Below are 105,114 nucleotides of genomic sequence, written 5' to 3'. Positions count from 1 at the left end.
GTGTTCAGGCCAGAGCAGGTTTAAACAGGGCAAAGAAAAGGGAAAATACCACAGTCCAGGGAACCTCTATTGCCTCAGCTAGCTAAACTAACTAAAAGCAAAGGGGAACTCTGTCCTGCTGTCTGTCCCTCCGCAGACAGCACAGTCAGGAGCAGGAACGTGGAGGAGTGAGTGCAGTGTCTGAAAACAAACTGCTGCTTCTTCTCTCCCCCCTGCACTCTCTGGAACACGTCTTAAAGGTGCAAAACTTATTATTCAGCATAACAGAGCGAGACAATTGGAGATAAAAGCATCATGTAGTAAACCCAGGACACAGTCACAGGCATGGACATTGCTCAGGTTCCCCTTGTTCCCCCAGCTCTGTAAATCCCAAAGCTGCAGCTGGTTTGTCAGGGGGATGAGCAGAAAGGGGAAAATCCTTCCCCCCATGGCCCAGGAAACACTTCAGGCAGCTCAGCCTCTCTGGCAGGTCTCTGGTACCAGCCCTGAACAGCAAATCCTGACTCCTGCTCTGGAAATAAAAATTGTTCTCCTCTTGTTTCTGCACATTAATCCTGAGTTTAACTCTCCCAGTGCCATTTCCTGTGTTTGGTCTCTTTCATTAGCACACAAACTGTGTTATTGCAGTTACTCTCCAATCTCTCAGGGAGATCCAAATTACCCCAAAACTTCCATACCTCTCCTCTGTTCCTACCTGGAGGTTTCCAGAGACCCAGGACAGACTCACAGCTGCTTCTGTCTGCTGCTGCCTCCTTCTTTAAACAGCTTTTTGTGTGTGATTTTGGCCTTTCTGCTGAAAACTGGAAAGGGCTCTGATCCCTGGATTTGAACAGATCCCAAGGGAAATGGAAAGATCCAAGCCAAGGGTCAGCTCCAACTCACACAGAATCTTCATGAATGGATGAACTACACCCTAGGTTTGATTAACCTCAAACTTGTGATGCTTGAAGGTCGAATCTGAATTATGTGGTGTGAGAGACAACTTGAAAATTTAAAAAGGTTTATTAAACCTTGACAAAAATACAAGAAAGGGACTACATAAGGAAAAATTCACAGGGCTGGGAACTGCCCCTCATGGATACCTCATGGCCAGTTCATCTTCCAGCTGGATGCTCAGTCTTTTATACCCCTGGGGGTTGCATCAGCCAGCCCTGGCCCCTCCCAAAGTCTGTCAGTCAGCTCTTCTGTGCCATTTATCAGTGCAAACTGCTTTCTTGTCACTGGATTGGAGCTCAGCTGTTGCCATGCTCACCCCCTGAGCACCCCCAAGCTTTTCCATTCCCAGCTGCCCCATGCAAGGGACACCTGTGCAGCTTCTTTGTACCTGTCCTGGACAGCCCAGGCTGTGTGATGGCAACAATACAGGGGGAAAGGGAACTGTGGGGAGAACAGAGGGCATCTAAACTACAATAACGTAACTATACATCACTAAAGCTTTTATTAATATTCACACAATAGTTATCCCTGAATTGCCAGAACCAATCATCTCATGATCCATCTATAACAAGTGCTTTGTGCCCTTTGTCTTTCCTCAGTCTTATAATCCAAAGTACATTCCCAGATTGTTCCTCTATTGAATTCTTCACCACTTTTGCACAAGTAAATGGAATTTGCCATCTCCATTCAGGCAGATTTCTGTCCCAAATCAGCTTCCAGGGCAGATGAGCTGTGCAGGAGCCATCAACAATTGCTCAGGCCTTGCCAGAGCTGCTCACATCAGATGAGAAAAGCTGCCGTGCAAACTTCACGGCCCCCTCCTCCCACCAAAACTTCATAAGAGTTAGATCCTTACAGGAAGTTTTGTTTCAGCTGGAAGGGTTTTCTCTAACCACAAACCCTAATCCAGCAATTATTTATGCATCTGCTTTGCTCCCTACAGTCCTGGCACAAAGGAGCTTCTTCCTTAGCTTTCTCTGACTGAAGGATTTTTGGGAATTGATGGTTTGTTTTGGCCTGCAACATTTTTAGGAGCCACCAAAACAAAAAAAACTGTTTACTGGAGAGAGATGAACAAAAGATGTTGATGAAATCCTGCTGAATATTTTGGAGCTGCATCAGAAATGTGGGAAAAGGGAATGCAGCCCATCCTCAGGGCTGCAGCAGTGGCTGTGGTGATGCTGTCATGGGCTGTGAGGGTTATTGAAAGAACAGGCAACACCCAGGCTGCTTTCACAGGCAGCTGTAAAATAAATGCAATCACAACCAGCTGATGGTATAAATGGGAATACCACAGTTTTGGGGTTTTTTTAATCTCATTTGTCTTTGTAATATTAGATTTCTATGAGACAGTCCTCCCGAGATATGTTTAACCAAGGGAAATGCAAGGCATTCTTTCATAATTCTAGTTTCTTATGCTTTTCCCACAATATTTAACATTGTGATTCATATGCTAATTAAAGGATTTGAGAATCTCAGGCAATCAGCCCATTAAAATGTCACACATTTTCAAGGTGACATTTTAAAACCAGACTCAGCATGAGAATGAAGTTTTTTTGAGGCAGGGAGACAGATGTCTGAGTGTGATTTAATATTTTCTCCCCCTGTTCCAATGACTTAAGAGTGGGTTTTGTGTCTCAGTGTTGTTTCTGCTTACTGTGGGTGTCTTACAGAGAATTTTCTATGACCTGTTGCAGCTTTCAGCATCATGTCAGTGCCAGGTGCACCCCAACCTTGCACTGCTGTCCTAGACTTGTGATCAAAGCTGAACATGAAATGGGTTATCACAATCCCACACCATTTAGCCTGGGAAACTAATGATGAGCTCTGGGATTTTACTTCTTTCTCTTTTTTTAAGCTGTGAGATCGCACAGCTCATTACTCTGTGTTTTATTATGGTTTGATAATCAGATCAAACTGATGCTGCATGTCTTGGGAAGGGAACAGCTTTTTTAAAATGGGAGTGCTCCCACAGCAGCCAATTTACAAGGGAGGTTTAGTGTCTGTAAATACAGGAGCCATTAATGCCACAGGAGTGTCTGTACATGGAAATTGTTCATCTCAGAGCTGCTCTGACCAGCAATAACAGCATCTGCCCCATGTGGGAGTTTGAGCCTGTCAGGAGAAGCACTGCCATGCACTGTTCAATTTTCCCATTTTAACAGCAAGTTTTTGCTGCAAACTTCTCTCTAAAAATGTCTGAAGAGCAAGTTTACCTTCATGCCTGGTTGTCAGGATCTCTCACTGGTCAGAGGGACCCCAAGAAAAGTTGGAAAGTCTCTTTTCCCAGCCTGGTAGTGAAAGAAGGAGTCAGAGCTCTTAATTTCTCAGTCTTAGGGTTGTTTATTGTATCTTATCTATAAAATTCTTTCTCCTGTCTAGCTGAGGTCCACTCAGCACAACAGTCCCAGGCACTCTGCCTGCCCCTGGGGCAGTGTTATGTCTTTATACTAAAAACTACGTGTACAATGTTTACAATTACTTTCCAATACCTATCACCAATGTTAGACAGTGAGCTCCTACTCTAAACCAATCTAAAAGTGCCACTATCACAGCAGAAGATGGAGGCCAAGAAGAAGAAGGAGAAAGGCTGGACATGCCCAGTTCCCTCCATCTTGCCCTCTGAACCGCCATACCAGAAACCCCAAAATCTACTTTTCCACCCTGTGATAAATTCACTGTCATTCTGCTTAATTTGTCATGGCTTGCAGGTGTTCATATGAGGTTGGTAATTTGCTCCATGGGTCATAATCAAATCCACAGGTGTTCTGGGCTCTGTGCCAGGGTCTCTGAGCCCCCTGTCAGGGGTCTTGGCTGCTCAGGACAGCCAGAGGGATGTCCTGAGTTCTGACTCCTGATCTGTGGGATTAAGAGCCACACTCTGCTTTTGTTCTTCTGTCATGCTGTAAAAATTTCTGGGAGAGAGCAAACAGAGTGGGCAAATCTTCTGCCCCACTGACACAAAACCTCCCTTGTTTGCCTGTTTCCCATCTCTTTGGCTTACCTGTGGCTATAAAGCACAGGAACAAGCCTGTCAGGGATGAGGAGCACTCAACCCCCAGCCCGCAGGAAGAGTTTATAGGACTCTTTCACTTACTTCATAATCATTCCAGTTTTATTCCCCCTTGCAGCCACCCTAGAAAATAAACTACTCAAACTCTAAAGGAGCCTCATGGAGAATCATCCAGCTGCTGCTCTGACTCCCAACCCAAAGAAATTACTGTTCAGGAGGTGTTTCTGGGGCCTCCTGAGCCCCCCTTGTGCAGGCACCACCCTCTTCCACACAGCGCCCTTGTCAATAGGATTGTTTTGTACCAGAAAAATACAGCAAAAACTTTCTGAGGTGTGTTTAAAATAAAGAGCTTGGATGCTCCTTCTCTAGGCAAGATGGGAGAGCAGCCGGTGATCTCTCCTTTCTGTCAGCTCTCCAAGGCAGTGCCTAGGCAGAGATGTTGCTTGGACTCTGAAAAAGTGGGACATTGGAGGTCTGTGTGTGAATGCTGTGATGGCACAAAACCCCAGTGTTAGGAAAATTAATCCACAAACACCAGAGGTTTATGTCCAAAAAGGAGACAGAGGAGTCCTTTTTACTTTATTGGAATAAGGGAAGAGGCCACGGGGCATTCCCCTGGGATCTCTCAAATTTTTGAAGGATGCAGACTCCTTTTTATCCCAATTTCCTGGGTGCATTTCCCTTCTCTCTTTCCCCATTGGGTGAGGTACTTGAGAGGTACAGACTGCCCAGAATGCCTGATACCAGAGATTGCCCTCTAATGTATCACCCTCCTTTGTATTTTTAATTCTTACGGAATTTAGGCGTTTTTCTTCCCCATTGTTTCTTTCACCTTTCAATGTCTAATTTCATTTATCAGCAAACCTAAAGTTTATTTGTAAAAGCAAAATATCTTTTTCCATTCATCAATCAGTGGAATCCTTCCCATTGTTTATCTCCCAGTGCTGGTTTTATCTACTAGCTTGTTTGTAAAGACAAATCTGCTATTCCTCTCACCAATAACTCATAATAATAATTTAATAATCTGCCAATGGCTTCAAATCCCTTCTAGAGTGAGGCAGCAAGCCAGGGCTTCCTTCTCCTTTCAAACAATCCCCATTTGTAAAGCACCTTGTGTTTTTTTGGATGCAAAATCCAACAATTCCCATTACCAGAAAATAAAAACTTGTGGCCAAACCCAGTTTTGGATGTCCCCATCAAGGAAGGAGCTGTAACCAACAGGTCAGACACTGAGGTGCAGCAAATCTGGCTCCTGCCTGGTGAGAAATCAAACTCTCAGACACAAAAAAAGCTTTCTGGCTATTTTGGCAGGCAGTCAGGAATCACAGGTGTACTCAGGCACAAGCACACACAGAAAGCAGCTATCTGCAGACAATTTTGTAGCACCACTCTTGGCTCTGTTGCAAGACAAACTTAGAACCAGGAGGGTTTGGAAAGTGCAGACCGGCGCTGTCACAGCCAACGTTTGCTGTAAAGTCTCTGAGGAAAAATCTGCTTTCCAAACTGTGTGGAAGCACAGTTACAGCCTGGCTGGCAGACCCAGCAGATCCTCTGCCCTCAAGCTCCAAACTGACAGGGACTTGGAGCAGCTCTGTCATTTTATACAAAATAAAACAAAAAAAAAAAAAATACTTGTTCTCTTGTTCTCAGCCCACTGATGGTACTCTGGGCTCAGGACAGCTGGGACACACTCCAGGCTGGAAAATGGCATGGGAAAATCAACAAAAACCCACATAAATCTTGCTCAAATTTGTGTGCCCAAGCCATGCCTTCTGGAATGCCCAGCTAGCAGCTGCCCTGGGTAAGCCCTGGGAGCCAATTTGTGCCTCAGTGCTGCTGCTGCCACTTCAGGGCTGGCCAAAATTACAGCTTGTTATTCAGGGCATTGCCAAAACACACCTTAAGCACCAGCAGGCTTGGGGCACTAACCACCTCTCTAGGAAGGTGGAAATATTTCCCTTTTGATGAGCAAATTTCCCACCAAACAATCCCAAAAACCAATACAAACTTGAAAGTCCGAAATTTCATTTTCTTTACTGAGCAAGAGCCAGCTAAATGAAATGAGCATTCAAAGACATGGATAGAGCACAGGGAGCTGTGCAGGCAGCAGGTTAAACACCCACCAAACCCTTCCCACACTGGGAATTTGGTGTTTCCCCAGGGGCAGCTGCCCTCCCACCACTCTCCAGGGCTGCCCAGGGCAACTGGACCCACTGGTGCCTCCAGGACTGGCTGCAGGGAGGGGATTTCTTATTGGGGAGAAGAGCTGAAGAAATGTGTTCCTAAAGGTTATGGGGTCACAGGTCTAAAAGATATATTCTAAAGGTTATAGGGTCACAGGTCTAAAATAATATGTTCCTAAATGTTCTGGGTTCATAGGTGTAAAAGATATATTCCTAAAGGTTTTGGGATCACCAGTCTAAAAGATATATTCCTAAATGGTATGGGATCATAGGTCTAAAAGATAGATTCCTAAATGTTCTGGGGTCACAAGTCTAAAAGATATATTCCTAAGTGTTATGGGGTCTAAACCACCATGTCCTGCTGACAGTTCACTGGGGCGGCGTGTGTGTTATAAAGGAAAATTTCATTTCTTCATTCATTCTCTTCATTTTTCTCCCCCTCACCCAAGATTTGATCCTCCTCCTCCTGCCTGCTGTGTGTTGCCAAGGGTAAATCTCCAGGGCAGTGACTCTTCCCAGCTCCTTTCCCTGCAGAGGACATTTCACCCATTTTAGGGTTGTTGAGCCAAGGCTGTGTCATCCAGAGCCTTGTAATGGACAAAAAGTACAGGAATGTCCCCTTTATTTACAGTCTTTCATTTTATCCTCCCAGCTGTGTCATTTCTCCACCCTGCAGGTGATTTACTCCTTGACCTGTGCTCCAAGCTGCCTTTTCCACCCATGCAGGAAGCATCAGGTGCTGCCTGATGGCTGCAACACCATGGAACAGAGCTAGGACAGCTCATCCAGCTTCATCCACTGGCAACTGCATGCAAAAGGCAGGAAAAAATTGCATTTCTAAGCCTACATTTTTATTTATGTACACATCTAACTGTTTCTACTGGAGAGAAAATTGTGAGCACTCAGCAGCTCCCACAGCTTTGAACTGCACTGAATTACAGACATTCACATGGCTTCACGTAGGTGTTCCACAAATCCAGGCATCTTTTGCATGAAAATACCTAAAATTAAATTGAAAAGGTTACAAGCTGATTAGTATTAAAAGCTTGCACCAGTTAGTATGGTACAGCTCTTTCTTTCAAACATGAACTGTGCAGGCTAACTCAGAGTGTTTACTCCTTTCAATGCTGAGATTAAGTCCATTATTTCCAGTGCAACAACCTTGTGACACCTCTGAATTTATCTCCAGAACAAAGGTCTTTTCTCATCCCAGGAGAGACAATGATCACTCATTAACCAGGGAGACAATAATCACTCTGAGAGTCACATTGTACATGCAGAGGGGTTCCATGGCGTGACTTGCAGGAGGAACTCAGAGTTTGCAGAGTGAGAATGGTGTTTGCAGACTGTAAAAGTGAATTACAACCTTTATTCACATTGACATTCTTTCAATAAAAGAACTCAGTCCTGTGCTTTGCTTCACAGATGGATTTATTACTCCATAGCGTGGGGTCAAAATCAAAGCCCGTTTGCCAGATGGGGTTTGCCTGAGGTTTTTAAATTTTATTTTTTGAGCCCTGTCTTTTTCAGAGCCCAGCAAAAAGTTCATTTCACCACCCTGAGTCCTATCAAAATGTGCCCTCTGAATATGCATTTACCCAGGGCAGTCTTCCTGAAGCTGCAGGCTGGTGCCTGCAAGAATTGCCTGGAAATTGAGCTTGGCTGTGAGCACAGCAGGGCAGATGGAAGTGCCTGGATCAGCTCTGGGTTTGTGGCACTTGCTGCCCTTGCTGTCTGGGACACAGCCACGGACGCTCTGTGCTCTGGGGCTCCCTCTTCCTTCCTCCCTTGCCCAGAGGAGGAGGAGGAATCACTGTCTTGGGATTTCTCACTGGTCAGAGTGACCCCAAGATATGTTAGAAAGTCTCTTTTCCCAGCCTGGCGGTCAAAGAAGGAGTCAGGGCTCTTCATTTCTTGGTCTCAAGATTGTTTATTGTATCTTATCTATGAAATATTTTCTCCTATCCAGCTGAGGTCTGTTCAGTTCAGCAGGACAGTTCCAGGCACTCTGCCTGCCCCCGGGGTGGTGTTATCTTTTTATACTAAAAACTACGTGTGCAGTCTTTACAATTACTTCCCCATACCTATCACCTATATTAGACAGTGAGCTTCTACTCTAAACCAATCCAAAAGTGCCAACATCACCCAGAAGATGGAGGCCCAGAAGAAGAAGGAGAAAGGCTGGACATGCTCAGATTCCTCCATCTTGCCCCCTGAACCCCCATTCTAAAAACCCCAAAATCTATTTTTCACTCTGTGATAAATTCACTATCATTCTACTTAAACTGTCGTGGCTTGTAGATCTTCATACAAGGTTGGTAATTGTTTGTTCCAAGGGCTAAATCAAAGACACAAGGGTGCCTTGGGGACTGCTGCCAAGCACCTGAATGAGGTCACCTGAACACCAGCTAAATGTCTCCATGCTGCTGGTGTGTTTCTCAAGATGCAGCACCACCTTTAACAAAGGTTGCACACTGATTTGCAGACCAGGCTCATTGGACAAAATCCCAGTTAGAGATTCCTGGGTGCAGGAGGCCCAGCAGGTGGATTCCTGCCACGTGATGGCTGCAGGAAGGACATCAGGCATGGTTTTACCTCCTCCTGCCCAAACACAGGTTGGTTCATCAGCTGGCATCAGCCCCAGCCATGTCCCACACTGCCCAAAGCTGAAACCTTTCATCTTCTCCACCATCTCATTTTTTCAGCATTATAGTATCAGCTACTCCACTCCATTAAGAGCCTCTTTTGAGCCCATCTAAATGTATTCTCATGTAAGGAAAAGCAGCATAATAACAAGGACATGTATAAGAGCCTGACATTTCTTTTCATGCTGGTACATGCTGTTCACAAAGTCCCAGAAGAATATTAATGTCTGTCTTTACACAGGTGAAGGGGACTAATCATTTGAAAGGACTCCCCATCTTTGAGAGCTGTTTCATTTCATTATCACTTCACAGAACACATTGAAATCCTTCACATGACACCCACATCAGTCTCCCCACTCCCAGCTGCACAACCACTGCTCTAAAGAATTGCCAAGGGAGGATCAAAGAAGAAAATTACACAAAATTTTCAGATTATTTTTATCCTCGAGGAGTTAGCGGGGTGGAGAGGATAATAACCACTTTTCTCTGTGATTACATGGTGCTGGCAGTAAATTTTGCAACTATCAAAAGCTACTGATCACTTCCAACACCTCTGCCAGGAATATGAATCCATAAATCCATAAGAAATGTACATCAGCCACCCAGCCCTGAGTGGTTCCACAGGCAGAGCCACCAGAAAGACAAAAACTCCCCTAAAACCACAGCAGCTGAAATGGAGCCACAGCTCACCCTCTCAATGTGACAGTGTTCACAGGGGTTTTTGGATGAGGGAAGAGATGGGGATCTGACTCCATGTTTCAGAAGGCTGATTTATTATTTTATGATATATATTATATTAAAACTATACTAAAAGAATAGAAGAAAGGCTTTCATCAGAAGGCTAGCTGAGAATAGAATTAGAAGGAATGATAACAAAGGTTTGTGGCTCAGACAGAGTCCGAGCCAGCTGACTGTGATTGGCCATTAATTAGAAACATCCAACATGAGACCAATCACAGATGCACCTGTTGCATTCCACAGCAGCAGATAATCATTGTTTACATTTTGTTCCTGAAGCCTCTCAGCTTCTCAGGAGGAAAAATCCTAAGAAAAGGATTTTTCACAAAAGATGTCTGTGACACTCTCAACACTGAGTCCACCATGAAGTTTTTCCAGTGATTTCTCCCTCCATATCAGGCAGAGATTTACCAGCTGGCCATTTTACAATAATCACAGATGTGATTATTATTATTCATAGTGAAGGTCTCTGGTGTGAATCATTCCAAATGGGTTTGGCCCAAACTGCAACTTTGACCTCAAATCTGAGACTAAATCTCTCAAATCTAAACCCTGCTCCTTCAGTCTGGCTCTAGCAGCACTTTCACAGTGCTGATCCACATGGCTCCACAAAACTGTCACATTGCTCTGGGAGCCTCTCAGTTTAAAATTCATCCATCTTTCTCCAGGAGACAGATCCCTGCCAGGATAAGATGGGAATGGCTATCTCCTTTTCCTAGGAGAAACAGATGACATTAATTTTATTTCCATTTCTAATCCTGCATGTTGCTTTCTCTGCAAGAAGGCCTCAAACCATGGTGGCCCCAAAGTGCTGAGCAGGCTGCAGGTGGGAAGTGAAGCACAGTTCCTGCCTCAGGGAACCACATAACCCAAAAAGGGATATTCATGAATTTCAGGGCTGCACTGCATGCTGTTATAAATAAGAAGCTTGACTAGGCCAATATTCAAGCAGCAATGAATTTATTAATTAATATGGTAAAGTATGAGCAATACAGCGCTGGGTACAGTGGGGGAAGTTTTCCCTCCAACTGCACACCAATAGTTGAGGCTTACAGGCATTTATAGGGGTACTCATCAGCTTTCTCAGCAGTTTATTCCCAATATTTACTCATCAGCAGTTTCTCTTCCCAATTTTTACGTCACAGTTCTGTACACTATTGTGATTTAGTTTTTCTCAGGATGTATCCCAAAACACAAACTCGTCCTCCCACCTCAGTCCTTGTGCAGGTCCTGCTCTGAACCTGTGTGAACACAGTGCTGATCATCTGGGAGAGCAGTCAGGAAAGTCACCAGCATGCAGAACCCAATCAATAAAACACTAATTACACTCCTCCAGAAAGAAGTTGCCAGTGCAAAGCCATTTGCACTTTTTTTGTTTGGGTGGGGTTTTTTGGGGTTTTGTTTTGGTTGGTTGGGTTTTTTTGGCTGAAGATTCTTGCTTGGTTTTTTGGTGGTTTTTTTGGGGGTTGTTTTTTTTATTTGTTTTTTTGTTTTGGTTTTTGTTTTTTGGTTGGTGTTTTTTTGGTGTTTTGGTTTTTTGGGGGTTTTTGTTTTGTTTTTGTTTGGTTCAGTTTTTTTGGCTGAAGTTTCTTGCTTCGTTTTTGGGGGATTTTGGGGTTTTTTTGGGGGGATTTTTGGCGTTTTGTTTGTTTTAATTTGGTTTTTGTTTTTTGGGGTTTTTTTTTTTTGGTTTTTTGGTTTTTTTGCATTTGGTTTTGGTTGGTTGGTTGTTGGTTTTTTTGTTTTGGCTGAAGTTTCTTGCCTGGCCTGTGGCAGGGGCAGTGATGGCCGCAGTTTGTTTCTCCTGTTGTAGCTCAGGAATGATTTGCTGATTGCACAACTCCTACCCCTGGCAGGGTGTGCAGGGACTGATGCAGCTCCTCTACAGACAGACAGACAGACAGACTCCTGCTTGGAAACTCTACAACTCTACAGAGGGGCTCTGCTCACTTCCCAGAGGCTGAAACCTCAGCTCCAGGAAGACTTTCCCTTCCTGTCCTAGATCCCTGTGTTCCCCTGAGCATTCATCTCCTCTGGTGAATTTAAACCAGCATAATTTAGACATGATTTCCTTATGAATTAGTCATTTTATTGTAAGTGGATGAGCTGAGTTGGGAACACCATGCTCAGCCCAGCTGAGTGCCAGGAGCCCATTGAACTCACAAAGCAAAGAACCCTGGGGTGAGGCCAGGCATCCTCTGCCATCCCAGGAAAGGCTTTTCCTTTCCATGGGGTGTGCTTTACTCACTACACACGATTTCCCTGGAAATCAGCGCCCAGTGCTGCCTGGGAGCAGGGCAGTGTCACCACAGGTCACTGTCCCTCCCAGGTGAGTCAGGGCTGGGTAATTCAGTGCCCATCACAGGGTGGTGCAGCCTGTCTGCTCCAAGAGGAGCTGGCTTTGCTCTGTCAAGGCTAAAAAGGAGCAGTTGGTGCTCACTAGATCTAAATTCCCTTTTTTTTAGGTTTAGAAGGGCTGACTCTGGCAGAGCAGAGGGGCTGGGTGTGTGTGTGTGTTGTCATCTTATTACAAAAGTCCCATACCTTCTCAGTGATTTCTCATGGTCATCTCCTCACAGCAATGATGACTTCTTCACAGCACAGCCAAGAAACTCCATCTCTCTCCTCACCCAGCTACCCCCCTCTGTTTTAGCACTCATCCTCACAGGACACAGCTGTGGCCTGTTAAGGGCAGGCCTGTTCCTAATCTTTGGTGATTAATACAGCTGCAGCTCCTCAGGGGTGAGATTGCCTTCTGCACTATCTTTATTTTCTTACATTCTGTCCCTCCACACGTGTGGTGTGCTGCAGGTGGACAGGAGCTCTCTCTGGGCAGGGTTTGGCAGCTCAGTGCTGCAAACTGGGGGCTCCCCCAGCTCTGGAGCAAAGCCTGGGAGCAGCTGGGCTTCTCTGGCATCTGCTTCTGCAAATGTCCCCCATGGCTTAGAGCTGGCCAGGGTGGGATCAGCTCACAGTGACACCCCCTGTTCCCCTGCCATCACAAAACCACAGAACAGTTTGAGAGAAACAGTGGATTTGTCTTTACAAACAAGCTGTGGGTCTGCTGGTAGATAAAACCAGCACTGGGAGATAAAAGAAACAATGGGAAGGATTCCACTGATTGATGAATAGAAAAAGATCTTTGCTTTTACAAATAAACTTTAGGTTTGCTGATAAATGAAGTTAGATATTGAGACATGAAAGAAACAATGGGGAAGAAAAACCCCTAAATTCTATAAGAATTAAAAATGAAAAAGGAGGGTTTTACGTTAGAGGGAAATCTCTGGTATCAAGCATTCTGGGCAGTGTGTGTGTGTCAGGACTGTTGGGTGACAGCCAAGAGATTCTGTGCAGTTGAGTGCTTGGCAGATTCAGTTTAGATGTTATGTAATATAATGAAATATAATATAGAATAATATAATATAATAAAGTAATTAATTAGCCTTCTGATAAGATGGAGTTCTCCTCATCATTCCTCCTTCATCAGGGGCGAAAATATCCACTGTAGCTGTGATTAATTCACATATGGCTTTATTTCCCTTCTGCTGCTTCCACAACGCTGCTGGGTTTCCCAGCAAGGACAACAAAATCTGAGAGTGAAAAAACCTCCTGCTTTTTGATATAATCAACTTGTTTCCAGTGCCTTCCTGAATATACCTGTGGTGGTGTTTGCAGGGTCCCCAGGATGAGGGAAGAGATGAGGATATTGACTCCATGTTTCAGAAGGCTGATTGATATTATGTTATATTATATTATATTATATTATATTATATTATATTATATTATATTATATTATATTATATTATATTATATTATATTATATTATATTATATTATATTATATTATATTATATTATATTATATATGAAAACTATACTAAAAGAAAAAAGAAAGAAGACATCAGAAAGCTAGCAAAGACAAAAAAGTAATAATAAAATCTTGTAACTGACCAGAGTCTCAACACAGCTAGACCTGTGATTGGTCATCAAGTAGAAACAATTCACGTGAGACCAATCAAAGATGCACCTGTTGGTAAACCATCTCCAGACTACATTCCACAGCCATCAAATAGTTATTATTTACATTTCTTTCTGAAGCCTCTCAGCTTCTCAGGAGAAAAATCTTAGCAAAAAGATTTTTCAAAAAATTTGTCTGTTACATATACCCACTGCTTATTTACAGAAATGGAAATGGAGCAGCAGCTTCTCCATGCCTGACACATCCAAACAGAGCTGCTACACCTGAGTGCTCTGAGTGTTCAGGGGTCTCTGCAGCTGCAAAGGTGAAACAGGAGGATTTCCCTTTATTTATTTTTTATTTTTATTGTAGATTGTACCTGTGCTGAAACTTCCTCCTGGCTGCACCATGGAGAGGAGAGAAGGGACAGAGCTTGATTTGATATGACTACTTTTGACCAAAAATTTGAAATCTTATTTAGGTGGCTTTACACTGAGCAGAGGGATCACTGGGATCTTTTGTTTTAATTTGCCATGTGTTGGGGTTTTTTTGTCACTTTGGGGTTTTGGAGACCTTTTTTGGCTTTTAATGAAGGTGGTGGCAATAGAAGGAAAAGGCTTAAATCCAATTTTAAGGCTTAAATCCAATTTTAAGGCTTAAATTCAATTTTATGATGTAATGACCAAAGTCCCCATGCCTCTCTATTAAAACAAGCAGGTAAAAGTTTCTCTTCCCCCTAAAGAAACTCCCATAGATTTCAGGGAAGTTGAGAAGCACCTGCTGATTTATATTGCTCTTCCTAGAAGCTGCATACCACAGAACAGTTCTGCCTTGTTTACAAAACAGAATTTCCCAGTAAAGCATTCCACAAGTGCAGTACATGCAAATCTTAGAGACAGTGACTAAATATTACAATCATTATTTCCTTGAAGATAAGAAGCTTTCACTTTTAAATTGCTGGTTTATTTCCTGAATACTGTTGGCTTTAGAGGCAATGGTGAGTTATTACTTCAGGTAGAACTAAATGCATGTAGATAATGATATGAATTCTTCCACAGGCCAGGAAACAGGGAAAAAAACCCAGAGTAATATTGCTTTTAATTTGATATCGCTGGTGTGTCACATTCTGCCCTTCTTGAGCTTTGAAATATTAGAAAGCAAATGAAGCACTGCTATGTGAAATATTGCAGTGATAAAGGGGAAATGTCAGTGGAGACGTCCAAGACATCCAGAACTGCAAAAAACTAACCAGAATTTATATGGGATGCTGCCATCTTGACAAGATGCTGATGAGAAAATACAGTAACACAGCTCTTATTTAAAAGCACAAAACGCTGGTGGGCTGCAGCACAGCTGTAAAGGCAGTGATCAAGCAGCAAGCCTGAAAACCTGAACAGATGGAATGCCAAAAATGGATGCTTTAATTGTGTTTTCACGTTGAATATTGTGTTTCATAACTGCCTCACTCCTGTAGTCACTTCAGAAAGGATTAACAGCACAGCTACTTGTTTATACTGTGTTTTCTTTAACACAAGGCATGGAAAACTCCAAAGTGCCAACCTGTGCTGTTCCTGGACATTTCACAGGATTGAGGTTGTCTCTTTCTCCCGTGGAGATTGAGGAGGTGAGGGCCATGTGCAGAATGCAGAATAATTCCTTTCTCAAGTAAAAATGCAGCTTAGGCCAAAGGGTGATATAACAGCAATATTCAACACATGGTGAGGATCTCCCTATTTTGTGTTAGAAAGAAGTTTGGGTCCATGAATAGTTGGGGGCTTTTTTGTTTGGTGGGGGGTTTCTTACATATATACAAACACATATATATATATACACACACACATATATATATGGTTATATTTTTATTTATTTATTTTATACATATATCCATATATATCCATGTTTTTTCCATATATCCATATAGATATGCATATTTACCCCTATATATATGTGTATGTTTATCCATATACATTTTATGCATTTTTATTTTTATATATGTGTATACATGTATATATTTCTATCTGTATGTATATATGTGTACATATACACACATATATACATGTATTGTATATATTTTAATATATTTATATGTATGTATCTTTTATATATATACACAATTATATGTGTATTATTTATATATATTATATATATATATATATTATATATATATGTGTGTGTGTGTGTGTGTGTGTGTGTATGTATATATATGTATGTATGTATATGTATGAGTAGGTGTGGGTCCAAAATCAGAATTTCCATGCCAGATAAGACTATTAAATTCTGATTATCCCTATGGCAACATGCAGAAACACTGCATCCTGCCTGCAGGTGTAAATGTGATAAATCTCAGACAGGTGAGGAACTGTACAAAGCTTTCCATGGGGATCTGGAGCCTGGCTGTTGACAGAAGCAGGGGAGGCTCCATGGCTCAGTTCAATTTGCTCCTACCTGTATTTGTTTCATGCTGATTCTCTGGAGTTACTGCCTCCACCCAGCTATAAAGAGTTGTTTGAACTCAGTGTTGAATTAAGCAACAACAGCACCCAACTCCCATTCCCAATGCCCTGACTCTAATAAATTTTCCAGAAGCTGTTCACAGTCAGGGCTATACTGGAACTGGTTAGGAAATGAGGGGCAGCCACTCCCCTGGATGTCCAGGTCATGCCCATGGGCACATCTACCTGTGCAAACACACCCATTACCTCTATTATAGAAAAGGAGAGGGGGAATAGAATATTGAAAGCAGTATTGTGTGCAGTAGTGGGGGATAACCTGTGCAAATACATTTAAAATCAGTATTTAATTCTCTTTCCAGCCTCTGCATCCACAGCTATTGACAAATCACATTATGCTTTCCCTCACCACGCTCCAAGTCACCCTGGTCTGCTTTCTCACCAGGACTGATGGCAGCAGGGATAAGAAGAGTTAAACCCATAGGATGTTTCCTCCTCAGATCAAAGCACTCCACACAAAATAGTTCAGCAAAGAAAGCTGAGGCAGATTTTGGAGTGCACTGAAATTGGCAGCAACTTTTTATTAGCCTGGAGATAAAGCAACTGCATTGTATTGGGGTTTTTCTTTTTAAAGAAAGGAACATCTTTGTTTACAGTCATATTTGTTTACAGAACAAGCTTGTTTTCAAAGTTTTCTTAAAAATGTAAGAACTGTTCCAAAGCATAGCTCTGGGCTGCATTTGATTAGGGCTCCTTCCTGCTTTGACAGATAAAAGGGCACTCTGCTCAACTATGTGCTGCTCCAGGGGGTCTTGGTGAAATCCCAGCAACAGGAGTGGGAAGGATCTGTTTTGGTTTGAAATACTGAGGAAAAGAAACACCTTTTCCCCTACCTGCATTTTTAAAAGCTCCTTGGATTGTCAGTGCTCTGGAGAGAGGCAGGGGAGTTGCACAATCAGCACAAAAATCTCCAGTGCAGCGCAGGGTGAACTTCTGTGGCCTACAAATATTCCTGGAATGGTTTGAGGGTTTCAAGTCCTGCTATAAAACTACACCCTCACTGACCTATTCCCTTTTGCCAGGCACACAGACAGGCCTTGGTTCAAGTTCACAAAATAAACACAAGCAAGTGACTTCAGGTTTAACCACTAGAAATAAATAATTCAAATTCCAGGGAAAGGAGTGTTGTCTTCCTCTCTGTAACAGTGGTATCCACTCCCTTTTAATGATTTGTGTTTTCCAGTTGGACGAGGCAGATTGGAAAACATCTAAAAGAAGGATTTAGACCTTCCTTTCTCTGATCACTTTGCACAGAGCCCTTCAAAGCAATGCCCAGGCACACGTGGTCTCACAACTGAAGCTCAGGAGCTGCTGTGTGCAGAGAAGGAAACATGAAATGGAATAGGAAAGGAGAACTTGCAGGAAGAAGAACAAAAAGGCTTGAGCCATCTGCCAGATATCACATCTCATGTCACTCCCACACACCACAATCTGTCATGAGTTCAAGTGTTGGAAGAAAATTTGGGTTTCTTCCAGGAGAGCAGCAGGGTGAGGATCACAGGAGTGCCTGCAGCCAGAGGAGATCACTGTCAAGGTCTGTTCTGTGCTGGGGAAAAATATCCCTCACAGGAATAGGAATTGCCATGGCAGCCTCTGATCCTTCAGAAGTTTAATACTGACATACAGGATCTGCAACCAACCACTGAAGGCAGTTACCTGTGTCCTCCTCAGATTTTCCTCCAGTGAGAAAATGGGTTGCAAGTGACCCAATACAGGCTCCTGCTGCAGATTCAAATTTGTTAAGAAATGTTGGAGTTTGCATGGTGTCTGCAAGCTTCATCATGAGATAATTTTTTTTTCACAGCTAGTAAAAGATCTAGTCAGAACCTTTTCCTGCTGTCCTGTCTGGTTCACAGGCAGTGTGAATAGAAGCCCATTTCTGGTGGTATTTTACAGAATCTGCACACCAGCAAATCTACTCCTAAATAAAAGCTACACTCTGAGGCTGAGCTTCCTTAAGTGCTTCCCCAACTGCTTTCCCTAGAGCCTCTCTTTAATTAAATAACACAAGAACCACCAAGTTTTAAAAGCCAAGCCACCACTCCTACCAAATATCAAAGCACTTCAGATGGCAGCTTCTTACCCCTTCCTGAGAACCAAGAAAAATCCTCATCACCAGAGCTGCACCACTGGACTGAAATTACAGTTTTTCAGCCCAGCATGGCATTTAGGTGAACTACCAAGAAATTTGCCTACTTGTTGCTGAGCTCTATTATTGACATTCAGCATCTTCCACAGGAGCAAGGGAGAAGCTGTCAGCAAACCAAGCAGCTGGGCCCCACATCTGCATTTGAATGCAAAAATTCTCTGTGTCCAGACACTCCAGAGAGAATCACTCACAGTGCACAGGTTAATTCTGAGTACTTTTAATGGACTGTACAGATTTCCACAGCTGGTTTTGTGAAGGACATGATATTCCACATGAACATGACACCATCTGGCAGATGAACACATCTTCTGCCCCCCCTGATGGGCCCATAAGGCTCTCACTGATAACTTCTCAAGAAGATGTATCTCTTGGATAATTAAAATGGAAAAGTTCTCCATGAAAAAAGCAAGATGCACTCCAAATTTTGCTCCCAGGCCTCTGGAATGATTTTCACAGACACCAGTAGGATCATATTGCAATGGGAAGAGCTTCCAATAGCACAATGTTGACTGACACGTTTTACTTTTACTTTGCAGAATACAAAATTAACTTTTGCACTTCTTCCTACAGAGATATTCCACAAGTAGGAAGTAATGGATTAGAAGCTAGGCAAAATCCCAACCATATGAACCAAAGTTAAAGGATAAAAACAGAGAAGGCAAAGTCTCAGCTAAAACCTCTCATACCCAGCAAGAGTTTTTTCTATACTCCCTTTCCCATACCCAGGCACACTAAGTTAGTTACATTAACTAACAGACTTTTAAAAAAAGTTTTTAAAAAAAGCCCCAAAATAACCCAAACCAAAAGTAATAAAAATAAAGTTGTATCCACTTTAATCAGCATGTTTCCACCTGAAAAAAAAGCCTGAACACAGTAGGCAAAAAGAACATCCTGTTTCAAGGGAAAGACCATCTCCAATATTCATAGAACATGCATCAGAGATTCACAGGACTGAGCCACTGACACTGTATTCTGCTAGACAGTTTAGCTATGTTGTAAATGCATTACTTGCTGCAAACAGGATATTGCCATATCAGCCTGCCTGAAAACCTGAATCAAATTTTAAACCAGTCCTTTTGCATAATTCATTTTTCATATAAAAACAGTCCACAGTTGGATCATTTCCTTTCCTCAAGGCAAAGATCACAAGCTCACAGCAGTCATAGTGATGGCTCTTCAGTCTTCATCTTTTTTTTGGCCTGTTCACTGGAACCATGCTGCAGATCCTGCTGCTTCTTCTTCTGCTGCTGTAACTTTTTCTCCTTCCTCTGCAGGTACTCATCCATGTTATCAAAGGAGGCCTTGTACAGGTGGCTGTAGCAGCTCCCTGCACCAACAAAACCTGGAGTTGGGCAAAGCAAGGTGTTTAATTAACACAGCTGTTAATTCCCTCAGAGGTCTCATCAATGACTTCCTGGACTGTAATTTTAGATAATGGCATTCCAGTTCATTTACTGTAGTCCTATCCACTGTATCAGCCTTCCAATACCTCAAGGGGCTCCAGGAGAGCTGGAGAAGGATTTTCACAAAGGCATGAAGTCACAGGACAAGGAGGAATGGCCTTAAACAGAAGGTAGGCAGATTTAGATTAAATATTGGGAAGAAATTCTTGACTGTGAGGGTGGTGAGGCCCTGGCACAGGGTGCCCAGAGCAGCTGTGGCTGCCCCTGGATTTCTGGCAGTGCCCAAGGCCAGGCTGGACAGGGCTTGGAGCAGCCTGGGACAGTGGAAGTTATCTCTACCCATGGCAGGGGGATGGAATGAGATCATCTTTAATTTCCCTTCCAACCCAAACCACTTGTGATTAAATATCAACATTTACACTGTGTAAGCCTGGTTTGTGTTGGCAAGCACCTGTTCAGCATTCACCAGCCAGGCACAGCCTCCACATAAGGCTAAAAAATTCACAGAGTCAAGCAGCTCACAGTGAAGCAAAGAGAGGCCTCAGCTCTCCTCACACACTGGACACTTGCAAATTTCAGGGCTTCTGTTTTTCAACTGCTGATGTTGCTCCCTGAGACCCAAGCACTACAAAGGGAGTTGCCACTGAACTGTGCTTAGCTGGATTTTCTCCTGGAGTATTAACTTCAAAGAAGGACAAAGGAGCAGATTTCAAATAGTCGTGTTCTATTGCACATAGATTCCCAAGCCTTTGTTCCAACGTTCCACCTTCTGTGAATTCAGGGTAATATTCCTCACAGCATCCCCAAGACTGCAGGTTTAGATGAGTTTAGCAGGGAATTAACTGCTAAATCCCTCCTCAGATTGTTTCTGTAGAGAACACAGAATGAGACCAGCTGGCTCAGTCCATATTTCTGAAAAATTGTTGGAATGGCACTTGACAAAGCCAGTTATCTCCAGTTCTCCTCTTTTCCCAAAAAAATCACAATTTTTAAAGGACAAATAAAGAGAAATGCAGTGCCTGCTAAGGTCTGGTCCTGAAGCTAAGTGTGATATTCCACAGAAACCCACATGCAGCATCCCCCTGTTTCTTGGTAGACCAACAAATCAAGTTTCCCTCTGTGGTCCTCAGCAATGCTCAAGCTTTCACTGTCAGGGGTGCTGCACTCAGAGGCTTTACTGGCCTTTGGCTCTGGGAGAAATTGCATGCTGCCAGTTTGAACAGCCATGCTACTCTCCACTTGATCAATCTGCACTAAATCCTCTCCTGGGATCAGTTACAGCACAATGCCAAACTGGTTCATGTGTACAAGGGGCAATGGCTTCAAACTGAGAGTGGGTTTAGATTCAACATTAGGAAGAAATTCTCCCTGTGAGGGTGCTGAGGCACTTTGAACAGACTGCCCAGAGAAGCTGTGGATGTCCCATCCCTGGAAGTGTTGAAGGCCAGGCTGGATGAGGCTCTGACCAGCCTGGACTAGTGGAAGGTGTCCCTGTCAAGGAGTTGAACTGGGCTGTCTTTAAGGTTCCTTTCAACCCAAACCATCCTGGGATTCTGTGATACTTCCAGATTGACCATTACATGCCAAATCCTACAGAATAAAACATGCCCCAGCTCTTGTACATCCCCAGACAAGTGAGAAAAGCTTATAAAAGGACAATATGCAAGGATTGGGACTGAATACAATGTAATGATCACTTGTTTCAGAAGACATAACTCCCTTTAAAGCACTAATTATGCACTGGAATAAGTGCTCATCAAGTGAGCCTCCCCTTACTAATTAACACTAATGAACCCTGTCATGTGAGCTGTGCTCCTTTCCCAGCTGCACACGAGCTGGTGACTGAATTTCCACGTGCTAATTATGCCCAGAACCTCTCCCCCTGCCTGCTCTCTCTGCTCCTCTGTGCTCATTTCCACTCAGCCCTCATCCTCCTAATTATCTGCCTGCCTGTAACTATCAAGTCTGCACCATCTCCATGCAAACATCTCCCTTCCAAAGGAACACCTGACTTACACAGACTGCACCACCTTAATTACAATTTAATAACCAACTTAATGACAGCTACATGCTACAACATCCAGTACCAGATATTAAGGAGACTTTACACCAGACTGAACATTTCTGCAGCTCTTCCATCTTTACATATGAACAGACCATAAGACTGGTGGAATCTGTACCATGTTTTTAAGGAAGATTCCAGTCTCCCAGCAAAGTGCAGGATAGAAATTTCTATGACTGAAGTTTCAATACCTAATTGAGATTTTAGCACATGCCACAGCCCTTCTCTACCCTGCAGCCACAACCTCTGCTATAGTTTCAGTATATATAGTATATATAGTTTAATATTATTTTTGTTTATAATACAAAAAATGCTGGAAACATAGGGTGAGTCTGAATGAGGAAATTATTTTTCTGACAGAGACTTGGGGGTGGGGCAGGAAGCAAGAACAAAATGAGCCAGCCAGACACTAAGCAATGTCATCTGCTGTCCCATCCAGGGTCACACCTTCCAGTCACATCAGGCTCCTCATCCTGCCCTGCCAAGGTGAGCCCATCTTTACAGCAGAGCTGCTCCATCCTGTCTCCACTGTACCTGTGATAAAGCCTCACAGCCAGGCAGGAGACAAGACAACACACAGCAGTTTTTGATACCACAGCAGTAAGACAGACTCCAGCAGCTCTGCCAGAGGCTGTTTGATGCATCCCTGTGATAAGGTGTCTGTGGAAAAGTTATAAGGCTGCAATTCAGCTCTAAATTCCTCCATGGTTCTGTGATAACACAGCCCTCAACACACCTCATTATCTGCACTGACTTCCACACCAGACAGTGATGAAACTGAGAAAAGACTGAGTGGCCTCAAGAGCCAGCTGAACTGACCTGAACTCCAATCTTGTTCTAAATTTTATGCTTCAGCTGTAAAAACTGCATTTCCTAAACCTTTAAGCCAAATTTCTCACCTTCAAACACTGTCCAGTTGTCTTGAATGTATTTTGACATCTTCTGTAATCCCTTGTCATCAGTTACAGCCTGGGAAAAGAAGGAAGATTGCATGTTATTTTGAGATTAACAGACAATTTCATGTTCCACAGATGCTGAAAATGCACCAGCTCTCAGAAGTGTGTAGTGAAACAGAGTAGGTGTAAAACCTCCATGATCTCTTCCAGGCTCCTTTTTCTAGGACTGTTATTGAAACCTGGCCTGAGATCTCAAGTTCTGCTAGGAAAGCTTTGCCATTTGAACAAAGACATTGATTCCCACTTGCTAATCTGTGAGGAAAAGAAATATCCCAGGGAACACATTAGGGTCAAAGAACACACTCAGGAGTTTCATTAAAACCTCTTCACAACCAGACCATAATTAGCTGGGGACTTACAAGGATAACAAATGAGTTTCCAGTTTTTAATAGGCAATAAAAGAGAACTAGATAGCACATACCCCAAATCTGATTCCCTGTTCTCATTGAAAATAAAAGTAATTCCCTTACTGCTCCCAGGGTGCCTTGTCCTGGAAAAGATCCCTCAGAGGCAGGCACAAGGAAAGCTGTGTGAGAATTCCTGAGCAAATCCAAAGGGATTTTGTAGGTTTTGGGGTTTGGCTTTTTTTTTTTAATCATCAGGTGTAGCCCACAGAAAGCTCAGGCAATGGTTTAAAGCAGTGAGTGCTGACAAGCACTCTGATCCTGCTGGGGCAGATGGCAGCTTTAGCTCACAACAGACACACTGGGGTTCACAACAAGCTCCTGACACCTCTGCATCACACACAGGTGGGAAGAATGAGATGTGTACCTATGGCTTTTACTCCACCTCAAGACAGAGAGAAAGGTGCTTTTTTAGCTTTCATGGAACAGCAAACTCCACTTCTGTTGTGGCCTCAAGACATCACCAAACAGGATTTCCAGCATTAGAAAAGTACCTTCCACTGTCCATCACATGCTCTGTACATAAGGAGAGGAGCTTCCTTGTCTTCCTGCAAAATCCACAGGTCTCCCATTTCCTGAAATGCAATGTCCCAGCCTTTGTGCTTCAGGGAGATTTGCTGTTTGTAAAGCAGCTGCTGGGCAGTGGCATCGAGCTGAAAGATGTAGACTGTGGGAATACTTTTGAAAGGAAAAACTTAATTACCATTATTACCAAATCCACCTACAGCCATCACTTGTACAGCAAACTACAGACACCCACTCCAATTCCAAACAGAGCCAAAGCCAAGTGGTTACAATGAGCACTTCAAATGCTGTTTGCTTACATGATCTGAGTCAGAAGCTGTAAATACTCAAAGTACCAAACAGCTTTTCAAGTGTTATGTGAAAGAAAAAGCAGCCAGTGCTGCCTCCTCTTTAAAAGAAAGGGTAGTAAAGGGAATTTCAGAAGGATTACTAAGGACTTTTATGAGGAGTGTTGCACTGTGACACACTGGCCTACAGGGCTGCAATGAAGGTAAATACACAGCTGAGCACCAGCCAAAATAAAACATCCCCAGCTCTTGTACATCCCATCCTTGTGCTTCCTCCACTGAGGGAAAGGCATCACAAACTGAATCATTTGTTTGAATCATGTTTGAATCACAAAAATTAACTGAGCCAGGTAACCCTTGCACTCCCCTCTGCACTCAGAGCAAGTCCAGGACCCAGAGGCTCCCTGGGAGGCCACAGGCATTCCTGGACATCTGGAGATGCACGCTACCAAGAACTCCAGGCTCAGGGAAAGCTGCTCATGCCTTTGCAGTAGCTGTGATGATTTTAGGCATTATTCCATGTGCTCTTACCTGTCACACAGAATGGCAACATAACCACCTTGACAGCAGTAGGTTATCCTTGACACAGTGTATTTCTATTAGGAATAGATAAAAAAACATCCTTGTAAGTTAAGGCCATTTATGGGCAAAAAATTCACATTCCATTTCACTAGGAGCCTTTAAAATTTAGCAGATGTCTTAATTTAAAGCAAGTTAAGCAACTTAATTACCTTCTAACTGCAGTCAAGGCTATTTTTGTACCAGTGTTTGCTGTTTTTATAAAGTTTTCCATACTTCTCCCTTCCACACTGTCCCAAAATGAAATGTAAAGGTGTGAGTGAACTACTCTTAGCAGACAAAGCAGCAGATGAAGGAAAATACAGCACCTCCAAACATTCTCTCCTGCAATGCTAATGGCAAAAACATTGACATTAAACCTGCTCAGGCAGAGTATCACTCCAGCAGCTCAGACATTACAAACACAAGCTATTAGCTGCTGTTGTGCTGGTTAAAAAACGAAGATAGTGATGCATAGCTAATACCCCCAATATCCCTGCTGTGCTGCCTGTTCCAACCTGAGTCTGGGTGAAGCCATCCTGCTCCACAGAAAATGTGTTCTGAGCAACAAGGAAGGCCTGCCTGAGGCCATTTCCCTCATTAAAACAAAAAATCCCCAATAAAACCAACACAACAACAAAAAAACCCCACATCACACTCCTGTTTTATCTGAGAGAAGCAGCACCTCTGCTGCACAAACCACTCTACTTGAAATATAAAACAACTCATTTGAGGCTCCTGGAGTGGGAAGAACTTAAGAGGAGGAGGAAAACTGCAAAATGATGTCCTGGGGTGCTTTTTCCAAAGTATCTATTACATAATGTGAATAGCAAAACTGCAGCAGCAAAAGGCTGGCTCTCAAGTGTATTTTATAAGCAGTGACAACACCAACACTGCTGATGACTGAAACCTTCCAAGTAGAGAAGCAGAGATTTATTTCCTTTAGGGCAGGAAAAATACATCTTTTTGACACTCTGCTGGCTGAATTCTGATGTATCCTCAAATATTCATTTTTTTAACTTCTACCTTCTTCCCTAACACAACACTGGTGACTGGACAGAAGCTCTGGCTCACAAAGTTGGAGTAAATTTGGGAGTTACCACAGGATTTTACCCTTGCAGCTACCAGGTGATGTATAGATATTGTCAGGGTGCTTGTTTCACAGTTTTGCAAACCCTGCAGGAAAACAAAATAAGCTGTACAGCTTCCAAAAACTCAAGTCAGCAAGTTTACCACCAGAAGCTAACCATTTTGTCAACAGCACATGATGCAACCACTAAGAGATAAACCAACTGTGGGAAAGAGAACTAATTCATGGTATAACAGAGCTGAAAACAATTCTTTTTTTTCTTCAGCACATGAGAAAAATTGTGTGACACAATTTCATAGGGGGAAGGAAGAACAGCATGCACACACTTCTCACTCATCTCAACCACCTGTCTGGACAGAAGAGGAGCATTTAATAAAAAATATTATCAAAAGGATTGATATGGTTCAGAGTTCCTGGGAACAGATGGGACTGATCTCCTGCTACTCTGCAGAAATATGAAGTTATTAATCCATATTCAGCACCAGGACCCCTGTTTCACACAGACACAAAACAAGTACCAAGTAGGATGAGTGGGCTGAACCAGAAAGGTTCTGTGTGGCTAATGTGGCTAAATGCTGTTTCTGCAGGATGGAGCCACTTACAGCACAGCTCTGGAGTAGAACTGACAGCTCCCATTTACTGTAAGCCATGAGTGGGTTCTTCAGACACTTAAAGGAACAAGCCAAAATAGATTTTATATACATATATATGTATATAAAAGCTGAAACCTGTGCCATTTATTTCTAATAACAAAGCTCTGCCTCTCTGCCTGTTGCCTGACAAACATGCAGGGAAGTGCCTACCTACACAGCCAAGAGCTTTGTGAGAGAGACAAAGGGCTCTGTGAACTTGAATTAGGCAGCAGCTCTCTCCCAACCCCACTGGAGGAGGGAGGAGGAGGCTGTTTTGATTTAAACCAGGTTTTATTCACAGCTGGAAAGAGACAGGAAAATGCATCTTCTTTCCAAGTTCTTTCCATGCGTGGGTAAGTTAAAAAATCAGCAAAATGAATGCACGACCCACAGCAGTATCATGGTCAAGGACAGGGCTATTAAATCAGTTAAGGAAGGGCTACAAGAACATTCTGTGACAAACAGATGTTCACTTGATACTCTCTGAACTCAAGACAGCATTTATATGGCACTGTTATCAGCCTGCCAACACCTTAAAATTAACTTTTGATGTCATCTGTGAGAAGAGTGACCCTATAAAAAATTAATGTACTGGTGCGTTGGGGTAGAATTGTGCAATTCATGTTCTGGACTTTAAACAAGCTTCTGCTGTCAAGAGGATCAGATGAGGTGAAAGCTCTGAAGCAGGAAAATATTTATATAGCACTATGGAATTAAGAGAATTACTCCCATTCTAGTGGGAAAATGAACTGAGGATCTGCAAGCCATCAGCTGAAACCAATGCTACACTGCTCAAAACACTCCTACATTCCCCAAACAGACTCAAATTCATCATCTGCCAAGCAAAACAAGCCCACAGTTTTGTGCTCACATGTCCCACCATTAGTGATGATTCCATCCCCATTGAGCTTCAAGCTGTGTTTAAGGCTCCACTGCATTCACACTGGCTATCAATGGTAAAAATAAAATGTAACAATACACAAAAAAAAAAAAAAAAAAAAAAAGAAAAGAAAAGCGCTTCTATCCCCATCTGATCCCTGGCTGCAGAGTCCTTTGCACACACTGTGTTGTTACAAGCTGGCTCAAGAGATTGTGACCTTAAATTCAGACCATGAATGTCCCTCTGGGTTGTGGAGATGCCTGTGACACACCTGGATGCACAGATTACTAAACACTGCCACCAGATGCCACCTCTGGCATTTCCAGCACTGTGATGCCAGCAGAACATGAGTTTTTTCACTGCAGAACACCTGTGAGAGTGAGCAGTGTCCAGGATTTCACAGAGTCAAGTCACAGGCCACCATGTGCCTTCCAACAGCACCACCACACGTGGCAGTGGATGGAAAAACTGCAAAGCACTGCAGGAATAAGGTTTATTACTTAATTACTGTGTTCTAATTATTAACCCACAGTTTATGGGCTTTCCCTTTCTGTCTCTGCTTACTCACACTGGGGTAAAGAAGCTAAATGGAAACTCCTCAAGCAAAGGGCACCTCCAGTTTCTCCTGAGGCTGTATCAACATGTGGAATATCTTATGGAAGGGAGAAAAGGCAAATATTACTAAACTCCATTTAAAAACATTCTAAGAGAGTTGGAGAGGTTTTCTTAGATCAGCTCCTACCTGCAGCAACAACCTGACATTTGTTATTTTATCCAATGCTACATTCAAGGTTTATTGCATAGTTCAGTATTCTTTTTTTATTAACTTGTTTGGAATCAGTGGAATTAGGGTTCAGTGTCAGATTAAGCACTGTGAATTTACTCACGAGCCATCTTAATAATGCTAAGCCAGTCTAAGGAACAAAATAGCATTTTTAATATTAGTCACAGAATTCCCCACTTCAGTTAGTTGCTTACTTGTCCCCAGTGATCCTACAAATCTAGAAAGCGAACTGTTTTAAAATAAACCTATTATTTCCTCTGAAACAAATGCTGCACCCAGAGTATCAGTGGATACCAGTTAGATTGGCTTGTCACCCAATCTTGTACCTTTTTCACTTGCCTAAAACCCCAAGAACAGCTTTTTCAGAGATTTCAAGCACTGCCATTGAGCTGAAAAGAGGCAGAGACCTTGTGAATGTGTGTGAGAGGTGTGTGCCTCAGGTGTGCTTTCCAGAAGACTCCAGGGTCCAAGGAGCAGCTTGAATTGTCCATATGGACATCACCCAAATCTCTGCTAGCAGGAACCCAGGGGCCCAACCCTTGGCCAAACCCAGGATTCCCAGTATGTAAATGGGACAGCTGTGATCCAAGTGGCTCCCAGCTGCTGGGAGGTGAAGCACAACACATTCCCACCAGCAAAATCACAGCACAAAGGAGGGAAGGCAGAACTGAAATCCAATTTCTGCCTGGATATGGATTCCACAGTGGATTTCCCTTCCAGTTGTCACCTGAAAACTGGGAGGCAGCTGTGGTGTGCAGGGAAAGAAGTGTTTTTAGAGATTCACATGAAAAATCACACATAGCAGGATGGGTGGTGAGGAGAACTCAAATAACCCAGCAGATGAGTAGGTGGTTTAGTTCCATGCATGCAGCAGGGACAAGGACAGTGCTATTGCACTGCTAATTGGTCTTATGGCACATTAAATGACAAGAAAAAAAACCCCAAAACTACATTTCAAGCACTACCAAAACAACTGCTCACATCAGGTGAGCATCTCAAATCACAGCAGCACCCCAAACTTCTATGAGACTGCTGATGTAGAGGCTGGAAGCTCAGGAGAGCTCCAGTTTTTGTAGGACTCACACATTTAAATTCTGGACACTGTCCAGCTGTGAGAGAACCTAAAATAACAAGCCCAGAGTTTTGACTCCACAGGGCACTACTGCAGATCACTGGTTAAAAATATTACAAAGCCTCTTCTAAGCATTTAAAAAAAAATGGGTGAATGTTTAGATCTTCCCAGTGTCACAGGATGTTTTCTGCCTAGAAGACTACAACACCTGTGGTTTTGGTGGAAAAAAAATTTCAAGTGAAGGCTTTGCCCACTGTGCAGAACTTGAATTTGGGAAGAATTAGAATCAGCTTCTTTTGATCACTGCTTGGCAGAGTTTAGAAATTCACACAAAACACAGGAATGGATTTCAGGGACTGTCCTCCCAAAATCCCAGACTGTTGTAACAGCTTTTGTAAGTTCTAAACCCAGTGACAGAAGGGAAAATGCAACCAAGACATCTGGCATTGCCAAGGATCAGGAGCACAGCAAAAGCACTGGCACTCATGGACACACCTGGTCTGGTTTGGTTGCCTGGGGCCCACAGATGGCACTCAGCTGACAGCAGTGCACTTCTTCTCCACTTTTATACTGCCAAAGTCTCAGAGTGGAGTCCTGGACAGATGGAAGTGGACACAAGTCTGTTACTATCAGCACTCAGGCAAAGAGAGGCCACTCCTGGCCTTCAGCTAAACCCTGCTTCCCTGAAGAGCTCCCCACAGAAGCTGCTAAATAGTCACTTAGTTAAGACCTCAAATTGCAGATAAAGCATTTTAATTAACATAATTTCCCCCTGCATTCTAAATTATTCAATCATGCTAATTTTAATTCTCCTTTTGAAGTGGAAATTGGGGAGCTGGAGGAGGGCATTTCAAGCCTGTTTTAAGCAGCACAGTCATGCATGTGCTCAGCATTTTAATGGCAATTCTTTCAGGCTGCCCTTCTCTGCCCCATGCTCTTGTTATCAACCAAATTGTCATTTGATTTAGCAACCTCCTGAAGAGAGACTAAACACCTCTCTGGAAGAACAAAGCCAAGAGCATTTGCTAGGAGTGAAATACAGCCACGTGCAGCACTAGCACTGGAGCTGCTTCAATAATTAAGAGGGACAAGAGCCTTAGGGAAGCAAGAACAGCAGCTGAAACCAAATGGCAGGAGTTACTGTGATCTTCACAGGAAATATTATTTGTTTCCTGTGCAGTTTTGGTAGTCTGGGGAACAAATATTGTTTCCCTTCTTTTAGGCCAGCTCCATCCCTCTACATGTGTGGCATGGCAGCAGGATGCCATCAGTTCAGGAAAAGGGCAGGGGAGGGAAGGGAGGAACATTCATTTCTACAGCTCTCACCCAAGAAGGCAATGTCTGTGCTCCAGAGCAAGAGTTAATGGTAATTTCACCAGCCCAAAGATGCTTTTACTATAAGCACAGTAAAAGGTTCTTGGTGATCCAGCAACAGAATGGCTGAACACTGAGCAGAACCAAGAAAAAGGAGGAGGAGGAAGGCCATGCTGCAAACAATGAGAGATTATTCCAAGTATCCCAAGGAATTTGGCCTAAACACAAGTATAAATAATAATTTAAAAACCCAAACATACAAAAACCCAACATTTTTTGGAAGAAATTGCAATACATACCCCAGAAGCTGACAAGAGCAGGTCAGGACAGTTGGGTATTACAAGTATTTTGCTTACAAACCTAAAGGAAAAGCAGTCAAAAGTTGAACTCTCTTGCTTGACACCCTGGTCTTTAAACACACACAGTAAGAGAAAACAGCAGTTTTAAAGAGAACCTTACAATAAACAAACAGATTTTCCACATCAAGATAATTAGGAGGAAGAAGAAAATGTCAACAGTACTTAGTAAACATGCACTACACAAACTACTGACTTTCTACTTAATAAAGAATTTCATTTCCCCATTTGCACTCAGGGAATACTACTGACTTCCTCCCAGCTGAGAACATTGTCATTTAGATCAAAAAGTGCCAGTGGAGACAGATTTACTCAGGTAGCAAATTCCCCTTTCTCAGTTCATGATGCACATTAAAAACATGGATCAACAGATCCTTTAAAGCACAGCAGTGATGGCTCAGCCTCCAGAGTGCCACATCTCCCCAGACACCGTTGGGAGATGATTTAAAAGGAATCTTCAGAGAATTTTAATGTGGCAGTTTACCAGCCCACATTCAGCAAGAAGTTCTGTTCTCCAGAATTTGGTGATCCTGTTTTGTCTTTGGTGAGCAGTGGTGTCGCAGACATCTTTTCATAAAAACCCTTTATTTAGGATTTTCCCTTCTGGGAAGCTGAGGCCCCAGAAAAAGAATGTAAACAATGGTTATCTGCTGCTGTGGAATGCAACAGGTGCATCTGTGATTGGCCCATGTTGGGTGTGTGTAATTAATGGCCAGTCAAGGACCAAGCTCTCTCCAGGACAGAGTTGGAGAGAGCTCCTTTGTTATTCATTCTTTTCTATTCTCAGCTTAGCCAGCCTTCTGAGAACCTTTTCTCTCTATTTCCTTTTAGTATAGTCATAATGTAATATATATATCATAAAATAATAAATCAAGCCTTCTGATTATGGAATCAACATTCTCGTCTCTCTCTTCATCCTGAAAACCCTTGTGACCACCGTCACACAGCGGTGACCTCAACTTCTGGGGATCATTATTATCTCAGAGCTCAAACACAGTGAGCTGAGCAGAACATGACCTGAATGGGACAGTCTTGCCTTTGAAAACAGGCACAGCTTTAAAGCCATAGAGTGAAAAAATAAAAGGAAGAGATTTGGTCACTGTAACACAAACTTCCAGGACAAAGCAGGCACAACAGATCCAGCAAGAATCACCATGAGCCCCACTGACAGAAAAAAATCCAAGACTGTGAAACAAGACAATTATTGCTTTATGTAAACCATTTTTAAATTTCTTATTTAAATATTTAATTTTGGGATACATTTCAATTAATTTACACTGCTTTTCCCTCTGCAACCACTAATGAACATCTTGGACACTTCCAGGGTTGGGGCATCCACAACTTCCCTGGCTAATCTGTGTCAGTGCCTCACCACCCTCACAGCTAAGAATTTTTTCTTAATATCTAATTTAAACCTACTCTCTGTCAGCTCAAAGGCATTTCCCCTTGTCCTGTCACTCCAAGCTCTTATAGACTCTCTCCATCTTCTTGAATTTATTTCACAGTGCATTCTCCAGCACACTGCAGTCTGGTGCCCAGGCTCTATCCACCCTGGTGACACAGCCAGGTTTATCTGTATTACCACACAACCTAACAAGCCTGAATTCTCCTCTGAGATGCCATTAATTTAATTAGCATGTGTTCAAACCTCCAAAGACAGTTCCTAGGGACTTCCTAAGACTAAGACAGGCTCCATCCTGAGCTAACCATTTCTGGAGCCTCTTGTGAGCAGCATGTGGAGGGAGATGATTCTGCTCCTCTGCTCTGCTCAGGCCCCAGAGGTTGTGTCTGCAGCCCTGGCTACAAGAAGGACATGGACATGTTGGAGCAGGGCCAGAGAAGGCCACAAAAACAAGCAGAGGGCAGGGAAAGAAGTGTTTTTAGAGATTCACATGAAAAATCACACATAGCAGGATGGGTGGTGAGGAGAACTCAACCCAGCAGATGAGCAGGTGGTTTAACTCCATGCATGCAGCAGGGACAAGGACAGTGCTATTGCACTGCTAATTGGTCTTATAGCACATTAAATGACAAGAAAAAAAACAAAACTACATTTCAAGCACTACCAAAACAACTGCTCACATCAGATGAGCATCTCAAATCACAGCAGCACCCCAAACTTGTGTGTGTGAGACTGCTGATGTAGAGGCTGGAAGCTCAGGAGAGCACCTCTGCTGTGAGGAAAGGCTGAGAGAACTGGGGTCTGTCCAGCCTGGAGAAGAGAAGGCTCTGGGCAGACCTTACTGCAGCTTTCATAAAGGGGGCTTTTAAAGACTTTTTTAGAAGTACCTGTTGCAATAGAAGGGATAACAGGCTTAAACTCACTGTAGACTCAGACTAGATGTAAGGAAGAAATGTTTTACAATGAGCCTGGTGAAACACAGGTTGTCCAGAGAGGTGGTGGAGTCCAATCCCTGCAAACATTGAAGGCCAGCTGGGACAGGGCTCTGAGCAACCTGATCTTGCTGAACGTGTCCCTGCTCATAGCAGGGGGTTTTTAAAGGTCTCTTTCTGGGTGACTTTTAAAGGTCTCTTTCCACCCAGGCGATTCCATGACTCCACCACAGACCAAGCTGTTGTTTAGTGTGATTTGAGGAGATTTCACCCACTGGGAGTGGGTGGAGGTGGCTGTGCAGGGCATGGCTGCACACAAGGCACACAAGGCACTCACTCTCTGTGGCCCATGCAGTAGGACACAATGCTGTAGGGAGCCTTGGTCAAGCTGACTCTGATCTTCTCATCTCTGTCTGCAGTCAGGATATACTGGTCGTCAGCACTCAGGGCCTGTTGGCAGAGGGAGAGCTTTAGTGCCCAGCAGTTCAAGCCTTGAAATTCTCCTTAACAAAGCAAAAAAAAAATCTCCTCACCCCAAAAGGTAGGTATAGACACAAAGTCACTTTTTTCCACCAACAATGGAATCCTAAATCTTTGTGACAATAAGGTTCTCACTCACTGAGACAAGCAACACTGACTTCCAGGTCCAGTGAAAGCCACTGAGCCCAACAGCAGAGCTGCAAGACCCTTTCCATCTCAAAAAGAAACTCATCACACCAAAGAGCTCAGCTGGCATGGCAGAGAGGATGAACTCCCAAAGACACTCTGTCACCAAAACTTCTGTCCCTGTAACACGAAGACTTTTTCAACACTCAAAAGCTTTCTTCCTTACCAAACTCTGCCAACACAAACTCAGTAGGAAGAAATCTGGACCACATTTCATTTATATAATTTAAAAAAGTATAAAAAGCAAACCAGAAATCTGGGACAAGAGCAACAATGAGAGACCCAATGCAGGTTTGTAAATAGACACACTTACCACATCCATGAGCAGAGAGACATGACCCAGCTCAAGTTTTCCATCAGCTTTAGGTTCTGTTATTGAGTAAGAATAGACATCACCAGACTTATCTGCAACAAAAATCTTATCCTCTGCAGCTGTGATAACCAGGGATGTGCATCTCCTGCTCACAAACCTGAAAGACAAAAGGCACAGCTTGAACAGCTCTGCATGGCAGCTTCAGCAAGCCTGGAGTTAAACAGACCAAGAGGCTGGGCAGAAAGTTCTCAGATGCAACATTACTGAAATGGCAGCAGTGAGAGTACCACTGAGGGGCTGAAATGGCACCTTTGAGTCTGTAAATGAGTGACTGATGTAACAGCAAACACCTGGGCTGGGGACAGGAACAGGGGACCATTAAAAGCTGCATGACTGCATTTTGCTTTGGTATTTTCTCAACTGAGCACCTCAGCCAGGCAGCATGCCAGGGCTCTAATGAAGGCTGGGAGACTTCCTTGCACTCTACATCATAAAAACGTGAGTTAAACACCTAGAAAAGACAAGGTAGGATTTGTCGTATTAGGAGTCCTTTGCAGCAACACTTTTAGAAACTGTGTAGGAGCTACTCCAGTTACCACTCTGTACTGCAAAGGGAAGCCCTAGATGGAGAGCCTTGGAACTCTTTTCTCCTCATATCCCAAGTCACAGAGCCACAAGCTCTGTGCTCCTTGTCCAGACAAAGCTCTGAAGTTGAACTCTGAGTTGCCCTCATCATTTGCCATCATCTCATAGTTCCAGCTGCCAGTGCAGCAGGTATCAGCTTTCTTTCATCTATCCAGATAAATATAAGAACCACAGATGCCAGAAAACACATCCTGAGTGCTAGCACAGGACTGTGGGCACCAAGGATCATAGAAATGGATATTTTATTCACCTACTCTGAAATTCTGTGGCCATGTGGAGGCAAGAGGACAATACACTATGCTCCAGGTAGGAAGAGAGAAATTCCCAGACTTTTTAGTGGCTGTTTAAAGGAACGCCACTGTGATGGTGTTCACAGGGGTCTTAGGGTGAGGGAAGAGACGAGGATCCGACTCCATGTTTCAGAAGGCTGATTTATTATTTTATGATATATATTATATTAAAACTATACTAAAAGAATAGAAGAAAGGATTTCATCAGAAGGCTAGCTAAGAATAGAAAAGGAAAGGATGAATAACAAAGGCTTGTGGCTCGGACAGAGAGTCTGAGCCAGCTGGCTGTGACTGGCCATTAATTAGAAACAACCACCTAAGACCAATCACAGATGCACCTGTTGCATTCCACAGCAGCAGATAATCATTGTTTACATTTTGTTGCTGAGGCCTCTCAGCTTCTCAGGAGGAAAAATCCTAAGGAAAGGATTTTTCATAAAATATGTCTGTGACATACCACAACAGGATCACAGGCAACCCAGTTCCAAAAAAGGTTACTCTGCCCACCAGAAAGTCTTGCTCCAAGTTCACTGTACCACCTGTGATCTTGAGCACAAAGATTCCAAAGTTCCTCTTTGTCTGACACAAGCTGACTACAAAGGCCAGCACTGTGTGAGACCTTTATAGAGCTTGTTACAAAACACCAACACAAGTCACACAGCTCAAACTTTGGCATTGTTATCCATGCAGAAAGCCTTCTGCCTGTATTCCCATTTTCCCAATATGAGGTAATGACATTCCAAAAAAATCTGTGGTCCTGGCTAAACTTTCAGCAGAAATTAAACACCAAACCATTATCCAGTGCCATGTTACAGGCAAGACACACAAGGCAGGGCAGCAGGGAAGGCAGGACACAGAATGAACAGAATTGGGCATTTCTGGTTTTATCACAGAACATCCTGAGCTGGAAGTGACACATAAAGATCACTGAGTCCAACTCCTGGCCCTGCAAGGGACACCCCAACAATCCCACCACGTGCCTGAGAGCATTGTCCAAACCCTTCCTGAGCTGTGACCACTTCCCTGGGGAGCTGTTCCAGGGCTCACCACTCTGGGTGAAAAACCTTTTCCTAAAATCCAACCTGAATGTCCTCTGGCACAGCTTCATGCCATGATCATTCCTCACCACAACCCTGTTTAACCCCAAGGGTTCATCCTGTATCCTGCACACAGAGCCAAGCTACAGACACTTGAATTTATTTTTGTTTGCAACCAGGGTCTCACATTTGTCAGAGACCAACAGAAAGCAGAGATGCCTCTTGCTCAGGTACTTTCTCAGAATCCCTTCACAATCCTGATTTTCCTACAGAGAATTGTCACAAGCAGCAGCAGAAAACTTGGAACTGGAGGACCTCTGGTGGACAGCTACAGGCTGTTTCCTCAAGAGGAATGTACTGAAGAAAAGCAGCTGCAGCATCTCTAAAGATGGGCTTTTTGAAAAGATGACAGCTTTTTCAAAAGTTCACAAACTCCCCAAAACTCCTCATAATCAGAAGGAACAGAGGGAATCAGAAGGAACACACTCACTGAACTGCTGGGCATCAGTCTCACAGGCCCAACCCCAGTGTAGCAAGAGTGGGCAGAGTTTTAGTTCTTAAAGATAAAAAACACTGGGTTTGGGGTAAGGAAAGAGATTATCCTTCCTTGGACAGTGATATTAAACATCTGCACTCCCATTCTTGGTGAGGGGAAGACCACACATCAATCCTTGACAAATACTCTGAATACCCAAAACCATTAAATTTGTTTGTGTGAAGGAATTTAAAAAAAATAAAGGAAGCTAAGTAATAACAAATATCAACATCCCAAATATTCCCATTTTAGAACTCTGAATCCACCAGCCATAACTGCAGCTCCTTACCTGACACTGAGACATTCCCAGGAAGGTTTTGTTTGGAACAGAATCAGGCGTTTGTTGTCATCTGTCAAGGCAAAATAACCTCCTGATGGGGAGAAGGCAAAAGCCAGGATGTCATCACTTCCTTTATCTGGCCCTTTTCCATCCTGCCTAATAGAAAGAAGGGACCAACAGTTCACAACCTGACAGCCACTAAATTCCCTCAGGGGGTTGTTCCCAAACCACCAGAAGTGTGAGGAACAAAGTAAAACTGTAAATGCTTTTATTTCTGCTGGAAATGTTGAGCCAACGTGGACATTAATGCAAAGAAATAAACCAAGACAAAGGAAACTGAAAGGTCTAAGCCTGGATCAAAGCCTGTTTAGAAAACAAAAATTTTCTAAAAGTTTTCAAGAACTTTTCTAACAATATGAGATGTGCCCAGCAGATGGGCACATTTAAAACATAAGATGCTGGCACATCTTGATATAAATTATGAGGAAAACAGTAAAATGTTTCTTGTTTGGCTACAAGTAAAACAATGTCCAGTGGTTGAATCTAAACTAAGAAAAATACTTTTTTGTCTGTGTGTGTTTTGAATTCTTGTGACTTACAGAACAGGTCTGGAGGAGAACTTATGTAAGTGCCTTGTGGGGTTTTTTTTTTGTTTTTGATGTCTAACAAAAAAATGCAGGACTTTTCCACAGATGTCTTGGCTGACAAGAGACAGAATTACTGAATTTGATTTTGCCACTGCTACTAAAGAGAAAAAATGTGCACAGTGGAATGAAACTCTGGATGAAACAGAAACAAAAACCAGATTCATACATATCCATCAGGGTTAGCAAAACCAACCCTTCACCTGCTCAAGGAGTTATTCTGTGGCTTCCTTCTAGTGCCTTCACAGCCACACAAGCTCAGGGATGCACCCTCCAGAAAAGAGCAGATTTTCTCACCCTTTCTCTCCTAAGGGCTGCTTCTCAGCACTGCTGCAATCATACACGAAGAGATTCTCATCACTGCAAGGAAAAACAAACCCAAAATTACTGGCACTAGAACAACCATGCTTAACTATGGAGAGTGGCAACTCTTTTGTAAAACTCTCTTATTTTAGTTACTGGGCACAACTGCCCCCCATCTTAGAACCACCTCTGCCCAAGTGGGTTCCCAGAGTGTTACAGCTGTGGCAAAATAAAATTTTGGATGGTATGCACGTGTCAAAAGGAAATCCTCCCCTGCTGGTGAAGTAACTCTGCATTTTGCATGAACTGTATTTCTGTCAGACTCAGCACATCTGCCAGCAGCATTTACCCAGTCACAGGATCACAGGATGGTCAGGCTGCAAGGGAGCACAGAGGGTCACCAGGTCCAACCCCCTGCTCCAGCAGGATCCCAGAGCACACAGCACAGGATTGTGTGCAGATGGTTCTGGAATAGCTCCAGAGGGGGAGGGAGACTCCACAGCCTCTCTGGGCAATCTGATCCAGTGTTTGGTCACTGCATAATAAAAAAGTTCTTCCTCATGTTCAGCTGGAACTTCCTGTGCATCAGTTTCTGCCCCTTGCCTCTTGTGCCACCGCTGGGCACCACAGAGCAGAACCTGGCCCATCCTCTGACACCTCCTTTCAGACACCACACAGAACCTCAGAATCATCTGGGCTGGAAAGCACCTCTGGAGACCACTCAGTGACTTCTGGAGATCACCCAGTCTGACCCACTGCCCAGGCAAGGCCCCCTGGAACAGTGACACAGGGATGGCTCTGGATTGTCACCAGAGAGGGAGACTCCACACCCTCCCTCAGCAGCTGTCCAGAGCACTGCCACCCCCATGGAAAGAAATTCTTCCTTGGGCTGAGGTGGAACTTCTTGTATTTTATGGCCATTGCTCCTCACCCTGTCACTGGGCAACAGATGGAAAGAGTCTGACACCATCCTTTTGGCACCGACCTCGAAGACATTTACATGCACCTTCCTTATGAACATAAAATACACCATTATTATGCATGCATACATATGTGTGTGTATATATATAAAAAATAATATTGCATACATTCTAGGCATTTATAGTTTTAGATAGAATGCACATTTTATGTATAATAATGTGGTTTTATGTATAATAACATATGCTTTCTATAAGTTATGTACACGTATGCACTATGTTATATATATAATATATACATATATATAGATGTGTATGTACATATCTATATATAAAATAATATTGTACACGTTCTAGGCATTTATAGTTTTAAGTATAATGGGTGTTTTGTGCATAAAAATGTGGTTTTATGTATAATAAGATATGCTTTCTATAAGTTATGGACACATATAGACTATGTTATATATATAATAACATGTATGTGTGCGTACATATATATATAAAAAATAATATTGTATACATGCTAGGCATTTATAGTTTTAGGTATAATGCATGTTTTATGTATAATAATACAGTTTTATGCATAATAATGTGGTTTTATGTATAAAACTATATGCTTTCTATAAGTTATGGACACATACACTATGTCATATATATGCATATATATGTGTGGGGGTACATATATATATAAAATAACATTGTATACATTCTAGGCATTTATAGTTTTAGATATAATGCATGTTTTATGTATAATAATATAGTTATATGCATACTAATGTCGTTTTATGTATACCAATATATGCCTTGTATAAGTTATGCACACATATACACTATGGTATATATAATATATATATATATGTGTGTATACATATATATAGGGTATATATATATATAAAGTAATATTGTATACATTCTAGGCATTATTATTATACATAAAAGGTATGCGTGTTTTATGTATAATAATATGGGTTTATGCATAAAAATGTGGGTTTATGTATAATAATGTAGTTTTATGTATACTTATACATGCTTTCTATAAGCTATATACACATATTCACTATGTTATATACCTATAACATACATGTATATATATGTATGTGTCTATGTGTCTGTATATATATCTATATATACATATAGTGTGTGTATATCTATATATTCTCTATGCTATAGTTTAAATGGGGGAGCAAACCATGACAGAAAACCGCCGAGGCTAGAAAGTTTAAAGTGCTGTTTCTGCAGCAGAACACGCTGCCGAGGAGCTGGAAAGGCACGAACCGCAGCAGGGCCAGCGGCTCCCGCACGGCCCCAGCACCTCCCTCAGCCCACACGGGCTCTGCGAGCCCCCTCACAGGGCACGGGCGGCCTCCGCCGGTCGGACCCGCCCTGCCCCCCCGCTTGCCGCGCTGTCCCGGCCCCGCACGCCCCGCACTGACCCGCCGTGGCCGGGCCGCGCCGCCAGCAGCCGCCCCCCGCCGCTCGCCGCCGCCAGGGCCCCGCGCAGCGCCAGCGCCGGCCGGGCCCCGGGGCTGCGCCCGCCGCCATCGCCGCCCGCCATGCGCCCGCGCCGCCACGCGCGCGATTGCGTCACCGCGCGCCGCCGTGACGTCACCCAGCGCCGGCCCCGCCCACACGGAGGCCACGGGGCGCCGTGAGGGCTCCGGGCAAGATGGCGGCGGCCGCGGCGCTGAGGGGCGGCGGGAAGGCGGCGATCCGCGAGGTAAAGGGGCTCCTCCCGGAGAGTTCCAGCCCCCGCACCCCCTCAGCTGTCGGGATTTCCTCCCGCTTTGTTAACTCTTGTTGTGTTGTACCGTGCAGGTGCTGCAGCTGGAGGCGCGGGGGCTTTGCACGAAGCCGGTGGGCACCGGGATGGCGCCGCCGCCGCCGCCAAAGAGTAAGAGAGGGGGGTCTGGGTGTGAGAGGTATCGGGGTGTCAGTAAAAGGAAAGGGTGAGGAGAGCTGGGCAAGGTCAGGCCTCGGAAGAGGCCCTGCATAAGCTGGGAGGAACAAGGGCTGAAAGGTCACCGCCATGTAAACGAGGGTGTCTGATAAATGTACCGTGTAGTAATAAAGGTAAAAGCAAAGGTCTGGCTGTGTGGAGTATATTTATAAGCCATATATATATATACATATTTTATATATATATATACACACATATATACGTATATAGTTTTATAGTTATGAATTTTATATTTATGAGTTTGTCACTTCTTTCCTGTTTACCTTCACCTTAATATCCTTGGCCAGGCTGGATAGGGCAGTGTCAGACTGTTCAATGTGTACGTCAAACTGAAAGAAATTAGGGTTAAATCAGATATCAAGAAAAAATTCTTTACTGTGAGAGTAAAATGAGGCCCTAGCACAGGTTGGCCAGAGAAGCTGCGGATGCCCCATCCCTGGAAGTGTTTTTAATGAGGTGTAAAATCTAGTTTTTAACTTTAGATGTTCGCCTTTGTCATTTGAAGTGTTTGTGTTGTCAGGGTTAAAAAATAGAAGGACTTAGAGAAGGAGTTCCAAAATCCAAATATCCCAAATAGCAGCTCCAGGCAGCAGTGTAAGAAGCTGCCATGGCCCTGTGTGTTAAATTTGGTTATAATGCTTCTTGCCCCATGGATCTGCAAGGCTGAACCTTGGTTTGGATGCTGCCCTGCATCCTGCATTGAGGAGTATTTGAGCCCCTTTTATCCCTGAGTCCAAGCAGGAATACAAATTTCAGAGGCTGATGTTTTGTTTATATGAAGGAGGCTCAGTGGTTCAGGGAGGTTTCCTGTCCCAAATTAGAGATTCAGGTGCTGAAACAGGAAAGCTCCATGAACCACATGTAGGAGTGATCAGACTTTTTGCCTGCTGTTGAAAAGATCACTGAAAGAGCAGCTGAAGGCAGACTTCTGCCACCTCCTTAAATGCCAAAGCAAATAAAAGCCTGGCTGTTCCATTAAGAGAGCCTTCAGTGCATAGATTGATTGGCCAACAAATTGCTTTTCATTATGATTTATTTTTTTGCATTAAGTGTGTTTGAGATGCACTTTGGTATCAGTTTCTGGATTCACAGCCCTGCAGCTCTGATTGGTGTCAGGAGCCCTCTCAGGCCAGCAGCTCCCCCTGCAAACACTCCAGGTTAATTAGGATATATGGAATTAAGATGTAAAGGATGCAGCTGCCTTTGCCAGACTCTGGCTGGAACAGGATGTGCACATTTTCCTTGCTGTGATAAGATGGTTGTGTTTACACACAGAGTCAATGATGGGAAGTAGAGCTGTGATTTCTGCCTGCCACCTCTCTGAGTGTGAGCAGCCTGTGGGTACCTGCTGGGATGGTGCAGGAGGAGCACATGGGAATGCTTTTGTGTGACTGATGTGGGGCTGTTGTTCTTTTGGCATGGTGATGCAGGTACAGGTTAGCTGGTGCAAAGTTTGAAATACCCTAATTAAAGTGGATCAGTTGTGTTGGATCTTTCAGCTTTTAATCATCAAATCTTTTTCACTTATCCAAACTTAACTGTTTAAAGTATTATCTCAGTAACTAATGGTCAAGTTGAATTTTCCTTGCTTACTTGGTTTCTTAGGATGTTTTAACATTAATTCTTCTTCAGGTGTTGCTCAGCTTTCCCTTGCCTATCCTTCCTTTGCCATCCTTGTGTTAGTTTAACCTCTTCAGTGCCTCTCTGAGGAGCTCTTCCATCCTGAGTGACTCTTCCTCCTCACGTGTTAGTTTCTCCAGGCTGCTGTTTGGCTGGGTCAGGGAGTCAGACCTGTTCCAAAGGTGGCTGCCCATCCTCCTGCCTCCCCCTGCCCTTCCTTCCCATCCTGCACCTTCCATCTGGCAGAGAGAAGTATGTGCTTGAAATTATTCCAAATACTACCTGTAAACTTGGTACCTTCTTTTACTGTGTTTTGTTATGATAAATCTTTGCATTTCTTTCTTAAATACTTTGCTTTTGTTTTCATGTGCTTGTCTCTTCTGTGATGTTTTCATTTAGACATTGCTAGACTTGCTTCTGTTCAGAACTAATGGTAATAACTCCTTGAATCATAGAAGGTATTACCACACAATACCAGTGAGGGGAAAGCTGTGTTTAGTTTATGGGCATATAAAGTAGATCTGGATTTCCAAACTCTGCAGAAAAATCTGCACAATGGGCTGGAATCTGTTGAATTTTGCTGCTGGTTGGAAGGGGTGCAACTTGTAATGGAGTTGGCTCTGCTGTGGCCAATTTCAGTCATGGAGAATCTTCTCAGTGTGCTCCCAGCCCTCCTTCACCTCCTGCTTTCTGTAACCACAACAGTATTTGCTGTTGCTCAGCCTCCTGAGGATGATGATAAGCATCCAAGGGATATTATGTATTCCCTGAAAGGACATGAAAGTTGCTGCCTTCTCCTTCAAGTGTTGCTTCCTTGTCTGGAGAGTTTAGCTTAGTGCAGGTATCCATGAGGGAGAAGAATCTAAGGCAGAAACAAACGTGGAGCATCAGGAGATCTTCTGTGAGCCCTTTAACAAAGGTCTCAGAGCAGCAATAGGGAGTGAAGCCTGGAGGAGATGAGGGCTTGGGCAGATGCTGTTGCGCTCTGGGGGCAGCTCGTGGGGCAGTGAACAAGGAACATTTTCATGGATGGCCTCAGTGTCTCTCACTCTGCTGCTTTTCCTTTTGGGACTCATCCCTGCCCCTGCTCCCAGGGTAACTCCTGCAAGCAGCTCTGGCTGTGTGTCCTCACTGTGTCTCTGCTTTGCTGGCTTGTTCACAGACCAGGCTGTCTCTGCAGCATTGAAGAGCTTGGCTGAGCCATCCTAATGCTCACCTGGGATAGGGAAGTGTCTGCAGGCCTTTTCCAGTGCTGCAGAGTTGAGGCACAGGGAAAACCAGCTCTTGGTAAGGCCTGGCTTTGCTCTGGCAAAGAGAGGAACACAAGGGTTTGTCTCTTGAGTTTTGGCATTGCAGCAGCAAAAACTGTTCTGTGCTAGTAGAACTCCAGTTCCCTTAGCTTAAAAAGTCTAAAAACTTTCTGCTTTGCAATGCCTGTATTTAGCATTATAATTACTTTCAGTTTATTTTAGTAGCAGATTATGTCTGAAAGTTAAAACTGTGACTAAGATCAGTGCTAGTGATGTCAGATCCAATGATGATAATCCTCTTTATGCCGTTTCCTAGATGTAGCGGCACCACAGGGGAGCACCAAGCTGCTTGCCATGAAGGCACCAGTTGAATTTCGTAAAATGTTGTCTTCCAGCTCTCTCCTGCTGTCTGCAGACAAAGGTGAGAGCAGTTCTAGTACCACCCTCAAGGAAGCTGCAGAATCTGCTGAAGACACAAGGATGCCCAAGCCAAGAAAAACTCAGGTTGCGTTTCCGCAGCGAGGAGTTGTTTCCTCCCGTGAGGGGGAAAAGCTCAGCACACCTGCAAGAGGAGGAGGCCTGAGGAAGAAGTTAGCTGAGAAACAGTCTTCATCTTCATCCAGCTCAGATTCTAGCTCAGATTCTGAGGATGAAAGTGTTGGTGATTCAAAAGTTGCCACTAAAACTAAAGTTGAGTTTCCCAGACGAGATCCCATCTTTTCTGAGAATATAGCAGTAAAGGCATCCATGCTGGCAAAAGAGAAATTGTCCCAGAAATCCCTCAAAGAATATGGAATTAAGAAGCTGCCACGCAAACCAGAAATTGACGTGTCTCCTGTAAAGCAGGTCAACTTTTCTAAAACATCAGTCGGCCAGGAAACATCAAAACTCAAAGCAAGAGACCCCAAAGCAAAATCCCCTCCGAAAGAACAGAAGCCAGGCTTAGAACCACACACGCTGAAAAGTCTGGGCCTCAGCGATGTCACTGCTAAATCTGATCATGTGGAGGAAAAGTCCACTGGACCGAAAGCCTCAGCAGTGACTCAGGAAGACAAAAAGCAAGATCTGCTATCCAGAGGAGAGAAGGAAAAGATGAAGGAGGCACAGAAGTTGGAAGCAAAAGAAGTGACTGCTCCTAAAGTGGAAGAGACTTCTAGAAACAGAACGTTGGTGATGGGAACCACAGCAAAGGAGGAGACCACGCAGGAAGGAGCCCAGGCTGGAGAAGGCAGCACAACAGAGGGTACAGCTTTCAATTGTTTGAACTCTATTGGTTCATCTGGGCTAGGGTTTGACATTTTTAAAGGGTTTCTACGTCTCTGATCTTTCTACTGAAGCTGGCAGAGTGGCAGTGACTCTCTGGAAGATTAATTGTTCACTGCTAATTGTTATAAGCTGTCAGTAATACTCAGTCTCCAGCTATGCTGGGAAAGGAAGTGGTTTCATTTCTCTGTATTTATAGTTTCATAAAACAGTTACTTATAAAATGGAAACAAGATTGTTTCCACTGTGAGCAAAATCATGGGTTTTATATGACAACACTTGTTTTCATTCTCCTCTTTTCTTGGAAGGCTTTGGTGGCTGCCATTCTCATGAGTCAAATTTGGTGCCATCTCATTGTTGCTTAAACCCTGCCATCTTTCTGGTTTTGTTTTGGGTTTTTTGGAGGTTTTGTTTTGATGGGTTTTTTCCCAAGCTGTCAATGTTTCAGATTTCAGAAGACTTCGAGAAATCATAGTGTAATGCCAGAAACAGGCACTGCTGATTGTGAGCCTGGAAGGTTGCAAAAGCAACTCGTGTGGAAGTAGTGAGTCAGTGTTGTAGAGAGCTGGGGAGGAGCCAGGGCTGTGTTTTCAGGAAAGACCATCACACAATCATCTCCTCAGCTGTGCTTCCCTGTCTGACCTACCCTTCTTATTCACTGCCCTCCTGTTCATTGATGCTCCTGCTGATCTCATTTATGTATCTCAGTAGCAGATGTCTCTCTGTCCTGATCTGTTGAAATTCTGCTTTTCATCCTAGGCAATATAAATCTGCCATTCTTGAGACCCCTCTTCTCATTGCTACTTTGAATTAAAGAATTTGCCTGCTGGAAGTAAAAGCAGCATTAATTTAAGGTTGCTTGGGTATCATCCTTCAGGAAATGATAGGGGGCCAGGGGAACAGCAGTGGGCCAGGAATGTGCTCTTGCAGCCAAGGCCACCAGGGGTGAGCTGGGAGGAGGCTGAGGGAGCTGCAGCTCCTGCCCTGCTGAGGTGCACTGGGGTGCAGTGTTCACTCTGGGGCTCCCCAGTGCAAGGAAGATGTGGGAATGCTGGACAGAGACCAGCAAAGTGCCACTGAGTGATGGAGGGACTGGAGAATCTCTCCTGAGAGAGCTGGGACTGTCCTGCCCAGAAAAGAGAAGGTTTAGACAGATATGGAAATAACATATATATGGAAATAACAGAAGGGGAGTGCAGAGATGACAGAGCTGAGCCTTTTCAGTGGTGCACAGTGATGGGACAAGAAGCAGTGGGTACAAACTGAAACACAGGGTTTTGCCTGAACATCAGTAAATACTTATTTTCCTGTGAGTGAGTGATGGAGCGCTGCCCAGGTTGCACAGAGAGGTGGTGGGGTCTCCATCCTTTGAGACACTCAAAATCTCTCTGGGCAGGGCCCTGGGCTCCTGCTGTAGCTGACTCTGCCTGAGCATTTGGGGTTGGCCCAGCTGATCTGCAGAGGTGTCTCCCAACCTCAGCCATTCTGTGACTCTGAAGTGCCTGACCAGGTTAAGGGACAATGTAATTGCATTTCTATGCCAGCTTCCAGGAGATGGTGCTGAGTAAAAGGCCTGCCTTCTGTTTCAGGGGTCAGTTTGCTCATCATTTCATCTGTTTCCTTTCCTCCTTCCTTGATGGCAGCTCAGATGGCTGAAACTGGCACTCTGTGCTGGACTCAATCTTGGAGGTCTTTTCCAACCTAAATAATTCTGCAGTTTAAAAACCAAAATGCAGCACTGTTAGCAAATGATATTTTGATTTGCTTGTTCCTTCTGGTAGTCAACAGCATAAGCTTTCTTTTAAAAATAACAAACATTTGGGGAGGGCTCTTTGTTTTTATCTACAGATGATGCTTTTCTCACCGTTCATCCACAGTGGAGTTCTAGATGCTCAAACATTTTTTTCTCCTGATGTATCTTGTTCTCTCTTCCTTCTTTGAGAGCAGCCACTGCTTTTCCTTGTTGAACATTCACAGCTGACTGTCCCACTGTAACTCCTACTTCTGTCCTGCCCCTGTGTCCTTAACTCTGCAAACTCTGCAGCAGCCACACAAAAGATGTAAAAAGAATTTTTCTCAGTGCAAACCTGGATGTTGAGGTGATGTCATCCCTTTGAGAGCAGTCAGCAAAAACTGCTGCCTTGAACTGCTGAGTGGGGAGCAAAGCTGTAGCTGGGAGCTCAGGAATAGGCCTGTGATTCATTTCAGAAGAGCATCCCAAGAAGTGCTTGCTCTTTAGGAGACAAAGCAGAGATGAAGGATGAAGTGAGGGGAGGATGAACTCAGGAATAAATTTTTCCTTGAGAAGCCAAGTGCAGTGTGTTTGGGCAGGAAGAATGAGGCTCCATCTGCCTCCCTTCCTGCACATCTGTCTGAATTTGGATCTGGCTCTTGCAGGTTGAGCTGCTCTTGCCTCCCCCTGCCTGTTCCTGGGGCTCTCTGCAGCACAGAGCATCATCTGCCTTTTCTGCCTGATCTCCTGTGAGCTGTGTCAGGAGAGCTGAGCAGCAGCACAGGGATATTTCCTGTCATGGTTTGCTGAAACCATCACTTACTACCTTGAGTTTTATAAGCAAGCCTTGCTAAATGCTACAGATAAATCTTTTAATCTGCTGGCTTCACACTGCAGTAATTGTGTCATGAGTAAAGGGAAATCCTGGTGTTCAAGTTCTTGTGTTTTTATTGTAGATGGACCTGTTAAAATGAGGGCTTAATACAATCTAACCTGAGCCACCACACACAAATCTATACAACAAAGCTTTTCACTGCACTGTGTGTCTTCTTCTGTTGTTAAAACTCTGGGTATACAAGAGTAAATTAATACTGGGAGTAAAGATTTATTTCTTGCAATTTGCTTGGTTGTAAAATCAGACTGTGTAAGAACCTTTTATGTAAATGATACTGCCTAGATCTGCATAATATTCTAAAAGCACAATAATTAATGTTGGCTTTAGAGGAAGTAATGAGTTCTAAATAACTTTATTGGGTTATTCTTTTTTGAAGGAGAGTTAATACAAAGGTTAGAAGATTATATTTACAAGAAACGAAATTTACATCAAAGGCTCTTTATAGATTACTGTTTGGTTTGACCACATCTGAAATTAAATGGTGGAGATCTTGCTAATTCCATTGCTTCTCCCCATGGCAAAAATTCAATCTGCAAAGCAGCTCTGAGAGCTGTATCTCGTGGTCTGAGAGTATGATACATCATTTGTACTGCTCCTTTGCCCCTCCTGGTTTGCTAAGAATGTCACCTACTGTTCTGGCTGCAATGAAAACCAAGGCAAAGATGAGAAAGCCAGGAAATGCAGCCATATGTCTGCCAGAGATAAAGAGAATGTTCTGCCCCGTGCACCCCCAGCATTGGGTGGTGGTTTGGGTTTAAAACCTGTCTGAGATGCCTTGTGCTGATCCCTGTTCCCCACTGCATGTGCTGCTTTAGGCACCAGCTGGACTTGGTAAACTTCTCCTTTTCTTCAAGTTGCTGACTTTTATTTCTTTCAAATACTGACTGGATGAGGGATCTGACAATTTATGAAGGCTGACTCAGGGCTTAAAAACATTGTCCTCTGGTGTGACACCCTCATAGTCACCAGCTGCTGTTTGTTTTCACAGAGCCAGCTCAGCCTGCTCCAGAGGAGGAGTGGGATAATTCCACCTACAAGAACCTGCAGCACCACGACTACCACACGTTCACCTTCCACGATTATGTTGCCATCCTTGCAAAGTACAGGCAGCCTCAGCCATCCTCTGGAAGACCATCCCCAAGGCACTGAGACAGCCACACCTACAGCAAACACCCAGGCAGGATGGGGAATTGTTCTGTTTAGCACTGTTGCTTCATCTGTATCATTGAAATCAGATAATAAATAATAAAGGCTTAATAACTTAGGCTTTTGAACAGTTCTTCCTGGCTGTTGGAGTCCCTCACTTCTTGACTTTTATGAGTGAACTGCAAATGAATCATAACTGAATAAAAATATCTTTTCTACCTCTCCATATATATTATTTGGTGATAGTGTAAAAAGGTCTTTTTGACTTTTCAGTGTCTCCAAACTTTGGATACTGACAATTCTTACAGGACCACATTAAAGATTGCTGTGGGGTTCAACTCCTGTTTCATTTGGTGTCCCTGCACACAAATGTGCTCCCAGCTCTGAAGGGGTAATGTTTACTCTGGATTTGGGAGTTAAAATCATTGGCTGGGAGCAGCACAAGAAGTGTTTGTCTCCTGTGGCAAGAGTGAATGTTTTGTGTTAGTGGAGGAATGCAAGTTTATGTGATGTGATTGAAACATCTCAAAACCTCTGCTCTTGTAAAGGGAGAACAGAACATACAACTTTATTTAATCATCTGTTGGGGGCTCCAGCAGTACTTGAAATAATTTTAAATGTATGAGAATCTCAGTGGGCAGTTCCTAATAGACTTTTACTGTGTTGATTAAATTTGGAGGAAAAAAACCTATTTCTATGGATAGAAACACTTGAACTGTTATTTTTAAATGTCATGAAAACACCATAAGGGTGAAAACAGCTCCTGTCCCTAATTGTTGGGAGTATGTTGGTACTAATTGTTGGGAGTATGTTTAATTTCCCACTTCTTTTTTTCCCCGCACTAAAAGTTCAAATTGCTGTCCAGCTTCAGTCTTGCTCTGCAGCAAATGTGAGCCATGAGGCCCTTCTCAGTGCACGTTATCAGCAGTCACAGTTGGTCTCAGTAAATTCTGTATTTCCATCCTATTAGTAACACTCTTCTGCCTTCTGGGAAAATCACTTGATGGCCGCCAGCTGTTGTGGGTTTAGTTCCATTTTGGCTTCTTGTTCATGTTGGGCTTTTTTTGGAGTTAATTGGCCTTTAAGCAGTTCTTGCAATAACTCCAGCATTTTCCATCACCTGTCTGTATTCTTTCAAGCAACAGACCAGGCAAGATCAAAGGGAAAACAGAGTCAGCTTTAGGAGTCTATCTGGATATTGGATGTGAATCCCTGGGTGCAATTAGTAGAGCAGATATTTTATACTGTAACTTGGCAAAAGTGTGGTAAGAAGGATCAAGAGGCCTACATCAATTTGTTGTGCAGAATTTTAAGTCAGAAACCCCTGGCAAGCAATTTTATTGTCCTGTAAAAAATAAAGAGCATGTTAGTGACTCCAACTGAAATTTAGAAATCTGTTAATGTATAAATCCACGTGCTGAGGAATAAAGAGCAGAAAGTCACTTGGAGACACCAATGGTCCCATGTAGTCTGTACTTGTAAAAGGGAGAGAAATTTGCTGCTAGCATTAAAAACATGAAAGAATTGGGGTCTTCCTTTGTGAAGGGCCCACAGGAGGCCCCAGTAATGCTGCTGTGATTTGTTATTACCTGAGACTCCACTAGGAAACCTGAGCCCCAGAGCTGCACTGCTGCTGAACTGTGCTCTGAGCTGCTCTGGGACTGCAGAAGGAGGCTGCAGATTGTCAGACTGTGCAGTAAAAGTGAAATGTGTTTTTACTCTGCCTGCCCACAGTAGCTGTCACTGCTGGCTGCTGGGAGTCAGACTTGCTCACCTCGTGCCCTTTTTATTTCTCAGGAGGGTTGGTGTTCTAAACAGGGACTGGATGAGCCCAGGAGGAGTGGCTTGAGGTAGAAATGTATCTTTCAGTCAACTCCCACCCTCTGCTCAGCTCCATTTCTAACTAAGAAGATTCTATCTGGTTTTGGGACGGTCATTTTGCTACACTTGTTTCAAGATCACAGCAAAAATTAATGGTGGATGCCTTTTCTATCTATGTAACCCTGCCTTGGTGTCTTCTGGTGATCTTTCTGCATCTCTAAAATGAAGCTGGAAGTCAAACAACCTCATAACTCTTGTGCTGCATGTCTTAGGTTTGCCCTGTTCAGTGAACCAATCTGCTCTGGGAAGGCAGATTGTTCAAGGAAGGCACCAAGAATTTTTTCCCACTGTTGTGTTTTCCTAGATTTCAATGAAAAAGGCTTAATGTTTTTGTCCTTGGCTATTATCAGATGTTGCTGTGCTTGAGTCATATGCTAACATTTAAATTTCAAGCAGGATGTGACACAATATGCTCAAATTCTGTAACGTTAGGAACTTTGTCTTGCTGTGCTAGGCACTTGTCAGATAAGTCAGGGATCTTGTTTGGAAGAATGTATAATCCAGGATGCTAACATAATTCCTGGAAAACCTCAGATGTGAAAGAAATTCAGTCTCAGCTTAGTTACTGTGAAAACCAGCTGTTCAGGCCCAGCACAGACTTCAGAAGTGAGGTTTTCAATGTAAATTGCATTACTGGGGGAGTACAAGAAAATCTGGAAATTGGAATTCACTTTCCTCTCATTGAAAAGATGAAGCAAGCACTTTCCTTGTCAAAGGGGATGTTTAAAGTTTTTAAACTTTATGTATTTTTTTTTAAGTGCAGTTTTGTACAAAATTGTTTTTCATCATTTTCTCACATTTAGATCTTTCAAAGTAGTTTGGAACCCATCAGGTTCTGGACAGCCATTGGAAACCCCTCATCCAAGGTCCAGAAGTGGAACTGGAAACACAGCCTGTGCCATTACAGCTTTAGGTATTACAAGTTCAAGACTTTTCTGCTCCTTCTGGGGCTTCATGTGGCCTCCAGTCATGATGAGAACTGAAATCTGTAAGGATCTCTTCAAGTTTTCTTTCAAATTGGGAAATGAGACTTTTCATTGAGTGCACTGACAGATCTTCCACAGAATGTCCCCAGTGTTCAACAACCAGAACAAATCCACTGTGCCCTAAAAACCTGCCCCAGTCTTTTCTCTCACCACAAGAAATGCCATTGCTTGTCTGTTCCAAACAATTGGAATTCCTGATGGAATTAAAAAACAAAAACAACTCAGTGGCTGATGTGCAGTGAGTGAGCAGAAAACACACTCCCAGTACCCAGTGTAGCATCAAAACATCAGAATTATTCAGACTAAGCTTGGAAATCCTGAGATGATCAATTCTCTGCTCTGCAGCAGCTGCAATCAGATCAGCTTGTCCTGGACCTTGTCCAGTTGAGGTCCAAATACACTCAAGGATGGAGATCCTGCAGGCTCTCTGGTCACCTTCTCCAGCATTTGGACACTCTTGTGATTTAAAATACAAACAAAAAGCCTTTACCTGTTGGAATTTTTTTTAGAATTAGAATTCTAGAATTTTTTTAGAATTAGAATTTTTTTTGTCTCCTGATGCTGCTCCTTACTCCACATTTCTGGCAAGCCTGGCTTTGTCCTTTCTGCCCCCTCCAAGGAGGTGATTAAAGGCAGGAATCCCCCTTATTGTCCTCTTCAGACCAGGTCACTTCTGTAACACCCGAGTGATTGACTCCATAACCAGAGATCCTCTCAACTCTGAGTAACATTAAACTCTTAGGATTTTAAACAAAATATCTCACCAAGTTTCCAGATCATCCTTCTCCTCTCAAGTGTCTCTTTTTAGTGGAATTTTAAATATTTTTTTCTATGATTCTATGATTTGAATGCTTAGATATTATCCTCAGTGTTCAGCTCAGGATCACTCCTAATACAATTTACAAATATTTTTGAGCTCCTCCTTTTTTTATTTTTGCCTAAACACATTCAATTGCACTTAGAAATTCATACCCACCTCTGGAAGTCGTGGATATGTGGCAGTTTTGGAGTAGAATGTATCAATGCATAGTTAAAGACATAAGTTTAAGTACATGTATTTATCATTAAATATCCCAAAAACTTTGGCTGAGTGTGTGGAGTCAGTCTCAAAATTTGTTTTGGTGTCTCCTGGCCTCTTTAAAAACTTTTAACTGCAAAGCAGATTGACAGGAACAAGTTTCTGTAAATCCATAGCACCACAGAATACAGCCTATATGCATTTTAACTTCTAACACTCACAGAGCCAAGGCTGCATGTCTTTGTTAAAATCAACGCCTAAAATTCTTAATGGGCTTGTTTTTGTTACTCCAGTCTGAAATGGTTCAAATGGCAGTGCCCCTTCCCAAACAGACATTTCCTAAAGCAGTAATGTAAAAAATTAGCTAATGTAGATTTTTTATGCTTGCTGGTTTTGGTTGTGATTTTGCTTCATTTTCTGTTTCTGGTCTGTCCATGATAGTGAGGTGTTCTTGCTATTCCATTTGCCCATGGGGGTACAACTGGTTTCTAAAATGTGTGACAGCCTCTCTCTGGCAGGGGAGAGGGAATGTGCAAGCCATGGCACACCTTGTGCTACACAAATGTTGTGCCTCAGAGAAGGGAGCAAGAGTTTCCCTTCCCTGGAGGCTTGGAAAGGGACTTGACACCACCACCCCTCCACACTTCCATTGCTCATTTCCACGTGCTCCTTTTCCAAAAGGCAGCTCCCATGCTTTTTTTAATTTAGCTTAAAATCATGCCAGACAAGGCCGCTCTGAACTGCATGGATGTTTCCCAAACTCTCCTGGGGTATTCCTAAAAGTGAGCTGCATCCTATGGTTTGAGGACTGGGAGAAAAGGGAGGGGAGCTGGAAAGAAACTCAGAGAACAGAAGGAAAACGCAGGAACTGAGAGCAAGGATGGTCCTAATGAGTCCTTATGAGTCCTTATGACTCAGGTGTTGGACTGGATCATTTGTGAGACCTCTGGCTGCCTGGCAAATTGCATAATTCCTTAGGTTCTCATCCTTACTTTATAGATGAGGAGTTAGTGGTCCCAACTTTCTCTTTGTACATCACATCTATTTAGCAAGCAACCCAGAATAAAAACGAGTAAAACATGGGAAACATTTTTTCCTTACAACTTCTGTCTTGGGGGCACACATTGTTTAAGAGCTCTGAGCTAGCTGAGGTTCTCCCAGGAGATGCAGTGCTTATTAACAGCGTGACAAAAATACACTTCAGATAGGCTGGGCAGAAATGCCAGAGATTTTGAAACTGCATTCAGGCAATGGCAAGGCCGTTGAGATACAAAAAAAGCTTTACAAGTGTTCCAAATACTTACTAGTGGAAGACTGTTAACAGACAGGAAAAAATGGGGAGGTGTCCAAAACCAGCAATCCACCCTGGTGAGAAATCCAGCTGCTGGGAAGTGGAGTGGTGCTGGAATTCATACCAGGTTGTTGTCTCTGGACACCAGTCAATGGACTCCATCTTTTATATCACCCTCCCTTTAGCCATAAGAAATGGGTGTTTTTCAACTCCTTTTCTCTTGGCAGCTGGATGTGGAGAAGGAGCTTTTTCTCTCAAGTCCTTGCTGAAGAACCATTTCAAAGCTGTTGAATTTTGGAGTTCAGGGAGGGAACTTCACTACTCTGCCCCACTCCTGCCTCTTGAAGGTCACCATTGGACTGAGAAAAATCGGCCAGTCTACCCTTCCTGCAGCTGCTCAGCTCCTGCTGTTTGGGTTTTACTGCTGGGCCCAGAGATGCTTATCTTCAGTCTTCCTCCCCTCTGAATAACTCCAGTATTTATCTCTAGAATCAATGGCTGCTTTCTTCTTGGAAAACCAGCATCTTTAAAGATCTCCAAAAGGACACCCCGTTCCTCCCCCCTCTGCTTCCATCGCTGCAAATTTGAGATGACTATAAAAAAAGAGAACCAAAGAAAGAAATAATTGGGGGTTTCTTTTCCTTGGTGTTGGCTGCACTTTTACGATTGTGTTTTCTGAGCTTTTCCACGTAGCCCCAAGGAATGGGGAAGCTGTTTCAGGATTCCAGGTAACAGCTACAAGATTCCAGCTGCTGCTCGGGCCTCGGGCTCCGTGATCCTCACCGATTTATGCGCGCCGATGTTTAGAGATTTGGCAGCACTTCAAGCGAGCGGGTGAAAACAACGTGTTTATTCTAAGCTTTGCTCTTGCCCTTTGACTTGACAGCGGCTGTGCAAGTGGCCTGGCTGCTCCAGCCCTGCTCCTCCAGAGCATGGGAAAAGCAGGAGCAGCAGCAGGGAGACAGCTGGCTGGCTGCTGACTTAGAAAGGCATCATTGCGTCACGTCACGCTGGGTAAGTTATCTTTGCCCCCATCAGAAGGGCCAGGATTTTCCCTTTTTTTTTTTTCCTTTTTTCCTTTTTTAAAAAATTTTGTTCCTTTTTTAAAAGATTTTTAGGTGCTCCACAAATTGATAGCGGGGATTTGGTCATGTTGAGTAGTGTCCCATCCGTCAGAGGTAAAGTTTTCATCCTTGAAATGTAATGCTTTTCTGACCCTTCAAAAAAAAAAAAAGAACTTTGCTGGACTCCCTTTGAATCCACTTTAAATGAATGGTGTGTAAACCTATTAGGATTTTAGGATATTGGGGCCTGTCTCATATTTAATGTATGGATTGTCTGAATGGAAACATTAAAGCCAACACAAGCAATAAAGATGGATTGCCAGTGAAATAAACAGTTTGGCCTCTCACTGCACAGAGGAAGCAGATCAAGTCAAGAAAACATTTCCTAAAAGTCACTTTTCTAACTGTAAGGCAATTCTAATGGCTGATTCTTGCTTAAACCTACACTGTTCTCCAGTTTATTAATCCACACATTTAACCTGGTGTGAAAGTGGAAGTTAATTGACATTCTGCTTCCAAAGCAATCCTGCTGTTATGATGGGCACGAAAGTGCCATGTGAAATACAGATTAAAAGTGAATGGGAAGCAGCAGGGGTGCATTTCTGATAATCCAAAGAGTTTTGGATTATCAGAACAAATGAACAAACATGAAATCATATTGATGTGCATATGGATTGCTAGGAAAATTCTGGCTCTGGATGAACCTCATGGAGAATTTATGGTAACTTCTGTCATGCCAGACTTTCGCCTTGTCTCTTTAAAACTCTTATGGTGAAACTCAGGGAGAGGTCTGTGTTGCCCAGTTTGCATTTGGTGTTGTAAAGTGTAGATATGTAGAGGACTCAAGGCAGGGAATCACACATGAGGCTCCATGCTGAAGTCACCCAGCCAGTGAGTGCATTTTACACCTCTTTATGTGCAGTGAGCTCAGCAGGTTGCACGAGGAATGCAATGTCCTGGAGGGCTGACTTCATAATTTGTGGCTGTGGATATATTTCCTTCATGAAACCACATTTATGTTTCTTTATTGTCGTTATTATTTTAAAGGATTTTAACTACTCACAACTCCAGTTTCTTTTTCCATAATCCTTGCTCCTCTGTCTTCAGTATTCTGATTTTTTAGATTTCAAATGACTTGGCTGCAGTGTTGAGGATCAGGTTGCTGGCTGGAGACATTTGGATGGCTCTGAGATCTGTGCATATCAAAATCAGATCTCTTCACTATACATTTAGAGTCCATGTTCTCATTCTTCCTCTGCATTTCTCATTGTTTTGTATCCTCTCCGTTCATATGCGGTCTCATGCAATTATATAAAAATGGTTTCCTTATGCATGGTATGAGTTTTTATAGCTTTGCATTCACTTTCTTTCTTTCTTTCCATCATTTCATGGTTAAATAGGTAGAAAAGTTAGGTAATATGTACACAGGGACTGCTCCTCCAGACTGGAGCTCTGAGTATCTCTGTTACCATGTGCTGCAGCCAAAGAAGTTTACAGCATGCAGAGGGAAAAGGTTATTGCTAGTGTAACTGAATAAGTATTAGGGTTAATATATAATGTATAGGTCTATGTAATGGATAGTTTTTATTCATCATAAAATGTTCAAATGACTTGCAGATGTCTGACTGCTGCAGCTGTTGCAGACCTTGTAATGGCATTAGGCTCTGACTCAGAGAGCAGCTCCTTTGCCAAGGGATTCTGGCAGTGGCTGCAGCTGTGATATTCCCATTGAAAAAAGGACTGTCAGCAGTGGAGGTGGTGATACAAAACGGAACAGGAGCATGAGAAAGGGGCACGGCTGGCTCTAGGTATGACAGGAAAATGGAGGCTCTGAAAGCTTCCATTTTTCCATGTTTAACTGCCTCAGCGGTGTCCTACACTGCACTGACCAGGGAAGCAGCTGGAATTTATACTCAGCACAGATTCTGGCTGCATGCAGCTTGTGTTACACCAACTGGGGGGAAAAAACACAAAACACCAAACCTTTGATAATGTAAAACTTTGTTCCCAAGTTTTCAAAAAGAAAGAATGTCCCAAAAAGCAGACAGGATTGAATCTCACTGTGCAAAGGCAGTCTGTTGCACAAACTGGAGCACGGGAGCCAAAGGAATGCCAGCATCCTGAAATGCACTGAGGAAAGAAAAATACACTATATGTCTCATGATTGTTTCCCTGTATCTGTAAAGAAAATAATGAAGACTGACATGCAAAGTAGGCACATGTTTTTATATGTGGGATGTTGTACTGAGACAAACATGCTGGGTTTGAAACAGCTTTTTGATTCCTGTGTGACTGGAAAAGCAAAAGCATGACCATTTTTAGAAGAGAATTGGAGAAGGCAGTGCAAAACAAAAGCACAATTTTGACTGGATTTGGTGATAGTTGTCAGAAAGTAGAACTGAGGGAAGCAAACCCTGGAGGCAGCTGAACTGTAAATCCCTGAAATGGGGAGGGGGCAGAGCAAGAGTCACCTCTCAATGAAGGGTGGATTTCATTGCTGCCTTTCCTGTTAATTTAAACTACTTCTGGAGAGCAGGGTTTAGCCATGAAAAGGCCTGCAGTGCTGGCCCTGCTCTGTGAACCTGCAAAGCCAGAAGCAGAATTGTTTCTGACACCTTTTGGAGGGTCTCTGCTGATTCCAGTGTAGTCTCTCTGCCCATGATCAATGCTGTACTTATAACAGTAAAGCTATCAAAATATGCTGGGTGACCTAATTGTGGCTTTCCAATACCTGAAGGGACCCTACAAGAGAGCTGGAGAGGGACTTTTCACAAGGGTCTGGAGGGACAGGACAAGGGGGAATGGCTTCACACTGACAGAGAGTAGGTTTAGACTGGATATTGGGAAGAAATTCTCCCCTGTGAGGGTACTGAGGCCCTGGCACAGGGTGCCCAGAGAAGTTGTGGCTGCCCCATCTCTGGAAGTGTTAAAGACCAGATTAAATGGAGCTCTGAGCAACCTGGTCTATGGCAGGTGTCCCTGTCCATGGCAGGGGAGTGAAACAAGAGGATCTTTGAGGTCCCTTCCAACCCACACCATTCTGGGATTCTTTGTTTCTTTGAAAATATACAGAACATTAGAACAGAGATGCAGTCTACATGAACTTCACTAACTAGATTTAAGAAAGAAAAATCCTACTGATGTGACTTGCTCCTTACATGAGTAAAAGGGAATGAATTGCTAACAGCTCTCCTCTCCAGGGATGCATTGGCTGTTGCCTGGAGCTGTGAGCTGGGACCCAAGAATCCCACCATGTACCTAAGAGCATTGTCCAAAGGCTTCTTGAGCTCTGTCAGGCTTGGGGATGTGACCACTGCCCAGAAGAGCCTGTTCCAATGCCCAGCCACTCTCTGGGTGAAAAGCTTTTCCTGATATCCAACCTAAACATCCCCTTGCAGAGCGTTGTTCCCTTGTTTTCTGTGCTGGTCAATGAATAAATATTGTGTGTGGTGAGGAAGAATCCCAGTGCTGGATGGGCACAGCCCCTGTCCCAGGAGGCCCTACAGCCATGGTGTGGGCTGTGGGGTCAGTGGGGTTTGTGCACTCCTTCTATGGAAGGAGGCTTAAATCTCTCTGACCTGCTCTGGGAAATAAACAGGATGCTGCAAACTGGAAAGGGCTGAAAAGTCACTGCCCAGCTTGGTGGTCCATGGGGGAGCTGGGTCTGTAGCTGCAGGCACTGCAGAGCTTTGCGAGGATGCACAAAGCATCTCTGTGCTGCCCATCCCCGGCCCGGGGCTGAATGGGCCAGTCTTCCTCAGAGAGAAGCAGAGCCTGGCAGGGATTCAAGCCTGGATCCCAGAAGCAGCACTGCCTTGCTGGCACAGCATTCAGTCTCAAGCCAATTTGCCTCCCAGCTAACCCAGGCACAGCCTGACGTTGGTATTTCTTCTGCTGCTTCCAGATCCAAAGCTGTTTCATGCAGAGCCAGTATGAGGATCTCTGGACCTTACTGCTCTGCAAGGTGTTGACACAGCCTTTCTTTCCTAGAATGTTTTTTTATCAGTAAATCTTAGAAAAAATGTCTAGAAAGTCTCTTGTATCTCCTCTTTGTTGTGAGGAAAGGCTGACTTGGGTAATCTGACTCCAGGAGAAAGTTAATTGGCAGGCAAAAGGACATTGTAGAATTGCAATCTCTTAAAAAATGGGAATAAAGGAATTAATGGAGGAGAAGTCTGTCACTGGCCATTGAATATGATGCTCTGATTGAAACTTCTGATTCAGAAAGGTGCAAACTGCGCCAGGGGAGGTTCAGGTTGGACATCAGGAAGAATTTCTTCATGGAAAGGGCTGCCAAGCATTGCAAGGAGCTGCCAGGGAGGTGTTGGAGTCCCCATCCCTGGGGGTGTTCAAGAAACATCTGGATGTGGCACTCAGTGCTTTGCTCTGGCTGACAAGAGGGACATCCATAAAGGTGGAACTTGATGATCTTGGAGGTCTTTTCCAACCTAATGCCTGTGTTGTCCTTGTACCCAGATGACAGCAGCCCCCTGTGTTGAGGAAGAGCCTGAAAGCATTCATGGGAATGCTGCCCCAAACACAACCCATCAGCTGATCCAGAGCCTGCTCCAGAAGCCTGGCTGCTCCAAAGCTCTGGGCTTCAGCCAAATGTGGTGGTAGGAACGTGTGTCAGCTCTGGGATGTCACTGTGGGCCTGGAGGAGATGGTGGTAGGAACGTGTGTCAGCTCTGGGATGTCAGTGTGGATGTGGGCCTGGAGAAGATGGTGGTAGGAACGTGTGTCAGCTCTGGGATGTCACTGTGGGCCTGGAGGAGATGTGCAAGTGCTCCAGGACCATCAGAGATGGGCTTGGCTGCCTTCACCCCAGGGGAGGGGGTGTGTGGTGGTTTCCACAAATCCCACCTTGGCAGAGAGGAGAAGGGGAATGTTTGTGGAAGGCTTCTGCCCTTGGCATTTCCTATTTGCTTTTGGCTCCGTGCAGACATCTGTGAGGGGCTCAGCTTTGCTTCTGCCTTGTGCTGGGAGCTCAGGTGCCTGGCTAGACAGTTGCATCAGGCGGCAAAGCACCTAGTCCTCACTGAAGGCCACCTAATCCTCTCAGCTTAATGGCCTTCTGCTCCTTCAGATAGTCTCTTCTTTATTCCTTTTCCTCTTCCATCTCCAGAAGAGCCAGCTCTGCTGGCTGGCCATTCTCATTCCTGGCTACCAACACCTCTCAGCCCTTCAGAGCTCCAAAATGCAGAAACCCATAAAAGCAGCTGGAAGTAAATGAGTAATGGAGAGGGAAGTCACATCTCCATGCACTGCAGAAAGTGTTCTGTAGAGCAGTGTTTGAGAACCTTTCATTAGTGCTTCCTGGTCATTTTTTCTGCATTTCACTTTGCTGAATCCAAATCCTGCTCAAGCCAGTGGGAATTGTTCCACTGACTTCCACTGTGAGAGTTGGATCTAACCCCTGGTCTGAAAAGTAAAACTAGTCTCGCTGGTTTTCTTTTATTTCACTTGGTTTCACTTTCTGCTTCTCAACTCCCAGAATAACATGAATGCATTCATAGTCCTCCATGGTGACATTCATACCAAATATTCTCTTTTTATGTTTTTCATAAAATAAAATGCGTGTCAGCAATTCCACCTCTGCCTTTCTGACTCTGTTTTTCAGCCCTGTTTTTTGGCCCCTCCTGACCTTCTATACAGAGGTAAATAATTTTTTAACATATAATTTTTAAATTATTTTTTAATTTACATAAAATATTTACACATTTTGGCAGAAACTTTGAACAGTAAAATGCCCTCAGCTTTTGGCATTGTTAAAAACAGTTTGCCCTCAGAAAATAACCTGTTTGTAGTATCTCGAGTGGAAAAAAGATATGCTGAGTTGTGAAAGATGTTTGTTCCATCACCATGACACTCCTTGCACAGTTCCCAGGGCAAGACATGGCACACAGGGAGGTGACAGTGGGTTTCTACAGCACAGCTCAATCTTCAGCTTTTAAGTGGAAGCTGTGCTTTTATTCCTAAAATAGCTATTTGTTCCAATTAACATCCTTCTGGTAGCAGAAAGGGAGCATTGAGTAGAGCATGGTGCTACAGAGCCCAGAGAAGGGAACATTATCTTACAGAGCTCTGGGGGGTTGTCCTCCAGATTGCCCAAAATTCTTTCCAAGTAACGTGTTAAATATTGGTAATGCAGTGACTCAACCATATAAACAGATGGAGTGAGTAGTGTGCAGCCAGTGATTCAGCTAATGTACAGCTCTGGAAAATTCAAATTTGATTTAACATGAGGAGAAATATTGAATAAGAACATTTCTAATTTTTCCTTTTGTTTTAGGAGGCTGTAAGTAGGTTGGTTTTTCTACTGAACAGAGCAGAAAAATATAAGCCTGATATAACACAGCTGATTCAAAGGATGGCATCCCTGGTGCCTGCACAGAAACTCCTTGCAGCAGTGCTGTACTGCAGTGCCAGCTCTTGGTCTGAGCCCAAGTCCTGCTGCGGGACACGAGCTCCTAATTTCTCCAGAGGGAGTGTTCCCAGCCGAGTTTCACAGATCTCCATGATCTAGTTCAAGCAAGAGCATTTATTTAGACTGAGTTAACTCATTAATTTCAGCTTTAAGATCTTAAAAGCTGTATCCATCATAAAGTAAATCACACGTTTTTTTCCAGGCTCCTCCTGTAGCACGTAAAGTTGTGGCTGCAGCTGTGAATGTGCTGTGCCTGCACACAGGGCACACCAAGGCTGCTCTTGGGAATGCTCTCCAAACAGCCAGAGGACATCTAAGCTGTTGCCATGTCTTACTACATCCTCTTATTCCCTTGGAATGACGAAAGGAGAAACTGGTTTTCTGCAGAGGCCTCCCATTGTCAGGAGATCAACACTTAAAAACTCACCTGATTTTTATGGAAATCTGGGGGAAAGCCTGTTCTCTTTAGAGTATTCGAGTCTTATCACTGCAATTACAGGCCTTATTCCACAAGTTATGAGTACAGATTACTGCCACCTGCATGGAAGCCCATCCTTCACCTTATGTAAATGAAAGCTTAATTATGAAAGAGTTGCCAGTACACAGTCGAGAAGTGATCTGAACAGGTTAAATGCAGGTGAATATTATGTTTTGCACACAGTTGTAATATTCATATCTTGGTAATTGCTGAAGGATGTCAGAGTGAGCTTAATTCCTCTAGCAGTTGTATGTAGGATAGAGTTTTGTCCCTCCAATACACTTACACAATCCTACTGTGCCTAAATAGATACTGAAAGTGTGTTTAAGAGAAGAGATTTGGGAAAGTGCTTGTCTCATTTGATGAGGCAGGACCTCAGTAGCTCAGTGTGTGCAATTATTTGTGCCAGCTGTGAGGAGTGCTCTTACATATTGGGGGATGTTCTGAATAGTCAGGCAAGGTCCTGACCCCACAAACCTATCTGGGCATGCTTCAAATGAGATATACTTAATAATTCCATTTAATGCGTACAATGTGAAGAAGGTAACAGAAGTTAGAGAACCTGAGTGTTATTTGCTTGAATATTGCCAAACCCCATTTTTATGTATTTGTAATATGCTATTACAAAGTATTAAAGTGACATTTAATTCACCCTGGCATGTGGCTTTTGCTTTTTTAGAAAGAAAAGCAGCCCTCTCAGCACTGCATTGAAGTGAGTGCACCCATACCAATGGGAGCTCTGAGCACAAAGCCTCATCAGCTGTGTAATAATCCTTACAAGATTTGTAGTATGGAGAATTCCCTCAGGAGTGCTGTCCTCCATCCCATGGATGGATCCTTGTTCTTCTGCAGAACTGATAAGGGACAACATTGTTTGTTTGGACAAAAAGAAACAGAAAGAAAAGGCACCTGTACTTTCTCTTTCTGTTTCATTTTGTTGGGATTTTTTGTTGTTTGCTTTTGGATCACTCATCTCAGTTATTTTCTTCATTCTTTTTCTCCTGCTGCTCCTGCTTTCCAAGTTATCGACTTCTCTCAAGGGTCCTATAATTTTTAGAGCTTTTCTTAAATCTTCATCTCCTGGAGCCATTTCAGCTGTGATATTTTAAAAATTAAACTTAACCTTTAAAAACTAAGCCGGCAGAAGCTGTATCAGAGATGACTGAAGACAAATTGAAAAGCAGGGACCTCTTGACAGTGAGTGGGATCAGAGCTTTCAGTGAGCTGGAAGTCACAAGTTTGATCAGGAGCGATTTTGGGGTTATTTTCTTGTGGGAACGAGGTTTATATGGTCCTGTCATGTAGGCAGAGGTATATCTGAGGGTGTATCCATGTTATTTAATAATGTTTGAATCTACTGGCTTACTCCAGACAGGATTAAATCTGACAGAATAATTTAGTTCCTGTGACTTTCATGAAAATAAGTTGTGGAGCAGGGAGGATGTATCATGTTCTCCCCTAATCATGGAAAATCTGCAGCAGGAACTTTTGGGCAACAGCATGCACTGGCTAAAGAGAAATCTTAAATAAATCACAACTTTGGAAGAGATTTCAGTTAAAACTTGTACCTTACACCCTAAAGTTTAACAAACCATGAGGCCCAGATGTGTGGGGAACCAGGATTTCTTCATTCTGATAACAAGCTTTAATTTCAAGGGAGTTAAACTTCTAGTTAAATCACATAAAGAGTAAAAAGCTGAGGAGAGTAATGGATGGAGTAACTTTAACTACAAAGGCAAAAAAAAAAAATGGGATTACTGGGGTGAGGGGGAACAGCACATGAGGAATTTCTACACCTGTTGTGCATGAGGGGGGAGCTAAGTAATAGAAAGTCAGGAAGGGAAGGAAAAGCAAAAGGAAGCAGGAGGAGAAAAGAAAATTCAAGTTGGGAAAGGCATCAAGAAAGGCTTTGAAGATCACTGGGAGGAGAGATTAAACAGAAACTAAATTAGTTTTAATTTAATCAGTTCGCTCTCAGAAGAAATCAGTGAACTCCCATCCAAAGAAGTGCAGGCAAGGCAGAAGGAGAACAAAGGGGTTGCAGGGAGAATCAAATTTGAAGAAGAGGCAGGTCTGGACATGGGAAGCAGTTAATTTTAAGCACTGTTTAGTGAATGTGTCACTAATGAATGTGTCAGGGATAATGAGAGCTGAAACTTGTGGTAGGAGCAGCCAACCTGGCCACAGGAACTGTATGAGAGGTGCAGTTACACAGCACAGGAGCGGAAACAGAGATTCTCCTGTGAATGACACAAACTAAGAGTTGGTTGGGTTTGTTGTTTTTTGGGATTTTTTTTTCCTAATCTTGTTTAAATAAATCATTCCCATTGAGATTGAGCCACAATTTACCCATCTGAGCACCCTGGATTAGCACAGCTCAGTTCCACCCTCTCTGCTTGGTGCAGAAGTTCCCTCTCTGCTCACAAGCACTATGTCCACATGTTTCTGAACGTGCGGGGTAAAATGGCAATGGAAAAGGAACCCCTGAGAAGGCTCCAGGCAGTCTGGCAAGGGCATGGAGCAACTGTTTTGTCAGTGGACAAATGGTGGCAGCGTGGACAGGGTGACAAGATTCCTGAAGCAACTGTGTTGGCTGGACACAGCAGTGACGTGCAGGCGACTGAGGGCAGACCTGGCTTGCAGGAACATTTAAGTAGCTGTTCCTATTGCCAAACTATTAGCCAGACCTTTAAAAAGTGGCCTAGCCCAGGAAAGTGTTATGTAAAACCAAAAAAACACAGTTGATTTGCTACTGTTAAACCAGGGAGAGAGACATGGACCATGAACAAATGTAGGGTATTCCCAGTTTAATGGGAACAGGATAATCAAGTGGATTCCCAGTGGCGGCTTTGCAGAGGGAGTACAAGACCTGAAAGCAAAACTGCTTTGGGTTTAAACAGAGCTCCCTAATATGAGATTTGCTTTTTATGTGTCACTTTCTTTCTCCCCTTGTAAACCTCTGCTCTCAAAGCCAGCGAGGTGATGTGGGGATGATCCTTCAGAAGACTTGAGAATGAGGAACAAGGTGGAGATGACAGATCCATCACCTGTGACATGCATGACTCAAAGGCATCCCAGCCCTTTTGCACAGCAGAGTCTCTTTTTAAATATCCCACCAGCAAAATGGCCAAGCCATAGGGCAGCCTCCTGAAAGCACATTCCTGCCATTTGTATAGGAATGGTTTGGGAAAAGGGGGAATATTTAACAGAGGTAACTCATGGGGGAAGAAGCTGTGACAACAGTGGTTCCTCCCAAGCGGGGTTTCCGTAGAAAAAAACCCGATGTGTGGTCAGCATCTTTATTTCAGGGCATGGCAGGACCCGAGCAGCGCCCGATCCGCGGGCAGGATCCTGAGGGACAGCGCAGCTCCGCCCTCACTCAGACCCCGCAGTTCGGGGGTTTGGGGAGAACGGGGGGCGCAGCTTTGGGGCTGGAAGGGTCGCAAGCCTCAGCCGGGCAGTTTCACCCCACACAGGCCGCAGGAGAAGTTCCTGGGACAGCCTGTGAGGAGCCTCCAGCGCGGCTCCCGCACTCGGGGCTCCCCGGGGGGCGGCTCCCGGGGGCACTCCACAAGGCGCGGGGGCTCGCAGCTGCAACAGCCGAGGCAAGGGACGCCCCAAGCCCGGGGAGCAGCGCCCTGAGGAGACCCCAGGGCGAGTACCAAGCGCTGCCCGAGGGAACGCGGCGCAAACCCGACCGCCGCCGTTCCCCTCATGGCGGAGCCACTTGGTACCTCCCTCCTCCCCCCACCCCTAGCAGTGGTTTCACCCCCCCGCCTCACACACGGCGAGGGGCGTGGCCTCACCCTCACGGCTTTCCCCGCCCTCTCATCCATATTCATGAGGGAGAGACGGGCGGCCCCAATGCGGAGGGGCGGTGCACCAAAGCCCCGCCCCCGAGCGATGAATATTGATGAGGCGCGCCGTGGCGTCGGGGGCGGCGCGGGCGGTGATTGGTCGGGCGCGGCGGCGCGCGGTGACGCGCGCGGCGGCGGTGCGGGTCCCGATTGCTGCAGCCGCTTGTCAGTGTGACGAAGATTGGCACCCGAGGTAAGCGCTGTCACTCAAACCCCGCTCCAGCCCCGCCGTCCATCACGGCGCGCCCGCCGCCCGGGCACGGCCGCACCGGGGAAGCGGCAGAGCGGCTGGGGAAGGGGCGAGCGGGGCGGCGGCGGCGGCGAGGGGAGAAAGGGGCACCCGCGCTCCGCCGCCGCTCGCACGGACCGGGGGGTTTAAGGGGCGGTGGCGGGCGCGGGGAGGGGAAGGAGGGGAAAAGCGGGGAGGGGTGGGGGGGGGGGGAGCGAAGCGAGGAAGGTTCTGGAACGGCCGCCGTGCGCCCGTTGTGTCCCGGCGGGGGCGCGCGCGGGGAGGGGACGCGGGAGCGCGCGCGGGTCCGCGCGGAGGAGGAGGAGGAGGAAGAGGAGGAGGAAGGAGATGGGGGCGATGGGATGGGGGGGGAAGGAGGCAGAGAGGGAGGGAAGGAGGGAGAGGAGGCGACGCGGTGCTTAAAGGGGCAGCGCCGTGCCGGCCGTTCCTCGGAGGCGGGGGGGAAACGGGGGGCGCTCCGGGGCCGCAGCTGCTGCTCCCCGCTCTCCTCCTCTCCCTGCTGCCATCCCGCTGCCCCGGCACACCTGCCCTGCCCGGGGGGAGCCGGAGATGTCCCCCCGCTTTGGGGGATGTCTCCCCGTTTTAGGGGATGTCCCCTCGCTTTGGGGGATGCTCCGCCCGCCTCCCGGTCACAGCGAGCGGGGCCCGGCCGGGTTTGTCCCTCGTTCCCGGCTCCGTTTCTCCGTGACCCCGCGCTCTCCCGGCCGGGCTGCGAGCTGACACCTTCCCCGCAGCCGGGCCCGGGGCTGCCGGGTGTTTACGCGGCCGCAATTAGGAGCTGAGACTTGACACTGGCCAGAGGCCCTGCTGGGGATGTGTGTAAACAATAATAAATCAAGCGCTGGTTTTATCCCCGAGTGTTGCTGAGCCGCGTGTCCCAGCTCTCATGGAGCAGCCCTTGGCTTTCCTTCGCTCCCACCACGCCGGAGTTGGTCAATTAACAATATAACAATATGAGTAGTTAGCATATTCTTGTGATAATTCTCTGTATAGCTTATTGCTATTTTTAAAATATATAATGTATTAAATATTTTCTTAAATGGTGATATGTAGTGGAATTTTATAGACAGGTCGCAGTTTTGGTTTATTTTTTTAATCTGCTGCTGCTGAAGTTTTAGTCTCTTTTTGCAGTTTTGTCTGAGTAAATGGTGTGGTTTAGGGAGGGAGAATCCCAGAATTATTTGAATTGGAAGAGACCTAAAAACTCATCTTGTTCCAGCCCCCTGCCATGGGCAGGGACACCTTCCAAAATCCCAGGTTGCTCCAAGCCCTAATGTCCAACCTGGCATTAGACACTTCCAGGGATGGGGCAAATAATTTATTAGGGGAGTAAATAATTGGGCAGTACTATATCTGGTATGGAACCCTTAAAAGTAAATGAATTGCTGGTTTGTTGGCTTTTTTTTTTCTTTTCCCACTTGCACTTGAGTGCTGCCAGGCAAGATTCATTTTTTTGTCCTTGCCCCTCTTTGGAATAGGTTGTGAGCATTCTGTTAAACAGATCCCAGGAACAGGGAGCATGGCATTGTGTTCTGGATGTTGGAAAACACTTGGGCCAAAATCCTGTGGAGGAAAGCAAGAGGCTGTAGGTCACTCTCAAAGTATGCTAAATATCTCATTTATTAATTTTTTTTTAAACTAAAAAAATCCTTTCTTAGTTTTTACAAAAAATTGCACATTTAGTTAGTTCCAAATTTTATTCTTGAGCGCGCTCTTGCACAAAATTTCATTAATGTAGATTGTTTGATGAGGAGAATTGTAACAAGTGTGGCTTAGGAAATGCACCCATCCTGCTGTTCTCCATACTGTGCCCACACTCACAGGCTGTTCCCTGTCCTCTGTGGGGTATAATTGTTCCTGGGCTGTGGGGTTACATCCTTTAGCTGTGTCTGTGTGGTGTGAGATGGCTTCTGCAGCTGGATGGAGCCCTGGTCAGCCCCTGTTAGCTCCATGTGTGAATTTTATGGATTACACTCAGCCAGGAAACAAGATGTGATTATATCAGAAATCCATCCTTACATGGATTTCCAGGCTCTGTCATTGCTACACTATCAAATGCATTTTGAGTGCATTTTCTGTCAAGTAAAATTGCAGATTTATCCTTTTCTGAGTGTGTAATCACATACAGAATCATTGCATTCAAATTTTCAGAAATTTCTGTTGGAAAAAAATCCCCCAAACACTTCACATAATCTATTCAAAATAATTATTTTTCTCACAAATTTTCTACCTTCAGTTTATTTTATGAACTATAGAGTATATTTTTTTCACTGTCACCACTTGATATATTTTCTTGTCATCTCATAATTAAAGTATCCACAGGAAAACTTCAGTGTAGGTTTTACTGTGTTTTCTTTACATAATCTCCAGTTCAGTGGTGAAAGGCAGAGCTCAGTGTGCTGCAGTCACAGGGTAAAAAGGGAAAATAACAGAGTAAAAAGGGAAAGTCACAGGATAAAAAGGGAAAGTCTGAGATTTTGGAGGCTCAGATCATTTCTCATTGATCTCCCCAGTGGATTTTGGCCATGCATTTTTTTAAAATGTGTTTTTCTGAAATTTTTTCTTGTTACCATTTCCCATCTGCTGATAGAAAACCCAAGAATTCTTCACATTTTAAGTACATTGTTGTTGTTCTTAGGGTTGGTGGGGATTTTGTTTTGTATTTGGAAATTTCACTTTGGCATGTAAAAAGTCAAGCTGGTATTAAGTACTTACGGCTTTGATTTATACTCTTAATACAATTTATAATATTTGGGTTAAATAAAAATAACATTTTAAAGCTAAATCCTTGCAATTTTCCATGATAAGACTGAAAGGAATTTAGAATGAATTAAATATAAATTTAATTTATTTAATTTATTTTAAGTGCTTTAAGTCTTATAAAATGCCAAGTCTTCTGGAAGCTGTAATTTCTTCTTCAGAATTTTTCAACTATATTTTTTCCAAGCTTTCCTGTATTTTTCTATCCTGTAAATGCAGTGCTCTAATAAATCCCTAATAATTCTGATTGCTACCACAGCAAGTTTGGGAGTGTTCAGGAGCAATTCCATTTCCTGGAAAAGAGGAACTTTGGTGGAATGAAACCCTGTGTTAGTGACCAAGGGTGGCTGATCACAGAGCCACCACTGTGCCACTGGAACTGCCTGTCCTAATGGCCATGGCAATGTCCTGAGAGGAGCAGCCCAAATTGTATTTCAGAATATTATGTCGTGGTCTGGCAGCCAAATGTTGCCTCTGCAAAACTGGCACATATGTGAAAGCTTACAGTAAAGCAGATTAATTTTTTTATTTTGGTCTAAGTAAGACCAAATGCAATTTTTTTGTGTGTGAAATTAAAAATGTTGCAAATGTTACTTGTCTAGCAGCAGCAGCAGCAGCTGGTTACTTCACTTCTCACTTGTTCAAAGAGTCTGTAGGTTTAAAAATGAGAAGTCTCAGAGGGGTTTATTTTGCTACAGCTCAGTGCTGTACAAAACGTAAAACAACTTACTGCTCCTCTAAGCAAGAGGATTCCAAGAGCAAGGGGAAAAGCTGCTGATGGAGTTCTTTCATTTGCTTACTTGAGGCCAGATGTTGCCAGAATCTTTTACCCAGACCATTTTAGATGTCCCCAAGGGAGTTGAACACTGAATTATTCACACTTGTGGCAGGTTCTTCACTTTGCTCACTGTGAGGTGGTTTCATGCCAGAGCTGTGGGACATGGGATTCACCAGGTAGATCAGGGGTGGGGTGGAAAATAAAATAATGACACTGCGGATCTGGAAATGCCAGTTTTGTTGTTATGGCACATTTTTATCAAGCTGCTGAGGGGCAGTAACTTGGTTCTCCTGCCAGCACTGAGGGGATCCCGCATCATGTATGGCACTGGAAGGCAAATGTGGGTGCTAGAAATGGAAATAAAACTCATATCTTGTGCTGGCATGGTTGGTTCTCATCCTCCACAGGAGCACATTGTTTGGGGTTTGATGTGGCAGCTGCTCCAGGCCGAGCTGTTCTCATTTTTTAGTTCCTTGGTGTACCAGAGAGGTATTTGCTGTTAAGCCTGAGGGCTGTTTAAGTACACAGAGAGTCAAAAGGTGATTTTTGAGAATGGGAGCTGAGTGTGATGATCACAGACTGTCCCTCACCCTGCTGTGCCCAGGGATCTGCAGCTCTCCTTGCAGCTGAGGGGAAATTCAAGCAAAAAGTAGAATATGGCAGCTAACTTCTGGTGTACTGTAAGAGGGATCCATTTCTTCTAAACCTCCAAATTCCAATTTTTATTTTATTGGTGAGGTTTTGGATTTGCTTGTGTTTTTTCTTGATGGCAGAAGAAGCTAGGAAGTGTGGCAGTACTTCACATCCTGCTTGGCTTTTTATGAGTTAGACAGCAAACAAAGCAAAGGGAAAAGGATATTATCATACTTGCTGAAAAATAAAGTCCAAGCCTTTTATATTCCAAGGAAACAGAGGCAATTAAAGAACAGAAAGTGGATCTTTACATGTTTTTGACACGCCTAGAGAACAGGGGAATGAAAATGTGTGTGCTGTGTTGTATGGTTTTGTAACTAAAGAACTTCTGGGTCTGTGATCACCTAATTTATGTTTTCTAGCCCATTTTTATGTGGTCTAGACCATGATAGTAGTAATACTAGAAGGAAGATTACCTAATAATAATAATAATAATAATAAGTTTTGGGGGGTTTTTTTGTGTTTTTTTTTTTGAGGTGTTGGTTTCAGTAGCTTAATTCTTAGTCCTACTGAAATTTGCCATGTTGAATATGTTTGAGCAGGGTTGTTCTGCCAACTTAAAAATGACTCAGCATCTTGAGAATGACTCTAAGTAAATATGTTCATTTATAAGAAAGGCAGGATTCTTCTTATTTAAGAGCATATCAGCAGCTGAGTTGTGGATTTTAGTGTTGCAGGGGGGAAAGGATTATAAGCATTCACATGGAGCATTTGGCTGCTCATTGAGAACCTCCAACAGGCCCAAACCTCTTGTAAGACCTGCTTTAGATGGTACTGGGCAAATATTTATTACCTAAATTACCTGAATATTCTGTGAGTGTCCTCCAGTCTGTTGGTCCTTGCGTGTCACCTGCCTGTGCTGGCATCACCTGGGCCAAGCAGTTCAGCATGATGCAGCTCACAGCAGCAGGTGATGGGTAAGTTTAACCCTAAATTGTGCTTTTTTACCCCAGAACACTTAGGCAGCAGTCATAACTCCTGGGAGGATGGAGATTTGTGTTTGGGAGAGGTGGGAAGCAAGAGTGGAGCAGGAAGGGTTTTTATTTTATCCTCACTTTAAAAAGAAAATAACAGTTCATTTTAACACCTAAACTCAGTAGCAAAACAAAGCTAATTGTTCAGGTTTGGCCAAATGTTGGAGTCAGAACAGGGAAGATTCTGGAAAAGTTTGTGATGGATTGGAATTGGATTTCACAGAGCGTTGCCGGGCCAGGATTTTCTGTCACTTTCAGGTTTTTTGTGTCATTTTCAGGTCCAAGTTAATGCTTGATTCGTTAATGGGGTTGTTATTCCAGAAATCATTAAAGATATAAAAAATTAAATAATTGGTAAGGGAACATCTTGATCTTTATGAATTGTTTAAATGCCAAAAATGTGTAGAGGGCATTTTCTTATCCATTCAACATCCAAAGTCTATTTTAAATGCATTTATTATTTAAATAAAAACTCCTATTCACCCTTCAATAGCATCAGGAATTCACCTCTTCATAGAACAATTGGAAACTTTTATGGTTTTATAATAAAAAGGTTGGAAAACATAACATATGCTTACACAAAGTGCTCACATTGTAAAGTATTCAATAGCAATAAAGGCAGAGAGACTGGTGGTTATTCTGTGTCTTCCTTATGAAACCACAAAATATAAACACAAAACAAGATTCATTTCACTCATAGTTTATTGGGTGCTGATGCAAATCATGATTAGAATAGGATTTCCTGTTGCTTTGGATTAATTTGCCTGGAAGGAGATGGTTCCATGAGTGTCTCCAAAATTAAGAAATTTGGGATGTGCTCATGTGGAAACTCCAAAGGCTTCAGTGGCAGAGGGATGGATTTGTGTCTGAGGCATAAGCAATTCTTGTTTATCCATGTGGGGAATGCCAGAGAAATGGTGAGAGTGGTGGAGTTCTCACCTTTTTTTTCCTGTTTATTGAGTTTTTTGTCTTTTTAAAATGAAATTTGGTTTGAAAGTAATTAAATATCAGTAAGCAGGAGCTGTACAGGATCAGTTCCAGCTGTGGAAGTGCTGATACACATCCTCTGGGATGTAAGGAGTGTTTGGAATCTTTCCAATGCCACCCTCCTGTCACAAGAGCAGCCTATTTTTGGGTCCAACATGTTCTGAAAGCACATTGGGTGAAAACTGAGGGCAAAAACTCCTTCTCTGTCCTGTAACAATAAATATGTGTGAGGATTCATTATGTGAGTGTGAGGATTCTCATGCTGGACCCATAAAGTCCTTCTGTTTGTAGTGTTAATAATACAGGGGAAAAAAAAGGAATCTTCTTTTATTATGTGAATATTGATGGTGCATGAGAGTGATGAGAAATATTTTTGCTCCCTCGTACCCTAATCCCTCAAGAGTCTTGGAACAATTAAAGAGGGAGGTTTCCTTTCCCCCAAGTTTTGTTATTCTCTTGCCAAAATTGCTGTTTAGTCCCCTAAATTCCTTACTATTACTTTATGGGGCTAATAAAGCAGGGTCAAATTGCAGTGTGAATTGGGTGGGAGAAATGAGATGCTGCAGGAAGTTCCTTGAATTTGAGGATCTTTCCATAGTCAGAACAATGAAGATTCCATTTTGCAGAAGGTAGGAGAGCAACCTGAGGATTTCCTTCCAGAATTCCAAGAGCTACCTGGGGGCAGGATACCTGCATACATCATTTTATGACTGGACTGGGTAGAATTCCTCATCTTTCTCATCCTAGTTAAGAAGGACTGTGGTAAATTGGTGATGACATGGAATCAGGAATGTGAGCCATGATTTTGCACCTTTCCCTATAAATATGCTGGTGTACCCACCAAGGATGTGTGCAGAATCAGGAGCTGGAGTTCTTCACTCCAAGATCCCCTCAGTTTTATTTTTGTTGTTGTGCCTGGAGAAATCCCTATCATCTGTGCATCCTTAATATTCATTTTATCAGTTAACAGCATATGCAATTTTTGCTTATAATGTGTCACTTTTATTTTTTTAATTTGGTACTTGCAAATAGGAGAATTTATAGGATTAAATGTACCAAAAGCAGAGTTTAAACAAAGAGTGAGTTGCTAAAAGAGCACAAATCTTGCAATGAGGTGGTTTGTTGTTGGTCATGCTGTGTGACAGTGTGTGCTGGTGCTTGGGAGGTGGCCTGTGGTGTGAATAATTTGTATGGATTGTTAAGATCTGAGATGGAGGGATGTGAAAAGAGGATGCTAGGAAAGATTAATGGGACAACAAAGCAGTGGATGCACTGTTGGAGAGGCCTTGCTGAATAAAGTCACTATTATAGCATCTCTGTTCAAAATCCTACATGTAAGGAAAGGTTGATGGTAGCTTGGGGTGTAGCCTGTATTTCTGCAGAAATTCAACTTTAGTTATGGATTTTAATTTATTTTTAATTTTCCATTTCTTAAAAGTATAATTTGCATTCATTTTTTTTAATGTAATCTCATATTCATCAAGATTAACATATAAATAACTCTATTGCACCACCAAACAATAAAGGGAACAAAGTGACACAGAATAAATCTCATTTTACTGCAGCCCAAAATTGGCTTTGTGGCTTTTTAGGGCTTGACTCCCAGGGCAATTGCCAGCATAGCTGTTGTAGAGTAACTGAGTGGCTGTGTCTGTGTGATGGAATCCCTGAGGCTGGTGTTGTGTTCCTGAACAGGAACATTGTCTTTCTTAAAAGTATAATATTCTAAAGAATGACTGTACTTTTTAAGTACATGAGACAGAGGAAATGGAAGCCACCTTGGTGCTGAATGAGGAGAGCATTCTCATTGAGCACATTTTTAATAAACTTGTCTGCATCAACTTCATATTGATTTGTTTGTCTTAATTTCTGTGAATGACTGTGCATGGGCAGGTCAGTGGAGATGGAAATGAGCTGCACAAAGGTGGGATGAATCCTGCATGTTGGCATGTGTGCCCTACTTACTGCTTCATTATTTGAATCAATTATTGCTATCATTATTTGAATCTATAAAAATACATGGATTTTAATGTCTGCTGATATTTGTTCATGTGAATGTGCTCACAGGTGTTTGCTCCCTGTGATATGAAATGCAGAATGAGAGGGTGACTCAAATGAGGGCTCTTCAGTGCTTGAATGAACAAGTTCCTATTTGACTTTGTAGTTAAAATCCCAGTGCTGATTCACCTTCTGAGAGACAAAGCAAGTTGCCTTTTGTTTTGGTTTCATAGTTAGGTATTTTTATTATGATTGGCGTTACTTTAAAGCTTGTGTGCCATAGGAATTAAAGAAAAACAAAAATTGGCAATAGCAAGTCCAGGTGAAGACTCCACAGTGCCTGGGTGTTGTCTCCACCCTGTAACAGGTGTATCTGCTCCTTCCTTTTCCCACTGAAATGTGCAAGACATCATCATCTGCGAGCTCAGATCTCTTGTCTGATATGTTTTAGGGCTCAGCAGGATTAAATGTTGCCCAGTGTCTCTTTGAAATGGGCAATATCACTGCAACATCCTCGGGCTCTTCTCAGCCACATCCTTCCCTCTGCAGCAGCTTTCACCCAGACCTGCATTTCTTTAGCACCTCTTTGTTCCTGCCCTGGATATCTCATAAGCTGCCTAGAAATTTGCTTTTCCCAGAGTTTCAGCTGAAGGCTTTGCAGGCAAGGGCTACTTCTTCATACACTGAATATTGTGTGACCAGATCTGACAGCAGTTCTTGGCTGCAGTTATTTCAGATTGCAGGAGCAGGATTTTCAGATTTTCAGTAGTTCTCCTTATGTCTGAGCAGAGACAAGGAATGGATAATTCATCCATTTATCCATCCTGATTTATCTCAGTGACCTCTGTTCTGAAGATGCCATGAATAGTGAGAAGTCTTTTATTTGAAAGTAGCCCAGTAAATTGAAGTGAGAATGAGTACCAAAATGCATTGGCATGTGAGGAAGGGAGTAAGAGGGTTACACTGTCCTCAGAACAGAATTAAGAAGCTGTAAAAATAAGAGAAGCCCATTTTCTGAAGACACAGATCTTTGATGGTTTAAGGAAGAGTGGTAAGAACTTTTAGTGTGCCATCTGCTCCTTGAACCTTCAGGACCAGGTCTATCACTTTGGGCTGAAACTCCTTCTTGCTCAGTGTTCAGTCTCTAACCAATGGCTGAAATTTAAACTGCCTTCAAACTCCTCACAGACCTTCCCTGCCCTGTTTGGAGCCAGGTTTCATGAGCCAGAGATGGCATGTAGATTGAGTGGCCCTTCACTTTTTTTTTTTTTTTTTTTTTTGTGAACTTGTCTGAAAAACATCACTTCTTGGAAAACAACACATGCATAAATTTTAACTATTTTAAAAACCAATTCAAAGACCAATTTCATCTTGCTTTCAAAAATGTTGGAGTTACTTCTCTCTAGTTCTTATTGTGAACTATCTGTGTGAGAAACAGATATAATCAGATTGAAGATCTCAGCTGTGTTTTAGCCATCATTTAATTTATGGTGGCCTCTGTGCAACCTTAGTGTCTGGAACTTCTCCTGAGATGGTTTTTTAATGCTTTCCAGCAGTCGTGTTTTCTAAATATGTTTTCACAATCTTTGCTACTTTGCTTTCACAATCCTTACTGCTTTTTAAAAGTAGCTTCACTGTATCAAATTAGTGCTATTAAATGTAATTAAAGTGATTTTAAGTCATAATTTTTGGAAAACTTTTTAAAATGGCCAAATAATCCTGTAGCAGAACCTGTCCTCACAGAAGACAGGATCTTAACAATGGCACATTTCTAGCATCATGCTTTGATTTTATCATGGATTATATTCAAATGATGATGAAGGAGATTTAAATGGGGAAGAAAAAAATCTCTCACCTTTCTTGATTTCATGCTTAATTTTCACAACAGTGGTGAGTTACTCCTATTTGGATTTCATGGTGTTATTTTTGGGATGTGCCTTGTCTAGTCTTGGCAGACAGACACCGAGCCAAGGAGTAAAATATGAAAATTTAACAGTGAGGGAGTTATTATCCAAATGGAGCCTTCTGTTAGAGGTGTCAACAGACAAAGGTGAATGTAGAGAATGAATGGAATAAGATGAGAGAAAGATCAAATAATGGGATAAGAAGTTCAAGCGTGGGATAATGGGTGTGATTAGAGATTATTAACAATGCAAAGATTTGCAAAATGTGTAAAAAAATTCCTGTCTGTTCATTAACACTTGCTGAGGGAACCACATAATAAAACAATTTTTAAAAAAAATCATATTGAGTCTTAGAGTGTTTGTTCTAAGGTGTTATTTCCTCTGACTATTTCTCTGTTGGTTTTTAGGTTTCTGTCTTCCACCTTGTACATAAGTGGGATCTCTGTGCTGGAACAAGATAATGTCTTCAACTCATTGAAGGAAAGGGGTGAGCAGCTTTCTCATGGCCAATATTTTATCTTCTTTAGAAAACAGCTGCCCTGGAAATAAACGTCATCCTGTATTGTGTTGAAAAGGAAGCCAGTTCTTGTTGCTTTTCATGTGTCAAAGAGAATTGATTTTTGTTTCTTTTTAACTTGCTGTGTGAATGTAAGCATCTAATGTTACATAACAAGTGCCAGGACTAAAGTTAAATAAGAATGAACAAAGAGCCATGCTGAATCTGCCAGTCATGCATTTCTCTCTGAAGGACTTCAAAGAAACATGTATGAAGGAAAATGAGCAGGAATGATTACTTGTTAACAAGTCTGTTGGGTAGTTCCCTCACAACCCTAAGAGGGCTGGTGCTTCGGTCGTAGCCCGAAGCGTAACTATTTATATCTTTTCTAAAGATCTGTTGTAGCTTGTATATGTTAGAAATGATACCACTGATCTCCAGCAGCTCCCTTGTACCTTCTGTTAACGTTACTGGGTGGTCCCTGTGCCCTTAATTATGAAGGAGTAAGTGGAACAAGCCAGGAGGGGAGTGATGAATGTCAAGTGATCACTCTGTGTGTGTGTTTCAGCTCACATTTAATCTCTTCACTTCCATACTCAACTTGCACAAGCTCTCCACATTTCTAATTATGATTACCCCTCTTCATTTAGCTTCCTTTCTGCTTTACATTTTCTTTCATACTTCATTTTATAAAAGGCTTTCCTTTCTTTTTTTTTTTTTCCTTTGCTTTGTAGACCATGCTCTTTTATGAATTTCCTTTCACCACAGGTATCAGTGGAGTTTCTGATTGCAGGTCGTGCATCAGCTTCCAGTTACATGACCTTGGGTTTTCTACACATTTTACTTTCAAAATAAATAGAGTGAGAGTTAGTTCTGTTCTCTTTGAAGCTGACCAGCAGACTCACCCTCAGGTTATTTTTGTTATTTGTAAGTCTTTGAATATAAAATTAAAACACACATTTTCCCCTATGCTCTCGATTTATCTCATAAAGAATAATTGGTATTTTGAAAGCTAAGAGGTTCAGAAGTAATTTATTCTTGGGTTCACCTCAGATGCCCAAACACTCTGTGTGCTGAGGCAGAGTTGGTAGGTTGGAGGTGGTCTGGGAGCTGAGGATGGACACTCAGAGCAGTCAGCCAAGTGCAGGGCTCGTGTGAGAGGAGAGCACCACAACCGCTTCAGACCACGTCCGCTGCTTTCCATCACAGCCACCTTCAGCAGGGAGAGGCTGAACCAGCCTGTGACCGGGTGTAAAAAGCATCAGAAACATCCACACGTGTTGTGTGAGCTCGGTGGAGGAGCTGTGTTAGTAATTAGCTGTGGCACTGATAAACATCTGGGAGCGATTGCAGCCTGAGCATCTGCTGGGGCTGGGCCTGCTAACGAGGCTGGTGCTGCATCCCAAATGAGGCCAGGAAAGCCAAATCTGTAAATACCTTCTCAGTTACTTTCCTTAAAGTTTAACTCATTTTGTTTCTTGTCTCTACTGAGTAATGAGGAAATGTCTCTTTTTAGTGAACAGAAGTAATTCCTCAGTTAATTGCCTCGATTTAAGGGTGTGATTAGCTCAATTTGTTCTTCTTGATTTGCAGTGGTTGTCTTCACTAAATCTCATCAGTTCCTATCTTGCCTAATAGCTTAATCTTCTTCCCCTCTGACTTATAATTACAGTAGAAACTCTTGTGGGAAATAAAGGAAATACCCATGTAGAATTCTTTCCAGTCATTCCCCTGGGAGAAAATACAGCAAAAGTCCTTCTAGATGCAGTAATCTATGGATCTAGCTCAAGGCTGTGCACCTCCTTTCTTCTTTTGTGTGGCCTGAAGGCCTTCCAGATGTGGAACGTCTCTTCATTATGGAAATCTGGAAGGAGGGGTTAGTCCAGCTTGTCTTGTTCTCCAAAAATTCTTGCCATGTCCTACTGTCTTTACCAATTTACATGTATTATCTTTGTGGCCTCCCTCTCCAGGTTTTTCTTCATGCCACAAATATGATTTTACATCCCTGTGAACTCTTAAGACTTTCTTCCTCTTCTACAACTTGTACTTTTATTTTCTCTTTTTTTGCCTAAGAATTTCATCTTCCATAGTTAAACAATTTCTTTAGCAGTGTTTTCTGTGCTTTTCTTAGCTTTAAAATAATCATTAAATAATGTTTGCATTTTCTTTGTTGATAGTTTAAACTGTTCTGCTTTTATTTTGAGGGTAGTCTGGTCCATGCTTTGGATGTCACAGTCATAAATTAAATGTCTGTCTTTTGAGAAGGAAGAAAAGCAGCATTTTCTATGTGTCTGTTCACTCTGTCAATACAGACAGGCACTTGCATTGGCTGTCAGCTGCCATTTATGAAAGAAAATAAATGTTTAAACATCAGACAAATGCTTACAGGGCTGATGCTTCAGAATGTGTTCCCTTAAAGGATTTTGAGAGGTCTCTCACTTATAGTGGCAAATGCTGATTTAGCTTTTAACACTGAGTGATTTGTAACTGTAAAAAATTTTAAAATATGAAGTACTTCTATCAATGAGTGCACTTTGGTTGTTCCATTTGTATTTTTAATTTTGGTGGAGAAATCAGTAATGTATTTGGAGTTTCAAAGAAAGAATACTGATATTCTGTAAAAACAGATATAACCTAGTTTTTAGAGGAAATCAATCTTACATCATCTTGGTGAACGTCTCTGGTCTTTGAAGCAGTTTAAAAAAGATTTTAAAAATTGCACTCATACTTAGGAATTACACTGAGTGAATTTGATGCAAAGTGAGGCTTGAGGTTTCTCCTGAGGAGTTTGGTTTGTCTCTGTGCCTGAAACTGTTGTCAAAGAAGGGAACCTTGAAGTTTGTTCTGTGTTTGCAAAATGAAACACTCACTTGAGACTGTTATAATCTGCAGGGAAAAATATCCAGAAATGTAAAAATTGCTTTTTAAAATGGTCATATGCAGTAGTAGTATGCAATAAGGGAAGTACTTAAAATACTTGAAAATTTTGTAGTGATTGAACACATTGAAAGAAAAATATTCTATTTCAGATTTTAAGGTGGTGAAAATTTTAAAACTTAGTTCTTCAATACCGACATAAGTGACAAAGAGCAGAAAACATGGAATTATTACCTGGATATAATGTTTTTCAAGACATGAGCTCTATCTTCTTTTTTAATATGGATTTTTTAATAGTAGCTAAACATTAGAATTCCTGTGTGTCAAGGAAAATTGACTTCTGTGTTAATAGTTACTGGTAATAGCTTAATGAGTTACGTGATTTCAGTTGTAATGGCTGCACATCTGACAAGAAAATGAAATGTGAAGTAATAATTTGTTGGCTACACTCTGGTGGTGGTGCTTTGCTAATTTATTTTTTTAAATTATGGTACGTCTTAATTTAAAAATGTTTAACTCATCTGGGCACCAAACTCCAGCTAATGCTTAGAGAGAATAATTTGATGCATTTGCTTATGTTTAAATCCTATTGTAATTAATATTTCCCAAAGTATCAAATGTCTCTGAAATTGAGATTCTGAATTCCTAGATTCCTTTTGAAACTTTATAATCACATGGGCCCAATTGTTTAAAAATTGTTTGATATTGTTCCATTTTTTGTTGAACCTTAAATGACTTGGATGGCAAATTCCTGATGTCAGAAGTGATTTGAGGCTTGGTCTCTCAAAGTAGTTTCTGCTCTACTTTAGGATCTGGGATTAACACCCAAAAGTGAACAGGATATTCCTTAACATTTTGCATTTGGTTCATCATTTTTAACTGTTATTATTTCAGTTACATTGATGCTCAGTGGGTTGGGAGCCTTTTAAAAACACAGAAACACAAACCTGCCCATTTCTAGATTTTATGTATGACCTTAGAATGTCAGTTAAGTAGTGCAGAAATTAATGCTAAAATTCACTTGAGCTTGTGAGTTTAAAAAACCTCAGCCTCTTACTAAAAGTTTTACTTTAAGATACAAAGAGACAATGAACTTTTTTGCTTATAAAACCTGTTATAGTTCCAAACTGAATTAATTTTTTGTTTGAATTTGTATGTGGCTGTTGTTGTCAATAAACTCTCTGAGAGAGGTGTACATAAATCTGAATTTCTACCTTTATTTTTACTTCACCCTTTAGAACTGGATTCTAGGTGGCCACTTTTTTAACTGACTATTTGTTTTTCTTTAAAGACTATTTGTTCACACTTATGATGATTTGACACAATTAATGTCTCAATAACCATGATGGCAACACAGACATTAAGTATAGACAACTATCAAGATGGACAACAGGTAGGTGTGTTTTCATTTCTCTAGGAACTAAATACACTTAAAAAGAGGGGGGGAAAATAGTAATTTTCCTTAGTTCCTGCTTTGGCATTGTTTAAGCTGGAATAATTAAACATAGTCATGTATATCTGGTCACGTTTCTTTTTTGTACAACAGGCTGTCTAGTTTTACACTTTAAATTGTAAATTAAAATGCTGTTAAGTGGAGGCAAGTTGTGGGGTGGCCTCTACTCTGAAGATCAATTTTTCTGTTACTCTGTGTCAGCCCTAAGCAATAACTGCAAATACTTCTGTCAGCAGATGGCAACAATGGGGAACAGTCAGAAAAAACCCAGCAACTTTCCACATCTCCTATAAAATGTTCATCTGAATGCAGTCAGATTTTTGATTTTTAGTTTTTTTTTTTTTTTCTTTTATTGCAATTCTAATTTCTCTCTCTCCTCTCACCTACTTTTACTTTTGGCAGTAAAAGTAAAATATGTTTTTTTCTAAAGAACGGATTGGGAGAGAGCTTTTTCTTCCTATTTCTTGTGTATTTCAAGTGTTCAGTGTCCAAGATAGACAGGGAATTTGGGTGCCTGCTGTGTTTCTAGTTTGGAAATGCCCCACAGGATAAGAAACTTTCAGTTTTAAGTGAGCTGTTTCCTCCTAGGGCAATAGAACCCTCGCTGAACACACTCCCTCCCTTCAAACTCTGCAGATTTATGGCCAACATTTATAATCACTTGTCTGACTCATCCCCTTCTAATTTGCTCCTCTTTCCTGTCATTAGCCAAGAAATTGGTCCATTATTACTTTTTTCTTAAGCATTCTGGTTTGAAAATCATCTCTGCTTGCTGAGAGAGCTCTCTGCAAGGCAGGCTTCTCCCTTGGGTGGGAGATGCTGAATTTCTCAGTTTCTGATTTTTCTAGGAGATGGCTTGGCCCCAATAGGTAATAAAGCACAAACCTTTTGGTTCTCCCAAACTGTTAAAAATACTATAAATTTTTCTGCTGCTGTTATGTGGAAATAAATTAAATTCTGTTAACATCAGGATCTCTCACAGTTTCTGGGGCTGTCAGTTCTGGCTGCCTGGAGCTCCCTAGAACAGTGTCTGTTCTCTACCTGAGATAAAAGAGAATTAAGAGAATAGATTGCAATGCTTTCATGTCTTTGTGCAGATGCTCAAATGGGAGAAAACCAAAGAGTTTGGGCTGAGGGGTGGAAACTGTGACTTTCACAGTTCAGGTTCCTGGAAGACCTTTTAGTCCAAAAGATATTTAGCTGGAGGTGATGGAAAAAACTCTTGGAACATCTTCAAAGCACCTCAAAGGTGTGCCCAGCCTCCTAATGCAGTTCAGGAGGTGCTCAGGTGAAGCTCTGTGGTGCTTTTCCATGGCTAAATGTGGGTTAAATGGATGTGTATTAGGAGTTACTGCTGTTCTCCTATAGTTTGACAGCCCTTAAACATTTGGTTCTTGCAATATCTAAAATGGAGTGCTAAAGGTCATGGGAGGTTATGCTCCTACAATTGAAGGACTGGAGGGACACAGAATATTTCAAATGTGCATTTTAATGGACAAAAAAAACCTAGAAGATCCTTTTCTTCAGTACCCTTATACAATGCACAGTAAAAAATAAAAAATAATAATAAAAAAAAGAAAATTTAAGTGCATAAACTTTTCTTTACATTGATTTCATCCTAAAAGATTTTTATGCAGACATTCCCATGAACTTTTTGGAGCAATGTACTCTAGGCTATTCCAAAAACAGCCACTTCAGAGACAAAATGCTTCAACAATTTACTAATATCTATCATTCCCATTTTAAAGCCAAATGCTAAAACTTGGAAATGACCTTTATCCATCAAAAAGTGTCAGGGATTAAAAGAGGGGTTTTGTTGCTGCTACAACTTCTTGTGTCACTGCCAAGTCACACCAACCTTCTGGCAATCTAGGAGCCCTTTGCACTGCTCTTTCCTTAGAACACAGCACCCTTATTTTACGTCAGGGCTACAAATTTACTTCTTTTTTTTTTTTTTTTTTTTTTTTCCCTACAGATGCAAGTGGTAACAGAGTTAAAAACTGAACAAGATCCCAACTGCTCTGAAACCGATGCCGAAGGGGTGAGTCCTGCCCCTGTAGAATCTCAGACTCCAATGGATGCAGACAAGCAGGCCATTTACAGGTAGTGATGGACTCCTGTTCTGTCTTTTGAAGGGTGAAGGATAGGGTAGAGGATTTGGGGGTTTTTAATAAATAAATAATAAGTACCTAAAATCAGGTGATTTCTTGGCTGTCTCCATTGTTTGTAGGGAAAGAGTGAGACCAAATAGGCTTCAATGGCATCATCAGCCAAGGAAAAACCTCCTGAGCCTGTGGGATTTTTAATTTCAGCAGGTTTAAAGGATATTCTAAGAGTGGTTGCCAAATTTAGAAAGCTGTTTTAGCCTTTAAACTGTGGTCACTATTTGCCGTATTGTTGTTTTTATCTTTAATACAGGTTTTTACTTTTATTGTAATTAGGTCAATCTTTACTCCTTTTTCTTTAGGGATAACAATCTATTCCCTAGTAATTAGCTGAAAATGGATTAAATATTGATGTACGAGCACACTAATTTGAGATTTTTCAGTGCAAAGTGCTGTGCTGAGCAATATGCTCAGTTTTCATGGGGTTGAGTGTTCTTTCAGCTTAACTACTTTATAAAGACAGAATTATTACTGGTTTTCAAGTTAAAAAAGAAAACAACCACCAAAACAGGAAAAAGCCAAACAAAACACTAAAAAAACCTCAACCTGAGGCAGAAAGATGTATCCATTCATTTACAGACTTGTGCTAACAAAATCTTCTCCTCAGAGCATGATTTCACAGGAGGCCTCTGAGCACAGCCTGAATATTCTTCTCAATTTTTTAAAGTTATTTCATGATATGTAAGTATGGCCCACATTGAAGAATAAATTAATTTTATCAGGCTTCATTTAAATCTGGATTCATCCTCTTTGTAAATCCTAAATCTCATTTCTAGTGCACTGTATTAATCTGTCTCAGTGCCACTCAATTACAGTGAATTAAACAGTCAGAGCTTTTTTAGCTTGTGATTGTTCTCTTTAATTAAATATATACATATTTTTTGCTGTATTTGCCTCTGGAGTGGGGTAAATCAAAATGAAAATAAATATTATCTTATTTTGCTCTAGCCAATGCTGTTATATGCAGTCTGTTCCAGAACTTGTCACATTCACATGAGTGACTGTGAGCTTTTCTAGCTAGATGTCTTAATTTTCACATAAGTGAAAATACTTATTCATGTATTTAAACATTTTTTTTCCTAGGCACCCACTATTTCCCTTGTTAGCACTATTATTTGAAAAATGTGAACAATCTACACAAGGCTCAGAAGGCACAACTTCTGCCAGTTTTGATGTAGATATTGAAAACTTTGTGAGGAAGCAGGAGAAGGAAGGAAAACCCTTTTTCTGTGAAGATCCAGAAACTGATACTTTGGTAAGTATTGGCTGTTTCTTTAATTTCTGAAACAACCATCACATTTGCAGCTTCTTCCTCATTTCTGATCTCAACTGGTCCTTGTAGTTTCTCCTCACATTTTTCTGCCTGTGAGAGATTCTTCTTTATGTTAATGATTAAAAATATTTTTAAAATTTTCTTCTGACCCCCTTTTCCCTTTTATCTGTAAATTTACTTTGGGCTCTTCACAGTTGTTTCCTGTTCTCAGCTGACATGAATGTATTGGAGAAAAACAGAAATAAATCTTTTCCATAGCCACACTGACTCTGCAAATTAATTTTAGAGTGTTGGGTGTTTAACATATTAATCGAAAACGTGTAATTGATGTAATTTTTCTCCAATTTTATTTAAATCATGCTTCACCTAGTTAATGTGAGGGAAGAACTGTTATAAGATGATCTTAGAAAGTCTTTACCATCTATAATTTTTTCTTTCATGTCATTAACTCCTTTAAGCTTTCTGAAAGTCATTCCTGTGATGAAGCTGTGATTTCTCTATTTTGAATATACCTGCCTTCAATACTTTACTCAAAAATGAGAGTTAGTTCTGTTCTGCATGAAGCAGGTCTGCTGACTTGTTAAGCCTCAGGTTATTTTCTTCATTTGTAACTCTCTGAATCCAACACAAAATCACTGTTTTCCCATATTTCCCTAATCCATATTTCTCTAATTTCAGAAGCACATCTGAGGTCTAATAGCTGGAATGTAGTAGCTGTGGTTCAGTGGATGAGGAAAGAACAGTGCTGGTGGTTTATCTTGAATTCTGAGGTCTCTTACAATGTTCTCATAGACAAACTGACAAGACGGGCAAGATAAATGAGCAGGGAGGTGGACTGAAAGATGGGTGAACCCCTGGGTTCTGGTCAGCAGCAGGAAATCCATTTGAGGGCTCCCATAAGTGCTGTTCTCCAGGGTCTGATTGTGGCACCAGAACTGTTTAATATCCATTTCTGACTGGGGTGATGGGGCAGGCTGAGCCCTCAGCAGGGCTGCAGGTGCTGCAAAGCTGGGAGATGGGGCTGATGCACACATGGCTCTGCCACCATTCAGGGATACTTTTTTGCTTTTGGAGAAGCAGGAAAAAGGGAATCTCATGGAATTCAGCAAAGGGAAATGCCAAGTCCTTATGGGGAAAAAGACAGACTGACTCATCAGGGCAAGAGGAAATGGGCATGAACTTACCCAGGAATGGGTATGAAACACAGGAGGTTCCATTAAATGTTCTTTACTCTGAGGGTGATTGAATCCTGCTCTATAGATCCTGTCTGCCCCATAGATCCTGAAATCCTGCCTCATAGATTCCTTCTCCCCATCTCTGGGGCACAAGGAATCCCAGAGAGTTGTGGAGTCTCCATCCTTGGAGACAGTCAAACTCAGCTGGACATGACCCTGAGGAACCTGCCCTTCCTGACCTTGCTTTGAGCAGGAGGGTTGGATTTAACCATCTCCAGAGGTCCCTTCCAACCTCAGCTGTTGGTCCCTTTCCAGCCAATTCCAATTCTGTGGCTTCTGTGAGCCTCCAAAGATCGGTTTCCCAAAGATCCTGCTTGCCTTGGCCTGTTCCCTGTGCTTTTGGTCATACATAAACACTCTCAGATCCAGCTTGCTTTGGTTGTAGCTGGGTCTGGTGTGTTCAAAAAGTCCTTCCTGTCACTGAGCTGTTTATGGTTTCAGTTTGTGGCTCTAGTGACAAAGTCTCTGGATTATGTGGTGTTCTCTTTTGCTGATGGGCTGCACAAACCTGGCTGGTTTTGCTTGAAGTGGGTGAGGAATTGTTTATGTCCAGGATTCCATGGCTGCTGAGGTCAGTAGTGGCTTAAACTGGAACCACATTGCAAAATGCAAAATCCTTGGCATTGAGCTCCTGTCCTGTGGTCGTATTGTGAGCTGTGACTTTCTGTTACTGGATACCAATGAAACCTGAGTGCAGCTTGTCCTCTGCCTGTCCTGGGGGCTGGGAGCCCTGAACAGCTGACATTCTGACAGGCTCTCATTTGGTGTGGGGCTGTGAGCACAAGCTTCTCTGAAGTTGTGAACTGGCTGGCATGGCTTTCAGCCTCTTTTCAGCTTGAAATATTGGTGCTTGCCACAGGGAGGGCTGTAGACAGGCAGTTTTTCTGCCTCCTCACATATATATATTTTTGTAGAGATTAAAAAGTCTGTTTAGTAGCAAGAAACACTGTTGTGCACATTTGTTCCATCTTCTGCTCATGCTGTCCTTTTTAACTCCAATGTTAATTCAACCATTCATCTGAAAGGAGAGGCTGTTAAAACTGATAATTAGGCTGGGCTAGAAGGGTGGAGCAGAGTCAAACAAATAAGGTGTAAATGTTTGCTCAGTAGGATCAACTCGGGGCCAGAGCTAAACTGACATGAACTGAGCATCACAACACTAAAGAGCCAAATTCAAGTCCTATCTGAGAGTCACAGGCCTGTTACACTAAGGAAATTGGTCAGCTGTTTCATTTCTTTTTCCTTTTACCCCTTTGAGATGTGGCATGTAGAACTCAGCCAGACTGCAGTTTCTGTGACAGAGCTTCAACTGTGACAGCTCCAAAGCAACAGAATATAATTCTTCATGAATTCTCCAGAATATAATAATGTTCCATGCTGCCTGTGGGCTAATTAAGTAGATAACAGAAATTAGGAAGGGTCACAGATAGTGATTGTAGGGTCACTTACAGTCCTGGCAATGTTCCACGTTGTGCACTCACTTGAAGTGCCTTGAATACTCCACAAGAGGAGTTTGGAGTTCATCCAGAGGACCACAGAATGTTAATCTGGGTGGCACAGGCATTAGATCAGTTTGACCAGAAAGGAAATTCATTAAGAGCAGTGGATGCTTGTTCCAATTTGAGCAGCTCTTACTAAGCTATGGTCTAGATTATCTTGTTACTTTGGTATTATAATTCCCATTCTAAATTAATTGGTGGCTTCCTGCTTTAGTATTAAAAAGGATTTCAGCATCCACCTGAAACTTAGTTTTGAGAATACTCATAAATTGCTAAATTGCCTGTAAACCAGCTTTCAAACCCTTGTTACTATCCAGATGGAGGGATTTTGTTCTGGGGATTCTGTTCTTCCCAGTTAAGCTCTCCAACAACATCAGCTGGTGTTCCTGAATCAGCAGGGCAAAGGATCATAGTCAGTCCAGGAGAATTGTTACCAGGCCTTTTTAGGAGAATTGTTACCAGGTTTTTTTTACTTCTGCAGGGTCTTTCCCAGGTCTGGGTGCAATCCTGGGCCATGTGCTCTGGAATGACCCTGGGGTTCATCCTGCAGATCTCCTGTTTTCAAATCCTGTGGGAAGGAATTGGAAGCTGAAGGTTGTGCTTGTGCTCTTACTAGACTGGAAATGTGCTTTCCTAGAGCTTCAACTTCCTCCAAATCTTCTTGGAATGTTATTTGCATCCCCCCTTTTTCCAAGCATCAGTGTCAGAAGATGTGTGTTTGCTGTCAGTAAGCAGATTTTGGTGCTCTCTGTTGCTGCTTTCTGGAAGTGAGCTCAGATTACCCACATAACTTTGAGTATCACCTTTTCCCCTTACCCTTTGCTATCCCTGCCTCATTTTTACAGATCAAACAGATCCTGGAATGAACCAACTGCTCTTTGTTCACCATCAGTCTCATTTTGTGCATAGGACATCCACAAATTTAAGAATTTGTTCAGCATGGGTGCTTGCAGAGAGTTTTTTTAGACCTTTCACAGATTATTTTATGTTTGAAGACATTCATTGCTAAACACTTTTGTGTTGCTCACTGCTAACCCAGACACTGCAGAAATACCACATTGCCTCAGGGTGGTTCCTGCCTCTCTGTTCAGAGTGAACTCTTCCCACACATGGGTGGATTTTTTAATTTCTCCACATTCCTAGGACCATAGGATGGTTTGGGCTGCCCTAAAAGCTCAGGAGGTTTCTAGTCCAACCTCCTGCACAGAGTAGGGTCAGCTGTGAAGCCAGAGCAGGTTACTTATGGCTTTGTCAAGTCTAGACACAATCCAAAACAGGGGCTGTTAAATCTACTCTTCCTTTTGTATTTGAACAGGACACTGCCTTTTTTGAAGACCCCCGAGTTTTTTGTTTCGTTTGGGGTAAGGATTTTGGGTTCAGTACCCTCTTCTCAATTCTCTTGAATTCTTGGTTGTGCCTGGAACCTGAGTTGTAGAGGTGAAGCCGGCTGGTGTCATTTGAATATTGACTGACCAAGCCTTTCTGAAAAGTTTTTTTTTTGCTGTTTTAATGTGCAGAACTGTCCCATAAACCTCTAGTTACACCTTTTCTAGCTATGTCTCATAGCTGAGGACTCAAAATAGAAGTTATCAAATCAAAACAAATGAAAGCAAAATAGCTTTTCTCCCAGAGTGTGTGTTCTTCCACTGAAAATCTGAATTGCTGCAGGAGGATTTGGGTCAGGGAGGTAGGTAAACTGTGGATGTATATATTTTAATTGGTTTTTTTGCAAATGAAGAGTCATTTGAGTGAGATGATGTGTCAGTATATGGAGATTCTTTCATGTGTGCTGCCCACATGTGCAGTTGATGTGCTCTGAAATCTATAAAGAATTGTGGCTCTGTGTTTTACATCAGCACAGGTGAGCTGGGTATCACAGCTGAGGCAGTTTGTGATGTGTCTGTGCCTTTGCACCACGGGCTTGAGGCACTGCAGGCAGGACACAGGCACAACCTAGAGCATATTGAGGCTAAAGATAGCATAAATTTCTCAAATTTGGAGACACGTTTTTATATAAATAGGCTCTGGATAGCAAGAACTGGAAGTTTTTCAATAACTTTTCTTTCTCTAATAGTTTACCATTATCTTTATTTACAGCAGTTTCAGCCCTAGTAGAAGATATCCCTGATCATGGCAAGAGTTGTTAACAGGATGATCTTTAAGGTCCCTTCCAACCCAAACCATTCTAGGATTATGTGAATATACACAAACCTCATGGTTATTTCATCTTTGTGCATTTCCCAGAAGTGATACTTCAGTTTTATTCCTACAGCTGAAAAGACTGAATCAGTTATAAAATGTCATTTTTCTGTGGCATATTCTATGCAGTAGCACTGAATGAAATATTACTGCTGCTGTGACCTGTCTGAAAATACTTCTTTGTATTGCCTTTGTCCAACCTGAGTTATTTTATCAGGAGTTCTTTTTGTAGCTTTAAGGGAAAAGTGAACTTCTGCTGACATTAAGTTTTGTCCACCTGTGCTGCAAGAGAGCAGGAGCCATATGGCCACAATTAATGTAGCTGTAAATGAATTAATAACTCGTGGTGACAGACATGGCATATATACAAAGTTTTGTTTTCCTCCTAACACAGCACAGCTTCCTGCAGGAGCAGTGTGATGGAGAGGGGCCCTGCAGAAACCTGAGTAGTGTTACTGACTCTGGGTTTGTGGGTAATTCTGTCTTTAATTCAATTTTCACCTCAAGTATCAACCATCAATTTTCAACTAAGTCTAAGCTGAAGAAAGGACTTTCATTTTTCCTCCAAGCACATGCTGATAAATAAACAGTACAAATTTGGCTAATGTTTAAAAAAACACAGCTCTCTTGACTGAGCAAAAATAAACTAAACTCTATTATGGTCAAATATTATGTGTCCAAAAACATATTTTGTTACCTCAGTTTTAGCTGAATCTTTAAAGTACTAACTAATATGATGAGCAATTTGTTGATCAGTTACACATGAAGAATTTTCAATTTTAAGCTTTTTGTTTTTGAAATAGAGACAGAATTTCTTGAAACACAGATGACCTTTGTTTTGTGTTAAAATTTAGTCACATTTTCATGCTTTAACTTTGTTGTGTTTAAAGGTGCTTAAGCACAGTTTAAAAAGCAACCTGGGCTGGGTTAGAAAATCACTGGTTGGTGTCTCAGTGCTGGGTCACTGCACTCAGTGTTTCAAAGGCTTTCAGTGTCATAGGTCACAAGAGTTACCAGATATTAATTTGAGTCAAATCTACAGCTCAGGTGTTTCTGCAGCTGTTTTTTGAAAGATGTAATTTTTTTTTCTTTTTATCCCTGAAAAGAAATTTTTAAAAAATCATTTAAATTCTTAATTTTTTTAATCTTGTTTATTTTAACCCACAGTTGCCTACACTGAGTGTCCTAGAACCTTTTGCTGAAAAAACAGAAAATATCTGACTCATTGAAAGCTAAAATGTCATGATGGAGAGGGGAGCACACTCAAAAGTTTTCCTGCCTTGATCTCCTTTAGGTGCCTTGAGCAAAGGCATCTTCAGCTCCCAGTTGGCTTTTTGAGGTGGAAGTAATTGATAGATTTATAATAGATTTAATAAATAGATAATAGTTTGGAAGGTATAATTTCTGTTCACTGGATCAGTGCTCTGCCCAGCTAAATAACCCTGTTATTTATTGGTGGACCCCTGTTATTTATTATATGGTGGACAGATTTTTCCAAATAATTGTAAAGTCAAGCTCTGCACAATGCTTTAAAATTGCAACTGTTCCTTTTCATGAATCTGAAGGATATTTCTCTCAGAGATCCAGCACAGCACAGAAATGTTGGGGGTGGCATGTTGTATAAAAATAATTACTTTGCTGGTGTGTTGTGTACATATTTGAATGTCCTGGATTTCCTGCTGCTGTTGGACCATCTGGATTTGGTTTTAGCTTCTGATCTTCTGCCATGACCCTTACAATCACCTTAGCTATTTTTGTGCAGTATGTAATGCCGTTGGTTATCCAGGCTTACAGTGCTTTTCTCACAGTGAGCATGACAAGTATTCTCCTCACATCCATATCTCCTGTACTTGGATTTTAGCTTAAACATGGATTATTTTTTTAATTTGGTTTAATGCTTTGTATTTAATGTTTTGTATTTCAGAATCAGTCTCCTCACCTGAAAGTTCTTACAAGATTTTACCTGAGAGTTGTTCATCTTTGACATACAGTTACAGAGGAACTTAAAAGCTGTAGCACTGAAGAACTGTTTGATTACTTTAAGCTTTGTTGGCTAAATTTGGGACCTCTTTATTCTAATTTTATTGAAAAATAAAAGCTTTCATCCTCCCTAGCAATCTGTGGAACAAATTTATGCTTAATCACAGGAGTGTCTTCTTTCTCACTGTATCTCCAACCCTTCTGGTTTCCTTGTGTCAGGATGAAGCTGAACCTGGTGTTTCTGATTTATAGAGCTCTAGAGAGAACTGCTGCTGGCCAAGCCTGTCCAGCCCTGCCTTCCAAACCATTCCTGGGGATGGGATTGCTTTCCATCACTTGCACTCCTGTGTGGTCTGTGCCCCAGAGGTGGAGCAGGGGGTTAAAGACCACATGGACATCCAGGCTCATCCCGTGCCCTGTGACACCTCAGCTGCTCTGGCTTCCTGAAGTGCCACACGTGACAAAGATCACTTTGCTGTCCTGTTCTCTTTCCCCTGTGTGTGCAGTTTCCTTGTGTTCTTTCACATTCCAAGATTTAGCAATTAGTACCTCTGCTTTAATTGGGTGACCTTTGTTACTGGCAAGCACTGTTTGCTTAAATCTCACATTTTTGGTTTTTTTTAACAAGTACTTATTTTGTTTCTGATTTTTTTTTTTCCAATTCTCTCCCTCAGATGGTAAAAGCAATCCAAGTTCTTCGTATCCATCTGCTGGAGCTGGAAAAGGTCAATGAACTCTGCAAGGATTTCTGCAGTCGTTACATTGCCTGCCTGAAGACAAAAATGAATAGTGAAACTCTATTAAGTGGAGAGCCTGGAAGTCCTTATTCACCTGTGCAATCTCAGGTGTGTTTCCAATGCTGTTCAGTGGATTTTTGCTTAGATTTCCTTAGGAAGTTACAGCTATGCTTGTTTTGCTGTCAGTTTGCAAACAGAGTTTCTGCAGTTTCCTGTATTCTCTCAAATCAGGTATTAAGAGTAGAAAGAGTTTTTTATTTGTTTGGGTTTTGTTTTGGGGTTTTTTATTTCTTTTTGGTTTTGGGGGGTTTTTTTGGGGGGGTGTGGGTTTTTTTTGTGCTATTGCCCAATGGACAAATTTGTTGAAATGTGCCAAAGCACAGAGTCAAATTTTTATTATCTGTCTTCCTTTTATGATTTTCTCTCAGTTCAGAAAATGGAGATATTCAGAATAGCCTGGATTTGCTATTTGGTTGGAAGGAGGTTAGGAAACATAATAAACAAGGAAGAAAATTTTGCTTGTTAAGGCCTTCTTAGTCTGCCTCCTTCATTAAAACATTGAGATGACTGATGCATTTTATACACAACCTGTATTCTGGAATAAATAGACAATATCTGATGGATTAAAGTTGCAAAATTGCATTTTTTGTATTAAATGGATCACAATTAATAGTCATGGCTGATACTCTTGCTGTCAGATGCTGCAGAGTGTGCCCTGCCACCCCAGTGCCCTCCTGTGAATTAGTCGTGTATGTGATGCTCTGCATTAAAAAAATCCCCAATGACTTTTAAACTTCACTTTCTGGACTCCTTTTATAGGTTTTGATGTCTGGAAGTGTGGAAAGAAGATTCTAAAATCAGGCAAAAAAAGCTTTTATAAGGTTTTTTTCTGTATATCTCTTACAGTTTTCTGTAGAGACATGAGGGACCCATTTTGCATTTGCTATCAAAAGAGATTATTCATACATACTAAGGAAATGTGTAAGAGTTTGCATGTCCAAGGTTGAGTAAGACCTACCTTGAGCAGAACAAAACATATTGAATATTTAATACATTATGTTCAAATTGAAGGAATTGAGGTAATAACTAAAATTCTAAAGCTTTGATGCTTGTAATAAGAGCATTAAGGGTCATTTCCTTTGTCCTTTTTCCCTCTTGCCTTTGGAAACTGTTTCTTATTCTTTACACACCTAGAACTAAAATTTCTCAAAATTGTTTTACATCTTTTCTAGCAGTTGCTTTCATGAGGGTTTTCAAAGGTAATGGTTGGTGATAATGAGGAAGTTAATGTAGGTAATGATGAACCCCTAATGGAGTATTTTTCTCTTTGAAGGTAATCCTGTGATTAAACTCCAAACATATTTTGGAGCCAAAAATACCTAAAACAAATTACAAAAATACACAAGCATGCTTGATCTCTTTACATGAAAATAAAAATTTAAAAAATGTAAGCAATTAATTATTTTATTTTTCTAGCAAATTCCAAGTGCCATTGCAGGCACACTCAGTCCCCAAGGGATCGTGGTGCCAGCATCAGCATTGCAGCAGGGAAATGTAACTATGGCAACAGTAGCAGGTAGGACACACTGAAAACAACTGGCACCTTGCTCTTCATCTTGGTTTCCCTTGTGGTTGTTGCAAAAACTACACAAATACTTGAAAAAGTGTGTTTTAATACCTGAAAAGTTGTAGTAGTACAGTCAAGTGCTTTACTGGTTTATGAAAGTTTGTTTAATTTTTATGTTTTCCAAGTATGTCCATGGGAGTGGCAGTTACATATATAATATTAAGAGATCTTAATGTGCAACACTACATTTGTTAAATTTTCATAAGACTGTGTGTTTGACTTTTTTTTTGCCTTTATAAAAGAAGAATTCTATTTGATAAAAGCATTATTACATAAACCATTGCACTTGTTGGTTGCCTTGTGCTCCTTGGAGTTTGGAACCACACCTACAAGTCTGTAAAATCCTTGATGTCCTTGTTATATGGAAATTACATTTGAGATTAAGTGTTTAGTCTTGCCTCTCAGCAAGGTTTCAAATCAATCCCAGCTGCCCTAAGAACTGGCCACACTGAGGTGTGATTTTGGTGTTGGGACCCTTGTTGGTTGATGACTTAGCTCACTTAAAACAACATGAAGAATTCTTTTATAGCCTGATAATCGTGGCATTTTCCTTTGAAAATAGATTTAGAATGCCTAAAATACAGGGAAATAGAATCAAATTTTGTACAGTTTTTTGTGAATGGATGAAAATTTTAGTGTGCAAAGAGCATATCTTGCCTGCTGACTAGAAAAAAATAATTGATATATTATTAAAGTCTTGTATGGTGTGCAGTGGTGATGTGTTTAAAGAAAATAATACTTGAAGGGGATTTTCCTGCCCATAATCTGTGTTTCTGTTTTGCTTCCAGGGGGGACAGTGTATCAGCCAGTCACTGTGGTCACTCCACAAGGACAGGTGGTGACACAGGCACTGTCACCTGGCACTATTCGCATCCAGAACTCTCAGGTGTGTTCCACAAGCTCCACAGAGTGGTGATCTGGTTGGAAATACATCTCAGGGGGTTTGGGAGTTTTGATTTAAATTTGACACACTGCCAGAAGGAGCTCTGTGTACACACAGAGTAATTAATTGTAAATTGGTGCAGCCACTGCTGTGGGAGGTTCAGGTTGTAGGAAATGTCATAAGGTCCTCCTTGCCACAACAGCTCATCAGAGTTCCTACCTTGTAATTGTGTTCTTTTACTGATGCCAGAAGAGTTATAGGTACGTGAAATTAAAAAAAAACCAAACAAAACAACAAACTAAAATTAAAAAAAAAACCACCTCTAAACCAAATCAACTACAACAAAGAAAACTCAAATAAAAATAAACAAACCAAACAAATGAAACAAGCAACCAAAATAAAACAAACAAAATCAAAACAAACAAGCCAAACCAAACAAAACAAAGACAGACAAACCCTACACCAATGCAAACCCACAACCTCTCTAAATTAAATGAATACTTTTTCAAGGATTATAACTTTTCTAATAATTGAACTCTGTTTATGGCTGGACAGATTTGATGTATTACATTAAGATACCACACTGCTATTGTGAGAAATTTGACTTGTTATTACAATTGCAACCAATAGAACTGTGAAACTATGTATTTCAGAGTTTAACCTTCAAAATATTTAATTGAGACACTGGGAGATCCTAATTTTGTCCCTTTATAACCTGAAATATAAGGGCCAGCACTCTTTTGTGGGAGGCTCTTAAGAGTTGATTTGAAGAGTTCGAAGAGACAACTAAAGAAAAAGACACATGAAAACTTGACCATCTTTTGGTATAGAAAACCTTGCTGGCTTTCTCTGGAAGTGGTAAACCAAATCTTCCTGGAATCTGGATTTAATTAGAAATGTGAATGAGGAGCTCCCATCTCCCCAGCATAAAATCTGTTGGTAATCACTGACTCACTGGTTTCTTTTCCCCCTTTTTCTGGCCTTCCAACCAAAAAAGTGTGCACAGAGTGTTCTTTGAATTGGCAGGAGAATATCTGTACTCAGCCATGTCCCCCTCTAGAACACAGACAGCTCTGTCCTCACACACCTCTCAGAAAGAAATGTGTAAAATTACACTCCTGGACTGAAGGGATTTGGAAAAATTGAGGGTTTTTTTACCTTTAATGGAAAAAAATAAAATATTGAGAGAAAAATAATGCCTCTAGCCTATAAATAAAAAAGGAGCTGACCTCCTGTATACATCTGTGACTACACTTGATGTTAGTTGGAGTCTCCAAAGCCACCTATGCATAGGTCACTAATTGAAAATCCTTCTTTAGTGTTTCAGAATGCTGTGGAGGTAGGGAAAAGCACTGTAGAAAAGCTATTGAAAGTTCATTATAAAGCCTCCATATGCAAGCAGGTTATTTAGAATGTAAGACATTACTTTGGAAATTAAAATGTGCTCCAGATATATATTTGTAGTAATTTGATAGTCTAAACCTTGTTTAAAATGAATTTCCTACATATTGATTGGCTTAAGAAATTGCTCCAATTCGTCTGGAAAACCTGATTTAGAATTATTTTGGTTACAATTGTCTGAAGTAAAATCTTATAGGACAGCACATAAATTGTGCTGTTTCTTTCTATTTCTGCATAAGCATTTAAGAATGTATTCCCAACATTCATATAACCAATGTGCAAATGATTTGATGAATCCATAGGAAGTGAAAAACAAAGATAAAGAAATATGAATATTTAGGAAGTAGTATGAATGTTGTAAAGTGTATTATAGGTTCTGCTGTATGGATCTTAATGCTCTTTGAGAATTTAATGCATTTATTTAGCAGGACCTTTAGCATCTTTTTTTGCAACTGCAGCATAATAATTAATTTTATTTTATCCTTCATTTAAGTCTTAAATCAGTAATATTTTACAGCTTCCATAGTTGTTTATGTTTGCACACAGTGAGTATATTCAAGATATTCAAGCCTAATTTCTTTTCATTCCTTCTATAAATGAGTTTTCATTTATTGATACAGAACTGCCATTACTATGTTAACTGCTTTATTTCTCCTAAAATTAAATGTGCAGCTCCAGTTGCAATTAAACCAAGATCTAGGCATCTTGCATCAAGATGATGGCTCATCAAAAAACAAGAGAGGAGTTCTTCCCAAGCACGCTACAAATGTGATGAGATCTTGGCTTTTTCAGCACATAGGGGTAAGGACTGAGCATGGGCAGTTTTTTATGTAGCTCTTTCATGTGATCTCTCACAATTTTTCTTCATAAACAAGGTGAATTTATTCTGTTGTCAGTTATGGAATCTCAGTTCAGCTTTCCTTGGAGTCATTTGGAGTAGTTCCACAGTCTAATGCTGGTTGGCTTTTAGTAATGTTTTAATAAATATGTTACATTTGTACTGCATGGTCTCAATAAGTGCTTTTACAAGGACCCTTTCTTCATTTCACTGTGTTGAGAACTTAATTCTCTCTACACCCTGGTTCATGGCACAAGGAAAAGTAATCCCACCTGTATTTTGCAGTGTTTTAGGGGTATTTCACATTTTCTGTCTTCATCTCCTTTACAGTTCTTTGATGTGTACCAAGCATGTCACTATCTGCTTGTGCTTTCAATTGTCCTCCCTTTGCATGAATACTCTGAAAGGATAAATGGCTCCCAGGCTATCTCAATGCTGACTTGATTGATATTTTGCCTTTTACAACTATTTGCAGCAGAGAACTGATGCAGGGAAGCTGCGTGTGCACTTCTTGTGTTACGTGCCCTGTCCTCATCTGCTTAGAGCAGCTTTATTTAACTCCAGTGCTCCTTTATTTAACTGAGTGCTCCTCACTTCTCTCATATGACACTGCCCTGGCCAGCAGAACTAATCAGAGCTGCTCACATGCTGTGCTGCCCAGGGATCACGCTCTTTAATAAAGACTGTCAGCCATGAGAAGCTTTTTCTTCTGAATTACACAGCAGCAGCTTCATGGTGCCACAGACACTCTCAAGGATAAAATCAGGTTTTGTGTAGTGAAGCACTCTTGGTTGAATTATTTTTGTCTATAAAAGTTTGTGAGGTTTTCTAAGGTTTGTGTTTTAATGAGTCAGGTGGCCTTAATCCTCTCTTTTTAATCAGATGTAATAAAGGAGTTCTTATTTTTAATGAGTAGATGAAAAACAAGCTTATGCCTTTTTTGTTTGCTTTTCTGGCCTCTGTAGCATCCATATCCAACAGAGGATGAGAAGAAGCAGATTGCAGCACAAACAAATCTGACACTACTCCAGGTTAACAACTGGTAAGAACAAAACCCTTAATATCTGTCCTTGTCTCCATGTGCTTACAGCTCAGAAATAGGGAGGAGGATAACTTGGACATCTGGAATTCAACTTAAATATTCTACATATGTTACAAAACACGTATAGAAATACAAGAGCTATGCACTGGCACACAAGCACATTATTTTTATAAGGTATGATAATACTCATGCCATTTAAATTATATAAGGACTCCAGAAAACATTGCAGCACTAGGAACTGGGTTCTGTTCCAGTGCTGAGAGAGATGGAAGTACTCTCATCTCTCTTCTGCAAGTAAAGAAGTTGAAGTCTAAAGGCATTTTTAGTGGCCTGGTGGCTGCAGGTGGTTAAGTTACTGTTAGCAGATTCTGTTCTTGTATCAAAGGATGCTCTCTCTGAATGGAGAGGCAGTTCCTCAGCTCCACCAGTTCATGGATAAGCAGGTTCTGTCATGTCTTATCTTTGCTGGAGGTGTAAGATAAGACACCTGCCCTGCAGAAGAGAGGAGGGAAGGTGCTGACACATGTCCTGTTCTCCTTGTGGCATCAGTTCCTAAAATTGCTGCAGCAAAGTCCCACTGGGATCTGCCTCAGATTTCAAAGAGGACACTGGCTGTGAGGCTGTGGAGGGGTCCAGGGGGGAAATAGCCAAGATAGTGACAGAACACTGGTTCCAAAAGTGGAACAGGGTGGCTGTGCCTTGTGAGATGTGCCCATGGAGCTCTGTGCTGGGATCTGACTGCTGTCTTTGCAGAGCATTCTGTTACAACTTAGGAACCTGCCAGCTGCACCTGATTTCCTCCCATTGCAGGTAAACTTGGGACCTGGATATTTTTGTATTTTTTTGAAGATGGTATCTTCAGTCACAACTCCCTGCCATAGCTCATATGTTGAAGTTGATTCAGTTCCAGTATTTTCTTGTTCACTAGCAGAAAGGGGAAGGACAGCAATTAGCATGCTAAAGTAAGCAAGTGAAAATCAGAGAACTGAAATGAACCAGGACAGACCTGACAAATGTGTTTGCTGTCATCTCCTGGATCAGGAGCCCTTGGAAAGGCAGGGAGCCTGTGAAATAAGTAATGCAGAAGCTTAAGGGAGTAAATTAAACCAGACCAAACAAAGCAGGTTAGGCAGGGGCTAGACTTTAGGTGAACCCTAATGAGAGGAGTATCAGCTTTCTGAGCTGGGCTGTCAGCAGGTTTTCTGGTGCTTAGTTTTTAATAAGATCCTGAAGGGTACATACATCTGTTGTGCTGTCTGGAGAATTTTTCCTTCTGAGGTGGGGGAAAAATGCTGTTAGTGCAAAATGATAGAAGTGCTTTCCTAGCTAGTTTGCCAAAATTGAAGGATGCAGATGTTCTAGGAGTGGCTCTACACTTTAAAAAGAATGTGAAGCCCAGCTGATAGAAGATTTCATATTCCTAATTTTATTTTTCTTGCTGCATACTTTGTGAATGTGAGAGACACAGAATTTACAGCCAACTGATCCTAAGTTCACCTTGCCCTTGATTGTATTTAGGTTTATCAATGCTAGAAGGCGGATTCTTCAGCCAATGCTGGATTCCAGTTGTTCTGAAACTCCAAAAACAAAGAAGAAAACAGCCCAAAACCGACCAGTGCAGAGGTTCTGGCCTGACTCCATTGCCTCAGGAGTTGCTCAGCAGCAATCCAACGAGCTCACGATGTCAGATGGTGAGGAGAGCTGCCTGAACATGGATCATAAATTAATTCCACTCTAACGGGGAAAAGGGAAGGTTTGATGCCTGTGCTGGGAGGGAAACTTCTGGATATTTCTGTATAAACGTGGTTTTAATCCGGGAAAGCATAACAGAAATGTGTCACTTTTTCCTCTCTTTAACACTTTTCTGTGGTTTTAGCAAGGGTATTGTATTGGAATTCATGTTGAGAAACTTGCTTTTGTTTCAAAAGTTATGAAATTACAGAATAAAAGATGTAAAACTGAGATGTACAGCTGAGTTCTCTCTGTGTGCACATCAGGAGTGTCCTGTTGGATGAGCAGCACTGGGCTGCAGCTTCATGGCTGCTGCAATTCCTCATCTGCCTCACAATGAGAGGCAGAAAAATATCACAGAACCTCCACAGACTTTGACTGAAGTAACTTCCTCAGTGTCAGATCAAACAAAAAGATTTACTTTAAACAAGATAAATAACTGCTTTAATGCCAGGATCATCCTTTCTGTCCTGCTGCTTGGTGCTTTATTCTTTCCAGTTTGTAAGAAATTTTCCCTCAGCCACTGTGACGCTGTTCACAGGGGTTTCAGGATGAGGGAAGAGACAAGAATGTTGACTTTATGTTTCAGAAGGCTGATTTATTATTTTCTGATATATATTATATTAAAACTATACTAAAAGAATAGAAGAAAATATTTCATCAGAAAGTTAGCTAAGAATAGAAAAAGAGTTATAACAAAAGCTTGTGACTGACTGAGACAATCTGGACAGTTAGACTGTGATTGGCCATTAATTAGAAACAACCCCATGAGACCAATCACAGATCCACCTGTTGCATTCCACAGCAGCAGATAATTATTGTTTACATTTTGTTTCTGAAGCTTCTCAGCTTCTTAAAAGAAAAAATCTTAAAAAAAAGATTTTTCATTAAACATGTCTGTGACAAACCTCTGCTGGATCTGACAACGGCTTTATCTATTGAAGTTACCTTGAATCTGAACCTTTTGAAACTTGAACATTTTGAACCTTGAATCTACCCTTTTTCTGCAAGGAATTAAGCTGGAACACTTTGCAGAAATGGCCTTGTGGTGACTTGACTGGAGAATTGCTGTAGTGGGTGTCCATAAGACAGATTTAAGATTCACAACACAAAGTTTAAGATTCCTGACCAACCTAATTCTGACATTTAACTATTTGACAGCCTATATATCTTCTATTTTGATGTAGTTCCTTGAGTTTCTGTGGTGGGTAACTGTTGATTAGACATCAGTGTTCTGTGGTAGCTGTTGATAGCAAAAAGCCCCATAAAGAGAAGGCCAGAGCGGTGCTGAAGTGCTGTGGTTGTGCCTCCTGCAGGTGCTGTCGTGACCATCACAGCCCCAGTGAACATGAACGTGGACAGTCTGCAGTCCTTGTCCTCGGACGGCGCCACGCTGGCGGTGCAGCAGGTGATGATGGCCGGGCAGAGCGAGGACGAGTCCGTGGACAGCGGCGACGACGACGGCGGCGACCTCTCGACAGCCAACATCGGCGGGCTGGTCCTGGACAACAGCGACTCTCTGCAGTAGGAGCCAGAGAGCCTGGAGGGAAAAAACACTTAGGAAAAAGAATGGACTGACTGACTGACTTTTTATAGTTTGCACAGCAAACATTTTACACAAGTTTTATTTCTAATATGTTTTATATGTAGATATAGAAGGGTGCACTTTTTTGTATTTCATAGTAAGCTTAAAGAGTGTTTTTGCAGGTGCAGCAACTTCTTTCAAATGTGTTTTGGTTTGTTTTTTTGGGGTTTTTTTTGTTTATTTTCCTTTCCTTATTTCAAAAAATTATATCTAGTAATATAAAGAACCACGTAAGCACCCCTTTGTTCTCTGAATTGGAAGTGCTGCAGTTTCTGATGAATTATGCAGTTTCAATTAGTGCTGTTATTTAACACAGCTTTTGATGGGCAGGTGATGTAAATTTAAAGCATGTGACACTAGTGTGTGAAACTTGATTATTGAGTTAGATGCATATATTTGAAAGATGCTTCTGCACCTTAAAAACTGCTAGTCTGAGGTGGACAGCAACACACATAAAAAGGAACTGTTGATGTGTGATTCAGTAGAGAATGTATGGCAATTTAAATAAGTTTAGTTTCTCTCATAGTCCGTGAGCCTGTTTATCATTTGCTATAAAAACTCCTATTTTTACCTTGCTGGGGTTATTGGATAAAAAAAAATATTTTTATAAATTCACTAGAAATTGGGATGACAACTGTATTAAGCAGGAGGAAAAAAAATAATTTCCAGAGGGGAAAAATAAATGTTTAGTATTCCTATTTGGAAGGTCTGAAAATTGACCCAATTTAATAAACAAGCCTACGCTAGCATTCTATGATTCTCAGCTATCCCACAGTGATATACTATATTTGATAATAGCATAAGAAGGGCCCACTGTTTGATGGGATTTTGATATTGTCAAACATTGATTTATATTATGTGTAAACTAATATTCAAATTGCATAACTCTGTATCTAGACTTGTATCTGAAAATATTTGCTAAATGAATATTCAGGTAAGTAAGTTCAAATACCCACAACTTTTCCAATTATTAGAGAAATTTAACAGTTTATAGTTTGTACAACTGAATCTAAAAAAAAAGAAAAGTTGCCTACTATACAGTCATGAATTCTGCTATTTTATTGCATTTGAAATATTTTCCCCTAATACAAAAAGAAAAATATAACATGGATTTATATAAAATTTCTCCAGATCTGAAGTTTACTACCAGAATATACAGCAGGCTTTGTTAGAGTAGGAAATCCTTGTGTGTCATTTAAAAAACGAAGAGCTGGTGATAAAAACAGCTGGGTTTTGGTTTGGTTTTGGTTTGGGAATTTTTTTTTTTTGTTGTGGTAACAGTTCATTTCTTTCATTTTCCCAAAGTTTGAAGTCTGTGATTGTCTATCCATGAACATTTGCTTTTGGAACTTTGTATTTCCCATTGTTGAGTACAAATAAGAGACTCGAGAGCCTCATGCTATGATCAACACCCTCTTTTGTCCCTGTCCATTTGTCACAGTGTTGGCTTAGATCAAAGCCAGAATTTCCTTCTGATTTTCACCAAATCTGGGTGTGCTTCTAACATGACAGGGAGAAAGGTGGTCACCTTTAGAATCCTCAGACACTGTATTTGAACAAAGCCCTTTGGCAGATGCAGATATTTATTAAATACTTAATTTCTGCTTCTCAGAGCACTCAGGCACTTGCTGAGGTCCCCTTGGCTCCAGGAGGATGGAGGATTGTGCTGCTGGACATGCTGAGGTGGCTGGAGGCTGCTCATGGCCAGTTGTCTTCCAAGGCAAGGCTGAGTTGGTAGGAAGAAAAGCTTCAGGAGGAAATTTCAGTGGCATTGCCACACACACATGGAGGATAACAGGAGTTCTCAGTGACTGGGAGTAATTTTTTAAAATGGTTTTCACTCAGCACAAGAGGTGTTTCTGCTCTGGCTCTCACTGGGTCCTGGCTGAGGATCTTCCTTAGTTCAAGGGCTGTCATGATCTGCTCCACTGGACTGGTGATTTCTAGGAATTTGTTTTCTTCTGATTTCTCTGCTTTGCCACTCATGTGCCATGTTTGATAAACAGCACAGGAAATGAATAATGGGAGATGAATTAGGAAGGCTTTGGCATAGCTTGGCTGTCTCAAAGGCTGCTGTCAAATCCAGTTTGACCCCAAAACACTTTAAAAGACAAACCATGTACAGATCCTGCTCCTTTGGAAGCATTCAGCCCCTACAAAAGATAGCTCAGATTACTGGAACTCAGATTCTGTATTTTTGTTTTTAGTTGTTTTTAACTCCAAGAGTGCTCCATTACCCCCACCATCTCCATTCAATAGCAGATTATATTTGTTGGTTTGTTTGGGGTTTTTATTGGAAACAACCAGGCCTCAGGGTTTGCAAAGTTCTGAAAGTTTATTTTTCAGAAAGAAGCCATTTTCTAGTTAGTTTTTTTTTTTATTTTAAATTATTACTCCCCCCACCTTACATGCAGCAGAAGTTCTATTCTTCCAAAACATGACCTTGTCTTCAGCTACTTTATCAACTCCTGGAGACTGAAGCTGACAGAGTTTACTGTGAAAGGGGAATATGGAATAGTTTCACTGTCAGATTAGAAACATTAAAAAAATATAGGGGCTTGAATTCCTAAAACTGAAAAGGCTTCACCAGTGTAAAAGTATTGCTTAACATGTGAAACTCAAATATTTTCTTTCAGTTCAGTGAGAATTCTGTAGTGGGTGTGAACTGCAGGGAAGTGCTTGCTTGTTCTTTTCATAATTTAAAAGAAGAAAAAACAAGTAGAGTACTTTGGGTTTTTTATCTTTTCTTTTTTTTTTTTTTTTTTTTTTTTTTTTTTTTCTGTGTAGGAAGGATTGCTGGTTTCAGCAAAGCATCACCATTCAGGAAAAGTACATGTTTACATTAGTTAAAAAGTCTTTACAGGGGATCTGACTTTGAGTCTGTGTATAATTCCCCCTGCCCCCAGTTAAAGTCATATTCATATGCAATGGAACTAATTTGGTTTTTGGATCAATGTGATTCTTCTGCAAACACAATTATTGAAACTTTTAATTTTTATATTTTTTCACTCTAACCCAAAACAGGGTTCTCAGTCCAATTTTTTTCAATATTCCTGGAACAGGCAAGGCAATTTTCTGTTGTTTTTTATTAACTTTGGACGCATTGCAGTTCAGTAAATCAATTCCAAAACGATCAGGAGAAGTTTCTGAATGACTGTTACAAAGAAATAATCACGTCAGAAAATGCTCAGAATCAGCTCTGGCTCTGCAGAAAGTTTCCTCCATCTGGATTTTGTGTCTCAGTGGAGTCCTGCTGACCTCAGGGAAGCTCCACATGGATCCATGTCAGGCTCATTTGCCTTCTCCTGGTACCTGCTCTCTGTCAGGAATATTTGGAGAGCTCTCCTTGCCTGCACACCTGGGTCTTTTCCATGGAAACCTGGGTATGGATGAAGGGCTTGGCAGGGCAGGATTTTGTGGTGACCTGGGGTGCAACAAATAAATCTTTTTTTGATGTTCAAGATGCAGCCAGGAGGCAGAGCTGAGTGAGGAATTGCAGTTCCCAGTTCCTGTGCTTCCAAAATAGCTTTAGGTCCGTGGATATTGGAGTGGAATAGGAGCACACGTGGCTCAAAGCCCAACTCCTGGCCTGAGCTTGGCTCAGTTGGTCAGAGATTGGTGCCAGTGACACCAGGGCACAGCTCTGATCCCCACCTGGGCCATTCCCTGGGGAGCTGGACTCCTTGTTAGTCCCTTCCACCTCAGAGTGAAATAATCCATGGATTTGTTTCTGGAAGAATCACAAGTCCACCTTCCTGACTTCAGGAACTTGGCAGCCCAAAGCCTTTCCAAGGGATGATAGTTGCACTTAAACAAAAATCCACAACACCCTGGTGTTTTGAAAAATTGGAACACATGCATTTAATTGTAATTAAAGTTGATTTAACATTTTGTTTTCTGAAGCTGAGTTGTCTTGGGAGAAAAAAAAATGAATAAGTATTTGTCTATGCAAGACACAAATGTCAAAAATGTGTGAATTACCCATCTTTAGGTATTGTATTGTTACTGTCTTTCTGCCTTCTGTTCCTTTGATTAGTCTCTTCAACCTTTCAGCCTTACGTTTGGCTTAGAGCTGAACAGGCAAGATGTAGTTTTGAAATCCTGTTGGAAATGTAACTAACCTTCGTTCCCTCATGAAAATCTCGCATGTTAAACAATTGAGTAAAATGTTTTGGTTTCCTAATAATAAATTCAAGCTCTCACCACCTCCTGAAGATAGCAGATCCATGAACATGCACATGTGACTGTGGTGTGCAAACCACCCAACCAGCAGCTGGATGCACTTTGCTCTTCCCTCTGCTGAGGACTAAAGCAGCTTCATTTTGCCAAACTCAAACTCAGCATGGATTCCTTCCCCCCTTCCCTGCCCTTGGAATGCTCAACTCCTTCAGAGACCTTCTGGGCTGTTTAATTTTCAAGTCCTACAGGAACCTGATGGTCCAGTGCAAAGTGCAGTGAAATTGGCAC

The 105,114-nt window shown here is 42.1% G+C and overlaps 3 protein-coding genes across 5 annotated transcripts; 2 read left to right on the top strand and 1 right to left on the bottom strand.

The window, feature by feature from the left end:
* Window positions 1–18,326: 18,326 nt before the first annotated feature.
* WDR4 (WD repeat domain 4) lies at window positions 18,327–39,972 on the bottom strand. The gene is made up of 11 exons (XM_059466717.1): window positions 39,851–39,972; window positions 37,495–37,557; window positions 36,563–36,709; window positions 33,767–33,923; window positions 33,125–33,237; window positions 30,397–30,457; window positions 29,279–29,377; window positions 24,299–24,363; window positions 23,450–23,633; window positions 22,495–22,564; window positions 18,327–19,472 (listed from the first exon to the last, which is right to left on the bottom strand). Exons 1-11 carry the CDS (start codon window positions 39,970–39,972, stop codon window positions 19,291–19,293), a joined length of 1,263 nt encoding a protein of 420 aa, XP_059322700.1. The 3' UTR covers window positions 18,327–19,290.
* Window positions 39,973–40,032: 60 nt separating this feature from the next.
* NDUFV3 (NADH:ubiquinone oxidoreductase subunit V3) lies at window positions 40,033–48,413 on the top strand. Of its 2 annotated transcripts, XM_059466699.1 has the most exons (4): window positions 40,033–40,134; window positions 40,233–40,308; window positions 43,561–44,487; window positions 48,123–48,413. In XM_059466699.1, the coding sequence occupies exons 1-4, from the start codon at window positions 40,084–40,086 to the stop codon at window positions 48,281–48,283; spliced, it is 1,215 nt and encodes a 404-aa protein (XP_059322682.1). In that variant the 5' UTR covers window positions 40,033–40,083; the 3' UTR covers window positions 48,284–48,413. The 2 variants fall into 2 exon arrangements, with proteins under 2 accessions (XP_059322682.1, XP_059322683.1); XM_059466700.1 differs by lacking the exons at window positions 40,033–40,134; window positions 40,233–40,308 and adding an exon at window positions 43,188–43,281.
* Window positions 48,414–65,387: 16,974 nt separating this feature from the next.
* On the top strand, window positions 65,388–101,752 carry PKNOX1 (PBX/knotted 1 homeobox 1). 2 transcript variants are annotated; one of them, XM_059466181.1, is made up of 12 exons: window positions 65,388–65,475; window positions 76,034–76,113; window positions 80,291–80,392; window positions 82,428–82,555; window positions 83,701–83,872; window positions 91,478–91,648; window positions 93,017–93,116; window positions 93,956–94,053; window positions 96,124–96,252; window positions 97,255–97,331; window positions 98,850–99,022; window positions 100,379–101,752. In XM_059466181.1, the coding sequence occupies exons 3-12, from the start codon at window positions 80,342–80,344 to the stop codon at window positions 100,588–100,590; spliced, it is 1,311 nt and encodes a 436-aa protein (XP_059322164.1). In that variant the 5' UTR covers window positions 65,388–65,475; window positions 76,034–76,113; window positions 80,291–80,341; the 3' UTR covers window positions 100,591–101,752. The 2 variants fall into 2 exon arrangements, with proteins under 2 accessions (XP_059322164.1, XP_059322165.1); XM_059466182.1 differs by lacking the exon at window positions 65,388–65,475 and adding an exon at window positions 70,649–70,680.
* The last annotated feature ends 3,362 nt before the right edge of the window (window positions 101,753–105,114 follow it).

The sequence above is a fragment of the Ammospiza nelsoni genome, chromosome 2 (assembly GCF_027579445.1).
Source record: "Ammospiza nelsoni isolate bAmmNel1 chromosome 2, bAmmNel1.pri, whole genome shotgun sequence".
In the NCBI taxonomy this organism is placed as follows: Eukaryota; Metazoa; Chordata; class Aves; order Passeriformes; family Passerellidae; genus Ammospiza; species Ammospiza nelsoni.
This window is presented reverse-complemented; position numbering and strand designations above follow the sequence as displayed.

Coding starts and splice junctions, on each gene's coding strand:
- WDR4 (XM_059466717.1), bottom strand. CDS start 39,972: ATGGCGGGCGGCGATGGCGGCGGGCGCAGCCCCGGGGCCCGGCCGGCG. Junction 37,558..39,850: donor GCGCGGCCCGGCCACGGCGG/GTCAGTGCGGGG, acceptor TTTTCCTTGCAG/TGATGAGAATCTCTTCGTGT. Junction 24,364..29,278: donor AGGCAACCAAACCAGACCAG/GTGTGTCCATGA, acceptor TATTCCTAATAG/AAATACACTGTGTCAAGGAT.
- NDUFV3 (XM_059466699.1), top strand. CDS start 40,084: ATGGCGGCGGCCGCGGCGCTGAGGGGCGGCGGGAAGGCGGCGATCCGC. Junction 40,309..43,560: donor GCCGCCGCCGCCGCCAAAGA/GTAAGAGAGGGG, acceptor GCCGTTTCCTAG/ATGTAGCGGCACCACAGGGG. Junction 44,488..48,122: donor AGAAGGCAGCACAACAGAGG/GTACAGCTTTCA, acceptor TTGTTTTCACAG/AGCCAGCTCAGCCTGCTCCA.
- PKNOX1 (XM_059466181.1), top strand. CDS start 80,342: ATGATGGCAACACAGACATTAAGTATAGACAACTATCAAGATGGACAA. Junction 80,393..82,427: donor ACTATCAAGATGGACAACAG/GTAGGTGTGTTT, acceptor TTTTCCCTACAG/ATGCAAGTGGTAACAGAGTT. Junction 93,117..93,955: donor AACTATGGCAACAGTAGCAG/GTAGGACACACT, acceptor TTTTGCTTCCAG/GGGGGACAGTGTATCAGCCA.